Raw genomic sequence first — 144,179 nt, 5'->3', positions numbered from 1 at the left:
ACATCCTGCGTTGTCTCAACAGCGAAAGATGAAAGGATGCAGCATGGGAAGATAATCTTAAAAACTACAAAATGACAGTACTCTTTTGTGCATATGTATGTCTTGCCTACTTTGCTTAATGAGCCCGTTCCGTACATCTAACCACAGGTTCTGAATGTTGCCATCAATAGATCTACTCTTTGTCTGATGACATGCCCAACGATAATGCCGGACCAGAGTATAATTTGAAGCCTGTCAGTGTTCAGAGTGTATGAGTAGATCATTAATGTCATTAGCGCTAATTTCACACGTGATTCAGTGACCACTGCCCACTACGCCCATTGAAATGCTTGTTTCCCCCCCTCCATCCCCCTCCATCCCCCCCCCCCCACCCACACACCCACACACACACTCACGCACGTTTTGTTTTTCAGAAAAAGGCTGTTCCTACGCCTATCCAGTTGTAACGCTGTTCAACAGTATATTGCACTGCTATCGCATATTGAAACCAACGCCACGAATAGCAAGGCGGTTGTTATTGCGGCCTTAAACAAAAACTACAGTTAACCCTGCGTAACAGTTATGTTAATGTTTATAACATTCCACAAAATACAACTTAAAACATGTAGTAATTACTTGTTACGAGTTTGCACTGAATATTGTATACTTCTCACAAAGGAAAAATCCCAAGTCATATGCTAATGACGTATGTGGTGTTCCAGTTTAACTCAACATGATTTCCAGTATATACATAAAATCGTAACTTGTCGTTAATTCAAAGTGAAACAGTATAAGAATGTCACTGTGAGAGGATGACGCAAACTGTGTGTATATTTAGAACGATTAAAACGGAGTGCTTGATTTATGTGCGAGGAGACAGCTGTTGGTTCAGAAGTAATGTGCAATATAGGAATTAATGATAAATATATTTTCTGTTGCACATGTGTTTCATCAATCAATGTACAGTAAACATAAAATAAAGTCCTTTCGATGGTCATAAACCTAACAATTATTATTCCTTTGAATCATAACCACGTAAATAAATACATTACTTTCAAATGCTGATGATAATTGTTCGCCTAACCTATCCTAAAGTTATAACCCGCTACTAGCACATGGACAGGTCACATGCTCATCGGCAAAATTCGGGAATGCATAGTGGAAATCCAAATAGAGAATTCATGGTTTTCATCGGAAGTGAAACGAAACAGATGCGTCATCATCAACTACATAATTATACGGTGAGCGAGTGAGTGAGTGAGTGGCGGTTTTATGTTGTTTCTACTTCAGTTGTGGCGGAGAGGCCATACATTGGCATTGCATGCATGTTGGAATCGGCCTTCGGCGGCACGAGGAGACTATATGACTAACCAGACGGCAACCATACAGCCGCCATCAGATTCAAACACATCAGTTTTGTCATGTATTACATGACATCTAATCTCCTGACGATGAAGAAAAAACTGCATTATATCAGTCTCTCTCTCTCTCTCACTCTCTCTCTCTCACACACACACATGCACACATACTCTCTCTCCGTCACACACACGCTCACACACACGCTAACACTAACACACACACACACTCTCTCTATCTCTCTATCTCTCTCTCTCTCTCTCTCTCTCACTCTCTCTCTCTCTCACACACACACACACCGCCCGAAAAAAAGAATCCCTGGATCCGCCCATTCATGTTATGCACAAATCACAAACCAATGGCGGAAGGATATCTCCGTTTTAATTCAGTATCAATTCAGTTATGCCGCTGAACACTGGCTAGTGTGTAATGTAATCAAAACAACGATCTGGGGAGACTGATGCCGTATATCCTTTCCTGAACACATGCTGCAATGACCACAGCGGGTGATCTAATCTCTATCGGAATACCGCAGGACCTGAAGGCCTCGCTTTTGTTCGGCAGATATGTTTCGTCAAGGCCTGTAATCTTGTTGTCTCTTGCCTACTCCCGACTTCATTAATCACAACTCAGTGGTCTTGAATTCAAGTCACTCCTACAATGTAACATATGTCATATTTGGGATTTCACTTTCTTAGTAAAGTACAAATTCTAGTACTTTTTTTTCGGTTGAGTCCCATCCGGGATTCGAACCCGCACCCTCAGAGTCAGGCACCTAATCGCCAGCACACAAAGTCAGCCGCCTAGTCCGCTCAGCCACCGCGACTTCCACAAAAAATGAAAGTCGGACAACTGGTAGTCTAGACTGCGTACTTTGTGTACCCCTCTGATGAGTGTAAATTGGCACGGCTCCCACGGCCGAAAGCTATGATTACACGATGGGACTCAACCGAAAAAAAAGTACTAGAATTTGTACTTTCCTGATAAAGTGAAATCCCAAATATGACATATGTTACATTTGACCACTTTCTAAATGGCATCGTGTAATCGTAATCACACTCCTACAATGACTATTACGACCACCAGTTACTAAGCAGCTTTGCTGAGGATCAGGATTTTAAGACAGCAACTATCATTCAATAAGCAATGGCTGACGTATAAGTATTCCGTTACACACAGACTGGATAACTCCTACTGTGGCCGTAACTCCAAAATGAGAGTAACACCCGTATAACCATTCATATCTATATCACAATAATAATTATAGTATTCACGAGCTTCACGTGCAGTGCGTGAATCCGCCACCTTGAAAGCTGATATCAAGTTTCAGTAGAGTGTTGTTATAACTCGATAACTACTAGGAAAAATAATTGATTTCGATATAACCAAATACGAGGCACATTCGAGACAACTGCTCGTAGACTTATTGATGCACGGATGAACTCTACCTTGGTCGCCAAGATGTAATCCCACAGAAAGGTGTTTGGCACATTATGGGTCGCAGAATGCTGCAGTGACATTATCAGTACCAGGTAACTCTCGATATACTGGTATATTCCCACCATTAAGATGAAACGCAGTACTTTAACGTTAAAATTGCTAGAAAGGTTAGGGATTTCATTGCAGTTGGGTGAGGTTACACAAGATATTGGCCTTGTGCTATGTTATTGATATCTAGGTGATTTCTTGAAAATTGTTTGCCAAAATCTTTAAGATGACCACACTTGTAATTATCAGTACCACATGAACTTAAGTGTTTCGCCCTTTTAGCGTTTATAAGGGTCATTCGCTTATTCCTTTACGGCCAATTTATCCCCATTTATCAAACTGAGATTTGGATCAGTTCCTTTGCTATGATTATGGTCACAATGATACAATGAAAATTTCGGATGTTGTGATATATAATTAGTTTCCATGTGTATTCTTTCATAACCTTCACTCTACACGGGACTCGTCAAGACCCAGCTAGTAATTGTTCTTCAGCGTTCCTAATGCTGACAGTGTTGAAGCTTGTCTCGTATTCCATTGTCATGTCGGTGCCCATGTTCTCAATTAGGTGACCGTCTGCTCCAGACTCAACCACTTAGAGACCGCCTTCATACAACGAATCTGTCTATCTAGCTATCTGTATATCTGTCTATCTTTCTATGTATCTATCTATACATCTGTCCATCCATCCATCTACACATCCATCCATTAAATATCATTGTTACCATCGAAGGATAGACAGGCAGATAGATGATAAACACATACATACGTACGTACGTACGTACGTACGTACGTACATACATACATACATACATACATACATACATACATACATACATACATACATACATACATACATACATACATACATACATACATACATACATACATACATACATACATACATACATACATACATACATACATAGAAGAAACGTTGTTGTTTGTTTCATTGCTGAACGTAAATCACAAATCGTCTTTGTTGCTTGTATGGGCGTTTGAATAAGAACAATGATATCTTTTCTTAGTTACCCAATCCCTTTCGTCTCAATGTGAGGCCATTGCAGCATTGCACACATGTAGCAAATGTTATATCTAACGCATGCAGGTCCTTGGGGAAATCTAATCACAGTGCACTGAAGTCAAGCATAATATCACGAGTGAATTTTCAATCGTTTTGTAAAACCATTTGAGTCTTTATGTGATCACTCACACGTTAATATTTGATCAAATACAAACACATATCGACATTAAATGTACTTGATTATTTGACATTGCATCAGCGTTCTGTTCCATTATAAAAGTGTAATTCAAAGCAATTCCAGTTCTACACAAGTTTGAAATACAAACATGTTCAGGCATCTAAACGATTACTGGTTTTAGACAAAAATTGAAAACGTTTCAAAGCGTATTTATCTATCGCACGTCTACCCACACCCACAGATCCTGTACATAACATATTGTCGTATTACCTGATATACTAAGACGGCCCAAGTAATAACATAATTCGAACTCACAGCCTGGGTATTTAAACATATATTTTTGGATTACAAGTTCTTGAAATGCATGGTGTAGTGGATTCATTTCATTCAAGTGATCATCGTTATTGCAAAATTCAAAAAATGTCCCCACCATTCTTCTCTCCCAGTCTAAATTTAAACGCTAGAACACTACAGCCTTCTAGTGGACCTAAACAGAAACAATGGAATATGACTGCAACAGTGTTCTACAATTACTGGTTGAATGGTATGTTGTTATTCCAGTTATATTTGTTTGAAAAGTAACGAGCTTGGACGAGACAATTCGGTGATTAATACAATGAGCATCAATCCGATCCCGTTTATTGCCTCTTATGGCAAGCATGGGTCGCCACAGTTATTAACACTGATTAAGAAGAATAGCGTCCATATTCATCATGTTTCTCTGAATATCCCTTAACCTTTGGAAAAGTGTATTTTTTGTTGACGACGACCCGTTGCATTCCAGCAGATTATAAGTGACTATTAATTTCATATGCTAGTACTATTAAAGAACCTGGTTCTTCATCTCAAATTGAAAATCCCCAGTTCTACATTTACTTAAGAATTGGCTAGTTTTACCTCTAGGGGCTGGAGATATTTCAATATCTATGGTGACATACTAACACGAATGATTTAATTAAAACAAACATATTTGTTAATAAGTAAGGAAGACATTATAAGCTGTGTGACATATTTGTCTTACCGAACACCTCAATGTTAATTTTCAACTTTTTCAAGCACCGGTACAAAATTTGTGTAGCTATCGCTAGATTTTGGTGACAAGAAAACCAGATTTTGTGTTATCTCCCTTCATTAATTTGCATTCGCAAAACATAGGTCATTTCGGTCATCATCCGTAATTAAACGTTATTCGAGATAAAGAATTACTACGACGAAGTACCAAATGAGGTCGGCATTCCCAGCGGGGTACATAGAAGTTACTCGCTTATAAACTGAGTACATAGAAAATAATAGGCGAGCGCTCAGCCTATCAGAAAGCGACATTTATGTGTGAGGTAAGATACCAGATGATATACAACGGTTGAAACCATAGCCCTCATACCCACAAACGTGTGGATCTGAACCTCATGATTCCATTATACATTACCAGCCTACACATAACACCCACTATAGACAATTATTATTGTAAAGCCTGTCAGGAATGATTCAATGAAGTGATTTGATGAAGTCGTAACAAAAACCCACCCTTCACAGGAAATGTTTCAGTAAAGAGGATCGCCTCGCCATATTATTACTAATTACCTCATTACGCCTTTGACGTAACTCCACCGAGCCAATGTTGGCAATATATTGCTGCTACACTACCGCACCATTGAAAAATATGCGAATTTCTGCCGAAATGGTAATCGTTCATTTAACTTTAAATTTTGGCAGAACGAAGAAGAACGATGAAACGAAGGATAAATCCAAACTTTGCCATACGTGATCTTATGACTAGTGAAACCTCTCATCTAAGAACATTTCAGACAATAAGCTAAATATGGACTGGTATATTCCACACCCAAGAAAATGTATGACGACAACGATAATATTCCCATGCCTGTCTCACACTATCATCATAGTTACTTGAATCCTCCTTTGTGTCATCTGTGTAACAATTCCTTATTTGGGGTTCAAATGATACGTACATTTCAAGGGTTCCATCTTAGATTACACGTTTATCTCGTAGCGTACGTAGGCCGGCGAAATACTTTCCGTTTGTGTGGTGTTTGGTACATTTGTTGCTAAACGTGTAGACCGTAGTTATAATGACATCTTTATCATTAGACGTTCAGGAGAATGTATCTGAAATAAAAGCAGACGCCAACTGGTATTCGTATAGCGTAGATGAAATGCGAAATGTTGGACTTCCTAATTGTAAACATCAATGTAAAAATGGGGATAATATAGTTTGACAAGAAGTTGCCATCCTCACTCCCCAACTATTCTCCCTTTTTTCCGCGTCTGCCTCGTTGTTTGATTGGCATTTCAGAAGTTGATAATACAATATAGACCACACTTTGTGAATAGCAACTTTATTTCTTGAGTTTGACATTTCGACACAGATTGTTGTACCGTTGTCCATTCTTGCTTGACAACGGTACAAGTATCAGTGTCGAAACGTTGCACACACGAAATAAAACTTCCATAAAGTGTGTTCTATATTGTTTCGTTATACACATTAATCCGAATTTCTCCACGGATTGTCGAGATCATTGTGAAGCAATGTGAGCAAGACGTTTTACTTTGGTCCCAGGTGCCTGAAATCCATTATTGATTTGAACCAATTACCTTCGAAATTCACTGACTTGCCCACCTAAACTAGAAATAAAGTGAGACCAACTCATCTGTATTTATTTCACATGTTGATCTGTGGCTAAAGATTGAAACTGACAATAACAATAACACTGAAGTGCAAGCTTGCTGACGGCAACTCTTCAACGGTCTCTTTCCCCCTGCCTTTTAGTGGAAACCATTTCCTATGGTTTAAGGTCACAACTGAGCATCCTCTTTCTTCAAGATTTCAAGACCGTTATAAGAAAAACTGCTGAAAAGTTCATCGGGGTTATTCAGTTTGGTTTTGATTGTTGTAAAGGTTTTCAGGCAATGAGACTCATTTGCACCTCTTCCACCTCGTTTTTTTATTAAAATCATAGAATTGCTATACTTTAGAGAAGTCTCACACACGCTGATATGAGCAAGAATTACACTCTGAACTTGATAGTGAAATTCCTTTAACATTAAGGTCGGGATTGAGAGCTTTAGGAGACTACTCAATTATATAACGTTATGATTCTTAGTTTTGGTAATGCGATGAATAATGAAAACATTGTCAAGCAGATTCTAATATGTACAATTTCCTTAAATGCCCTTGAAATTTTCACATCTGCTCCAAATCTACAATACCTAATACAAAATTTTGCCGTGGACCTCTTCTCTCCGACTGTATATTGATACTCTTGTCTGTCCTGCAAAGAACTCGCCCTTAAAAGGATGGTGTCCCTTTGTGTTTGTTTTGTTATATACATATATGAATATACATTACTCATGGTGCCCAGTGCTGCAGGATACGAAGATAATGTTTCACCCTTTTCTGACTCGTCAGTGTCTGGTGAGGCTTTGGCTGATGTGTTGGCTTTCTCGTTTCCAAACGGTTTAACCTGAGCAGATACCTATGGAAATTCAACATTTAAGATATCTTCACTGAGTTCATTCAAAAGGACGTGTATGATCGTGATTAAATCCTGTCTCACAGTGGCTTAATTGATTGTAAAGCACTGACAAAGTCACAAACAATCCTTAAAGGCCCTAAAAATGAATCCATCACAATGCTTCAACGATTACTCGTAGTTCAGTAGAACATATTGACAGGTGATCATCTAAACGTAAAGAAATGTCACTTTTGTCATTAAGGGTGAAGACACCAGAACCAACGCGACCGGACACTGGACACTTAGATAGATCCATTTACTTATTCAGTGAAACCTACGTATATGTTCCGCGGCTCCAACACGGCGATGGACTTAGATTTATTGAAATACATCAAGACACACTGATGCAAGTCCAAGCAAGCGTGGTGATATGGGAAGAACAGTATTGTCACATATGGATCTTGAAAACACTCAACATAGTCGTATTATACGGTTGAAGAAGGGAGGGTGTTTTACACAAAACGACGTGAACTTTAGCTGTCATCTAACTTCGAACAGTCCATGTCTAAGATCAAAAAGTCATTTCGGTCGATGCAGTTTGTAAAGCCTAAGGTGGCTCTGGACGCTCAAAACGTAATATGGGGCGTTTGACTGGACACCTTTCAGTCGTCCTTTGACAATCAAAGTTCCAGCAAAGCTTTCAGAATGTTTTGTGACGGACACATAAAGGACGTGTTAAGTCCCTCAAGTACTGGACAAACCACTGGACAAACTTCTACACAAGATCCTACCGTTTAAGGTCGTTTTAAAGGTCATTTCATGACAGAAAATGTTGATTTAATATGTTGAATTCCATTTAAAGATGCACAAATTTCAGATAGCAAGAAGAAAGTATGCACATGTTTAAATGTTTTAATATGATCTTGGTGACCGACGTGAAAACTTTGTCATGAAGCGTGACAATAAACGTGTAACACAAAACGCATGTACAATGAATCACTGTTGGTCTTAGAGATCCCACGTACACTTATATGCGGACTTTGCTAACAAGGAAAAGTGTAGAACATTGCGTGTTTGATAATAAAGTTATTCCGTCGTTGGTGAGCTTATAGGTGGACAGTACGTTGTAAACGGTTGCAGGTTCACGGAGCTACATACACTGTACAGCGTGGAACAAACGAGCGGGTTATTAGCGAGGATCAGGAAGAACACCAATCATCGGGTTGTGTTGACCGATTTGACGATGGAAGCGGAATAATTAGAAGGATTATTTTGTGCCAACGGTCCATCTCAGCTGCTTGTCATACAGGGGAACGGTACTGCCATACAACATTGTGACCACGTTGTGACCCCTCTCTTTCAGCAGCTCCATGCTCCTGGACTGACGTTCCAACATGAGAACGCTACGTCCCATGCTGCAGTTCTGACGGTGTCGTCATGGTATTCCCGTTCTCTAACCCTGAACCTGATCGACAGTTAGAGTGAGCGGGGACGAATGCGACAGCAAATAAATCAACCCCAGACCTTGAAAGAACATATACAAACACTTAAGCAAGATCTTGACCAACTGCGACGACTTCCGGTTCTCTCGGGTTCTCATGTCCATGAGGTGACGCTGTGTTGCCGTAACATGCGTCATAGGGGAGGTGTTGGGGAGGGAGGTGGTCACACTCGTTGCTGACATCTGATTTATCAGAGCGCAGTTCTCGTTGGGGTAACGGAAATACATGCAAAGTACTGTTTGGCTTGTTACGCGAATGACAGTTGGATGATACATATTTGTGTTCATAAAAAATGACACATAGCTACCTGTGTGTGATTCAGTTCAACAAGTGTCAAGTTTGGTGGAGTATATAATAAATGCAGACAAAGGGGCATTGAGTTCCATTTTCTATGACAGGGTCTAGTAAATTGTAACTGGATAGTTTTGAGTGAACGGTATCAAAGAAGACTGAGATGCGAAGTGGATTTGGAGCCTCCTGATGCCTTCTATTCCCCATAACACACACACACACACACACACACACACACACACACACACACACTAAAGTTATTGCATTTCAACATAGAAGATCGCTAAGATACCGTCGTCAATTGCGTATTATTGGATTTGTGTTTAATAATTTAAATTAACTTGTATCAAGCGTTTAAATAAAAATATGTAAATAATATAAGTGCAACCATTTAGGAGTATTTTCTCAGCGAACGCCGCGCAAATCATTTTAGTATAATACCACAAGCTTATCCCAACCGAAAATATAGAATAATAAATCAACAGCTTTGGTGTTCGATTAATTTAAAAATTGCTTGTAACAGAAGAACATGTAATATTCATCCAACGTAATAATAGGATTGGTACAATCACACTTGCTCACAAGCCAAGCTGCAATAAACATCCCTAATTGCTAGGACTATATGTGACTATGAACGATTTCCAGATTCCTTAAGAGAGATAGATGATCATTTGTTTGACCAATACAGATCCTTGGCGCCTACCAAACGTTTAGTCAGATTTCTGACAGATATCTGAATCATATTCCTAGCAGATGGTAATTCATGCGGGATTGTTATGGGTAACCCATGTTTTTCCGTATTAGAATTGTCCGTATTAGAACGTTTGTGCCATTAGTACAGTGACTAATTCATGCACTCAAACGCAAATAAAATGCATTCCCATTATCCGGGATCTAATGTATTTACTATCAAAGGTAGCAATGTTATTAGATTTTGCAAAACATCCTTTCTGAATTGGTGTCTGGAAAACGAATAAAATACTGGTGATGGTTATAAATATATCGTGTCGTTGAGACACAAGATTTTGTGTACTGACGCTAAAACAGCTGAAAATATTTATTAAAACAGTCATTCTGTTGTCCATTCAAGCAACATAAGATATAATTTGAGGGAACTGTTCACTGGAATGTTTTGGTCTGCGTTTCTGCTCAAAACCAGATATTTAGAAATATTCGTTTGGAAGTAAAGATTAATAGCTGGGAATACTGAAGTTGGACTTTCAGTGAAAGGTTTGAATATTTTATTAATATGTCAAGGAAGTTTTTATTTTTCAAAAGACTTCAACAAGCGAGTGCTGCAGCAATGTTTATTACAGTTGCTCTAACACAGACATATATTCCTCATTGACAAAGAAGGCCAAAGTTTAGAGATAACCACTTTCTGCAATGGCGACAATTTGGTGTAAATAAGTCACACTGGAAATATTTCCGCAATTATAAGAAGAGAGCTTCAATATAAATATCAAATATAGTTGAAATGAAAGGAACGTATCATCGATTGGAGGATAGAGATACAAACTAGTTCATGACATTCAAAAGAATAAAAGATTAGGTCGCGTTAGTGATGTGGAAATCGGCAGTCGATCGCCTCACACTACTGGCTTTTGGTACCCGCATGGAGACTAACTGGATATCCACACCACCCCTACCCCTAAACACATGCACACGCACACACTAACTCACACGACCTCCTCCTCCTCCTCACCCACTTTCGATAACTGAAAGTATAGCCCAAAAGTAATGTTACCATACAACACTAGGCGCTAGGGCAACCTAGTGGTTAAAGCTTTCGCCCGTCACGCCGAAGCCCCAGGATCAATTCCCCTACCTAGGCACAATGTGTGAAGTCCATTTCTGGTGTCCCCGCCATCATATTGTTAGAATAGTGCTAGAAGAGGCGTAAAACCAAACTCACTCACTCAACATACTATAGTAAGTTAAGACGCCTGGCTTGCGTAAAAGTACTGTGGTGATATGGCACATACATACTCAGGAATGTACATAGTAAGGTGAACTAATACCAACAGACGGATACCAATGTCGGCTAAGGACTCAAGATGATGATGCCAATTAAAGTCTGGATTGAATCACTAAGTTGGGATGATTGAATTGCTTGATGAGTTCATAGAAGGCGGATCGGATGAACTAGCCGCAATCTCTGTTGACAGAAAGCTTGAGGCAGTTATTCTGGAATGCTTCTGTGAGTTTTATTTCATGATAAGAAGTTGCTGGGGTGGATCAGGACATTTTTCCAATTCAGGTTGTGATTGGGGCAGTTACTGATACAGTCCGAGATGGCTGATTTACTGTATGATTTCGAGGTTCAAGACTGCGCTCTTTGATTAAAGTTATGACGGAACGGGGTGTATCCAAAGTGTGCAAAGTCCCTAAAGTACGTGTCTGGCGTGTGTGCGTGTGCGTGTGCGCGTGCGTGTGCGTGTGTCCATATATGTACTGTATTCTGCATCCATATGTCATGGACAACTATTTCCGAGCATACATGTCAACGAGACATGATACAAGACTTGCTGGTCTCCTTCTGTTTCTCTCACAGCAAGGCACCTGTAATCCCATGAGTTCAGCCATCATTCAATACTTCTTCGTCTTGCAAAATACATTTTTTGCGTATTGCCGAGAGCTCTCGGTGTTTTTGTCTTACCCAGACACGAAACAGATTGCTGTAAATGGTCTATAATGGACATCGTGTTGTGTTTGCATGTTGGAATTACTCGGTATAATCACCCCATGTCTCCAAGAGGGAGGGACCGCTTATTTAGCTAATCTGTATACATGAACTCCTCTGGGCTTGATGGATGTATGCTGTACTTGTTTGGGAAGACCTCGTTTGTTTAAACGAGGAAGTCATAACATTAATGAACGAATACGTTTTCGGTATATCAAGGATAAAATGGCGCGTTGCTGTTGGACTTCCGTTGAGGTAAAACAGACGCGATGGCGGTGATTAGGCCAGACTGGCTTTCGTTGCTAAGAAGTTGAATTCAACCGCAATGGCTTTGATTAAAGGATGTAAAGCTCCGACAGTCTCACCAGGAAATTAGCGGATTAGCTGATAATATGTCTCTCATTTCTGATGACATGGGGTATGTAAGCCTGTGTAGAGCGGACATGGGACGTGACAATGTCCCACCTAGGATTCCATACATTGAAGAGGTGCGAGGTTCCCATTACATTGAAACTGTGTGGAGAAGGGCAGGAATGGACAGCGTAGAGAAAAAATAGGTACACGTTATTAATACACAGTGTCATTTAGAAAATGACCAAATGTAAATTGTCATATTTGGTGATAGGCGTCCTCACTAAAGTAAAGAGTTTTGTATGTTTGGGCTTGACTACCATCTTGGATTCGAATCCGAACTGTTCGATCGAGCTGCCTGATGTGTGCCTGTGTTTGTGATGGCTTGTATGTTGTCGTCATCTGTGTTACAGAGTTGTTTTGAGGTTCGTGGCTCTTCCAACGGTCAGGTGGCCCATTGAGACTTGTCGAGACGGTGAGATATAATAGCAGATCAATTCAGTCCTTGTCTTGCAATGTTGTGACAAGTAATATTATTGTGGAGCAGTAACTAGTATACATACCATTTGTTAGGATATGTATTGAATATAGCCTGCCAGCCTGGGTTCAAGACGCACCACTACGCGACATTATTAAGTGCGACATATGTCGTCTCTTGCAACAGTGTTGGCTTAACCCCTGGATGCCGAGTTTTTTTCAGGCGCACACGTTCCTAAGGTTTGAAATGTGAACGTTGTGCGAGAATTGAGCTCACGTGGTCCTGAATCTGCGAACGGCTATTAAATTACACAGAAATGTAGAATATTAAATATCCTATACGTTGGTGTAAATATTAATGGGACTACCTCAGCGGTTTGAGAAATAGACGCTGCTAAGTTTTGTCAAACATTTTGTTTTGCGTTAAAAAACAGACAATTTCTCCGCTTTTCATCGTGCGCCGATAAAAGTACTATGCAACGCTTTTAATAATTTGTTATCTTTAGGGAAAGTGTGAGCAAAGAAAAAAGAAAATACAGCCTGATGTCCAAACGACATAAGTGTATATGAAATGGATTTATGAGCTAATGCATAACGTTATACCCTCAACATTAACAATGACCCGCAATAAATGGCAAAAATTGATTTTATCCTATGACGTCACACGTCAACAGAGAGGTCATTCACGTATAGTGATAAGGGGGCATAACACCGCTATGCTTAATATGAGGTCAGTGTAACTCAGATCACATGAAGAGAATATTTGTTTCGGATACGGGCGCTATATTTTCGTTATATTTTGTTTACAGTGAACCAAACTATTCCAATACAAACTTCCCCAGTGTGAGCGGATACCTTTTGGTAGTTTCTCAATTTATAAGAAAAGATGCAATGTACTACATGAGAAAGCAGGCACTCGCGATTTGGATGGCCCTGTCCGATACATGTTAGCTCTTAAGTTCCCACATTCTTCTGTATGTGTAGATGTATTTTGACTAATTTTGCATCATTATTAACGGAGTAACAGTCACACCTTCATATGTAATGAAATGTCTGAAAGTGATACATTTTACTTGATGTCTTAGTGTGTTTTGTGCATTTTGTGACGTCGGATTTGGCGAGATTGGGTTGCTTATTAGAATATGTCTCAACTTATTTCCATTAATTGTATAAAATGTCACGGCTGCTATGTCCGAATTTAACACTCTTTAGACAAAACATAGAATGACTGATTTTACAATTTTTAATAGTGGCCGGAATATATCAACAATTAAACTATTTGGCTGCATATCTTATTGTGAGAAACACGTGCACCTGTTTGGCATCAATTTATCGTATGGAAGTGAAATATAATTGCACAACACCCGCATATAATTGTTTAGGAAAAGATGTTAGGACGGGAAATTTTGCCGCAGAATTCAAAACTGTGAATTATATTTTCGTGCGTGATATATTAGAACTTTATTCGACTTCAAAGTGAGGATTAAAGAGGAAGGACATGTATGTCCCGGTGTCACTCATGGAGGGGCTAAGGCGAGGAAAGGCAATTGAGGTGTCAGACCATAGGCGATAAAATGGACTTGGAGTAAGTAGCCGACATAAATACTGAAGCTATGTGTATGAGTCGGCTGCTGTCATATTTGAATTATCAAGCAGCTGGAAACCTTCAACAATTTATACCAGCAATATATCCAGTTCTTAAACGTTAAGAGTCGTGTGTCTGCTCAATGGGCCCAGGGGCTAATGCGTTAAATATTTCCCTGTCAGTGACCAGCGAACTATGAAACAAGTAGTATCAGCTCAAAAACGACGACTACTTTCAGGGCGTCCCAGATCATCATTAAGAGGAAACATACTGGGAAACATACATCTCTTGCAATTTTAGAAATGTTAAGCTATTTTAGAGTATAAATGTGGGTCCTGTCGTGTCTGGTTTCTTTCACAGCGGGAGTATAGTTGTGGGTCTTGTCGTGTCTGGTTTCTATCACAGCGGGAGTATAGTTGTGGGTCCTGTCGTGTCTGGTTTATATCAGAGCGGGAGTATAAATGTGGGTCTTGTCGTGTCTGGTTTCTTTCACAGCGATAGTATAATTGTGTGTCCTGTCGTGCCTGGTTTTTGTCATAGTTGGAGTATAGTTGTGGGTCCTGTCGTGTCTGGTTTATATCACAGCTGGAGTATAATTGTGTGTCGTGTCGTGTCTGGTTTCTATCACAGCTGGAGTATAGTTGTGGGTCTTGTCGTGTCTGGTTTATATCAGAGCGGGAGTATAAATGTGGGTCTTGTCGTGTCTGGTTTCTTTCACAGCGATAGTATAATTGTGTGTCCTGTCGTGCCTGGTTTTTGTCACAGTTGGAGTATAGTTGTGGGTCCTGTCGTGTCTGGTTTATATCACAGCTGGAGTATAATTGTGTGTCGTGTCGTGTCTGGTTTCTATCACAGCTGGAGTATAATTGTGTGTCGTGCCGTGCCTGGTTTTTGTCACAGTTGGAGTATGGTTGTGGGTCCTGTCGTGTCTGGTTTCTATCACAGCTGGAGTATAATTGCGTGTCGTGTCGTGTCTGGTTTCTATCACAGCTGGAGTATAATTGTGTGTCGTGTCGTGCCTGGTTTCTATCACAGCTGGAGTATAGTTGTGGGTCTTGTCGTGTCTGGTTTCTATCACAGCGATAGTATAATTGTGTGTCGTGTCGTGCCTGGTTTTTGTCACAGTTGGAGTATAACTGTGTGTCGTGTCGTGCCTTGTTTATATCACAGCTGGAGTATAACTGTGTGTCGTGTCGTGTCTGGTTTCTATCACAGCGATAGTATAATTGTGTGTCCTGTCGTGCCTGGTTTTTGTCACAGTTGGAGTATAGTTGTGGGTCTTGTCGTGTCTGGTTTCTATCAGAGCGGGAGTATAACTGTGGGTCTTGTCGTGCCTGGTTTCTATCACAGCGATAGTATAATTGTGTGTCGTGTCGTGCCTGGTTTTTGTCACAGTTGGAGTATGGTTGTGGGTCCTGTCATGCCTGGTTTCTATCACAGCTGGAGTATAATTGTGTGTCGTGTCGTGCCTGGTTTTTGTCACAGTTGGAGTATGGTTGTGGGTCCTGTCATGCCTGGTTTCTATCACAGCTGGAGTATAATTGTGTGTCGTGCCGTGCCTGGTTTTTGTCACAGTTGGAGTATGGTTGTGGGTCCCGTCATGCCTGGTTTCTATCACAGCTGGAGTATAATTGTGTGTCGTGTCGTGCCTGGTTTCTATCACAGCTGGAGTATAATTGTGTGTCGTGTCGTGCCTGGTTTCTATCACAGCTGGAGTATAATTGTGTGTCGTGTCGTGTCTAGTTTCTATCACAGCTGGAGTATAATTGTGTGTCGTGTCGTGCCTGGTTTCTATCACAGCTGGAGTATAATTGTGTGTCGTGTCGTGCCTGGTTTCTATCACAGCTGGAGTATAATTGTGTGTCGTGTCGTGCCTGGTTTCTATCACAGCTGGAGTATAATTGTGTGTCGTGCCGTGCCTGGTTTTTGTCACAGTTGGAGTATGGTTGTGGGTCCCGTCATGCCTGGTTTCTATCACAGCTGGAGTATAATTGTGTGTCGTGTCGTGCCTGGTTTCTATCACAGCTGGAGTATAATTGTGTGTCGTGTCGTGCCTGGTTTCTATCACAGCTGGAGTATAATTGTGTGTCGTGTCGTGCCTGGTTTCTATCACAGCTGGAGTATAATTGTGTGTCGTGTCGTGCCTGGTTTCTATCACAGCTGGAGTATAATTGTGTGTCGTGTCGTGCCTGGTTTTTGTCACAGTTGGAGTATGGTTGTGTGTCGTGTCGTGCCTGGTTTCTATCACAGCTGAAGTATAATTGCGTGTCGTGTCGTGCCTGGTTTCTATCACAGCTGGAGTATAATTGTGTGTCGTGTCGTGCCTGGTTTCTATCACAGCTGGAGTATAATTGTGTGTCGTGTCGTGCCTGGTTTCTATCACAGCTGGAGTATAATTGTGTGTCGTGTCGTGCCTGGTTTCTATCACAGCTGGAGTATAATTGTGTGTCGTGTCGTGCCTGGTTTCTATCACAGCTGGAGTATAATTGTGTGTCGTGTCGTGCCTGGTTTCTATCACAGCTGGAGTATAATTGTGTGTCGTGTCGTGCCTGGTTTCTATCACAGCTGGAGTATAATTGTGTGTCGTGTCGTGCCTGGTTTCTATCACAGCTGGAGTATAATTGTGTGTCGTGTCGTGCCTGGTTTCTATCACAGCTGGAGTATAATTGTGTGTCGTGTCGTGTCTGGTTTCTTTCACAGCTGGAGTATAATTGTGTGTCGTGTCGTGCCTGGTTTTTGTCACAGTTGGAGTATGGTTGTGGGTCGTGTCGTGCCTGGTTTCTATCACAGCTGAAGTATAATTGCGTGTCGTGTCGTGCCTGGTTTCTATCACAGCTGGAGCATAATTGTGTGTCGTGTCGTGCCTGGTTTCTATCACAGCTGGAGTATAATTGTGTGTCGTGTCGTGCCTGGTTTCTATCACAGCTGGAGCATAATTGTGTGTCGTGTCGTGCCTGGTTTCTATCACAGCTGGAGTATAATTGTGTGTCGTGTCGTGCCTGGTTTCTATCACAGCTGGAGTATAATTGTGTGTCGTGTCGTGCCTGGTTTCTATCACAGCGATAGTATAATTGTGTGTCGTGCCTGGTTTCTATCACAGCTGGAGTATAATTGTGTGTCGTGTCGTGCCTGGTTTCTATCACAGCTGGAGTATAATTGTGTGTCGTGTCGTGCCTGGTTTCTATCACAGCTGGAGTATGGTTGTGTGTCGTGTCGTGCCTGGTTTCTATCACAGCTGGAGTATAATTGTGTGTCGTGTCGTGCCTGGTTTCTATCACAGCTGGAGTATAATTGTGTGTCGTGTCGTGCCTTGTTTTTGTCACAGTTGGAGTATGGTTGTGGGTCGTGTCGTGCCTGGTTTCTATCACAGCTGAAGTATAGTTGCGTGTCGTGTCGTGCCTGGTTTCTATCACAGCTGGAGTATAATTGTGTGTCGTGTCGTGCCTGGTGTCTCGTGAAGCCTGGTAGTTGTGCTTCTGATGGCCCTGGTTTTGAATGATGGAGCCGCCGGTTTCAAGATTTGTCTTTTTTGCTTGTGGCGACATCTGAGGATAACTGGTTCTGTTTGGCTATTTGCATTATGCCCACTACCGAAAGAAATGTAGGAACGTAAGAGGCTTTGTTTGAGGACTACATTCAGAACACCTTTGCGTTGCATGTGACGGCAACAAAGAGGATTTGCTAAAAAATGTATTGTCACAGCGCATGTTGCACGTGCACACAGATGCCAACTTGTATGCGCCTGTTTGAGAACACACACATTTATTACTGCAATTTAGTCAAGTGCACTCAAGAAATACCCTGAGATGACTGACGAAATTTCGATAGAGGTCTCCAGACGAAAATATCCGAAACTGCTCGAATGTTTGGCTAATTAAAAAGAGTAAATTGAAAGTGTCAAAAAGATGGGGTTGCGTTGTGACCGAGCAGGTCTAAAAAGCGACAACCAGACAAGATCACCTCATTACATTAATTGCATTGCGCTACAGATTCGGATCTGCTCCTGCAATCAATAGAGATTCTCATGTAAAAACAGAGGGCGAATTCCAAACTTACCTTTAACGCTGGCTCTATGCCGTCTGCTTGGAAGTATGGCGTCTTGTGAGGGAGATGACCGTAACAACTTACTATAAACCCGTGAAGGACCGGGTTACAATCTTCAACAACCCATGCTTGTCCTAAGGGACCACTCATGGGACTGGATGGTCAAGTTCGCTGAATTGGTTGACCCATGTCATCGTTTCTCAAATTTGAGATCGATGCTCATACTGTTGATCACGGGATTGCCTGGTCCAGTGTCGATTATTTACAGACTGAAGCAAAGTTTGCGACGTTAAACAAGCAAACAAAAACAAGCTCAAAGCTTACTAGAGGTGTGGTTGGGCTTGGCAATGCCATGGAATCGATGTGCATAATGTGTTGAGGTAGCACACGTTAAAAATGAAATGAAAGATTAATTGACTGGCAATTAATGTTGACTAAAAGTTGACGTTTGCTAGATTTATTGATGCCATTGTGATCGGGTCTTATCATGAAGTTGGATATTGGACTGATCGCCAACTGGCACGATGCCATGTCCCCGTCTGTGGAGAAACTGTCAACCGCCAACGTGACCCAGCTTGGCAAGCTATTCAGATGAAATTGTGCAGTATCTTTATATGTCAGTTTTGTTGGTCAGTGATGTAATTGCATTACATTGTAATTGTGATATAGAGGACGGTGGATTGTGTTTAGATATGTTTCGAATAATGCAATCTTGGGCATTATAACGTGAGCGAGTTTTGTGTTCTAACGTGAGCGAGTTTTGTGTTAGCCAGCATTGTCACTGCACCCATATGGCGAATCGGACCTCGGTTTTCGCCGTACGAGCGAACGCTATGACAAGTAGGCTGCCCTTAAAACTTCTAGATCGGCATGGGTTTATCGAACATATACTGAACAGCAAATGAAATGCAAATCTGTTTTTTTAAATGTTTAGTAATACATAGAAGATAAAAACATGAATGCTTACTTTTATTAGATTTCATTTTTTTCGAAACTTTCTTTCTTTTGCTGTTCAGTGTGGTGTCTCACATCCTGGCAGCGTTCCAAGACTCATATTACAGGACCAGCAAGTATGGGAAGATCGCCGTTTCATCCTGGATATCCTTGACCTACTGTGGAAGCTGGAGCAGTTTTACTGCTTTAGGTTTATTTTTGACATTGTTTGAACTGGGTGAATATTATCATCACTCACGTCATTGCTATTGTCATTATTAGTATATTTCATACTGCCATACCGTCAAGTACTGCTACCCTAGTGCGTCCAGGCATTGTATTTACTTTGCATTAACTTGTATTAAGTCGTAAGTCAAATAAATGTTTAATACAACTGTTAGCTTATAACGTTTACTGTTGTTTTATTGTTTCCTATTAATTCCCTTAATGGGCGGATTTCTGCTTACATTATCGTTGCAACATGGAAATGGACAAGTAATGATACCAAGGGGAATGATCATACATGTAGGAAATATAGATGTATACACCCAAAATAAGTTTACAGATATGTATGTACTTCATTATCACTACATCAATTGAATTGTTGCTGCACGTATGTATAACTATTGTGGCATCTGCATGGTGTATATATAGAGAGCTGAAATCTAATAACTGTTGTTTGTACTTATGTGAATGGGTATCCAAAAAATATTAATAACTAACGCAGCGAAACAAATGATTGCCGATCCCAACCGTATGACAAATTACATATTTAACAGTATACGTGAACTTTATGTTATTGATGACATTTCAACAGTAGAAAGCAATCTACAACGTGATCTTATTTTCAATTGTAATCCTAGTCTTTCAAAGAGTTCTTATCTTGAAATTCCATAGTTGTATATCGTAAAACCAAAGACGAATGTATTATTAACAATGCGTTTGGGTAGTGTCTTATGTGTATAATATCATTTGTTCTATTTCTCATTTTTGTTCTTTAATTGCTCGCAAGTTGATGGGTTTATTCAACTTTTTTTCGAAAACTTCTTAAAGCATCAGTGTCTGATTGAAGTGATAACGTTGAGGAAAATGACTGACGGGAGCAACTAAGTATCTAATCAGAGAACATTCGGTGCAAGATTGTTACTAAAGGGAACTAAACTTTAATTATCATAGACTGGAGTAACTAACTATCCAGTCAGATAATATACGGTGTAACATTGTTCTGAAAAGGAAACTCTACTGTAACAAGTATAGACGGACACAATTAACTATCTGATCAGAGGATACTCTGTGCAATCTTGTTTCCTGAATCAAACTACAGTGTACAAATGATAGACTGGAACAACTAATTATCAAAGACTATTTTGTCAACCTTGTATCCTGATTCTTTGATCGGGTCTCTTGAACGTCATCAGATAACAAACAGTAACGCTGATGGTCACTTGAGCGGGTGACGTCACACGAAAGATACAGAGATCAGCATGAAACCCAAGCTGCGCGAATGACCAACGAAAGACCATTCAGCGATAAAGCAGTTCGACCTAGTCGACCTGCTGTAAATCTTTTACCATTTCAATTTCTCAAAGAAACACTTTTTTTCTTTGTGCGTCAAATGAATATATATATATATATATATATATATATAACACTATATAACTACACTGTACAAATGATAGACGAGGAATAATAGCCAATCACAGCATATAGCATACATAACATTAGTTTGGATTGTCAGTCAGACTGTGTAAAGCTCTTCGAAAGCTCCGGTCCCTCGCCCCCTCTACACGCAGCCCAGACAGCGAATGGGACTTCTCCCAGGAAACACTGCTTAGTCGAACCCACCAAGAACTTTCCGGAGAATATGGAGGCTCCCCAACACTGCAGCTTTCTGCATTACCCAGATTGTCAGAAGGGCTCACAGTGGAAAACATCGGGACTCTCCTGATCTGCGCCAAGAGATCAGGGGCTACCAAACGAAGGGCACCGAGAACAACGGGGAGCCTGTCGACTGTCTACTTGGGATGCAAGCGAGACATTTCAAAGGCGAGGTCCGCATATTTATCATGCTTTTCCTGAATCTTGCCAATCGCATTGCAAAAGGGACAGAAAATTCAATGATATAAATAATTTCACTGGCTTTATAAAAAATGACAAGATCAGGTTTGTTGGCTGAAATTCGTCTTAGGTTGTATATTGGCCTATTCCAGAGACGTTTGAAAGCATCATTTCCCAGGACGCCCTGGAGAGGGTCGTACCATGGATGGACCTCGAGGTCAAAGTCACAGGCATGGCAGAGACGATAGTAAAAGCAGCGAGCCATGCCATGATGTTTTTTAAGATATGCTGTTTGTGCTATGGAAGGGCATCCACTGACAAGGTGTTGGACAATCTCTGCAAATTCATTGCACAGTCGACATTTCATGTTCACATTTTGATTAAGAATCACATTTTGGCGATTGCGAGTGGGAAGTGACTGGTCCTGAACAGCAAAAAGGAAGCCCTCAGTTTCACATTTGAGGCCAGCCGACTTCATCCATGCGAAGGAGTCGGTTGGATTGCTGTTCTTTTGCATACACTGCATGTACACACGATGCATTGGCTTCTCAGACAGCTTCTCCACAAAGGACCGACTCTGAGCACACTTGGTAAAGGACTTCGGATGGTTTACTCCCATTTCTGTGCCGCTGAGCAGTACATCACCATCAACAAAATCAATTTCAGATTCCAAATTGTGTCCAACAACCTTGGCACGCTTAAAATAGCTGTGGAATTCCTAGCTTTCATCGTGAGTCCAGAGGATCATCCGATTTATAAATATGTGCAAAAGTACACAATAAAATTCTGTCATGAAGAGCCTCCATATTAATCAAACCCCGACCTCCAAAATTGATAGGCATATATAAACGATTAAGACAGGAACGAGGGTAGTGTGCTCTGTTATCAGACATGATCCTTCTGGTCAGGCGGTCAAGACTCTGGATGTCTTGTTTTGTCCAATCAACTTTCTCCAAAGGAATATGAGAGGACTGGCACTGCAAAAGTATTGTTGGCTTTGACCTTGCTTTGAGCATTTAGCTCTGAACTCCAGATTTTCTTTAAACGAGATTTATACTCGGCCCGAAGTTTATCTTGATTATGGGCATTCTCGAGTTTGTCTCGAACTTGCATTCCAAGATAGGTGTAGGCCTGATCTTCCACAAGATGCTCAATAACTCCCCCCCCCCCCCCCCCCCCCTTGTAGCCTGACCGATTTTCAAACCACGATTCAAATGAAGAGTATTACATTTGTCGAGTCCAAATGTCATGCCAATATCACTAGACAAGGACTCGACAAGCAGAACCTGTTCTTTCAAATTGGTCTCTTCTTTGGCAAGGAGCTCGATGTCATCCATGTAGAGGAGATGTGAAAGAGCTGTTGGGGATCTGTGCTGAGGAGGTCCGGCGTGGTAGCCCTCCTCCCTATTGAGCAGAAAACTCAAAGGATTTAGAGACAAACAAAAAAGCTAAGGACTAAAGGAACCACCCTAGAAAATTCCCCTTCTGATTGGAATAGATTCGGAAGTCTTCACCTGCCCTTGCAAGTACATCTCAAGTTGAGTCAACCAGCAACTCATTAAAAACTTGAGTAAATCAAGCAGTCACTCAGGGAGGTCAATACACTGAAGAGACGACAGAATCCATTCGTGAGGAGTCGTATGTATATTTGTAGTCAATCCAGCACATGGAGAGGTTGCGGTGATACATTTAACCTCCTCCAAAATCATTTTCTATACAAGAAGTTGAGATCCTTGTACATCCTTCTCTAGCAGCGCCTTTGAGCAGTTGTGCTCAGCTGGTAAAAGCTCTATATAAATCTATAGCTATTATGATCATTATGCACATAGGAACGTCTTACACTGCATAAATATTGCACAGTGAGTCTGTTCGTGTGGGCAAAGGACGAAACAGCAGGCAGCTGTGATTTTGCAGTAATGGTGACCACTTATTTGATGATAAAGCTGCCTACCTTGTGTCATCTGAAACAGTTTTTGATATGATTGGAGCCTTTTGCATGTCCAGATTGGTATTGCACGCCTTATACCCCTGATACGCTCACATATCCAAATACTGCAGAGGGTTGCACTCAGATCCAGAAGAAACGCGAAGGTGTTCGATGGGCGAAATAAAGAAACTGATTGGAAGATAATTAGAAATATGAAACAAATGAGACATGTTTCATAAGAACAATGTTCGGTTCCATTTAACCTAATAAAACTTCCAATAACTACACGAACATCCCTCAAGAATCCCGAAAATCAGGAAACAGTAACTACCCTGGTTTTTGAAAGATTCTGAATTGATCCATTAAACTTTTGAGACCTAGTGCCAAATAATGACCATTGGCGTTTTAGTTTGACTTCAATATTGACACAAGTGCACCGATCCGGATGAGAGAAATCGGTGTCATTAACTCTGAATGGAACATTCCACAAAGTTCTTGTCTTTCTGTCAGTCCCCCATTTATAAGAGTCTTGGGCCCCCATCCACAAAACGTTCATAATTTTACGAACTATCGTAACTGTGTAGTATGCAATTACGAATGGCGTATGGCTTACGAATGACGTAGATCTACGAACACTTCGTGGATCGGGTCTCTTGAACGTCATCAGATAGCAAACAGTAACGCTGATGGTCACTTAATGGTCACGTCACACGAAAGATACAGAGATCAACATGAAACCCAAACTGCTCTAATGACTCACAAAAGACCATTCAGCGATAAAGCAGCTCGACCTAGTCGACCTGCTGTAATTTTTTTTTTTACCATTTCAATTTCTCAAAGAAACACTTTTTTCTTTTGTACGTCAGATGAATGTATATATAGAACGCATTTCATCCTTATTGCGCAGACTGATTCTTGCGTGGGTTTCCCAGTCCGATAAACCGATATCGATATCTCCCTGGGGAGGTTCGATCACGGTTTTCCAGCATCATAGGGAGCTGTTGCTTGCCGCGCCAAGTAATTGACTCCAAAAACGGTTTCACTGTGATCGTGTATTTCTGTCGTGTTCCAGCGTCAACTGATTTCTTCTGAACACGCCGCACCAATACTTTAAACAAAGACTACCAAGCTTTTAATAACGTTTCATCCGTCCAATGGGGTCTTTATAACTGGAGCAGGAAGGTGAAATATTGTATCATTTCAGTGTACGCTCGTCAAGGACCGCACACAGTCATGTAACGTCGTAATTAGGCTGCGAGTAATTACATAAGATAAAATTATCGATCACAGCCATATTGAATGTTGGAGGCAGTACACCTTGAGAAGTACCAGTGTTCACAGAAAGAGGACCTTGACCCGGGAATGGGGATCTGGGCCGGTGAAGGAACGGCACATCCTGGGAGAGGAGCATCTGCCCTTGTGGGTCATTGTGCCGTGTTAACCTAACTCTGTCGACTAAATGGCCTGGGTAATGCTCGAGGATTATGAAGCGTGCATCATGTTTGCTAATACCATTATGAATATATATTTAACGCAGCTGCACAGTTACATCACAAAGTGTATTCGTTCTCCGCAATTACAACAATCAGGTTTGTTGGTTCAGTTACCACAAAGACTATGAATAAGGCGTACCACTACTCTGATTTGGATTTGGTTTATCTGTCCATGGCTCGTATTGCCATTCAGCAGTAGGCCGTATAACATTATGGCGTTCGGGAAGAATAACAAAAGTTTTAGGTCGAGACCCTTCTTCATATACACTGTTTAATTCTGAAAGAAGACAATGTCACAGGTTTCCCTACAACATGTCCATCATGTCAACTGAATAGTTTTTAAGATAAAGCCTGAAGGAATATTATTTTGTTCAAGTATCTTCGAAAAAAAACAGAAGGAAAAATCTTCCCTTTCATGTTTTAAACACGGCGCTGATGCTGCCGACTTAAGTTGGCAGTGTGAGGAGTTTAGGCAAGACTTAAACACACTAACATCTTTGGTCATGAGAATCTAATGTCATCACCATGCAGTTTACCGAAATAAAACTAAGATCGATTTCGCCCCGCTTTGATTGAAGGTAATGAGAATCGTTACAGTTTCTGCAGCATTAGAAGAGGGTTAGAGTATCCCAGGTTATTGAATCTTACCAATTACTGCTCAATACACTAAACAACATTTGCTTTGATTTGCCCACGCACAGTCATGACGTATCAATCATGTGTATCCTTCCCATCTGTAAAAGACGGCTAAATATCGGCAGCGTATGCAGAGGCCAGGTCCCAAGGCCGTTACTTTTGACCCACGTCACACTCGTTTCAGAAAAACATGGAAAAAGAACTTCATATTCATTGTCGTTTGGGCCATTCTGACAAGTTATTTATACCCATGGAGATTTGATTCGAGGTAGAGACAGACTGGCAGTGTTTGACCTCTGGGTTCCATTGATTTTCGATCTCTGATTGCAACATTGATGACGGGTTTCTCCGATGCTACTCTTTGAGTAGCGCAAAGCGAGTGCCAATTTATCCCTTCATCATTTAAATGGAATGAACATAATTGAGAGAGATGACAGTGTTAACAAAGGAGACTAAACAGTTCCACTCAGTACGTGGGTTGTTGCCGGCACTCTCATTCTCAAAGTACCACTTCAGTGTAGTGTGATGGACAGATGGTTGGAGGGCGACTCCTTCCAGAAGCCCATATGGGCGGTGGGTGGATAACTGCCGGGTCTCCTTACAATCTCAGGAGGGTAGGACAAGCAAATGGTTTAGGACGCCCCTATTTACAGTCCTTCTCAAGAGGGATGTTATCGGAAGGATGGTGGGTGGGATAACTGTTCGTTTCTCGGTCTGTTCATCTTCTCATTCTGGTATAGTGACAAGCATTGTTCGGCCACCCCGTTAACAAAGTCTCACCCTGTTGGTTGAGATAAACAGCATGAGGTGTGTTGAGTATTACTTGGCCCCATCGCCTCACCTGGTTACAGTCTGGTGACAGATAGTTGTACGAGGTTGTGATCACGTGATCATATGGTCTCACCAAGGCATAGCGCTGAACTGGTGAATGTTGTCGAGCCTCATCATGAGATGGTTTGAAGACTGAGTAGGGACACTTGAGAAACCATCTGTTATATCACTTGACATGATTTCAGGATCACTTTATTTTCAGTAGGTGGTGTTATCTGGGTACAGTTTTAGACCGAGAGGCGTGTACATTAACTACCGATGGTATGAGGGTACAGTGTGATGGGACAAGACGCCATTGTGATGGTTTGAGGTAGTGTAGTGTCACGAGTGATCGTTTGAGCTAATGTAATGTCACGACTGATGGTTTGAGGGAATGTAATGTCACGAGTGATGGTTTGAGGGAATGTAATGTCACGACTGATGGTGTGAGCTAATGTAATTTCACGACTGATGGTTTGAGGGAATGTAATGTCACGACTGATGGTTTGAGGGAATGTAATGTCACGACTGATGGTTTGAGGGAACGTAATGTCACGAGTGATGGTTTGAGGTAGTGTAATGTCACGAGTGATGGTTTGAGGGAATGTAATTTTCCGAGTTATGTTTTCAGCACATGTAGTGTCATAAGTGATGGTTTGAGGGCATGTAGTGTCATGAGTGATGATTTGAGGTAAAGTAATTTCACGAATGATGGTTTGAGGTAATGTAGTGTCATGAGTATTAGTTTGAAGAGAATGTAGTGTCGCAATGGATGGTTTGAGAGGATGTAATACCAGGAGTGATATTTTGAGAGAATGTAGTGTCATATTAAAGGTATAAGGGAATGCATTAACAATATATTTGCCTAGGGTACAGATATCGAGTTATTTCCTTGGACGAGGCTTCGATGGAACACTGTGATGAATGCAGTGCTTAAAGGCCGTAATAACAACCGTTCCTAAAACAACCCCGTTCTGATAATCGTTCTCCCCATTACAAGTCCCTGATCTGGGAATACCTACGTGTAGTGTGTCTCAGAGCAGAACCGTTGCGGTAAACACGCTGACGCATGCCTTCCAATGACAGTTATCATCGATATTCTGTCACCTCAGTGGGCAGTTGCCATTGACTTGGTTATAATTCACATATAACGTTTTCTGGCTGGCGTAGTTCCCAGGCTGCTTTCCCTGTCAATAGTTCTCTAGCGTTGTACCGGCAGCGCCGGTCTCGGGTGCGATGTTGATGTGATTCATGAGGTCATGCTTCTTGATATATGTGAAAATCATTTCATTTCGAAACATATTCCTTCACAAAACCAACCCTACTGAAACGTGATCGGTTTAGTTCCGCACTAAGCCTAACTCTGTTATGTTATGCTACCGATTCTGACGCATGTAAAACCATCAAATTCACCCCTTCATCATCACCGTTCACAATCCCTGACCCACCACCAACCCCAAGTTGTACCAGCAAACCCAACCTCTATATCATCACCGACCTCGGTACCACCACCAACTTGCATCACCATAAACCAACCTTGTACCACCACCAGTCTCAATCGCAAACCACCATAAACCCCATCCCTTGTACCAGCACTTCCCAAACCACTGTATCACCCCAACCCCAACGTGTATCACCATCAGCACAAACCACTGTACCACCACCAAACATATCCCCTGTAACACAAGCAGCCCAAACACCTACCCCAAACACCCTCGTGTATCACCACCAACTCCTACCCCGTTCTCTGTAACATTACCCGCTCCGTCACTGTAACATCACAACCCCAGTCCCTGCAACATCATCAACACCATCACGGTCCCAGTAACACCCTAACTCCGTATCCACTAACGTCCCAACCACTCCCATTGCAGCAACAGTTACACAAATACCGTTCCCCGTGTCACGATGAAAGCCTGCATCCCGCAACCCCAACATCATCTGTAACACCAGTACCCCACCCTGAAACACCACCATTCCATTCCACCACCCACCTAGATCCCTTCAACACCACCACATTCACGTTGTAGGGACGTACCTCCCGCAACTTCTCGACGCCTCTGCTATTTTACCTTGTTGCCATGCCAACTAATGCTACTCGCGCAAGGGGACACCTGAAAGTAATTGGAGCACATGGCCGGCAGTTTGAAATTGCGACCGTGTAGTTTGTTCCGACACTAATGACGGGATGAGTGATTTTTAAGGAACATTCAGTCTCGTTTCATTGTTATTTGTGTTGGTTCAGCTTACTCAGAGGAAAATGCTGGAATTAGAATTTACGAGCGTGCTATGGAAGTGATTTTTCATGGCGTTCGCTATGCCTCTATCAACGTACAAGGTTTGAAAACATCAGCATGTTTGAACTAGGTAATCTGCCGTATCACGTTTGTCATGTAACTAAGTCGTATCAGCAGAATACATTAGAAGAAGATATGTGGCACATAAGCGTATCAAATGCACTTTGTTTATGTTGGATTACGGTCAACTTGCAGTTGTGTAGATTGGTACCAGGTGCATCTACAGAAAATGTCTATATGGAACGTTTTACTCAACCTAGGTCTGAAGACTCGAACCCAGAACCCAACACCGTCTGCTACTAGACTTGATAAGGGAGTGAGTGGGTGAGTTGGAGAGTGAGTGATTGCGTGAGTGGTGAGTTATGGGTGTGTGAGTGAGTGACGGGAGTGTACGTGGGCAGGTGAGTCAGTGATGAGTCAAACAAGGGGTCATTGAGTCAGTATTAGCAGCGTGGGACACAGAAATGGACTTCATATACTGTACCCACATTGGGCCTCGAAACCATATTTACGGCGTAGCGAGAAAAGACATTAACCACTCGGCTACCCCATCGCCCTTAACTGATTTAGGACTGAAGCCCCAGTGATACCGTTCTCACCACTATGCTAAAACCCACGAGCCCGGATACGAAGCTGGCAAATCATGAAACGTAATCGGACCAACCGGATTCGAACTCACAATCATAAGATGTGCGGATCACCAAGGGACGTAATTTGCGGCACATTGCGGTGGAATGCGTGGTCCTAGTCGATTGAGTCATCTGTGCCCCACTTTTGCATAATCCCTCTATAGTCTCACCTTCCAATACAGAAGTCAGTAGGAAAGGTAAAAATTTGCTTTTTGTGGCAACCATTCCGAAATATTATAAAAGAAATCATTTAATGTCGGTAATTAATTTTGGGTGTTGTTCAGACGATTAACCTTCATCTTGTTGGACTGATGGCTGAGATGTAGAGATCTCTGAAGACACCCTATGGCTTATGACGCCTCTTCAGAATTACGACATTAAATGCAACGGTATTATTACTTCTAACTTAAACGGTAAAATAAGTGTGTTTTTCAGTTTCATGAACGTGTCTGATGACGTGAAGTGAGCAATGTTGTCGCTGTCGCTCGATGGCGCTATTACACACACCCGCTGCGCCTTTAATTAAGCAGAATTCCCTTTCATTGCACCCAATTAGATTAACTCTTTCACAAGTTGAAGTGGACATAACTGGTTGTTAGGGACATCATGTGCTGAAATTTCGCTACTCCTATCACGGTGTAGGCGGCTATCTACTTCAAGCGTTACAAAACATCATCACAGATGGGATCTCCTCGCCGGGCACTTGCATACAAGATCTAACCTTTGAGTATAATGTCTTCGAAACTAGGGCCCATAAACCGAGACCTTCTAAAAAGGGTGTAGCAGAGTATTTTCACATGAAAACGGCTTCAGTAACTATTGATTCGTTCGACATGGACAATGCTTGAATATCCCAATTCGTCAAACTGAGACAAAATGCATCGGTGTTATTTTGACAAAAGGTGACAACACTCGAACCTGACATTCTGTTACAACACGAGTTTGTTAATATTCTCCATGGAAACAACACGTTAATTTCTTCTTTGTTCGCGAGATGAATAAACAGATGCAGCACGTGAAGTTTTAATTGCTCATCAAATGACATACCCCGAGGTTCCTAATATTCGTAAAAGAGAAAAAAACAGGTTAATTAATTAAACATACATGCTACACGTGAACTCTGAATTTCCAACAAAATGTCAATAGAATAGCTGTATATATCCAACAGAGACAATATTTATACAATACAATATTTTGTTGAATTCCACACAGAGACAAATGAGAACGGATCATAGCTATAGCATCGTGTTTTATATGAAGAAAACACGTTGAGCATTTGTGATGTGAAGATAACACGTTAAAGGTTTGTGATATCAAAATAACACGTAGCTCGTTTTCACGTGAAGATAACGCATTATATGTTTGTGACATGAGGATAACATGTTACTTATCACCCACATGGCGATGTCTACAAGTACTCGATCAACCACAGGGCGATGTCTACAAGTCACCTATCACCCACATGGCGATGTCTACAAGACACCTATCACCCACAGGGCGATGTCTACAAGTCACCTATCACCCACAGGGCGATGTCTACAGGTCACCTATCACCCACAGGGCGATGTCTACAAGTCACCTATCACCCACAGGGCGATGTCTACAAGTCACCTATCACCCACAGGGCGATGTCTACAAGTCACCTATCACCCACAGGGCGATGTCTACAAGTCACTTATCACCAGCTGGATCATGTCCACAAATCATGCTGCCTCCCGACTTGTATACAGATAACACACAGGAATATGTTACAAGTTACAAGCATTGGACTTGACGCAGGTTTACAGCCCCGATAACCAATTTCACTCCGCACACAAAATCCCCCGATGAACGCTTTTACACCACCTACAAGCTTCCTTTATAAGAGAGCTGATATAACAGCAAGCTGACCTGCAGAACTGTTGTAATAACAGGCTGCACTACAGAACGGGTCTAACACCAGGTTGCACTACAGAGCGGGTCTAACACCAGGTTGCACTACACAACAGGTACGGCAACTTATGATGCCAATCAAAGTGACGTTGTACAAAACAACCTAAGTGCTACGATGGTGTAACTCTATGCTAAGCTATGGGATAACGACCACGTTATCCCTAATATCACTTTGTATAACTGCCATCCAGGGCGGCTTTAACAGCAGGGTGAACCACAGATCAGATGTAATAGCAGGTTGCCATTTAAAACGGCTACAGAAGGTCGTGACGCCGAAAACAACGTTTGTACTAGCTTGTGATGCCCAATAGAATGGCTACAGCACCGTGTGGCCCAACAGATCAGATATAATAGCAGGTTGCCATTTAAAACGGCTACATAAGTTCGTGATGTCGAAAACAACGTTTGTACTAGCTTGTGATGCCCAACAGAATGGTTGTAGCACCGTGCAGCCTAACAGATCAGATGTAATAGCAGGTTGCCATTTAAAACGGCTACAGAAGGTCGTGACGCCGAAAACAACGTTTGTACTAGCTTGTGATGCCCAACAGAATGGCTACAGCACCGTGTGGCCCTAACAGATCAGATGTAATAGCAGGTTGCCATTTAAAACGGCTACAGAAGTTCGTGATGTCGAAAACAACGTTTGTACTAGCTTGTGATGCCCAACAGAATGGTTGTAGCACCGTGTAGCCTAACAGATCAGATGTAATAGCAGGTTGCCATTTAAAACGGCTACATCAGTTCGAAAACAACGTTTGTACTAGCTTGTGATGCCCAACAGAATGGCTACAACACCGTGTGGCCTAACAGATCAGTTGTAATAGCAGGTTGGCCCTCACGACGGCTACAGAGGCTGATGATGCCAAACAGAACGGCCGTGCTGGGTTACGCTAAGACAACGTTGTAAAACCAGCTTGCGAGGCTGCACAAAACGTTCGCGCAAACTTGTGAGTGGCTCTAACAGTAGGTTGCCCTACAAAACGGTTGTAACAGCGAGTGTAGACATAGAACCGTTGTAACGCTCAGTGTTGTTCTCAAGACTGGTTGTAACCGGCTGATGTCGTTATACCGGCATATAATTTACTTGCTCTCTCCCATCCCGGAGGTGGCGTGGGAGTCTTCAGCAGTCCAGTCAGTCCAGTTAAAGAGCTCTTCCATATATCACCCGGAACACTTACCTCTTAAAGACGTGCAATTAGTAGGGTCCGGTATTCAGCTGTCAGTTTGGAGGGGCCGTGAATACTGACTGACTACCAGGGGCGGTCAACTGATGGTTGGGAAGTTATACACAAGCACTACAAGACACCACTATCTTATCATCATGGTCCTGAATGAAATTCTACATAGAAATATTTGCGTCTTGATTGTGTGTTATTTATGGGAATGCGATTTGTGTTTGCGTGTGGCCCTGTGAACAGAGCTCAGGTCACAGTTCAGTTGAAGTTCAGCAAGAGTAGGCGCGGAGAGTCATTGGATGGGTGAACGTGTTTGGCAGCTGAGACTCCTGAGAGTTTCTAGGACAGTAGTCCTGCCCCACAACAAAACACTTGTGATGCATGTGGTCTCACTTTAGGCAAGTGAGTTTGTTCAGAATTGCATCTTTTCATACAGGAAATGGGTACCCGGTGGACTAAGTTATGAGTATAACCTTCGAGCGCTTAATAGGCAGCTTGGGTTATCGGGGCTAATAATGTGTTGCATTATTGATTGTTAGAGATATGACCATACCTAGTGTGGATTGTATCGCTTCATCAATGGACACATTATTGAGTGGGTTAAGGGAAATACTGTAGCAACACTACATGCATCGACAGTTTTCCTTTTTCACCTGCTGGAAGAGTTGGAACTATACTTTGGCCAGTGGCGACTATTCATGCTCGTGTGTGTGGCTGCTTGTGCTAGTCCGGACTAATGTCGGGACTTCAGTCCTAGCTTAGACTTTAGTCCTAGCTTAGACCCTTAGACCCGCACCTTACATGGATCTGTCACTCAGACAATATATATATATATATTATGACCCTCAGTCGACCAGTCCAGAAAGCCGAAGGCACGATTTCTTTGTTTCTTTGTTGTTTAATGCTGCCCTCGGCAGATTTTAAGCTAAATGACAGCCGTCTGTAAATAATCGATTCTGTAACACACAACCCGATGATCAACAGCATGACCATCGATCAAAGCAAAAGGGATACGCATGTGTCAACCATTTCAGCGAATCTGGCCGCTAGATCCAGTCACTCCCCTCCCCTCCCTTGAAACAAGAAATACAGTGATTTGTTAACACCTTTCGTAATGACGTCATCAGGGATCTCTGAGAGATCTACAACTGAAATGTTTAACAGAACGTCAGAATTATAAACAACAATACATTTACGTCATGACTAATTGAGGAACAAAATATCACGCACGAAGAGATCCCTTGATAACTAATACCAGAACAAAGTCATCATACTAGAAAGGGGAATAAGCGTGATACTCAGCGTTAATCTTTACGTCAAAGAGCACGACTGTCATGGTAATACCACACTACAGCGCAGATCCTGCCTCGACAAAAGTATGTCTACACACGCACGCACGCACGCACACACACAAACACAAACACAAACAAACACACATAAACACACAAACGCACACACATATGTTCCTTTCCTCGATAATCAAAAGAATGTCCATTCAAACATACAGTATATATTTATGCACTATTATAGTTTTATCTATAATGTGTGATGTGCGAACGCAAGGGTGTGTGTGTACTTGGAATAGCGAAAAAATGAAAGGGATTCAATTATCTGAGTATAGTTGTCCTTGAGAGACGTGAACATGAGTCTGTAGTGATGCCCCGGTTGAAATTCGGCTATATTTAGCAATAAAATGCCTTCGAGAAAAGATATCGATGAAAGACTCGCAAATTGAAGGTACGGAATCACTATCCTAAGTTGCCCGAATGTTGGCGGATCATTGCTCGTAATTCCTTAAATGTGAGGCATGTGCCGTCAAACGGGCCGTGAGACCTGGGTGTGGGAGGCATGGAAAAAACGACACCTGGACAAGGTTGTGTCATTATATTACATTAGATCCTGCTTTCAAAAGACATATTCGTTCAATAACAGGAACTCCAAGTTCCACACAAACCATTTCTGTGTAGCCTGCCTGAGACAAGGCATCCAATGAAAGGGGATGACCCTTAAGGCGTTATCTAGATAGGTTTCGGATAGCATAACCAACAGCAAGAACGACCTCGTGCTATCCCATGATTGCACCTGCTTTGCCTCCTTTCACTGACGGCAGAAAACATTTTAGGCAATGTAGCTCATTGATGCATGTCCGGAGAAATTGTCTTGACCATAATCAGTATCGGGACGGTGTTGGCATTGTATGGTGGTATGCGAACTGATTTGGTTAGTGCAAACATACGTTTGACCAGACAACGATACGCTGTCAAGATCTTGAGTCCCGTCGTTGTTCCATTCACTGGGTGCATTCCTCACATTTTGAACTGATAAATGACAAACTATATGCCAAAAAGTCTCCTATGAAAAGACCTACGGCAAAGCTCCCCGGGGTGTATCTAACAGGGCATATGTGGAGTGTTTTGAAAGAGAGACTGTACACAAGAGGCCATGCACCACACAACGTGGCTCATCAGGTGAAATGGCGATACCAATGAGAAACATCTTCTAGTTAATTGACAGAATGTCACCAGGTGTCGTTCATGTATCACTCCATGGTGGACCAACCCTCCGGTGGTTCACCATCCCAGATATTAGTCTGTATCATGTCTTTGTTTCCCTCGTGTTTACAGTTCCCTTAACCTGTGAAGAATGTGTATAACTCGCCCACAGACGGGCCATGGCCATACGTCAGCCTCACCCACATCACTTTTATCCATTCACATTTCGGTCAACCATTTTCCCCACCTACCAACTACTCGGTTACTCGGTTTGCCAACACAACACCTTCATCTCCTTCGCTCATCAGTCCCATCCAAGATGTATGCCGCAAATCCCGTGGTCTCACCCCAAACCCACCACCAAAGCCACTCTCAACACAGACCACTGTATTCATCGAACATTCCAACTGACCTCGCCCCTTACCCCTTACCCATTGACAGACCAAACCTGAGCACTGACCATTGTATTCACAGAACATTCCAACTGACCTCGCCCCTAAGCCCTTACCCACTGACAAACCAAACCTGAACACTGACTATTGTATTCACAGAACATTCCAACTGACCTCGCCCTTAACCCATTGACAAACCAAAACTGAACACTGACCATTGTATTCACAGAACATTCCAACTGACCTCCCCCCTAACCCACTGACAAACCAAAACTGAACACTGACCATTGCATTCACAGAACATTCCAACTGACATCATCCTCAAAGCCTTGCCATCATCAAACCCACTCTCAACACAGAACATTATATTCATATAACATTTCCACTGGCCTCACCCCTAAATCTTACCATCACCAAAGTCTCTCTCAACACTGACCATTGTATTCACAGAACATTCCCAATGTCCTCAGCCTCAAACCCGCACCATTACCTAAGCCACTCTCAACACTGAAATACATGGACCCTTGTGTTAATGGGTGTTAAATGGAGGGATCTGTATAATCTGTTATACAAGATCATTCACATACCGCAACCGATGTGTGTTCTACAAAACGGTTTCTTGGACCTTTTCACACTCATTTCCCATTCTGAAAAACAGACCAATATTAACAGCTTAAACCAAATTAGCAAACCGATGATTTTATATAATTCAGGAATTTGTAAACACGTTTATCGAAGCTCTGTTTCAAGGAACTCGCCATACGCACCCCCGATCAATACTACCCGGCCCGTCAGACTCATAGTTTTAGGTAGTCATGGTGCTCCCACGAAGTGCCGTCTCGGATAAACATAAAACTTTATGGTATTGAATCATGCCATTTACCCTCCATACATTTCATGGAGCATACAACATCAAGCTGGTGAGAAGAGCTCAGATTAAGATAAGGCTCTCGGCCAGGTTGGGGCACTCGCCCACTCAAGGCTTCGTATAGAGCATTGCAACAATCGATGATTTAAAGTAGTGTGAGATCGGCGACAAGGCTTTCCAACATAGCACGGCATATTAATCCCCAGCAAGTTCAATATTTCGTTGTTTCTGAGTGTTCCCTCAAAGCCTTGCCACTGTAAATCACATCTCTTATATGCATTACCGCCACATTGCAGTCTTCTGCTGCTAATCATTTTCGAGTCCCAGCCAAGAAGCCTGTTGATTGGTCAGTTAACAAGTGGCCCGGATGCCGGTCTTACTTTGGCATTGGAGTTAGGCCGAGGTCAGGTGGTATCTGCTGTCACGTCCCGCCATCCCCCAAGTCTCACTCCTTCTCTGTGCGACCTCAACAGCTTCAACAGCGTCATCGTCGTCGTCCTCCACAGCCGTATCTCCCTCCCTGGATTAACCACCATCATCAACATCATCCACACCAACTGTAAGTACAACGTTTTTCTCATCATCTGTTGCACTGTCCATGTCATTAATCTTTCCCTCCCATCATTATTAGAAATACATCATCTGTACAAATAATGTGCGCATTGTGTTGCCTTGTAAGCTAGGGTCGCGTCACGAATACATTCACCAATAAACGAAACATCAACTTCTGTGACTCTACAACCGCACTTTCGCAAGGTGCATGAAACAAAACTCATTTCAGTTGCATGGGAGAAACCTGTCACTTGTTGTAAGGTGTAAGCTTGTAAAGTTCTTGAAAAACTGAAAAACGACGTCATTTATTGTGTCGATTTGTTGGGGTGTATGACGGACTTTGTGGTTGAGCTTGACAAGAGTTATGGGAGAGTCGAGCGTAAACCGATCCCGTTTTCTGGTACTATGCTTACAAAGACGCTCGGGGAGAAGGCTGCTGACGTTTATCTGCAATAGCGGGGCCAAACTAATAGCGGAATATCTACTGCATCAATACCGACAACAGTTTCATGTTTCCGAAGCCTTCTACAATATGCGGATTCTCTTGGGCACTGAATTTTGAAAGCAACACGATTCGTGCACATAGCGTGCAGCCACATTTGGATAGTGCTGTCGTTATTGACAACAATATCAACCGTTATCACAGCTTACAATATATCAACGATCATCTGTTTTTGGTGCTCCCGGGAAATTATGACAGGATTATAATAATAGTTAAATATTATTAAACGTTATAGGTGAACATTATAGATAAAATGATACCTAAAAATGTGTTGTTTCGAAGTAAACAGGCAAATGTTATCACAAAATACGATATATTAGTGTAATATATGGTATGTCTAGGATTACACGAAGATCTCAGTAATATACTTTTACTTCTTGTACTTTTGTTAGGTTATGTGTCAGGGCCAGGCAGGCAATCCCCATCATGCTGCGACACAGCCCTACAAAAGTTCAAGAATCCCAAATATAACATGTGTTACATTCATTTGGCCACTTTCTAAATGACACCATGTCTTCAATATATGAACGTTGATGATGTTTCACACATTCGAAGGGACTATGAGATTAGTTAAAATGTAATAATAGTCATAAACAGCATGAGATATGCGAACATTTGAAATCTTTCTCTTGCCCTTGGTTTGGTACCTTCTGATCTCTTGGCACAGATCAGGAGAGCTCCTGGGTACTTCCCCGGAGCACAGCCCTTCCGACACAGAAAGCAGTGCTGTTAAAGTGTCTCCATATTCTCCAGAAAGTTCGTTATGGGTTTTGACAAGGCAGAACTTCCATGAGAAGAGGTCCGATCAGCTGTCTGGGCTGAGAGTAGAGTGGGTACCCGAACTAATGATGAGCCTCACCAGCCTGACAGTGCCAGGATCACCTGACCTCTCTCTGATGCAGTTTATCTGTAAATTAATGGCACGTGTAAATTTATCCAATAGTCCTCAAGTTATTCCTGAAACACGCGCATATCGAGGCTGAAAATATGTTAATGATCGGAGAATATCTGCTCGAATAACAGATACTGTGTAGATTCCAAACAGTCCTAGTGTGCCTTAAGTATCAATATTTTTGTACATCATAGTTTCACGTTTCTCTAATTCGTCATCCTCACTCACTCACGCAGGTAAGCCTAAGGTACCGTTAAAGGTTAATTGTTTCCATAAATACTTAAGCATAGTGATATCTTAAATCAGTTCACGTGCTGTGTCATGTTCGTGACATTTAATAAACGGTTGCTGATTATCATCAGTGATGTGCGCCCATCTTGTTTGAGAATTGTACTTGGATTAGCCAAAATGAACACTGGAGCGTTTTCTGCATGGAGAATTGTACCTAAATGAGTGGTCCCAACGCTGGCACGTATTCTTTGATTTGGTGTATGCATGACATCTTTGATATCTTAAGCTGTTCACATGCAAATTAATATATAACAATAACCGCCACTGTACTGTTATCGCCTTGGAATGTCAGAGAACGGAGCGTTAACGTGCTCAGAAGGTTGGGACCTTTCAATAATTAATTCACAGTTCTTTCATCCTGATAAAATTGTTCAAGAGGAAAACGATACGGCTACACTGTTTCAGCATATGCTTTGAAATAATAATTGTGTGTCTGCATTATTAATTGATTGGGGTGTTACTAAGTGATGGTGCTTATGAAAACGTTCTGGGTTGTTAATTTTGGTTTGTGAAACTGCGTTCTGTACACACCAGACCGACGAAAAGACAATTCTTACTGGTGTGAAAATGACAAATTGCTGTATTTACCTTGCTGAAAGTAAAATGCTTACATGTGACGTCTTTGAAAGTTACACAACGATAGTTTTACGTTACTGAAGGTCAAATTAGTACCCGTCTGTGAGCGGGTGTCCTTACCTACCTTTGTTAGGTGAAGCCTTTACCGGTCTTTCCTGGCTGTAGGTGAAAACTTCACATGTCACACGTCTTTATCTGCCTACATGTGTCGTATGTACCTGTCTATGGATGTCGTCTTCTGACTCAAGTTACCGTTTTTACCTCTCTGAAGGTGTGATGTGTATCTCTCTGAAGATGTCGGATCTATCAGTCTGAAGCTACAGTCTTTATTTGTCTGAAGGTACTGTCTTTACATCTCTGAAAGTGTCGTATCTATCTGTCTCAAGCTGCCCCATTCACTTGTCTAAAGGTGCGTCTTCATCAGTCTGAAGGTGTCAAAAGTACCTGTCTGAGGAGGCTGTTTTCATCTCTTTGAAGTTGCCGTATTTACCAATCTGAAGGTGATGTTTGACCTGTCTGAATTTGTCGTATGAACCTGTCTGAAGGCGCCATCTCTACCTGTCTGAGAGTGCCATGTTTTCCTGTGTGAAGGTGACGATACCTCGATTGTAGATTGTAAATGTAGTTAGTTTTGTCACTGGTAGCATCAACAAATCCTGTAGAGGTCATATAGACATAATCGGCCCTGTAGGTCTGTTACTTGTGGATACTTGTGATACATAAGTCTAAACACGTCAAAGGTCCATGAGACGATAGACATTTATGTATTCACGGAATCATTTATTGGTTAACACATGCCCACAGTGCAAGTACCTCACAATATATTCCATGTCAGATATCCGCAACGTGACAGGCCGCCGCAACGTGATACTCACCGATCCACCTGTCTACTCACTCACTCACTCACTCACTCAATCACTCACTCACTCACTCATTCACCCACCCACCCACCCACTCACTCACCCACCCACCCTCCCAGTCACTCACTCACCCACCCACCCACTCACTCACTCACTCACTCACTCACTCACCCACCCACTCACTCACTCACTCACCCACCCGCCCAGTCACTCAATCACTCAAACACCCACCCACCCACCCACTCACTCACTCACTCACTCACCCACCCACCCACCCACCCACTCACTCACTCACCCACCCACCCACCCACTCACTCACTCACTCACTCACCCACCCACCCACCCACGTGCTCACGTAGTCACGCACTCATTCACTCGCTGGTGGTTGTGCTGCATCCAGTTATTCCCAAATATCTACCAGTGGAATATTGATTCAATGACTTCTTATCACTTCTGCTAATGTTATATACAGTCCCCTTACATGTGCAAGGTTATTACATGCAAGGTCATTCATAAATAAATTATAATTTATGCAAACGTTTTCAAGGGTCGGCTATTGGCAACACGGTGTCACTGGACCATCCCTGTTGGGATTCTGTTACCCCGCTACAAATGTTGCATTTCTGCAGGCATTCAATTCTGTAATGGTGAATACGTGTCTCAGATGATACATCGGCAGAGGACATGGCTACGGCTTATGTTGGATCTCTGGGGAGTTGGATGTGAATTGAAATCAGTTTGGACATGTTTCAGTTACAGGCCACACAGGTCGTGTACCAGTTTGGTGAAACCCAGAGGTATTGTCCTGATAAAACTAGGTGATGCTGATAAAACACCGCTATGGTACTGATAACGATACGACTGAAATGCTGACACGCCCAAGGGAGTGATTCTGATGCATGAGCTTGGGATTCAGATAAAAACGACAGTGATGATGATAAAACACGACCTTGTGGTGATGATAAAAACACTATTAACACGGTTTATAAAAACACGGTCGTTATGATGTTGACAATAACACTACCGTGATGATGATGATGATGATGATGATGATGATGATGATAAAACATGACAATGGACTGTTGATAAAAAACGGTCGTGAAGATGACAAGACACGATCGTGAAGATATTGATAAAAGACGGTCGTGAAGATGACAAAACACGATCGTGAAGAAATTGATAAAAGACGGTCGTGAAGATGACAAAACACGGTTGTGATCATGCCAATGAAACACGGTTGTGATTTTGATAAAAGACGTGAAGCAGAAAAATGAGAACTAAAATCATGAAGGCGGACGGGTACGACCATTTCCTTATGATTTCAGTTTCATGCTATCTTAAATCGAACTTCATGTTACAGGGCAAGCTCTCAAAAATCAACACACAGGGGAAAATAACTGTAGATAGAAGCGACAAACCATTTCCACATTCATGAGAAAGAATGCCAATAAGCAGAGTCGATAGCACAGCTGTGAATATATCATGAGCAGATGTTTGTTTCAGCGGTATTACAGCTGCGGGGTGTTGTTTGTAAGCAAATCGGCTCTGAACCATACAATCCCCTAACTGACAGCTGATCAACTAATTCATTGGGACAGTAACACACATTTGTTTACCTCGTGTCCATTCAGCTCTAGTTCTAGCACGTCATGTATTTTGCACATAGTGTTGAAAAAAAAACTAACAAAAAGGAAACCGCTCAAGGGACTTAGGGTAAGACGCCTACCTTCCTCACTTCCCTACAACCCTATAACCTCAAAACATTTCTACCTCACAACCCCAAGCCTCCCAGTCCCAAGAATCACGACTTGACAAAACTGGAACCCAAACACTACTACTTCACAACCCCTCTGATATCCCAGCCCCAAAGATCACTGCCTCACAAACCCCGGATATACCAACCCCCAAAACTAGGTACATCACAACTCCAAGCCTCACAACGTCAAGCATCACTATCTCCCAAAGCCTAAACCTCTGCCTCACAACCCCAGAACTTCCAGCCTCATACGTCACAACCTCACTACCTCGGGGACAGATACGACATCCACCTGTCGGTCTCTGACACATCAAGGAGAATCTACAAAGCCCACCTAGGTCTCCAGACTACAGTGATATTTAATAGAAAGGTGGCATGACGGCTGAACACACAATAATCCGATACAAATTGCTTCAATTGAATTATATTGACTCAATATTAGACTTGCGCGGCAGTTACGATACATTAATGTCCGTCTGCTTCCTCCAGCTAAATCTAGAACTATCATATCAAATGTAATTTCTCCAGCACTCCGCACTCTGACAGATTACTTGCAGCTTTCCTCGCCGGTTGTGTAATACCTGACTGCTCGAGTCACGTTCCTTCTGAAATGACACCCGTTGGTTCTTGTCTCTACTTTCGTCACTTTCATTGGTGGTCATATATACTCATCACAAAAAGAAAGTTCATATTGGTAAAATTCACTCCAAATCTGAAAGTACACTAATAAATTTGGATGGGTGGGTGGGGGTGTGATGTTCAAGCAATGTCACATGACGACGTACCATACTCACAGAGAATAGCTTTAGATGGACATTAAGGCTCAAGGGATGATTTACTTAGTTTATTTTTTGTAAAGCGAATGTAATCTGGTAGATTTGGGTGTAGATTTGTGTACCCGGCGTAGGTGTTATTCCACTTTATGCCCTACATGCAATATAGCGAAGAGTTCTGCTGATGCAGAAAGCTGAGCTTGTAATTGAACCTATGGTCATCTCAGACATCTCAGGACAGGCATTATTCTGCTTGAATGTCAATACGTCATGACGTTGAAGTGTCAATTCCACACCTGTAAAAATGCTAAGGGGTTCCATAACCCTTTTCCCCCACCCCCACAAAAATCCAATGATCGCAACATAACAGCCACATGACATCGACATACCATTTCTGTTGATTTTTCTCATAATTTTGGACACCAGAATAAAAAAGTTGTTCAACATATTATCATTATTTTGTTGGTACTCGGATTACGGGATGCTCTGTGTGTGTGTGTGTGTGTGCGTGCGTGCGTGCGTGTAGGTGTGTAGGTGTGTAGGTGTGTAGGTGTGTGTGTGTGTGTGCGTAGGTGTGTGTGTGGTGAGGGTGTCGAGGAGGGAGATGGGGGTGGTGGGAGGCGTAATTGCTATGAATATTTACGTGGACGTCTCATGAACACATTTGCTGTTAGAGTGAAATACAACGCAGGCTACACGCAAACCCGATACACACAACAGGCTACACACAGCAGGCTACACATAATTTCTCTACTCAAACCTGTGCATCGGACTATATGCGATTAGAGACGTGTAGACTGACAAACGACCGTATCTGTCGGTCTGTGGAAAATCCATTAAATGGTGATAGAACCCCAGATACACTGAACTCAATCAACAACATTATGTGTTTTCAACTAATGCCCCTGCTTAGCAAAGTTCAGTGATGTCAACGCGCAGTGCTACAATGGAACAGCGGAGATTCCATACACTCACTGAACACCAGACCATTTGCTGGATAATACAGATGATCCCTTTACAAATACATTCAGCCGTTATTCGTTACCTTCAGGCAAGAATAAAACAATGATCAGTTCAAGAGAGAGAAAGAATCATTAAAATCAAACTAGGAACTGTTTTGCCTATTACAAGGTCCCCTTTGTACTAACTGAATTTTGATACTGGTGTTAATGTTTGTTGCCTCGAGAGGAATGAGGACTAGTAGATAAGTTGTGGCAAGGAAGGTTGATGGCTGATTGGGCGTGATACTGGTGGCACATGGACGACTGGTCACGGCAGCTTGGTCGTGTACGTCATTACGGTCAGTTCTGATCATGGGTTTGGGGGATACCCGATACTCCTATCTGACATGGAACGCGTGCCTCGCGTGTTTGGATCCTATCGTTTCACGTGCTCACAAAATTGGTGCATGGAGTAAACAGATTGTTGTGTCAAGCGGCCGCTCATGATCGATGTTAATGAAAATTATTTTTTAGCTTGGCGCTTGGCATTGAGGTGTGTTGGGTTATAATTAGTCCTTTTATCTCTGAACCTCCTTATGTGTGTAATAGAAGCATGGTCTTGCTTGAAATATTGATGCTAAAAAGTAAAGGTAGTCCTTTCTTGTGTGTGTTTGTTTGTGTTTGTGTGTTTGTTTGTGTGTGTTTGTGTGTGTTTGTGTGTGTTTGTGTGTGTGTGTGTGTTTGTGTGTGTGTGTGTGTGTGTGTGTGTGTGTGTGTGTGTGTGTGTGTGTGTGTGTGTGTGTGTGTGTGTGTGTGTGTGTGTGTGTGTGTGTGTGTGTGTCCACGAGATGCATGTGAAGTGTATGAGAGGATCGAAACTTGCAGGTTATTGTTATCATCGGGAAATAAAGTTTTAGGTGGGAGATAGATTAGTTTTAGAGCAGTTTCAACGGAGAGATAGAACTATTTTAATGATGGCATCGGACGGTTTCAATGGAGGAGCAGAGGTGTCTTAATGACAAGATAGGACAGTTTCAACGGAAGGATAGACCTGTTTAACGACAGGACAGAGCTGTTTCAAAGGATAGATAGAAATGTTTTAATGTTGGGATGAAACATTATGGATGGAGAGTTTTAGTGGCAGAACAGAAGAGTGGCAACGGGGGATAGAACTGATTAATGACAGGTCAAACCAGTTTCAATGGAGAGATAGAGATGTTTTAACGGTGGGATGGAACGGTTCCAACGGAGGGCCAGAACTCTTTTAATGGCGAAATATACCAGTCTGACGCTTGTGATCAATGCGCTGAGACTACTGCCTCAGGTCTGTAGAAAAGCATCACATCTTTCATGACAATAAAATTATCCAAACAAGATTTCACACCATTTAAGAGACCTGATATCGCATGCAAAAACTAGGCTTGAGGAAGGAATATATGAGAAAACAACACGATATCACATGATCTCGGTACATCCAGGAGGGGGGGGGGGGGGGGGGGCACTCCGCTAGCAATGTTGCCGTTGCACGAGGACCTTGGTACGGCCCTGCGAAACCGATACTGCTTACCCTGAACCATAACTTAAAGATGCGATGGTCAAAATGCTTGGACCACATTCTTGAAAGGGTCACTACCGCTGCAGCTCCAGATTTAAAAATCATCTCAACGCTAAGAACGCTTTCTTGAACCAATCCCTTAAGATACGTCCAAAGCTGGAAGTGGAGTGTTCTAACATAAAATGGTTCTCGCCACCTGCGTGTTCTCGAGAACATGAACCGAGTCAGATTGTTTATAGCAGTCGGTTATTGCAATTCACTGGCTGTGAACAACACGTGCTGATACCACCTACTAATCCCTGAGCGTTGGTGTAGAGATCAGAGAGGAAGGGAAGCTGTATTGCATGCAGGAAACGTTGATGTAGCCACCGACAACAACAGTTAAACACCTCGCATCTAGGACTGAGTGGAGTGTTTCTAAAGCGCCTGACGCGCAACAGATTAAACAAGGCCGTGTCTCTGTGGACAGTATGATGGAGTACTGAGGAGACCTCAAACACAGTCGCCAGGTCCGGATATTGTGTGTGATTGGTGATAGTGACAGGGTAGGTTTCCTGTTTGTTGTAGCGAAGATCAAAGCGTTATGTGAGTGGGAAAGAGTGCGTGAGTGAATGGGTGAGTGGGTCTGTGGGTGGTTGGGCATGATCGAGTGAGTGAGTAAGCAGATCTGTGAATATGTGGGTTTGAGTCAGTGGGTGGATGACAGGGTGCTAGAAATTCGAACCCATATAACTGGACCCAGATATTCGAAGTTCTCTTAACGCTAACATAGTCGTATGTAAATGTTCATGTGTCTTACGACTAAGAGAGCTTCGGAAATTTAGGCCCAGGTCTCTAGGCCTGCGAGATGCAACTCTGCACAACGAACTGCTACGTCGTTTGACATGCTGGTGAAGGGGTGAAACGCAAGACGTAACGAACGACCTCGGTTCATGACCGTCCTTGGACCGTCCAACTCCCATAGTGATATTACATCGCCGAGTGTCAGGTCGTTTTGTCTCCGAGGACATATATAATGGCGTTAAGAACACAAGAAGCTGTTACGGGATGTGGGATCCATAGCAAGTAGGCAGCGAAATGTATGAGTTAGTTTTGATTCTTTAATGCTGGGATAAAGCAGACATGTAACACGTAAGACATATACAGGTGGAATCTGATTGGTCATGATGATGTCGTTTTAACGACTTAGCCATGCACTAATGGACGTCCATTGAGTAGTGTAAATCCCTTACATTTCTGTATTATATGTGCAAATTGACTAGCGGGGCCCTAACATCTCAACTGTCAGTAGACCAAACAACATAATAAATCCAATATTTTCATAATCAGCAGCATAAATTTGGTCCCCGGAGCAATGTGTCTGCCAACGTTGACTGTTCAGAAAACTAGAGCACAGACAATGCGAGCTGCACTGCAACGACCACAAGCTCGGATACAGAATCACAAATGCTTATATATAAATTCCTAATGATTTGTTTCCGCTGATAGCCTTATGTTACGGCACGACCATTTGCAGCTTTGTTGTGACCCAGAGGGTGGATTCAAGGTTAAAAACGCAGGTGCGTGCGTCTGTTCCGGGCACGGTTGTCTGAGATGGGTGGTGAACGCCGCTTTATGAAGTGAATACGTGGAATATCTGAAAGTCAAATTTCACCATTAACATGTCCGTAGCTCCCTCGTGGGTGCCGAAATTATTGCCATGGACGAGTCCGTGGGCCAGCGAAAGATCACTCGCTTGATTTAGTGTGATAAGTATCTGAACATCAGAACATGGGCTACGGAACCCGCTAGGGGCGGGGACAACGCTCCCTTGGAATGGGTTTCAACATTCTTATGAATACTTTTCCACAGGAATCATGCAAGCGAGAGACGTCCCTGTCGATTGTTCAAGTAATTCATGCCCAGAGTGGTCTAGAACAAATGGTATAAGTTATAAGTACTACAACTTTTCACGTTTTCATCCATTTGAGCTAGGATCTCATTACTTTTCGTAAACGTGAGATCGCCAGTTTGGCTGGGAAACCTCCCACACTCATGTATGTGGTCCATGTTGATATCCCAGCGTCTCGTACTTTAGACACATTGCCTCTCGTCAACAACTGAATGTATGCCCCACTGAAGTACAGTTGCGCTAGTTGAATTATATTCTCGCTTTGAATAAATTTGCCTTCCTTTATGTATACGTCCATTTCAACTACACGTATACATGGTTGCGAAAAGGAACACTGTGCTCCTCAATTTAATTTACTCTTACGACCAGCTGAACTGTTCGTACATGAAACAAAACTATACTACCTGTACCGCGTTCGCCATCACGTTGATCAACATGTTCTCCCGTTTTGTACTTCGAGTTGATCAACATGCCCCCCCAAACTAATCTTCGTGTGCCTTGAGGTGAACCTGATGTACGTCTAGTTAATCCTGATGTACGTCTAGTTAATCCTGATGTACCTCTAGTTAATCCAGATGTACGTCTAGTTAATCCTGATGTACGTCGAGAAGATCCACGTGTGCGTCGAGGTGATCAGAGCGTACGTCGCAGAAATCTTTGAGTACGTCGAGGTGATCCACGTGTGCGTCGAGGTGATCCGAGCGTACGTCGCAGAAATCTTTGAGTACGTCGAGGTGATCCACGTGTACGTCGAAGTGATCTTTGAGTATGCGGAGGTGATCCGCGTGTATGTCGAGGCGATCCACGTGTACGCCAAGCAATATGACCATGACACGTGGCAAGTATGGTCTCTTCCCGGCACTTAAAATGTTCTTCAAGACAAGCAGTTTTTCCTCTGCCTTCTTTGAAAGAAACAAACTGGTTAGAAGTTTTACAGTTAGCTTCATCTGTGTTAAATACCCACTTGGTCACTCTTGCTCAGCCAGTCTCACACCTAATCACATCTTCGTCATTCAGTTCAGGAGCACCACCATTCAAAGACTTCTGGCTGCAAAGTGGTTTGTCTGGCAGCGGACAAAGGACGGGAACCTCCTAAAGACGAGAGAGCGTGTGTGGTCCGAGTTAATTACCTCTGCTGAGGATGTAGGAAACTCCCGCCCCCATTAAAAGCTCGTCACATGCCACGGTGACACCTGAACTGAACATGTGAACACTGAGGTTTCGAGTGGTGATGGCATCATTGCATGTTGACGAAAGATCGCAATAACTGTAGTAGCGTTATCCACCTCAATGCCTCCACCGCGCCAATGTATCACTACAGCGTTATCTGCAAGCCTCACTCTCCCAAACCACCACCACCGCGGAGATGTATAGCTGTTTCAGATCATGGAAAGTGTATGCTGCAAGACAGGAACTCTACAGCTGAAGGAGAAAAACGCGTAGTGACAGATCTCCCTTATAACGGAGCTCAAGTGAAACTATAGAGTATGCGAGCTGAACAATGCTAAGAAAAATGGAGTCATTCAACGTTCATCATGATGTATGAGCTGTTACCATTGACGTTATTCGTACCTGCACTCTTGAGAGATAGCGTAAGCTATCAGTCAACACATGTTGATGGTGTATTGCTTACCGACACACTCGGCACTATTCCGCAATATGAAATTACCAGTAAATTAAGGAGTCTTACCAAACAAATCCATGATTGCTATGATTAATAAAATCACAACCCAACAGTACTAGACGATGTTTGGTCAATCAATACTCCAACTCTGACCATCCAATCCACAAAATTGTTTCTTCCGGGGCACCAAATCTTACACAAAAAGGAAATGAATTACTGAAGCTGGTGTGTCGTATCTACGACTTAGATGACACCAGAAAAAACACTATGTGAACCACTGACAGATAGTTTAGATCATAAGAACTATCATGTCGACACAGACTACCTCGGCCAAACAACATAAAATGCAAAGTCAGGTCTTATATATAAATAAGAATAGTCAGATTTCCAGTTTGAATATCTTATCAGGTAAATGAGAAGCGTTCTAAAGTTGAAACGGTTCTGATGGTGGCAGAGTGTTAAACGGGAGACACATGAAGACGTTTATAATCTGACGCCGTCTTATCGGCTGCCATGTAGAGAGTGGAGGCAGACAGGCCGTGATTGGCTGGGTGTCTCTAGGGTACGCGTTCATCAGCATCAGACAACGTCTACTGCTTGGCCTTGTTGTTTCTCATACCAGGTTGAGGTTTGCCCAAACAAAATTCTGACTAAAGAGACATGGCTCACAATTTAAAGGTCCCTTTCTGTTATTTGTAGAAGGGCGTCATCCATAGTAATAAGATACGCTTAAAAAAGATGTGTTGAATGTATGATCAAAATTCATTTAAAATATGTATAGCCCTGGTAGCGCATAAATAAACACATACGACAGCTGGGTGGCGGGGATTTGATGGTAGTGGAGTTTCTATTATTACTTTATCTGTAACAAAATAATAATAGTTTATAATTTACAGTCAACGTGCGTTGTACTGTTTCCCATCTGTTGGTATTTTACGAATGAGTTGGGCGCGTGTTGCAGCCGAACTGAAACGAAAACAGGTGGCTGTATGCCCTGTTAGACAAAGCGGGATTCTTTAATCCTCGCGGGACGGAGTGGTGGGGTTGGAAGCAAGGAGAGATACAGAGAGAGGAATTAAAAACCAAGGGAGACGGAAACAGATGTTTTAAACCAATTGTGTTAAGCCAAGGTGGATGTTATAGCATGCGGATAAACAGAGAGATGTTTATAGGATATGGACGAGGTTAGAAATAGCAGAAGAGAACGGAAGAAGTTTGTGGAGAAAACAGAGGGGGAGATTGGAGGTTTCAAAAGCTGAGGTTGTGGCAGAAAACATAAAGGAGAAATGTTGTGGCAGAAAAGAGAAAGGAGAGAGGAGGTGGCAGGGAACTTATACGAGAAAGGTTGTGGCAGAAAACTGAAAGGAAGACAGGTTGTGGCAGAAAACTGAAAAGCGACATGTTGTGGCAGAAAAATCGAAAGGGAGACAGGCTGTAACAGAAAACTGAAAAGAGAAATGTTGTGGCAGAAAACCGAAAGGAAGATTGGTTGTGGAAGAAAACTGATAGGACAATGGGTTGTGGCATAAAAGTGCCAGAGGTTGTGGCAGACGTCAGATAGGGACAGAGGTTTAAGAAGCTGAAAATTAGAAGCTGAAAAGAAAGAGAGGAAAGATGGAGGCAGAAAACAAAGATGAGGAGAACTGGTAGTTTGAAGAGAAAGCGAGGTTGGTGACACGAAAATATGGTTAGGCTCTCTGAGTGTATGAAAGACGTAAGCTATCTTTGAGCATGCGTAGGAAGCCTTCGGCTATAGACTGCGTTTGTATTAGGCTACGATTAATAGGAAGGATACTGAAATGCTAGGATAGTTGGTATTCCAGAGCTCCGATTATCTACCTGCACGCATAACTGCCATCAGAGATCCATGGGGATATATGCTACTGTGATTAGATGATATGGCGAATTAACAGTCGTGGCAATGGTGCATGAGTGGCGGAGATTGCTGGGCACATCAAATGGGCCCCTGTGGCATTGGATATTAATTGTATTTACATAGCATTGTGGCTTCTCAGATCCATCAAGCTGCCAGGTCAGGTCTCCACAATGGGACAAGATAAAGCCAACCATCCGTTTGTAATGATATAAGCGCAGTTTGATGCTCTTCGTACTAACATCAGTGGTATGAGATTAATCAATGCCTTGTAATGCATCCGATACTATAGTGACGATCAATGGCTTTGTGAAGAGCAGTGTACAAGGCCTAGCAAGGTCATCTGACACAGGAAAGTTTTATCCATGTTTGATCCCTTTAATGCTTTTGTGCTAACCTCCATCAGAGGCAACCAAGCTGATCAAGTTTGCAACCTTCAACCAATAAAAATGTGTTGTGGATGAAAGTTGGGGACATCTTCCGTGAAGCACAACAAAACAAATCACTCACGGAGTTAAACAGTTTCACTTATTTTCCCATCATACAAGTTGCCACATATTTACCAATGGTAAAGGTTTAGCCACGCTTGACATGAAGTATCGATTATCTACCTTTAACGCATGCTACTGATTATCAGGGAGACATGTGATCTTGCAGGAGTTAGTGTCAACGCATCAAGTGTCACTAGGCAGAGACATGCTCAAAGCAGAGATTGTTTCACTTCTTGACCCTATCTCACGTGTCTCTCTGTTTCCTACAACAAAGCCCCAAATCCCATTCAGCAGAAATCCATGTTTATTGTTGCCACAAATTGATACAGTCGCCCCCGAGGTGGCAGTCACGTGATGTTGACCAGTGTCCCTCGCATCAGCTGGGACAGAGGTGCAGGGTCATACCAGTCGACTGAAACGACAGAGTCCCTGAAGGATGTCCTTCTGTAGTTACTGTGAAACCAAACCAAATTATCCGACTGTCAAGCTTGAATGCCCTTGGTGGATACAGATACGAAAAATGATTAGGTCTTCTGCATTTGGCAGAAATCGGACATCTTCAACCATCTGCATGTTACACCGGAAGTGGTGGCCTGAGAAGCATGTAATAACGGGATTTGTTTCTTTTGACCTAAAACGGCCCCAAGGAACCTACCAAATAGATTTACAGTATTACAGACATATTTCCCGAAACTCCATCCGAATAGTGCAGTTGCACTGGGTCGCCTTGCGTACATACGGATCTCAGAGCACCAGCTGGTCTGGTCAAGAGAATAACAGCAAAGTACCCAGAAGGTCTTCAGCAGATATTCTGCCAGAGACAATGCAAATTGGACGTGTTTTCTGCTCTGTAGCTTCTCTTCAACGGCAATTGTATCTGCGAGTTACGTGTAGCTCAGTTTCAATACTACGTGCATCAATATTGGGCGCCAGACACTGTTATCAGTACAGCTCCTGGTAAATCACCCGTACACGTACTGAATGTAGGTCATCATGCTGAATCTATTGAAATTGTTGAAATCGATGAGTCGAGACCGAGGGATCAAACGTAAGATTACACTACACGTAGTCCGTTACACAGACCCTTGCAATACTCCCGTTTCTCAATGGTCCTGATGTAAAAATAAAAAAAGTGTTTTCTACCCCAGAACAAAAAAGAATAAAAAACAAAAAAGCCCATCTGTCTGAACTACATAAACTGGTGGTGTTTTAAGATGGCAAAAACAAGAAATGGCCATGTGATGGTGGTCATCAATGGTGTTTCGGGTGTGTTTTAAGCGACTGCTTTCAGCAGACCATGTGTCCAATGTAGAAAGAGTTGCAGTTTTCGCCATGTATATGTGCGTATGTTTCATCTCATGTATGTAATATAAAGAGTAACGAATCCACAAACAAGGAGGTGGGGTTACTTACAGGAAATCTGGCACCCAGGGGAGTCGACATCTATGTATTTGTCTACGCTTTATTTCATGCGTGTTTGTTTATGTTGATGGCATGAAGGGTAACGTTGTCAACAGGTAGGATTTGACTTCAGGTGACCTTTACTTACTGAGAAGCCAGGGTAATCCTCATTGAATTTGCCTTGACCACGACTGCCGATACTTGAGGCACTTGTGCTCCATTATAACCCTGCTTGTTGGGGCCCCGGCTTCGATAAGGGCATCACTTGTCCTGGTAATGGATCAGAAGCCAATGTAGCTGGCATCTCTCTTGGGAGGATCTCGAGCAGCGAGGTGATCTGACGCCATTGTGACACGACGCGTTTAATAAGACATCCAGAGCCCGTATTGTCTGACCATGGTGGGCGATCAGGCACAATCACCATCAATGTTAGGGACGCGGACAGTCTCTGGCTTCATTGCCAAACCCGTGCGTCATAATAGGAGGTTTCTGACAAACACATTAATATGATTACATTTGACACACGCCACTATTAAACTGTCACACAGGAGTGTGTGCCAGACAAGGCCCTAGTTTCCTCTTACATGTGACAGCCTTCAGAGCCTTCCTGTAGTAGTTTTGATATGTCCTGTCTATTATACTGAACAACAGCCAAAAACGGCGCCATTAGCAGTCGTTTACCGTTTCGGTGAATCACTAGCAATCGCCACCAACAGACCAACGAAAGAAATCGGATTGAATCAAACAGTCCACCCCGCGATCATATAATTCTGGTTCATTTTTGTAATGCGAATCGTGGTGACTAAGATCACTTGGCAGATTGTGTCTCCCCTACCACCTGCACAGCAAGCATCTACTTCCATATAATTCGGCAGCTTTAACTTCGAAAATCTTACACCTACGAATCATCCTATAGACAGGAGACTGGCAAGTACATCAGTGTTTAAAGACACCAGACCACTACTAAAGATTAGAGGAAGGGACGAAGAAGGAATTAGTGAACTAATACAAGTACATGGGACAAACCACGATGAACTGTTGCCAGCTAATTCTACGTATTACCACTATGTCCCTGGCGCTGGTCCGCCCCGGAGCCACAGTCTGTTTAACTATACGTAGGCATCTAAATGTAACTCAACTGGCAAATTGAATCAACCGGACCCAGAAGCCATGTGACACGAGCTGTCGAGCTTCTGATTCCAACAAACTAGGTTACCAAAGATCCTCGGAATACAGGGAAGTCATATAACAATCGCCACAAGGAAATTAATGGCAGTGAACGGTTAAATTTGACTTTATTACCCCTTCATTCCCCGGACTGTATGAATATGACAGTTGGGATCGACAGCAATACGGTGGCTGGTTCATATGGAGTGCAGCTCAGCTCGCCATAGTTAGTGACTGAGTGGCAGGTGCAATGCACGAAGGCTTTAATAGAAACCATGTGTTTGGTTGGAATATTCAAACTCGTACCATCATACTCTCTCATCACAGCATTCTACTATATCCACCGCCTCCACCCGTCTTCCACCCTTCTGATATAACACTGTACCCACTGACTCAACCCGCCTTTGCACTCCCTCATCTTTCCTACCTCTCTTTCCCTAACTCTCCTTTTCTTAAAAGTGTATGGCCTGTTTGTTTCCAAACAAATAACTGTACAACAATACCTTTGCTTCAATAATGATAATAATAAAACCCACTCTACCCGGCTTCCACCTATCTGATATAACACTGTACCCACGGCTTCCACCCAGCTGATATAACACTGTACCCACGGCGTCACCTGTCTCATTATAACACTGTACCCATGGCTTCCACCCATCTGATATAACACTGTACTCACAACCCCCATCCGTCTTCCACCCATCTCATATAACACTGTACCCACAACCCCCACCCTTCTTCCACCCACCTGATATATCATTGTACTCACGGTTTCTACTCATCTTATATATCACTGTACCCACAGCCTCCACCAGGCTTCCACTCATCTGATATATCACTGTACCCACGGCTTCCACCCGTCTGATATAACATTGTGCCCAAAGCTTCCACCCGGCTTCGACCCATCTGATATGAACCTTTTTTCGATTTTTCCTGTCGCCTCACGGCGTAGTGTCACACCATTCTTTACGCGTTATCACTGCATCCTCTCGACAGTTGCTGCCGTCAACCATTTGGTAAAGGTTTCATCCATATTTCATTGACAGTTGAGTTCGATTTTTGCGATCCGATGGCATTACCTATGAGTGAAAGCCATTCTTAACTCGCATATTCCGTCACGACAGATTTCATTGACGTTATCAACAGCTCATACCACGTGCTCTGGGCGACAAGACATTTGGAGGCAAATCTGTTAAATATTCATTTCCCTGCCATCACATTCCGTCCAACAAATAGAAATGTGACAATAAAAATTCGGGACAAATTATTTGTCTTGTATTGTTGTATTTAACTACTGTCATCTAGAAGGCAGAAATGCACACTTCTGCTAAAACTTCTCCGTGATGATATCAACGACGATTTCGAAGATAATACGTAAAATGGCATATGACACATACGATTATTTACTTCGTAACGAAACAATTTTATCCAAGCCTGATATATGTATATTTCAGACAAAATGAACTCCGTGCCGACCCTCAATAAAACACTTTGAAAACATACTTTTGAATTGTGTGGTTGACGTTTTAAGAGACAAGTAACAGTACTGTTATTAACGGCTTTGTTGTTTTCATTCAAAAGATTTTAATGTATGCATAAGATGTAATCTATTTTGACGATTAAACACACAATGACAACTAGCATTTCATTTATTAATTTCAGTCTACTAGTGTGTCTGAATATTTACAGAAAAAAGTGGCGCCATTACGTTTTATGTCTGTAATCAATGGTTATGGTCTCAGTTCGAGGGTATGATAGACACAGCTTAGAGTAAAAACTGTTGTTTTTTCCCGCGAAGGGCAACGGACAAATGATGGATGTGTCAATCAACCCTCTGTGTGATATATCAGACATGCTGTTGAAAAAAATGCAAAACCGTATTACATTTCAAAAGAGATTCAATACATTCGGTTGTGTCTAGCCTTGAATAACGCGAAGTATACAGTATAATAGCTGCAGGTTTCATGAATTAGAATTATTGAATACGTTATTAGCTCCATAATTATGGTGTCATGACAACCATACTGACATCTAGTCTGACAACTTCATCAAGTGTCAACATCTGCACACCTGCCAGTTTAATCATCACTGTCTTTTGCAAGAGGAAACAAATTTGTAAAGATGATAGATCTTTAAGTGTCTCTTGCTACATTGAAGTTCATCAAACCGCGATGATGACGTAACAAAAAGTCTGGTAAACCTGTACAATAATCTTCGATCATCAACGGTGATCTTCTGCGATCTTTAGTGATCCCGCTTCGCATAATAGCCCGTAGTCACGGTGAATATCACTGAATAATAAACTCCCGATCACCGGATCACTCCAGAAAGACTCTCCGATGCTGCTTCTCATACCCGCCTTGCCATTCCTCAGTGACATCTGTGAACCGTCAGTCGAGCTATCTGCAGAGCCTAGGACCCGCTGTCGACATTGTACATTCCTGCATGCTGGTCCCGTCTTATCGTGGATTTAGCAATGATTGTATATGCATGAGGCAGATAGCTCCAGTGCCACGGTTGTACACTGGTTGCGAGAAATATCCTCATTGTGAACATGATAATGCAGGCACTGTCATAACTGTCTCGAGAGACCGAAAAGTGCGAGAGATGTTTTAACATTGGGTTAGTTCATCGTGACGTTGCGCGTGAAGTCCCTTCCCTCTAGAGGGCTGCGGAAACTGTTGAACGTTTGGGTAAATTACATTTTGGTCTCGGAGTAAACTGCGTTTGCTGATGGCAACACGGCCAAGTATATACGTTTCTGTGTTGAATTAATTTCCATTTAAATATCCGTTGTTTCCATAAACAGTCGACAACTTCAGAGTAGCACATTACATTAGTATTTCTGCGGAATGAGATCAGTTCTACGAGGATGGCATCAACCAAAGGGCAGAGATGAAGCTCAATGAAGATACGACAAATTAAATCCTATATTCAGTATTCGTGTTTACAGAGCCAAGACCATATTACCTTTCTATTGGAAAACGGCATTCTGATAATGATATTGACGTATCCCTACCATTTTGGTAATTTCAGGAGAATTAGAATGTGTCATTACTGGGCAGTATAGCATGCCGGTGATACTGATGGAGTGTAATCAGATAGCCATGTGGTGGTGCCACATGTAACTAATGGACCAATCGTCTGCCAGATTTCTGGCACCAGAGGGCTAGCGCGTGCAAGCGTGCACCTTTCTCCTTCATCACGTTTGGTGAAAGTCATGTCGATGTCTTGTAGTCTGGGCGTCTTTAGCGGATGATGGCCCTACTTCGTGGTACTCTTAAGGGGGTTTACGGGCTATCTAAAAGTGTTATTAGCAGAGTTATGCGTCTGAGGCGTGCAAGGTAATTCTTTGTCGCGGTTCAGAATCCAAGAATCGCCCCTTTAATGATATTTGGTACGTTAGCAACATATGTCGTTTTACTGTCGTTCTGTATCGAATATTATCATTTCGAATAGTTAACACAGCAAGCAAATTATCTGGACTTAAAATGCAAGATATCGGCACTATTTACAAGCAGCAAATCTGAAAGAAAGCACGTAAAAGTATAAATGACAGCACTCATGTCCTATCTCCGGAATTTCAACTTCTTCCTTCTTGCCGTCGACAGCGTACGCCGATATTCAGAACAAACAGGGATCGAAATGGTTTCATCCCAGCAAGCATCAGTGTTTTAAATGAATTATTTTAATCTTTGTCAATCACTTTACAATATTTTATCACAAGTTTCAAACTGTTATATAAATACTTTTAGTGCTAATGCTCCTCAGCAAAACTTTCTTTTTCTTTTTAATGTCGCCTGTATATAGCTCTGATTCTTAAATTTGCTATTATACATTCCCATTTATCTTTACCTCATATACTGGCCCTTGTTACTAACTGTTTTAGTACTACTTGACATATGAATAGATGTTTTGTGTCATTATGTATGTGTATCTCTTGTATTGTATGTGTTTCTCTTGTACTGTATATGGTTCTCTTGTCTTGTATGTGTTTCCAATTTTAACCGTGCACAACAAATTTCCTTCGGGATAATAAAGCTTATCTTATCTTATCTTATCTTGTGGGTAATAAAAAATAAGAATGTCAAAGAGGGTGTAGACAACAAATAAAATGATAGGTGTATGTATTAACATTAAAAACTGGTCTGCTGAGAGTAATTAATCACTATTCTGACATTCTTTAAATGGATGTTGGTAATCATGAGTAGCATTAATGCAATGAGGGTAAGAAATCGGGCGTGTCATTGTTGAAAACGGATCACATAAATCACGTCTGTGACTGCTGAAAACGAGTCAGACAGTCTGTGGCTAGGGATTTACCAGTCTTTAAGTAATTTCAAGTGATTTTTACAGTCTAAATGCAGCACGAAGAGATTTACCGGTTTGCATGTAATACAAAAGAATTTACCGGTCTTCATGTAGTAGAGTAAAAGGATCCACAAGCCGTCATGTAGTACCAAGGGACTTACCAGTCTATATGTAGTAGAATGAAACGATTTACCAGAGTACATGTAGTACTGGGGGATTTACCAATCTGTATGTAGTACCCAGATATTTACCAGTCTTCTTCTTGTACCAAGGGATTAACCAGTCTTCAAACAGTACCGAGGGTTGATAGACCTACTGTGTTATTCAGGCCATTCGGTGAGGCCAATTAACCTATAAATAATTGATTGGGATTTAGCTTAAGGACAATTTCAGCACAAGTCATAGAACAAGTGTAAACTCACCGTGTTGTTTTATCGTGATATTGAATATTGCCTCCTCGTGTGTCCATTGATTTCCAGATTTAAGCCAAACAGCAGTATCAGTGTGACAGTGGCCGTTAATACATGCTCTGTACGTGACATATAACAATTGTGCATTTAGGTCGTATACTATTGAGGAAAGATGACTTATACTATGATGTGTTATATTAGTGACCAAAGATGACTTACATTTACATTAGTGAGTAAGTACTAGTGACGTAAGACTATCTTAAATTAGTGAAGTATTATGACTTTCAGTAAGATATGTTTATTTGTGACGTATTGTAACTTACACGAAGGTGTCTTATGTTATTGACATATGATGCCTTACATGACGATATCTTTATTAATGACGCATTATGGCCTATATGAAGATATGTTATATTAGTGAGTCAATACAAGTGACGTAAGAGTACCTTACATTGCCAATGTGTACGATTACATAGACAGCGTTACAAGTTATGTAATATTAGGAAAGCACTGAAGTGATGATGATGTTCGTTACGCCCACAATATGTAAGACTTACACAAACACATTTCCCAGGGGAACATGTTGTAAGCGTGCTCTCGAGTTGTTACTGTTGTGTCATTCTAAAACCTCAGTATGTAATGAATCTTCGATCTCAGGGCAAGGTTATTAAGCCGAATATAAGAGCAGCTGGTAATCTACTGGCGAAGGACGAACATCACTCTTTGAGGAGGCTTGAGGCTCGCCCTTCGTTATGAGTTGACTTTTTACGAAGCTTCGCTCCTTATTCCAATAAGAGAGTGTCTGTAATACTCGAATATACAAACAAAATATTTTTCGGAAGTCCGATTGGTCACACTATCTTGGAGGATTCCAGTGATTACTGGAAGTAGGAAGCTGCTCCACAGCTGGAAAGGAGTGTTGCACCTAATTAGACAATTTCTTTGGTAAGTCGTGCTCTTGTCTATCCTTCGCCTCATCGGATCAGAAGCTGCAGTCGCTGTGAATGTATGTCAGTCAGTCAGACAGTTAGTGTCGGCCTTTGAGTGAATGAGTTTGGTTTTACACCGCTTTCAGCAATATCCCGCCAATTTCAGGGACACCAGACATGGTATTAACACACTGTGCAAATGTGGGAAGTCGGACCCTGGTCCACTTCGTGACGAGCGACCCCGTATGGTGGAAATAACACCAATGTTCTTCGGCTCGAGTTTTTAACAATATGTCAGCAACCTCCCGTCTATGGACCCCAGAAATGAGGGGCGATGTGGTGGCCTAGTGGTTAAAGTGCTGGCTAGTCAGGCAGAACAGACTGATTCGATCCTCCCACGTGGTTACCATGTGTCAAGTAATAATAAAGAAATAGTGATTAAAAACGGCGTAAAACTAAACTCACTTTCAAATCCAAACCATGTACCCATGAGTGGGGCGAGTGTAAGCTTTGACCTCCGGACTAAATATCCGCCCTACCAGCTGTAATCCACTTCCACTAAAAGAAAGCAAAATGGTAACTTATCTGATGTACAGTAACATGATTTAAAATGGTATGTGTCCTCTGCAGCATGAATAGTCTGGTGTCTATCATCCTTTCCAGGATATCCCCCGGAATTTCTGCCATTTTAGAACTGAGTTGTTTCCTTGCTCGACATCGTGCGGATAACGTCTTTTAAAATATCAAACCTTTGGTGAAGCATCTTGGTCAGTGGCGTTTGAAATTTACATATCACAAAGGTTGCTACAAGGATCCAGAGATTGTCCGGGCAGTTTACGATAAAAGGAAACGTAGATTTACCGACTGGTGAGTTTCAAAAGCCCCTCAATAACGGTTTAACTGGAACATGCAGAGTTCCGATATAGTGCTGAGGTTCCGTTCCATAGGGCATTCTTTATCTCATCATTTTGTTATATTTTCACTGTATGTATGCAGAAACATGTGACTCAATTTACATCAAAGCAGAAAATATTTAGTGGCTAAGCATTAACAGAGCAACAGTCAAAGCATGCCATTGGAGTTCGTATGTATAATATTTTAGCAAATGGTAAAGGATTGCTAGCTATTCCCATTGGAATGTTCTGTATGCGGTCATAGTTCCCTTATCTCTTGCAACTGTTTCTACTTCCGGTATGTTCTGATACTCAATCTGATACTCTTCTCACTGCTGGTAAAACGGTTCCAATACATTGTATGCAGATAACACACGTGGACCTGGACGTTCTGATTGATGGGTTTATTTAAGCCACGCAATCTGAATTGATATCAGAGCAAGGTGTCGATCTCTCAGACCCGCTGGAATTGATTTCTTTTGATGAAAATCAAATTAAAGACAAAAAGGTGTAATTCTTGACCATGTAGGTCAGAGAGCGGTCACATTAATATGTCCGTTTATTAGGTTATCTGTATTTTGTTGCATAGGCTTTAAACATCGAAATAAGAAACTGTTTCCTTTAGCTCTTACTATTGATCCGATTGCGCAAGATTGGCATCGGAATCAAATTGAATCTTGTGAAACAGGAGCATGGTTATGTGTGAGGAGAGACGCCAGCAATGGTTTGTGTGTTCATGTGCGTGTGTGTGTCTGTGCCTGTGTGTCTGTGTTTATGTGTGTGTCTGTGTTTATATGTGCGCCTGTGTCTGTATGCGTGTGTCTTCGTGTGTGTCTCTGTGTGTTTGTGTCTCTGTGTGAGTGTGTCTGTGTCTGCCCCTGTGTGTGGGCGTGTGTTTGTGTGTGGGGTGGAGTGGGGCTGTCTGTGCCTGTGTGTCTGTGTTTGGAGGGGGTGGAATACTACAACGAGCAGTAGTTAGCTGTGGTGTGTGAGTAAAACATTGGGTAATATACATATGGGAGATAAAGGCATGGTCCCTGCAGGATCCCTGCAGCTTATACCAACAACATTACAGGTTGACTGCACACACTTTGGTACACTGATTACCTATGTCGCTAATGGTTAAGCTCATTAATCACTAATGAATGCAAACAATCCCTTAGTAATAGATTGTACATTTTGTTAATGTGTGGTTATTACACAAAAATACATTTTAAAATGTCTCTCTAGAACACTTCTTGTATGTCGCAGTCAGACCCAGCTGTTGTGTTTTCCTCCCCCCTTGAAGCTTGACTATATTGAAAACGTCCATTTCATCATCATACAACTCACTCCTCACTCATCACACAAAGTATATAACCGTGTAATCTCTTCTCGGGGCATCTTCCTTATGTTGCTTATGAATCTGACGTTGTTGGAATCTCCTTGAGGATGGGAATGTTCGGTAGAATTCCTCAAAAATCACTCACAGTGGTACACCTCCCTTACAATTTGTACTTGTACATTTCCAATGAATGCCCAGCAAGAGTCCACGTAGGTAGTAAAAGTGATGTTAGCCCCCTAGTATGGTGATCTACCTCAGGTGTTGGCGCTAAATAGCCCATTTTTACATTGTTTCTCCAAAAATAGTTTTCTACTTTTTAAGATGTTTGCTAGCTAGTTTTAAATCCTTTTGTTATAATCTCGTACTTTTAGTGTCCTTTGTTGACAAGATCTTAAGTATTGTATGCATTCATTATGCAGTTAGAACTAGTTTTAGTCACGATACGGCTGAAATATTGCCAAAGTGATCTTAACTCACTCACTCACTCACTCACTCACTCACTCACTCCAATGTGTACACGACTGTCTCATACAAATAGCCACTCACACAGATCTCTTGCTTTCAATTCTGACTCAATACGAACTCCACTTTCACTCCACCTACAATGGCGATAAAATGAAGCACTTTCAACATCGTACATATGTTTCAGGTTTATTATCTATTTGCCCTCTTCTCTATGAAATCTCTGCTAAGTCTTTACATCTCTTGTCTTCCTTGTTTAACTGTTAAGGGCATTAAAAGAAAGTGAGGTGGTGTGGGGTGGGGTATGTGGGTATCTGTGCCATGGTAAGTGGAGATAAAGAGATTTTGGTGGCTTATGAGTAACCACCAACATCAAAGTGAACACCAAAGATGTCTAACGAGATACATAAAGCCATACACGACAATAATCATGTACATTTCATTTGAAAGGGCGTTATTTATCCCCACCAATAAATGTAATCCGCTGCTGACCACAGTTATTGTCTGGGCTGTTAACATGTGCCATCTGGTATAACCTTTCATATCACGTGTAATGTAATTCAAAGTAGCTTCTTGTCAATGTATTCTAAGCCTATAATGAAACTGAGAGCCGCATAATGAATCTAGACAAGGAGTTTAGTTTCCCCGCAAAGGTAATATACGAATATAACCAATTTATCGTTCGTCTGTTTCTGAATTGATTCGCGTTCCGACATCAATCAACAATGACAGGCGACACGCAGCTCGGAATGCCAGCACGTGCACGAGCCTACAAATTAAACTGGTCTGTGAGAAATCACCATCTCAACCAGCGCCGTGATCTCCTCGGCAGCTTTATTATTCCACAGTGAGAATCTGGAGTCATCTACGATCGAATAGTTGCCCAAAATACTCTTCAATAATAGCGATTGTTTATTAACATACACGATTAGATTCTTAGACTTATTCATTTGGAGTGGAAGTAACGACAGTCCTCAACTCAGGTCATTCTGGAGATAGACGGCGGGGGAGAGGAGCGAGAGCTGGTATGAAGAGAAGCGAAGGAGAGGGAGAGAATAGGGAGAAGGGAAGGAAGTGGGAGGAGAGTGCTGGGGACTGGGGGTTATGATGAAGGTGGGCCTATTGACCTGTTTCCCCGAGAAATGTTTATATAAAGGTTCGTAATACTGTACTGACAATAGTACTTAACATTGTTTTGAATTTGTGTACATGAATATGTGAAAAGTGTTATTCTCCGTTATCTGTGATGACATGTGACAGGTTGTATACCCGTTATCCATGATGTGAATGATTGTATACCCCGTTATACGTAGACATGGCTTTTTGTATACCCTGTTATCTCCGATGCGAATGGTTGTATAACCCAGTATCCGTGTTAAAGCGTTCGCTCATCACGCCAGGGTTCGATTCCCCACATGGGGACAATGTGTGAAGTCCATCTTCTGGTGTCCCCCTCCGTGATATTGCATAAATATTCCTAAAAGCGGCGGCGTAAAATTAAAACTCACTCACTCACTGAGATAATGTGACGGTGTTTCACGCTGACGTCGGACCTGTGATCCAGCCTTTAAAGACAGCCCTGCACAGAGACCAATATGAACCCTTCAGTTGATTGAACTTTAGTCAGAAGTAGTTAGAATACCGATTCAGATATGCGTACGTTGCTGGTCTGTGCTTCAGATACTGAACTGTTATCTCCCATCTGGGTTATCGAGTTTATTGAAAATCGGAATACCGCCTGAATGAAGCTATTCTAGACACTTCAGAGACAGAACTATACAGGGTAACCCTAACATTACATCTCTTTGGATATAAAAGCTGTGGCCATTTCCGCATTCCCATGCGTCACTCCTCTGCTGACAATTGGCTGGCCGAAAACATCTTTGTGGCTCATTTTGGCTTTCTTCAGCTCATTGGTAATTCATTTTATTGCTTCCTTTTGGTTTAAAAAGATCTTTTTCAGTTATCTTCAAACCGACAGAACGCTCTGATCATCGCTTTACACTCTGGGCCTCAGGTTCTCTCGCGGTATGCTGGTGGTAAGATGATCAACTACTGAACGAGGCTGTCACATCTGTGAATAGGACCCTTCACGGAAACCACAACGCTCCAAGCATACATCAAGATAGTTTCATCTGCCACCTGGGAAGGCAGGTCGAGGTTGCATTGGGACGAAGACCGAGTCTCATTAGTTGTCTCATACAGTCCACTCGGAAATGTCATCAACTACAATCTGCTCTGTTTTATCAACATTTTCAAATTGCGGATGTTTCTCACTCAATCCTTTCAGTATTCTACCATCTTCATGGCAAGCTGGGTTTTCACCCAGTCTTATCTCCTTCACGTAATGGCATCTGTTACAGTCAGTCCTATCTATAATAAGAAGGGGTGTCCTTTACCGTCAGCGCTATCTGTAACAAGAAGTGACGTCTATTACAGTCAGTCCTATTTTTAACAAGAAGTCACGCCTGTTACACTCAGTGGCATCTGTAACAAGAAGGGGCGTCGGTTACAGTCACTGCTATCTGTAACAAGAAGTGACGTCTATTACGGTCAGTCCTATTTTTAACAAGAAGTCACGCCTGCTACACTCAGTCCTGTCTGTAACACGAAGGGACGTCTTTTACAGTCAGTGTTATCTGTAACAAGAAGTGATGCCTGTTACACTCAGTCCCATCTTTAACAAGAAGTGACGTCTATTACAGTCAGTCCTATCTATAGCAAGAAACTCACACCTGTTACACTCGGTCATATCTGCAACAAGACGCGTTGCTATCTGCTACATGCAATGTCGTCTGTTGCAGTCTCTCTCATATTCAACAGTCAATGTCGTCTGATTCATATGATCGTAAATGCCACAGAATAGTCTCATTAAAATCCATATTACCTGATACAGACAGTGTTGTAATCAGTCTCATCTGCAAAATATGATGTCGTCTGCTGCTTTCAGTTTGATCCACTACCCAGTACGACATTTATTATATGTGATGCATGTACTCTCTTATATTGTCAACCGACATTTTTGTCGAAAGAATAACAGACTCCCAGAATGGGGCAACATCAATCAACAACCAAACTCATGTCATCCTACTCCCGCTAACACTCTCCGTGGTTAACGTATCGTACATACCTTAAAACTGTCCAAATCAATGTTTACCAGCCGTGATACATTTGTCTTTGTCCTGGTATTGACTATGATTATGTTATCGCAGCGTCCGTGATGTCGACAGGTAGCAAGCCACAGCTAGCCGATTAATGACCTGTGTAATGGTTTTGTGTCACACGAGCCTGTCAATAGCCGCCCACAGATAATCAAGAACCAAATCAACCGTTATTGTTTATTCTTAATCATATCCATTTGAGGTATTGATTTTCTTTGTGCGATTGTTGATATGCGAAGTGATGATTAACCGATATTTGGTTCGGTTTATTGATGTACAAACGATGGCATTTCATAAATCTGCCATTGTCCGTGGACATAAGCTAACAGAAATGGATATGCCGGTCTAACACTAGGGAATTGGTTTCCTTGCAGTATAACGTGATATACGAGGTCGGGTATTTGCTACTCTGTAGGGAGACTGGACCTCTCGAGTTCAACAAAATTCTGATCCCGAAAATTCAGGAAAAACACATTTGTCTTTGGGCGGTAACCAAGATATTAACTGCTCGCTGGTCATGTTTGATTGCACCACAAAATAATCGTATTTTCCTATGTTTATGTATTCGTCCAGTTTTAGCTTTGTTTTTTTCGTTTTCTTTTCTTTTTGCTTTGTTCATGACTGACTGATTGGATAATGTGTCGCAGCGTTTTTCCAGCCATTTCACGGGGGCGCCGGCAGTGGGCTTCAAGCATATTATATTTGAGGGGAACACTGGTGAAATGCCGCTAAAGCGGCTTAAAGGCTTGCGGATGATTAACTGACTACATGTGTTCTGCGATAATCCCTGTAACAGTATTAATACCACTGTTGTAAAATGACAACTTGGCCTCTTGAAATATATATTTCCCAGAGTGAACTATCATCTCCAACAGTGCAATATATGGAAATCAAAGATGGTACGTATTTGAAAATTATGACTAGATGTGATTTAACTATTTTCCAGTGGTTCATATGAATCAAGTGTTAAACGAAAGGAAGGGATGCTGCTACAAAGAAAAATGTTTTAAAATGCGACTCTAAATCTGGATGCTATTTCATTTATGAAGGCATATTACACCAAATGAGAAAGACCTTATCTTAATACAAGTCTTTTAAAAGTTTAATTCAGCATGAAGATATCAAAGGCCGATATATTATACATCAAAGTGAGTAAGTCGATTCACTGGGTGCATAGATATATTATCGCAATGTTCCATATTAAAAATCTGTATTCCTACACTATATATCATATTATGTAAGCAAGACATTTTTTTCGAAACAGTAATTAGACAACTTTAACCACTGAACAACCCTACCACCACAAACAAGACGTGAAAATTGTATCAATCTAAACAATTTTCTTTATAATGGGTTCCCAATGACATTTCTGGTCAACAAAGCTCATAAATAAAATCTGAAATTACTAATTAATATTTTCTAAATGTAGTGCTAATTTCTTGGAAATCTATATTGTATGAACATGCAGTAACTGAAGCATTGCAAGCGGTACATTTCTTATCTCTGATGCCCTTCACGTTATGTTGAATTATTCATCGTACCTTTATCAGTGCCTAATGGCGGTCTCGATATCAGGTTTGAAAACTGTCTGTACTATCGACGGCTCAAACTTACATTTTACGATAAATTCCAACTGTAAGGCAACTACTTTCGCTCTCTTGAACTTTCACGTTTGTAAAGCCTTCATATTACATCCAAGATCTCTAATTTAAGCATGCTGAATATTTGACTGATCTTGACTGTACCTTTGAAGAGTAAGTTATGTTCAAGTGAGCCACAAAACACTTAGAAGCTGCCGTGTGTAATCGTGGGGCCACAGACATAGCAAAATGTTGCTGACACAGGAATTGATTGTTGTAGTAAACATTATCGATGTTGCAAAACTTAAGAAATGTTCCTGTCGGCGATTCCGTTGTGTAAATCGCTGGCACTGACTGTCGACATGTACTCAAATTGTCGTTGAGCAATTGTTTCGTGTCCAAAACAGCTCTCGGTAATCAATTTTCAATTTTTTCAGTTCATCACTATTCACATAAAATGCGGATGATATGTCGATGTGCTTAGATTGCGTAAGAGCGACCTTTAGATGGGTATGAAAATACACCGGTCGGTTTGGAGGGGCATGTCGTTTAGGTCGACTAGTTTTAGACAATGGACAGTCAAGGCTGTTTTGACAACGGCACGGTTAATGCTAAAATGCTAAAACTAACTGAACAACGATCACGCTGTAAAATGTCAATTTCATTTGTGCATCCAATGGGATGATAACTTATATTATCTACATGACAAATGCCTTTGAATGAAATAGCATATAATACATAACCAACATACATTTTACATACATACTTTACATACGTAATGTATAGCACTAAAGTGTAACAGAATCACGAGGTCAGCAACATCACAAAATAGGACGCACTGTCCAGCTACAGCATCAATGTCCTATCATTATTTGACTGTCTGAACTTAGGTATGTCTAATCGTCTCTCCGAATCGCTGTACTTCCTTTTGCCTCGTTTAGTCCTTCTTCTGCCAAGAACTTGGTCATCTCTAATAGGTTTGCATGCTCCCCGGGATCCATTCACGTGACCCATTTTCGTCTTTTGTTACAATTACCTTGCATTAGCTCATGGGTATCAACCATCACAAAAAGTAGGAAGATACTTAATGCCATGTTTGTAGGAGTCTGATTGTGGATTTACCATAACTGACGTCATGAGGTTTTTGCATCAAATTAAACTGTGAGATTCTGGTCCGGATACCATATTTCGTTTCCTGAGGACACCGGAAGGTACCGGGGTTGAATGGGCCTTCAGCAACCCATGCTTGCCATACAAAATCGACTATGCTTGTCGCAAGAGGCGACTAAAGGGATCGGGTGGTCAGGCTCGCTGACTTGGTTGACACATGTCATCGGTTCCCAACTGCGCAGATCGATGCTCATGTTGTTGATCACTGGATTGTCTGGTCCAGACTCGATTATTAACAGACCGCCGTATAGCTGGAATATTGCAGAGTGCGGCGTAAAACTACACTCACTCACTCACTCACTCACTCACTCACTCATTTCCTGAGTAAACATGTCATAACATCAGACAACAAAAGATGTTTACCTCGACTACCCCGTCGAGGTGTGACTGATAAGGTGTCATACCGTGTATTGATAATCAGAATAACAACCAGAGTAACGGTAACAAATTAATAACTCGCAACAGGACAGATGTAACAATCAGTACTGATCAATTTTTTATTACCCACCTGTAGCACAAAAACTAACATGCAATGGTAACAGATACTGCTGAAAGCAAATTTTTTTTTACAAGCAGCAATGCTTAAAGTAGTAAGAGATAATAACAACTGACAATATTTAAATCCTGTAGTAACACACATTAATTACACGCAAAGATGGGCAACAACGAGGAATATTACGTGTATCAGCAACACGCAATACCGGAATGAACACTTGCAAGCAACAGCAGTAATTAATAACAAGTAACAAGTAATATCACGGCGACCTCTTCATGCACCACAGAAGAAGCAGTTGACATGGCGCTTCCAGTCGTCAGGCATGTCATCGCTGTTCTAGCTTAGCCTGTGCAACAACGCCTGTGGACATCTACGAACACGGAAGAGGCACTCTAAAACAACATGTGGAATTGCCGTGATGGACACGTATACGGATGAGTAAGTGTTCCTACAAACATGGCATTAAGTAGAACGTACGATGGCTACGCAGCCTAACTAAGGAAGTCAGGTTGTTTCCGCAACATTAGAATCGCTTCTAGTGATTGCAGTGGCCATTATCTGATTACAAGTGCTGACTGAAGTGATTTGTCCAAACTGTACGGCTCCCCTGAGTCTCCGGAAATATACATGCACGTGATGCCCTGGCACCGGTCCAGCGTTGTAACCAGGAAACACCGCCATTATATTGCCAGACCTCGTGTCGTTCTCCAGGATACGGGAGAATGCGAGATTAACTGGCACCATCACGATATGAATACGTTGGTGACATTTTCAAATATCCATGTATTTTGTTCAGCGTCCTAGGAGCTGTTGCCAAAGGGACTAGTGTTTCAACCCCCACGTGTGATTAAATTGTAAAATAACAACCAAACCGTCAACTATTAATAACCAAGACCCACAATGGCCATTTTCCAGCTACTGCTGCTGCTGCTCCTCCTCCTCCTCCTACTCATACTACTACTACTACAACTACTACTGCTGCTGCTACTACTACTACTGCTGCTGCTGCTGCTACTACTATAGTTACTACTATTGCTACTAGTACTGATACTACTTTTACTACTACTACTGCTACTAGTGTTGATACTACTACTATTATTACTATCACTGCTGCTACTACTAGTATTGATACTATTACTGCTACTACTACTACTACTATAGCTGCTAGTATGGATACTACCTTTACTACTACTACTGTTACTAGTATTGATAGTACTATTAGTACAGCTACTAGTATTGATACTACTTTTACTACTTCTACTACTATTACTACTACTAACTACCGCTACTGACACTGATACTACTACCGAGTGTGAAGCCAATTTGCGATGTCCTGGGCCATGACATTTGGTGGAATCTTGCTAAAACTGGTCACTCAGTCTTGTCGGGTGCTGCTGCTGCTGCTGCAACCAAGACTACTACTGCCGGTGCATCTACTACGACTAACTAACACTGCTTCTGTTTCTGTGTTACTAATGTTTTCTGCTAGCGGTGGACAATACGTCTTCAGATATCATTATTGTTACATTTACATTCGTTTTCAGCAACCTAACCTGTCCAAAGATGCGACTCTTGGGATCGGGTGCTCAGGCTCGCATTCTTGGTTGATAGATGCCATCGTATCCCAATATCTCATACATAAACACCCATAACGCCAAACGCTCCTCCAGACTCGATTATGTGAAGATCGACGCCATGCAGATAGAATGTGGCAAAGTTGGGTGTTAAATAATAAACAAAATTCTCATTCAGCCCAATCTCTGCTTGTTTTGATAAACGGAAGATCTTGTGAGTATACTGCAGTTCGTGGCCATGCGAAACTAAGTTCTTCCACACAACTCCCAAGGGCCACAGCGGCTTCCTGTGAGTGAGCGATGTGGTACAGTGGTCTGCACTTAGACTACGATGCCTGTGGTTGCGGACCATCACAATCTAGTTTGAGTGCTCCGTATTTATTTCAGATTGATTGAAAATGAATTCAATTTGTCGGAGAAGAGGCTGTAGCATATTATTTCTGGCAACCATTACCAGGCGTTTGCTGCAAGGCTGTTAAAGGCAGTGGCGTTTTCCTACCTCACTTAATAAATTACACAATGCCATTGCGGGCATACTCTTGATAAGTAAGGGCTCAAGGATATTCCTTAATTTCACGAACACAGGCTCTGAGACACACTCACGTGTGAATATGTTTTTAGAAAAAACAGGTTACCATACCTTCTGACGAGCACATTACGTCGAAATATTACCCCAGTAATGCACGTGTGAATATATTCCCAACGGGTTGCCATACCTTCTGACAAACACGTTCAGCCGAAACATTACGCTGTTAATGCATTTTACAAATTATCTTTAAAAATCCGACGTTTGACCTGTAATATATTTGTGCACGTTTGTGTTTTCCTAATTGAGTGGTTAATCCACTTTGGCGACACAGTACCGTCTCTGGGCCTACTGAAAGGCTTTCCAGATATCGGTTACTCAATACAAGTACTTTGAAATAGCTCTGGTTGAAAGCTGCTAGCGAGCCCAGCTGGTCAATGTTTTAGTAAAGTCTCACATTAACTGAGATGCTCGATTAAGTTGAAGCCGTTCTCTCTGTTCGGTCGATCTTCACACACATCTCTGTCGCACAGAGGTTTCCGCAGTCAGAGCGGGACATAACCCAATCGCTTCTCAAACACCGACCCCACTAACATCGATAACCACCAGGACTGGCATGTAGGGCGAGTCTGGGCACTGTCGGGATGTTCGGCAGTGTTGGAATTTTACTGGCATTATTGGGAGGATTTTGTCAGGGGTGGGGGGGGTGATGGGGTGGGGGGTGGTGGGATAATAGAGTGCCGGAGATGGTATTACGTAAAGACGCAGTACCTGTAATGGCATTGTGTGAATGAATGACTGTGATGATATTGTGTTAAGAGGCAGTACCTGTGATGACACTGTGTGAAGGAATGGCTGTGATAATATTGTGTTAAGAGGCAGTACCTGTGATGACACTGTGTGAAGGAATGGCTGTGATAATATTGTGTTAAGAGGCCGCACCTGCGATAACATTGTGTTAAGTGTCAGACATGTTTTACGCAACTTTCAGCAATACTCCAACAAACGTATGGACAAGTACACCTGAAACCATACGGAGAATCGAACCGGGGCATATGTGGTGCCATTGTGCTTTGACAAATTATCCAAGATGACTGTGATCATTTCATGTAGAGTCGAGTTGACTGACGCTTCTGCGATGGGCGCCGACGTTTGTGACAGAACCCCTGGCGTTACTGTCACCGTCGACTCCTGTCAGTGTCTTCAACGTATAGATGACAGCTCCTTTTGCGAATCACTTGAATGTCGCAGATGCCCTCTTGAGCACAGTCTTTTACGTCGACAACCAGTTTGACATTCATTGGACGTTGGCAGTTTTTCCTGTCGAGACGGACATTTAGACCGGAATGCTGGTGAAATATACGGTACCAACATCTAACTGAAAGGATGCACAGAGCTGACAACAGTTTTGATATTCGAAATAGCGCCAAAAAGTTGATAAATCCAGAGGAATACTCAACTGATGGTCTGACACCTAAGTTCATCTAATATAATGTATTGTCATAAGCTGGAAAGGGCAGACACTTCTGGCCATCATAACCCCCGCAGAACTTCTGCAATGATCCTATCACTATAAGAGCATCATGCTTCAAATGCCAGTACATATGATCAGGTCGTCCAGTCTGAAGTGTTAAAACAAAGATCAATCCATATCTATTTTAGTTTCTGTGGCATTTCAACTGGTTTAATGACAGCGATGCGACATTTCAATCCCCTACCAAGTAGAGCCTGCATTTTCTTTTCCATCAAACGTTGCCATTACTTATTCTTGTAGTTAAAGTGACATCAGTGTGACTATTTGCATGACCTTCTTTCAGATCCGTGAAGATCTGGGTTAGAATTGATCTTCTGTAACCAATTCTTGTCGTAAGAGACGACTAACGAGATAGGATTGTTAGACTCGCTTGTATCCCTAGTGCGTAGATCGATGCTCATGTTACTGATCACTGGATAGTCTGGTCAGGACTCGATTATTAACAGACCGCCGCCATATAGCTGGAATATTGATGAGTGCGATATACACTCCCTCTCCCCTTTCATAAACATTATCGTCATATTTTGTTTTAATTTTTGCTTTTTTTGGACACTAATGGTGCAGTTTATTGCATGTGGAATAAATGATTTTCTAACCACGTTGACTAATTCAACTCAAGCGTTGGACGTACATGAACTTCACTTGTTAGTTCAGGCTTGAGTTTGGGATCGCCTGTTCCACTTGCACTTTTCATTTTTTTAATAGTCATTCTCGACTTGTCCAGTTTCACAATGAAACTTGTGTGGAAATTGCTGAAATAGCATGTTCTTCAACGTTTAGCATATAGCCAAAATTATCATTCCTTCTGTCGTTAATGATATACATTCATATCAGACAGTCTACATTTCAAGCTGACCTGTCAGTAATGAGGGTACTTCATAAGAAGACAATACTGTCCATAAGCGAAAACATACTGTCTGAAAATTCTATTACACACAATTACTTATATCAAATGGTCAAAGCATCTATTTTCTGAAACGAAGAGCTGGTAACAATTAGACGAGAAATCGTTCGGATCAGTAAGCCTATCGGCGCCTGTAGAATCCAGACATATTATAAAACTATCTTCCAATCTAGCACCATGGCAACAGGCAATATTGGTCAAAGCTTTACATCGGCTTCCATAAAGAAATTAGGATGCCTCTGATATGGACCTGAATGCATTTAAATGTCCTGCAATATATGTTAACTTTGTTTGGAGATGTGTGTGTAATGTAGTTCTCAATGGCACAGTTCTTGTATTCCCGTTATTATTAAGATCATGTATATAACACGCTGTTATATAACGCAAGGTTATTCATGATTAGTCTTTACAGGGAGTCTTTATGTAGTCCTCACAGCAAAAGTACACGGTATTAGTAGCTCAACCAATGACAGCGTCACACGTCACAACTCTGAGAGATACACCGAATTCAAAAGGCGGCTAAAACTGTTTGAAGTTTTGCCAAATTTTTGTACGGAAATTACCGAGGTACCAGCTTATTTCCTTCTATCTGCGAGTAAGACGAATGAGAGGAACCAATTTAATTTAAGGTCATTGTTTTGCTTAAAACATCTTGGCTATAGGCCATTTAATGAATTGTATTGCACAGAGATCCATCCTTCAGCTGAAGAAATGAACCTAATCACTCTTAAGCAACCGGCGCACGTCCATTGTGACCTTGACCCACATGCCTTCTGAATATGAGTCTGCTGTGCGCAGAGACAAGAACTTCAGTTGTCCGGTTGATGCCCTATACACATATATTGTTTGCATTTAGGATTGTGATGTGGACTGAACTGCTACAGTGAGTAAGTAGGCTTTTGCACCTCTTTCAGCAGTATTACAGCAAAATCACGACTGCGAACTCCAGAAATGGGCTTCACGCATTGTACCCATATGGAAAATCGCGACGAACGAACGCTTTAATCTCAAAGTTACCCCCATCGCCGTCCACAAAGTCAACAGAAAAATAGTTCCCTCAACAAGTGCAAGTGAGTTTATTTTTACACCGTTTTTAGAAATATTCCAGCAATATAACGACCTGGGAACACCAGAAAATTGGCTTCACATATTGTACCCATGTGAGGAATCGAACCCTGATCTTCGGCGTGACAAGCGAACGCTTTACCACCAGGTTATCCCACCACCTCCTTCAATGAGAACATGGGTTATCCTGGTGAAGGAGTCTTTAGGACCGAGTCGTTTTCGAGCTGGGTTATGTTTTACGGGAGTTATTACGTATCAAGTATTACTTTCGGTCTGTTGATTGGAAGTATGGAACCAGGTCCACATGTTCATCCCAAGTAGATGTTTTTGTCCGTACATATGGACTAGAAACAGTAAACAGTTTTAATAGTATGCTAATTCTCTTTGACTGTTTGTAAGCAACATGACACTGTGTGTTTCGTCTATTCTCCCCTTACCTCCCTTATACCCCCTCATATAAACCTCGCCTTCAGATTACCATTGGGTCATAAAAGCCCCACCTCCTAAAGACCGTTTTAGGCATAGGGGTGAAGCCATCGCACTGCTGAAAAATGTGAAAAACAAAGTCGCTACACAGAGGTATCATTTTGAAGGATATCAGTGGTCAGGTTGTAGTGTCATTTTGCAGCGATGTGTTCGTGCAGGAACACAGTTCAGAGAAAACATATTTCATAATGTATATCGGGGCATTCTGTGGAGCTGAGAGAACTTGACGCTACAGGGCAGTGATGAGGGAGATGTGTACTCCTGCGCACGCCATTTGCATGGTTCCTTGCCGCGCTACTTCTCGTGTGCGTAGGCGGTGGGAGTGTAGGAGGAGGCACACACAAGGCTAGAAAAGACGCAAGTCTTCTAGAGGCGGATCACACCTATATATCCATGAGCCAAACCACTAAAATAGATCGATGAATATGTCGTCGATCATAACGTGGGCGATACTGAAAGTTAAAATGACGTGAGTTACAATTTGAAATAAAAACATGTGAAAAACGGCTGGGCACTTGCAAAATATTCTGAAATTGATGTCTCGACTGTAATATATATGCCAATTTTGTACCTTTTTGCAATGAGTCTCAGCGTTAAAGTGTCGGATGATTAAGCGGGACATATCCTAAGGGTTTATGTTTTTCTCAGCTGAAATTTATCTCCCTGTTTGCCATTACGATACAACAGCATCCGACCACAAGCAGAATCATTCTATGTCTCAAACAAACCATTTTGACTAGATATTATTCTGCATACCTCCTTCAGTCGCTTTGACATATAGTTCTGCGAGGCTGAGGCTAATCACAGATTGTGAACTCAAATGACAGAAGCACACTGCAGTTGGTTACAGGACCTCACATGCCGTTGGAACTATAAGTAATAGACTAATGTCTGCGCTTAATTTGCAACCTTAACCTTCCGATTTAGAATAATATTCCCCTCGATATGAATTTTAATGTACCATTTGAGATCGAAACCTTAATAATTAATCAGTTTTCACAGCACACACGAATCATCAAGGACATGAATGTTAAATAATAATTTGGATTTATCTCAAGGTGTATATTATATAGTTTAATAGGCCATTACACAGGGTTGCATATTAATCATTTATAGAAAATATAGTCATTTACTGTTGCGTATAAGATTCTAATACTAATAAAATGGTTATGTAGCCAAAGACCCTTTGACTTTAGCTTAATTTGTTATGAAAGCAGACCACATTTGCCCCCAGGAGTATAAGATCTGCACTTCTAAAAATCTTATTTTGGTGTTCAGAGTAACAAACAGAGTGTTTGGTTTAGGTGGCTAAGATCGCCTACCGCGGCGGCAAGACGCCCGCTCTAGTGGCGACGAGACAGGGAGATGACGGTAAATTGGCCTCTGATTTGTGAAGAATACAAATCGATACGAGAACACTCTGTAACAGACAGGGAAACTTGATAATTGCATAGAAGCAGCGACCCCCGAAAGACCTAAACCGGTCTTCAAATACCTTGCGTTACCCGCTGAATGGGTCCTTTTCTTGGAATAACCTCACGTAATTCATCTGCTGTTTATGTCAAGTATAGGCGATCTAAATATATCAATGTAAAAACAACATTTGTCGTTTCCAATATTTGTTTGGCAGATCAGAAATAACGTCGCTTAAAACTGTTTAGTACTGGATTTTAAAAATACCCACTTTATCCAATATTCTCTTACGAACGATGAATATTAAGTTGAAAATGTGTGACGCGTGGTTGTCACGTGACTCTCTGTGACGTAGGGCCAGCAAACGCCTCTTGGTATTGACATATATAGAGAGTATTCGGCTTCCGGTTCACTTGCAGGAATCATAAATCGATGCGCGCGTGTACTCCGACAACTTGTATGGTAATCACGCCCCGACATTACTGTGAGCTAGAGGAGCGTGTGTATATATGAAGTGTCTCTGAGCGTACTGCAACTCTCATCCACTGTGGAATCAAACCAGCTGGCACTTCTCAGCCACATCGTTGTCATCTTGGTAAGAATTCTCAAATATGTCTTCTTTCATCTGAGGTATTCTCACAGACACAAGAAACGGTGCTTTTTTTCTTTCAGGAATTGATTTGTCAAGGTAAGACGGCTGACTTTTTTTAGCATTGTGTACATATTCTTTCAACGTTTCCGTCGTTGGGGCTGTCGTGAGAAGTGCTGGCTCAGTGACCGGCCCTGGCTTTCAATTGATGCACCTGTTGCTCCTATTCCAGACGGCGGTGGTAGCTGCCATCGGCGCTCTGAGCCTTGCTCATCCTCACTGTTGAGCGCGTTCATGGAATACCGTTTTGTGGAGATATTTAGCTACATGTATACCAAACTCTAGTTTGAGTAATTCTCTGACTAAAGGTTCAGTCACGAAACGTATGTAAATGAATGCACATTTGTTGATTCTGGAAACAGGGGTTATGACATTCGGAGATTAGCTGATCATAAGTTATTAGGATATAGCGTCTACTCTGGTGTGGGAATGGGTGCGACAGAGTTGATGAGGGTAAGTCTTAGGCGAGAGGATGAAACAGCCCGACCACAAAAAGGTTCTTGCGGGATTGTTACGTTTTAATATGACATTTCGATGAAGGATTGGAACTATGTAGAGTTTTGGAATCGGGTATCCGCGGTATGTCTGTAACCCTTCATCAATTATGTGTACTTTGACATACATCCTTATGTTCAAGCCAGTTCTAGGTCTCTGGTAGTATATGAGCTTGAAGACGAAATGCCGTTAGTAAAGCGGTGCTCAAAAAAGCACTCAGTGTATGTCAACGTATACTGTACTGGATGTCACGGGGACGCCTGAATGACCGTGGACGTCGCTGAGATGCATCTCCCTCATGTAAGGGTAGACAGGGGATGTATCTAATACGTACGGTCAGCTTGAGCAGCAGGTGATTCTGATAATGAAGCAAGCCTTCACGAAGAGGTCTGCTTCTTCTGGTGTTGAATTACCCCTAGGTTGATACATGATCTGTTCGTGGAAGTGATGGGTCTTCTAGTCTGTTTGTAAATGGATGGGGCACTGGCTGTCAAGAGGAACATACATTGTTTTTGAAGAGAGTTGGTCTGGTACATACTGGTTACATATAATCAGATAGTTAGTGTTTGGGACAGTGGTAAAGATGTATAAGCAAATGGTAAGCTGATAACAAGTGGGCGGGATTACAGGGATAAGACTGAAACTGCTTGTGACTACTATTCTTTGTAAGCAGATGGTTGAGTGGGCGGGATTACAGTTGTTTGTAAGCAAATTGGCGAGCAGACGTGATTACAGTGGTTTGAAGGTAAGCAGATGTTCGGGTGGGTGGGATTACAATGGTTTGTTTGTAAGCAGATGGTTAAGTGGGCGGGTTACACTTGTTTATAAGCAAATGGTCGAGTGGGCGGGGTTACACTTGTTTGTAAGCAAATGGTTAAGTGGGTGGGGTTACAGTGGTTTGCAGGTAAGCAGGTGGTTGAATGGGCGGGGTTACAGTGGTTTGCAGGTAAGTAGATGGTTGAGTGGGCGGGATTGCAGTGGATGTTACTATAGTAAGCAGATTGGTTAGCCCGAGGGATTACATTGGCTTGTAAACAGTTTTTGAGTAGGAGGGATTAGATGTCTTTGTTTAAAACAGTGAGTGTGACGAGAGGGGGATTACGGTAGATAATCTATAAGTAGATGGTCCACTCGTGCCAGCATAATAGTTATTATATGAGCAAATGAAATGTGAACAGGATGCAAGTGCTACATGAACGTGATATATGTTTTAGTTAGCATTAGAGCAAAATGCGCGACTAATATATATATGTATATGTATATGTATAATATTTGTGTATGTGATGTATTTACGTGTTTACGTGTTATAAATATTAGTTCATGAAGCGTGTTCTGTATTCGTATATGATGACGTTTCATTCGTGTAAACTCGCAATACTCCGTACAGGGTTCCAACAAATGGCTATATTTGTGTCAAAAAAGGTTTGCAGACAGTCAACCTGTGGCTATGTACTTTTGTAAGAAGACTTTAATAGAAACATTTTCTACGACAAAATGTATCCTATCCCTATCTGATCTTGCAACCTATTGTACTATAACATACAGTTTAAATAGTTTCAACCCGTGCTCTAGTGTTTGACCTTTTGTAATTGGTCACCATGATGCAATGTTCCGTTACAATGAGCCCTGCACATGCAAACATTCCTTGACAAATTTGGTTAGACGCAAACGCCGGCATTGTAGGCCAGTGCGAGAGAGCCCCCATCTCCCCAGACACATCCTGCCCGACGTGTGTCCGACATGAGTAATGAGGCCAGACTCTCTTAGCCACGATTGCCTTTACGTAACACGGCTTTACTCGCAAACCGCTTCATGGGGCAAATCTAATCATTGTATTTGTCCGTGTATAATAACATTTCTATCCAGAAATATGTCCTTATAAGACTTGAGTTTGCCGAGTAGTTACTGCTGGAATGACTTTATGACGTGTTGAGTTCTATACCGTCTTGTGCTGTTGTGCTTTACATTACCAGTCTTGTGGCTGACTTCGTGTTTAACTGCGATATTTGACTAAGCTACCACAGTCACAAAGATGTATTTGGTTATTTGGGTATGATATGTATTTTATATTCATATATTTGGTTATGCTACACATTTTACATTGAGATATTTAGATATTCTGTTATATGTTTTACACTTACATACTTGACAATGCTATGTATTTAACATTAATATATTTGCTATTTTGCAATGGTGAATATTTTGAATGCTGAATGAGGTATTTGGGTAAGCTATATAATCTACTCACAGATATTTCACACTTACATAATCTGGTTATTTAGACATGCTATATGTTTGATATTGATATATGTTTAGTTGCTCTATATTTTTACACGTTTGGGATCATCTTTTTTGACTTAAGTATCTGGCTAGGATATTTTGTCTGTGATTCCATTGAATCAACAAGTGATTAACAAGTGGTGCAGAAACGTGCAAGCCGTTCACGGGCTACTTGAAAGCTGGATATTTACAAAAGTTTGCAAGCAGTGGCCAGAACTTCCAATGATTTTCAGTCTGCGATCACCGGACTAGGGGAAAAGGGCCAACAACTCCACATTGTTGACGATCAAACCGTGCAAGACGTCCCAGGCTAACGATAAAAGGGTAGTATCGAAGGACCCGAAATCAGGCTCTAGGAATTCGAACTCAGAGTGAATGAATTGTTGCAATCGTTGTCAAACGTCAAACATTCTTCAGGGGTTTGGCGAAATCGTGGACATGCATCTTGTATCCATCGGCCAGGCGTTGTCCCGCCCGCGTCTTATGCTGCCAGCAGAGGCTAGTGGTCTACATAAAGTCAAGCTGGGTAATCGTTAGTCATCTATCAGTCAGGTGACGTCGAAATCAACGTCAAGTGAAAGTCAAACTCTTGACAGACCTGGTGTTTATCTGTGTTGGTGCTGGCTGGAATCACCATGACTCAGACACCAATCATATTGTACAATGGAAGGTTACTGGATGGTACTATCAGGACAACATGCTCACACCTTTAGCTGTAGCATTTGCAAGGCGAGTCGACACCCACCCTGGCCCCGTCATGAGCAAATCGTTCATCTCCTGAAGCACCAACACAATGGCCAGCAATGACACTATGGCCACTAAGACATTATAACTAAGATTTTTGGCTATGATGTATCTTTGACGCCATCATGTTGGGATATGAAAAAATTATATTGTGTTGCATGATACTACGTTTGTCATGTGATATTTTGCACGTCCATGTTAAACGAGACCGTTGGGCTATCGTAATGAACATTCTTTATTTGAACATTATGTCAGTGTCTGTTCACACATGTTCTTAACTCAGTTATAATATTGCTCTTTTGTATGTTGCAGGACACGCGACATGAAAGCTGCCACAGTCATCGTCCTGTTCACAATAGTGGGGGCTAGCATGGCGTACTTCATCGACGGTAAGTACCCTCACGCAAATACACACATACACACGCACGGCTTACACAGCTTGTTTACGTTACAGCTGAAATGCACAAATGGAATAAATCTTTCCTTTTCAGACAAAACGTTAATCTTAACGGTAGGTTTCTAAGTTCCCGTAGAGTGACACAAAATAATTTAGACAAAATTATGGAGGTCTGGCGATGTTTTAGCCATGGTCAGTATTTTACCCATTCACCGGGTGTGTGGAAGGCAATGGAACAATTTTTAAGGAACTAACCTCTCGAAAAAATCACCATCGGAGGATATATCTGTTTATTCAAACTCCCCAAAAACACATTTGTGAGATTTACACGTATGTAATCGAAAGACACGCATGTGCCCTTTAACGGGGAATTTATTGCGAGTGGATAGCGAGATATAGCCCTTTAACGGGGAATTTATTGCGAGTGGATAGCGAGATATTCTTAGCAACTACTTAAATGCAAATCAAAAGTAAAACAAGTATATCATACGATATAATCAACCTGGACACCAGCAAAGTGAGGACATGGTTCTATATTAGATAGCCGAATATTTAAAGCGTTCGCTCGTGAAGCGTATGGACCAGTAAAATGTGTAAAGTCCATTTCTGGAATATTGCTAAAAGCGGCATAAAACCATAGTCACTCACTGAAGACTCGTTAAACATACCACGTCGCTGGTAGGTCGCAATTATTACTAAACAACTCAAGCCTGTGCAACCATGCAAACGGTGTTGAGTAAATCATGAATCAAATCTACAATACTTACGCAGCCCATTGACCTTTGGCTTTGTTGTCAAAGGTATCATGGCATCTGAGTATTATAATAACAGGGGTTGTGTTTCGTAAACAATGTGCTGATTTGGCTTTAACAATTTGGGGTTAATATATTCCACAAGTACTCACCATGCCCTATATTCTGTCACCCTTGTCGGCCACGCTTGTGCCACGCTGCGTCCCTTTACTCTCTCCCAGAATCCAATAGAATATTCATTCATAATAATCCTTCAAGCTCCTGGGTATCTTATGGGTGTTTCTGCACCGACTACGTAAGTACGTTAAAGTCATGAATGTAAATCCACTGATGGCAGTAGGCTAAGTTGATAACCGTGTTAAGCTGCTTGATTGGACTGAAGATGTTGCAGACGAGATCAAAGTGTGGTCAGTCAAGTCGCCGCGGATGTGGGCGGGAGATTGGATTGACCGCCACTGAAGACGCAGCAGAGACTGACCCTAAAGAATGATGACCTCTTGGGACCAGATCTTGATCTTGGACGTCAATGTGATGGTTGAAACACGGAATACGTAGATTACTTTACTTAGGTTAAAGCGTAATCTGCCCAAACACACAGAACGTTAACATTCCGAAACGTTAACTTATTCTCCTATTTAATTGAAATCGTGACTCACAGATCTAAGCATCCAAGGATGTTCTTTCACTGTCTGAGAAATTCATTTTCTTCGGTTTTAAAATACATCTCAAACCCCGGCTTTGTGTCTCTGGACCTGCACTACGGCTACCTGGGACGTAACTACAACCACTCATCCACCACCCCCCATCCAATATCGACCATCTTCCAATATGATACGACCATCTTCCAATATGATACGACCATCCAGTGCAACCGCTTTATTTCTGATATTCATTCCACCATTTATCCACCAACTACCCACTTATCGCCAATCACATTCCTTTGCTTTAGGTCGCCCCTGTATGAACCACAGCATCCCATAGCCTGTACACAGTCATCTCCGTGTCACCCCTTATCTCACTATTTCAACTCTTATCTTCATCACCCTACTATCTCATCTAACCACTAAAACAAACAAATGCACGTATGCTCGCATCCCAGCAGATCATATTTCATATCGTCATGCCCAGGGGGAAAAGGGATCCATTCGTAGTAGAGAACGATGAGTCAGTGTACCCAGTTGCGTAGGTTCGGTGCGCAGCAAACGGATCCGTGGGTTCGAACCCTGTTCCGTCCTAATTATGCATGTATTCGTTGATTCCAACAACGTAACATGCATATGAACCCTTCAACAAACTAAGTCTCATAGTACATCGCTCTGACAAGCCATGATACAATTTATAAAGGCTTTAAAATGGAACGAAACCTCATACGTACACTCACACCCAAAACTCACCATTACCCACTCATTAGAACATGCCATCCACACCCCATCGCCATATTATAAGTTCCTTCATGTACTCCAGTGATCTCCCCCACGCTAATCAGCGCCGAAAAGACATCCGTGTGTGTGTGCAATCTGCAATGCTCCACCTTTTCCTGTACACGCCATGTTTAATGGACATGGACACTGAGAAGCCAGCATTCCGTGACAAGCCCTCCCCCGGGAACTCGACCAAGCAGGCTCCCTGAGTTTCTAGCACTTACACGAGTACAACATGATGGTCTGTTACTGAACATGCTCCAGTCATTTAATTACTGGAAGCGGTGGGTCATGCTAATTAAAACCGACTCCAATTAGACCATGTGCGTGTTTTTACCAGGATAAACAGAACCTTGCATTTCTGTCAAGAAAGTCGGACGTAAATCTATTCAGTTGATCTAATTTGTACAATTGAAATGATTAGACGTATTAAAATAATGAAATAGATTCATGCTTTTTAATTGAACGCTTTATGGTTTAGTTAAATAGTATTTTGTTCCTAAACTTCTAAATCCAGACGCATTTTAGAAATAATACAGTTGGTTTTGTTTCTGCACTGCTGCCAACACAAGTTCCGGTATCGCTGAGTAATACAGCTGCATCTCCATGCACAGTTACCAACCCTGTATTGTTGGGTCAAACAGTTGCATCTCCATGCACTGTTTCCAACTCTGTTCACGGTATATTATGGTTGTAAGTCCATCTTTGAGATATCGCTTAACTGTCGTGTCACACATTTGTTCTGTGTTTCACTGGCATTGACCTCAGAGAGAGTTCATTAATACAACATGAGCCCTTTCATACCTCGGTATAGGATGACACTGGTAAAGATCAAACAGCAGGTCAGATTTCGCTTCAGCTTGGTATGTCTGGTTTATGGTACCGGGTCATGCTCTGTTTTGCAAATAATGCAGTTTCGCCAGCTGAATTCAAGTTTCGTTTCAGAAACGGTTTTGTGTTTGCGGTAGCAGTTCTGTGTAGTTTGTATATACATGCCAGTTACCCATAAACAAGCGCGGTGAAGTTGAGATGGTGTCATGAATGAAATAATCTCTTCTATTTGGCGCACACCATATGCTGATCATTAATCCTACCATTACATACAACAAACAAGGAGGATGAACGCGGTGATGGGTCGTGTTGATCATCTTTGTAACAGTAGGGTACACATAGTTCCGTGGTTTAGCGTATCTTCGGGGAGAGCGGAAGGTAGCCGATTCGATTCCAGGTCGTAGGATAGCAAATTTCATGAAAAGACTTAATATGTTACCCTGCCTAGATCTCTACTAACTGGTAGGACAAAGGGAAAGGTCGTCTCGAAGTCGTATGCTATGTCTGACTGAGATATCCATGCCAACAACGGCATGGTATCAAACCGGTTTTAGTCCGAAATGGCATGGACTGGTATAAGCAGCCACCAGAAGCACAATCAAGCTCGTGGTTATGTGTGTGCAAGAATTGTGGATGTCGCTTTAACCCCGTTTCACCTCACGTCATGTACAATACTTCAAAAATGGCTGTTCCAATACAACCAGCATCTCCTTAGAAATTTGCCGAGAAGGACTGTGTCACACAATAACTGGAACATTTGCACAGCAGGTTGATGGGAGGCTCTTCGTCTGCCGGGTTGGAAAGGTATTTGGATTAGGTCTAGTCCAGGCCTACTCCTTATCAAGCCTCCCTGACTGTCACTTTCCGCGTCTACCTCTGTTTAACACTAAGTCTGTTTCCATTAAGTGAATTTTAATCCCCAAACAGCCGTAAAACCCCTAATCCTGCTTGCGTTGTCTTCAACTAGCAGTAATCTAACGCGTCCCTAATGCGCATCAATACAGACACAACAACGACCTTTAGTACAGCGCCCGCTCAGGTCCTAATGGTTCTGGGATTTGGTATCTACTCTTTGTTCTAGGTCACATTGGTATCGGCAACCTGTCTCCCCCACCCATAATCACTCAGATACCCCATGATCTGTTCTGAGCTCCACCTCTACGAATGTGTCATCTGCTGGTCCAAATGGAGGAAATGTTTGTCTTAATGGTACCGAAAACACAATACTATCATTGCTCTCTAGCATATCATTGAATCGGAAATGATATGACGATGGTGCCATCTGTACAGTGTCCGAAGATTGTAAGGTTATTATGTCAGCCAGTCGTTCTTCCCGCAGCTAGCTGCTATCCTATAGCTGATACACAGGTAACATGGTAACCAGAGTGACAATGACGCATTGTGAGTCCGATGTAAAGCCGGCATTTGTGTAAGTCTACCCGGTGGTGTCGGAGGTGGGTGATGGTAGTCTCGCAGCATCTGTGTTGAAGAGTTCGAGAAGTCCCCACGGCGTCCCCGAAGTACATTACTGCCACTAACAGCAAGACATCACAGCCCCACTTTACTTCATCTCATGACCTTTCGTAACGAAATTGACAGTGATCATCGCTTGTTGTTTATAACTTAATGAGAAATGTTTCTCTCCCCGCGTGATGACCAAAACCTCACACGTCTGGCTCTTGATCCTGTCCCTCATGAAGACTGCTGTTGGTATCTACAAGACTATGTGACCATGTGTGCACCACAGTGTCTACATACCGCGTTGGGCGTCGTGGTTCGTCTTCAAATAACCAATTTAACCTTTTTGTTGAAGCCAATTTAGTGTCAGAATACAGAATGGTGTGTTTGCTAATGTTCTGCCATCTCAGAGAGCACGTTCTTGTGGATTCTCTCAACTCTTTCCCCGACTTAATCTTCTACTGATTGAAGTTGTTCCAACGTTTGCATAACCGGTATGATAATTCCATCAATGTCAAGCAAAAAGATCATAAACAATTACAGCTGATTGTCCATGATATTGATTTACAGATTTTCTAAGTTTGTTGTAAAATTCATCCAAGATTCCTTCAAAACTCACAATCCCCTCATCTATGTCCTCTACAACCTCCGCCCATCCTCTATTCTCCCATTCTCTATACGTATTTTCCAACCTCTCTGTTCTTTAACCTGAAACTTCCTTTCTATCCTTTCTGTTCTTTAACCTTCACTCAGCCTCTCTGTCCTCTAAAACTCCTATTCCATCCTCTGTCCTCAAACCTTCACCCATCGTCTCTGTCCTCAAACTTTCACCCGTCCTCTCTATCCCTAAATGTCACCCATCCTAGGGTTCCTTAAACTTCCATTCCAGCTTATCTGTTCTTCAACCTTCATCCAGCCCCTCTGTCCTTCCTTTCCAGCTTCGACGTTCTTAAATTTTCACCCAGCCTCTCCCTTATCTAAAACCTCCTTCCCATCCTTCCTGTCAACTAAAACCTGTCAGCCTCCCTGTTCTAAAAGCCTTCACCCAATCCTCTCTGTTGTCTCTGCCTTTACAACTTTCCACCCTCTTCCACAATGAAGTATTTATAAGGTACAACAAACTCTTCCAATGTATATTCCCCCTGCTTCCAAGGGTACAGCTGTTGTTACCACATTCTTACAGAAACCATTTAAAGGGTTAAGGTTCCTAGTGTTTTCTAATTGTTACTGACAGATTAGACCTCGTACTGTTGACTTAAGCCCACGGGTGTCATTCCTATGAAAGCACAAACGCTATCAAAATTAATTCATCTGAACAGGATTCCGTTTGTCGCCTGAGGCTTTGTCTGCTCTGTGGCTAGTATTTCCAGATGATGTTGTTACAGACACAGGAGGGGGATGGTTGGGGGGAAAGGATTGGGGTCCTATCTCCATAAGCATCGATATATCCAGAGCATCATACTGAACTGATGATTGTCAGGTTTCCCTGATTCCCCGTAGTCGCAGGTCGTGGTGGTGTGTTAACCATCCCAAACCAAGCACAATCATAGAATCACCGCTTCTAGACACAATCGCTGTCAGACAGAACCTACCACAGACACTACAATCTAAACCACCACGCAGTCAGCTAATACCAGCATCAACGAAGCCTTCACCCCCATCACCACCAACACAAATACGGGAAAATATCGACCACACTAACACAAACACCACATTAACAGAGATCACAACCGAAATAACGTTAGCAAACACAACAACGTTAGCAAACATCACCATTAGCATCGAAATCATCATCACTACTAACATCACTATCGCCATCACATCACAATCATCACCACAACCACCACAACCACAACCACAACCACAACCACAACCTTCACCTACCATGCCATCGACATCCAAGCAACCAACACCACTTTAGCAACCAACACCACTTCAGCACCCTCATCATTTACACCACAACAACAGCCAATCCAACACACCAACGAACGCTTACACAACAAAACATCACAATCGCCGTCACTATCACCTCATCATCGTAATCATCAACGCCATCGTCACTACATCCACAACCAGAAACTCCATTCAGCACTCTAGCATATTCAAGCACCCAACACTACTTCAGCAACCAGCACTACTTCAGCAACCAGCACAAAATCACCAGTCAACACCACCACAGCCATGCATCACCCACGCACTGATCTCTGCAACGAGCACTTTCACAACATAACATCACTATCGCCATGTCTATCGCATCATCATCATTATCGTCAGAGCCATCGTCTCCACAACATCCACCCAACGCTCTATCAAGATCTAAGCAACTGACAGCGCACCATCAGTCATTATATCCACCACAAAAGCAAGAACTTCAACACCCACGCACTGATCTACACATCAACGAACGCTTACACAACAAAACTCTCCATCCACGGCCACTTACACCACACTGTGTTCTCCTAGTCAACACAGTTCCCCGGTAGATCCCCGTTGATGAAGTCAGAAGTTCTTCCATGGCGTGAGAAGTCCTGGATCAATGCTGCAGCGAGACACAAACGTGGGCGGACTGTTTCTAAATGATGTTTTTTTCGATATCTACACGTGCAATAACAGCTTTGTAACACGACGCAAGTAGTTGGTGAATAATCGTTATGTTGGTACATGTTCTCTGATCAGATTATATCAACAAGCGAGACATTCACTGTAGGGCTGGAAGCTTGTATAAGTACCATGTTACATGGAATGGAAATTCGATCAGTTTTAATGCTCATAAATTATTTTATTGAAGACCGCATGGCGGAAACATAACGTTGTTTAAGTGGAGTACTCAGAGCGTTTGCTTATCTCATTACGGTCTGCATTACCGTATTTGTGGGAAATAATGTCTTCTCTTCATAAAGCGAAATTCCCGATGGCAGCGGTCTAACACAACTTAAGCTGATGAAATACACACGGAAGCATCCGTAGGGTAGTATGACAGAACGAGTTTGTTTTAACACTCTCTGAACGCTACTTAGGTTTTTTTCAAAGCCTGTCAGTTTAATGGGGGAAGAAAACTGAACTTATGCAGGTCAACGATATGATGACATCGTCGCGTTCTGGTATGGAACAGACAAACCAATCAAGCTAAACGAGAAGTAGAATTCGAACTCATGATTAAAGGCTACAGTTACGTTCACGGGAAGCAATTCACCTCGTCAAATCGTGGCTTATTACAGCCATCTGCTCCACGATCTTTACAGAGAATGTGTTTGGTTGTAAACTTATTCGTAACTTGATTGTTCCATGTTGTTTCCAACATACAGTTCAGTTTGTCTTTTCGTGTGTACTCAGTGATGAACGCGTATAAAGGACGGCACATTAGAGACGCCGCAATCAGGTTTACGTAGTTACCTCCCTTGGACACACCACAACTTTGTTTTCCAACAGTGGCAACCCTCGTGGTCCTTCGTAGACAGGTTTAATCCCAAGTTGTACACAGGACACATTTGCACACGTAAATGTAACAGAAATTTATAAAATCCGCTAAGCATACATCAATGTGTGTAGCACATGAGTCTGTGATATATTCGAAAACGTAGATGAAAAATTGATGACATTTACGAAATTCCATGTATAAGCATCCGCAGCCTATCTGACGAGAAGCAAAGGGCATGCAACGGTAACCAATGCACATTTGTTACAGCGAGAAAATATCATCTTTAATGAACAAAACCAATTCAAATGGATGGGCCTAATTAAAAAACTGAAGAATTATAATCTCATTCCATTCAAACGTTGAAATCTGTCAACAACCCGCCACGTTATTTAGACTCACAGCCGAGGTATTCATTCACAATAAAGATTCTCTTTATCAAGATGCTTGTGATACTAACGTCGACCATCTGTTCCTTCTTACCAAACAAGCGTGGTTAGTGTTCATACTGTAACCCATCGGTACGGCCAAAGCAGTCTGACGAAACGTGTATGGGTACGACAGCAAATAAAACGGAATCTTTACCGTAGTACATGTTGTCGTTGATGTAAAATATGAATATGTCACAAAAAATCCTGTAACAAAGGACAGCTAGATTTACCGATAAGTTTGTCCCTTAATCATTCGGAGGAACTATCTTTCGTTCGTAGAGATGTTAGAGCAGGTAAGCGATGCGGCTATATGTTTACATTTTACGTACGTTGTATATATACGCACTTCGCTCTAATTCCATGTCAACATTCTTCCTCATAGAACATCATGTTGGTACATTGGTACAACTGTAGCTGAGAGGATGTTTTTCATTCTTTATTTTAAGTTCTTCAAAACATAGTAAATCCTTACACTAATACAATTCACTCCAAAGTCTGAAAGTGCAGGAGCAATTATAGAATATAAATGCAAGATGTTGACAAGAAGTATTTTGAAACATGCAATCAGTTGAAACTGAATGTAAGACAGTACTATAATGGACAACCTTACATGGTGGTTTGTCCTCAGGACAAAGATCCTGTTTCGTAGTTATCATTGGGTGTCTGGAACATCCAGCTACCTTTGATTTGTACTGTAATGTGCAAAACAAAACCTAACCAGAAATGTATTCAGATCAAATTAAAAATGTAGATTACGGAGCATAAACAACATAAAGATACCGTTATATCACACGAGTATTCGCTTCCTACTTATTTAATCGCTACCTATGCACTTGGAGGAAAACAACATACTGATAAATTTATTTGTTGCAATTTGATCATTAGAACAAGCGTTAAACAGCCTGGCGGGAATACAAGCCTTATTGAACGTTGAATTGTCAAACGTAACACGAACGTACAACGACAGCCATTACTAACTTGTTAGCTCTTTGTAGGAGAATTACACACCACAATGCCCTTTACTTTTTTATCAACCATCGATGCATCTCTATCACAGCCCCATGGCATGGCTGTTTGGTGGCACCAGGGTTTTGTTTGCAGGTGTAGTCGTGATCACGTTCCCATGTTGATTCGGTTAGATTACAGATTGACGGAACTGTTACAGACTGGTGTGGTGGCTTTTAAAGGACAGACAGGCTGGAGATACAGGTTCAGGGAACAAAGGACGGGATGAATGTTTCAGAGGACAGACGGGACGGATTTAACGAACCTGTTGAAGGGCATGGGGAAGGGATAGAGGGTTTTGAGAGGGGGCTGGAAACACGGCTTCTGAGGAAATAGAGGCTTGGATGAAGGTAGAGGACAAGGAAGCCGGGATGAAGTTGGAGATCAGAGAGGCTGGGATGAAGGTGGAGGACAGAGAGGTTGGGATGAAGGTTGGCAGTGACTGGGATGAAGGTGTAGATCAGGGAGGCTGGGATGAAAGATGGCGGAAAGATGCTGACATAAACGTGGAGGACAGAGAGGCTGGGATGAAGGTGGAGGACAGAGAGGCTGGGATGAAGGTGGGCAGTGGCTGGGATCAAGGTGTCAGATGACAGACAAAATAAAGGGAAAGTTTTGATGGTCAGAGAAGATGAAACTAAAGACAGAGTCATTGCTTAACTCTATAAATCATGGAGGTAGACACTTTCCCCTAAACAACAGCGGCACCAGCAGTTTCGAGAGGTCATGTGACATGCTACACTGGTTTATGGTCCTGAGAATCGTCGTAGAGTAGTCGCACAAAGACGGGTCTTATTCAAGGGTCAATTACTTCCAGCTAGTCGAGCTGAGGGTTGTTCATTACTATAGTAACCCCTGTTAGCGCGGCATGCCGGGAGATTCCAGGGGTAATTGAGTGTAATAACAGATTCTGGTGCCCTCTTCAGGAAATTGGGTATTGGATCTCAATAGCTCTTTTCTTAATACTCGTCAAAATAAGGAGTAATGTGAATCAGCGTAGTTTGGAGAGGTGTTTAAGATGGTGAAAAAAACGATTACAGTCTCATTGATACATATTCTCATAGTCCTAACGTTCTAGCGCGAACAAAGAACACGCCAAGAGCAACAGGGCGTAGGAGGTGGGTTGCCCAACACACAAACATATTGGTACCTCTGTTGATTCAGATGGAAGTCTGGTTAATAAACACGACGTGGCTGAGTCAATAACCAAGCGGAAAGGGGAGTGGGGGCATTGACCCATACACTCCCACGCTACTGTCCTTAAGATATGACATCACAAGGCATTTCTCATTAAGAACGTACTGTCATTAATTATGAAACGCATTCTGGACATGATTACAATGAAGTGCTGGAATGTTATTTGAACATCGATGTAAATCAAGTAACAAACGTGGCAAGGCACGATTCCTCACAACAGACGTATATTGATTATGTATAGATCATTTTTGCCTCCGGAACAACTATCCATCTCTCTTAATAAGATTGTTGTTTTCAAAGCAAAATCAGTGAAAAACACAAAATAGAGCATTTATATTTTTGTCAAATAATGTGTTTTCTTGTATGTATATTGCGCTGTATGTTGTTGCGTTGCGTTGTTAACATTTTTTGAGGCCCATCGTATCATAATGTATGGTTATTATGTAATAGACAGGGAATACACCATACACATGTACCTATGTGTTAAGATTAACACTGTGTCACCTCGCACATAAAAAAGACACTCCATCGAGCTCAGATGACACACGTTGTGTTTTGTCGGAACCTGACATAGACTGATCCCGGTAATGTATTTCTTTCTTAACTCAGTCTATTTCCATCAAGCATTTCCGACGTTCCTCAAAGCCTTATTTCTGTTTCACTGACCCAAGCATCGCGTTTTCAGCTTCCGCTCCACTCTTTGCAACAGCAAACTTCGGCCTATCATACTAGATATCAAAGAAATGGACGTATAGCATGCGGAGATATGGATGAATACTGGGCTTTTTGCGAATGAAAAGAAAGATTTCAAGCATTCTAACTGACAAGAACAGCCAGGTCGGTGTCTACTGTCAGGATAACTCAAGTCTTGTTTGAGTTGCCATGGAGACCCATTTCATATAACCTGAATCAGATAGTTTTGTTTCAAATTATAATCGATTTCAGGTGACATTGATTAAATAAACTGAAGCAGATTTTATGAAGCGACCGCCGATGAAACTCGCTCCCAACTGCTGTGAAGCGATTAAACCGACAAAAACGTTTTTGCGGGATCGTCACGGTTAAAATAAGGAAATCGCCATCTTCCCGAGGGGTTTTGATTATTGAAATCCAAGCTATTTGTCTGTTTATCTGCACACAGATAAGTACCACCCTCATTGAGCGCCATGTCCAATAAAACGATACGGCAGAACAAATGACTGTTGCACTGTAGACGTTTCTGCAAAGTAGATTGTATTTGCAGAATAGGTCATTGGGAAAACGTAGATCGTTGGTGTAGATCGTTGGTGTAGATCGTTGGTGTAGATCGTTGGTGTAGAGTTGTTCTTTGTTGCAGAGAAGATGGCTGATGCACAGCAGATTAACGTTGCAGTGTAGATTATTGGATTTGGATTGGATTGGTAAATTAACTGTTGGTTCTTTCAGTATTGATGTTTGTTCCGGAGTAGAAGGGTGTTGCATTGTAGATAGGTGTTGCAGAGCAGATGGTTGTTGCAGAGTGGAAGGGTGTTGCAGAGTAGAATGTGTTGCAGGGTACAAGGGTGTTGCAGAGTAGAAGGGTGTTGCAGGGTAGAGGGATGTTTCCGGATAGAGGGATGTTTCAGGGTAGCTGGGTATTGCAGAGTAGAAGGTGTTGCAGGGTACAAGGGTGTTGCGGGATAGAAAGGTTGTGCAGAGTAGAGGGATGTTGCAGGGTAGAAGGGTGTTACAGAGTAGAAGGGCGTTGCAGGTTAGAAGGGTGTTGCAGCCTAGGTGGTTGTTGCAGAGTAGAAGAGTGTTACAGAGTAGAAGAGTGTTGCAGAGTACAAGGGGTGTTGTACATGGGTGTTGTAGGGTAGACGGATGTTGCAGAGTAGAAGGCTGTTGCAGCGTAGATGGGTGTAGCAAAGTAAATTATTGCTGTGGAGGAGATGGATGTAGCAGTGTATATGATTGTTGTGGAGGAGATGGGTGTTGCAGAGTAGATGGGTGTAGCAAAGTAAATTATTGCAGTGGAGGAGATGGGTGTAGCAGTGTATATGATTGTTGTGGAGGAGACGGGTGTTGCAGAGTAGATGATTGCTGTGGAGGTGATGGGTGTAGCAAAGTAAGTTATTGCTGTGGAGGTGACGGATGTTGCAGAGTAGATTATTGTTGTGGAGGTGATGGGTGTTGCAGAGCAGATGGGTGTAGCAAAGTAAATTATTGCTGTGGAGGAGATGGGTGTAGCAGTGTATATGATTGTTGTGGAGGAGATGGGTGTTGCAGAGTAGATGATTGTTGTGGAGGTGATGGGTGTAGCAAAGTAAATGATTGCTGTGGAGGTGATGGGTGTTGCAGAGTAGATTATTGTTGTGGAGGAGATGGATGTTGCAGAGTAAATGATTGCTGTGGAGGTGATGGGTGTAGCAAAGTAAATTATTGCTGTGGAGGTGATGGGTGTTGCAGAGTAGATTATTGTTGTGGAGGTGATTGTTGTTGCAGAGTAGATTATTGCTGTGGAGGTGATGGGTGTTGCAGAGTAGAGTATTGCTGTGGAGGTGATGGGTGTTGCAGAGTAGATGATTGCTGTGGAGGTGACGGATGTTGCAGAGTAGATTCTTGCTGTGGAGGTGATGGGTGTTGCAGAGTAGATTATTGTTGTGGAGGAGATGGATGTTGCAGAGTTGATTATTGCTGTGGAGGTAATGGGTGTAGCAAAGTAAATTATTGCTGTGGAGGTGATGGGTGTTGCAGAGTAGATTATTGTTGTGGAGGTGATTGTTGTTGCAGAGTAGATTATTGCTGTGGAGGTGATGGGTGTTGCAGAGTAGAGTATTGCTGTGGAGGTGATGGGTGTTGCAGAGTAGATTATTGCTGTGGAGGTGATGGGTGTTGCAGAGTAGATTATTGTTGTGGAGGTGATTGTTGTTGCAGAGTAAATTATTGCTGTGGAGGTGATGGGTGTTGCAGAGTAGATGATTGCTGTAGAGGTGATGGGTGTTGCAGAGTAGATGATTGTTGTGGAGGAGATGGGTGTTGCAGAGTAGATGATTGCTGTGGAGGAGATGGGTGTTGCAGAGTAGATTATTGTTGTGGAGGTGATTGTTGTTGCAGTGTATATGATTGTTGTGGAGGAGATTGTTGTTGCAGAGTAGATGATTGCTGTAGAGGTGATGGGTGTTGCAGAGTAGATGATTGTTGTGGAGGAGATGGGTGTTGCAGAGTAGATGATTGCTGTGGAGGAGATGGGTGTTGCAGAGTAGATGATTGCTGTGGAGGTGATGGGTGTTGCAGAGTAAATGATTGCTGTGGAGGTGATGGGTGTAGCAAAGTAAATTATTGCTGTGGAGGTGATGGGTGTTGCAGAGTAGATTATTGTTGTGGAGGAGATGGGTGTTGCAGAGTAGATGATTGCTGTGGAGGTGATGGGTGTAGCAGAGTAGATGATTGCTGTGGAGGTGATGGGTGTTGCAGAGTAGATGATTGCTGTGGAGGAGATGGGTGTTGCAGAGTAGATGATTGCTGTGGAGGTGATGGGTGTTGCAGAGTAAATGATTGCTGTGGAGGTGATGGGTGTAGCAAAGTAAGTTATTGCTGTGGAGGTGATGGGTGTTGCAGAGTAGATTATTGTTATGGAGGAGATGGGTGTTGCAGAGTAGATGATTGCTGTGGAGGAGATGGGTGTTGCAGAGTAGATGATTGCTGTGGAGGTGATGGGTGTTGCAGAGTAGATTATTGCTGTGGAGGTGATGGGTGTAGCAAAGTAAATTATTGCTGTGGAGGTGATGGGTGTTGCAGAGTAGATTATTGTTGTGGAGGAGATGGGTGTTGCAGAGTAGATGATTGCTGTGGAGGTGATGGGTGTAGCAAAGTAAATTATTGCTGTGGAGGAGATGGGTGTTGCAGAGTAGATGATTGCTGTGGAGGTGATTATTGTTGCAGAGTAGATTATTGCTGTGGAGGTGATTGTTGTTGCAGAGTAGATTATTGCTGTGGAGGTGATGGGTGTAGCAGAGTAGATTATTGCTGTGGAGGTGATGGGTGTTGCAGAGTAGATTATTGCTGTGGAGGTGATGGGTGTTGCAGAGTAGATTATTGCTGTGGAGGTGATTGTTGTTGCAGAGTAGATTATTGCTGTGGAGGTGATGGGTGTAGCAAAGTAAATTATTGCTGTGGAGGTGACGGGTGTTGCAGAGTAGATTATTGTTGTGGAGGTGATGGGTGTTGCAGAGTAGATTATTGCTGTGGAGGTGATGGGTGTTGCAGAGTAGATGATTGCTGTGGAGGTGATGGGTGTTGCAGAGTAGATTATTGCTGTGGAGGTGATGGGTGTTGCAGAGTAGATTATTGCTGTGGAGGTGATGGGTGTTGCAGAGTAGATGATTGCTGTGGAGGTGATGGGTGTAGCAAAGTAAATTATTGCTGTGGAGGTGACGGGTGTTGCAGAGTAGATTATTGTTGTGGAGGTGATGGGTGTTGCAGAGTGGATTATTGTTGTGGAGGAGAGAGATGTTGCAGATCAGGTAACTGATGCTGACTGGGAGCCCTGGCCACACTAATGCGGGCTTGTTATGGTAATAAGCAGAATTTACACGGTTCCAATACTTAAGTCACATAAGAAGTACAGGGTATGGATAATTCTAATTAAGTTTGCCTTGACTTTGATGCAACACATGCCAGAAAAAAGCAGCAATTTGCAGTCTAAACTTTAGAAACTAAATTATACGGTTAGCTGCGAGTAAAGAGCATCTGAGATGCTGCTGTTGTGTAATTACATGTATACTAGAAAATGTTCGGGTTTCCCAGAAATCAACATACATATGTGTTTTGATGTAAATAGAATGATGCGAAACAATGATCACTAGTCGATATAATACCTCCGGTAATGGGTGAGTGTGTCTTGGTAATGGCAGATGCATACAACCACCTTGGTGCTGACGCGGGCTCGTAACGTGACAAGTACCCGACGTAGCAACTGAATTAGGGGGATATACATTGACGTATCGGTTTACCATTGACACTTGGACATTAAAACGTCACGACGGAAAGCGATATTGATTTTTCATTTTTACATTACATTTTCTACATACATACACTCACCTAGACAGATTCAGTATATAGAATCCAAAGACAATCACTGAATAATTTTGTGTTAAGGTTAACTGAATTAAGATCGACTCCAAATACGACACATTCGTGAACGTTTTGACTACATCTGTTATGTACGTAACGCTGTTAGCACGAGACCGGATGTGAGAATTGCTTTAGCGGTTTAATTCGGGGCGTGAGCATTGCTTACTGCAACAGATCCGCTGCTTTTTGAGCATTCGCTGATGATGCCTTTGTGAATACTATTCTTTCTAAATATGGACATATCATTGGGTTGTATATTTGTTTCAGACCAGTACGACGGGTGGTCAAATGGCGAAGAAGGAGCCAACACAATTGATGCTGTAAAGAGGTGAGTCATGCAAACTCACTCTCATACCCTACCATTTAACCAACCCTTGTACCTCACTCTCATATTTCACCCTTGTACCCAGACCCTTTCGCACCACCTAAACATCTGGTTCTGTGAAGGAGTTAACCAATCAAACGTATCCTTGCACCTGATCACGTGCCTCACCCTCGTACGTCACCCTCGTGTCCCACCCCGTTCTTCTCTCGTCCCCTGCAGAACTAACGCGAAGAGGTGAGTCACCCAACCTCACTACGCACCTCACCCTCCTACAACACCCTCACACCCAACCCAATTCTCTATTCGTATCCCGTCAATGACGCTGTGAAAATGTGTCACCTAACCTCAACCTCACCGCGCATCTCACCCTCCTACAACACCCTCACACCCAACCCAATTTTTTATTCGTATCCCGTCAATGACGCTGTGAAAATGTGTCACCTAACCTCAACCACACCACGCATCTCACCCTCTTACCCATCCCCGTTCTCTTATCGTACCTCGTAAATGACGCAGTGAAAAGGTCAGGGACTCAACCTCACTCTCGTCCCCAACCCCGTCGTACCCCTCCGCTGACACCGTCAAGAGGTAAATCACGCAATCTCACCCCTGTATTCAACCCCTCCCTGTCCAACATACAGTCATTGTTCCCAGCGCGTTCTGAACTCCGCGCACCAGACATATCTCCACATCGCCAGGTCATCAGGTCATGAATTGTCCAAGGCACATGACAGACATCATGGGTCCAATGTCCAAGTGTCCGTGCTGTTAACGGATAACAGGAACAGTGACTACTGAAGGCTTGTACTCCACTGTGGAGCACGCCACAGATCAAGAGGCCTTGTCAGATCTAATCCGTACTACGCTCTGTCTCAGATAGAACACACAAAAACTCCATTTGTGGCTGTTATCTTTCATAAAACCTCACTTCCTGTTCGGATCTGTGTTTCCACTTAAATGGCGTTAGGCAGGTTATTGAGATGACAGCGTTAACATCTCCGAACGTTAGCGGCTGTCACCGTCGTTGTGTTTTGTCACTTTAATGCTGATCTGCCGTCACTGACATCGCGCCGGTATCACCGTTGCATCAACGGTTTGCACACTGACGCTGCGCGGAGAAGAAGGCAGGAGATTTCATCACACAGGAAAACAGACATAATTACTGATGTTAGAAATTGGTTGGTCATGGACTGGTCTGTGAAGGTGGTCATGGAGTTGGGATAGTTGGGGGTTGGGGTTAATATGAGTGTGTGAAGGGTAACGATTTAACAGGGTAGAGTGAAGATTTAGCAAGATGGAGTTAGATGTAACGGTTTAGGAGGGCGAAGATGTGTAAGGGTTCAGCAAGATAGAGCGAAGTGTGAACATTTAGCAGGATAGGATGAACTGTAATGGTTTAGCAGTGTAAACTGAAGTGTATGAAGTGTAACGGTTTAGCAGGGCAAAGATTTGTGAGGGTTTAGCACGGTAGAATGAATTTTAACATTTTAGCGGGGTAAAAATATGTAAGGGTTTTAGCAGGGTAAAGAAGTGCAAGGGTTTAACAGGGTTGAGCAAGTGTAACGGTTAAGCAGAGGAAAGTAATGAGTAACGGTTTAGCGGGGTGGAGTGAAGTGTAACGGTTTAGGCGGAAGAGTGATACGTTTGGGGTTTAGCAGAGTAAACACTTTGAGGATTCAGAAACAGGACGGGAGCTGAAGTGAGATGATGAGGTTGTTCATGTGGAAGAGAATGAGGACCACACACCTTAGACACCAACTGTTGTCAAGAGGTCAATGGTGAATCAACAGAAACTAAGTGGAGAAGCCTGAGATGATGAACTGCGAGGGGAATCAAAGAGAAGACCGTTGTTACGTTTCGTCTAGTTTCTTGTATTATTGTCCTGGTACATGTGTTTGTAAGCGCAGCTTCCTGAGACTCATATGATTGTGACACGTGTATGTTTTCGTCGTTCTCTTCTTCATTTGGTGTTTTACTCTGACAAAATGCGGACTTATTTCCGCCGCCGTTGTGTCTGTTGTATTTGCATGGCAGACGAGGGTCTCCTCGACAACGACCAGCTCGGAGGCTGGGGGCGGTATGTCCTCCAAGGAGGTCTCGGGCAAGCGGTGATACTTTTGTCTCGCATTACAGAAGAACGTAGGGCAAAATTATCACCGATTACCTGTGATCACCCACACCAACTACTGGAAGCGCAGATAATAAGATGACAGACAATGAAACTGCAAACAACGAGATCACGGAATGTGAAACTGTAAGGCACGAAATTGCGGAATCGGAATGTGCAGACAAGATAGCTGGCTGTGAAACTGCTCACAAGATGGCTGGCCCTGAAACTCCAGATAAGATGGCGGGCTATTAAACTGCTGAAAAGATGACGGACAATAAAACTACATATGGCAAGATGGCGGCAATAAACCTGCATGTGACAAGATGGCGGGTTGCGAACCTGCTCACAAGATGGCAGGCTACTAAACACTTAACATGATGGTAAGCGGTGGAACATCTGAATATGCTGCGGGCAATCACCCGTTCAATCACCCGTGACAAGAACGTCAACTACGAACCTGCTTTCAAGATGTAACGAGTTATAAAACCAGGGACAGTGAAACAGCACATGACAAGACTGGAGTCACTACACACACAGAGAGACGAATGGCTGTGGAGATATGACTGGGTACAAGCCAGTGTCCAAGCTCCATCAACATCCCTACTGTTGTGGCTTTCCACTTATCATTGTTGTGGTGATGTTTACATTAGTCGTCTTTGTGGCATCAATGTCATGGTTTTGTTTCTCTATACAGTGTCACATACATAGCATGTTCATTTTTCTATACGGCTCAATGTGTTCTTCCTTAAGACACGCACACGCATGCGCAAACACATGCACATGCGCAACGCGTAAACACGTGAATTGCCAACCTTAGAATTGAAGATACAGCAACACTGTACAGGGATGCCAAAATGAATACATTCTCCTCGATAGCTCGGATACCTAATATATTCCCATTCCTCCATATAAATGAATCCTTAAGATACATTTTCAAAAAAAGAGAAATTTAATTCAAAGCCAATTATGGTTATCGAAATAGATATAAATACACATCTGTCCACATATCGCCGAGGTCGACTTACCCATCTATTTCTCGTGGGACTCTGCAAACGTTCTTCAAAATCGTTGATTTGACATATGATACTCTGCCTTTACGGCTATTCGGGTTTACAATGACTTTTATTTGTCATATCAGACTGCATGTCTACTTTTGACATTTGAAACATTTGAAACATAGTAGTTCTTCTAATTTGACAACAAAATCGATGCAGCGAGAAGAAAAATGGCTTGGGGAATTTGATTACTTCGTGATCCCGATCTCGCTATGTCGCTTGAAACACAGTCTGTCTTCTCATAGATAACATGGTCTGTGAGGGTATGGCGAACAGCATAGGCGGGTCCAGAAGGGGTGGAGGTGGGGGTAAGGGTGCACACCGTTTGTCCTGAAAGTTTACAAACTCATTATTGCAACTCCCGTGAAATTGAAGAGCGCACCACCCACCTACCTTTCTCAAAAAGCTGTATCCGCCCTTGAACGGGAAATTGCAAATTCAACTCATCCGATTTCGAACATTGCAAACATTGCAAACATTGCAATAGATGGTACGAACATTCGATTAACACGACGTATTTTTCGAAAGGTTCAAGCAGCACAAATGTTTTAGGGGACACATTGGACACAGAAAACATGTTGGCGAACGATTTGCAAACCGAACCTTTCTATATTATAGAAAAGGAAACTATAGAACTTTAAACTCTGGCGAACATTTTGCAAACAGAACACGCACTGAATAAAATCAACGAAAGAAAGTTGACACATCGCAGAAAAGAGTTAAGAGTTACTGTCAAACCTTTGCCTGTTGATAAATCAACTCAACCTCGAACGTTTTCCTGAACCAAACCATGGCTTATGGCTTTCTCTTCTTCCCTATTAATCTAACTGTGACATGGCACCTCGGCACTGTTGACGAATGTACTGTATGTAACATAACGGATTTGTCTGCCTTCGTCCCTGTGTTTTACTTGCTAGTAATGACACGTGTTTGCCTAAGTCCCTTCGACAATCAAATTACCCCCCTGTGACTTATACGATATTTCCGAGTAATTCAATTCCCCCAGTGACCGTTGCAAGGCTTACTGACTTACATTGCCAGAGGGAGATATGTTTTGGTCTTGGGAGAGGGATTGATACATGTTAGGCTAAAGGAGGGATTGACGGCGTAACATAGATGCGAGAGGGTAGGAAGGCTACACGGTGTAGCGTATATTCGAAGGCCAGAGAGGTCATGCAACGTAGTAATACATGCGCAAAAGGGGGCTTTGTAGTTCACGGCGTATATATATCAGAGGAAAAGGACGATAGCCTGCAATGTTTACCGCTTAATCACTTAATCAAGGCAAACCGTGATTCAGCCTAACGGAGGTATTTTGCTAGATCAAGGGACGCAACTCTCCGCAGTGAGTTGCCGCTCTAGATAGCACTGGGCCACACTCATAAAACAGACACAGGATTCTATAATTAAAAAAGGGAAAGCATTACGCGGATATATCACATGAGGCACTTTTTTCTGTAGTATTACTCAGAACCAACCGTGATTCACCATGTGCGTTTTTATTGTTGCAGGCGAGGTGGGCGCAACCTGTGTTTACCATGGAGGGCTCCCTGTCCAGCAGATAAAGCGTTTTTGCACAAGTACCCATTCTTGAGGTGTTGCGGAGGCATGTCATGTGTGTGCACTATCTGGGGCAACAACTGCAAGTGTGAAAACAAGCTCGGAAAATGAGTGCAGCGTCGTCTTGCGGCGTATGCTGGCTCCCAAGGGGAGCGAACTCTAACCACTGTTGTCAGAGCAGAGCGTGTCGGGACTTAGGCCTGTTGTGTTGACGTTGATAGAGGGACTTGGCAGAGCGGGGGTAGGTTCACTGCGGCTACTGTAGGGCTATTAAAAGTTTGTTCGTATTTTATGAGTTTGTTTCTCTATTACGTGATTTGTACACATTGGTGGTATGTTCGTAATACCCATTGCATCACTCATACACAGCCATATGCATATTGAGAACATAGAGGTTTAATTTTGTTGAAGATATCCAAAACATGCAAATTTGGTGAGTTAGACTGCATAGTATACTCTCCGGTGTGTGGAATGAGTACGAACACATTATAGTTCCGCAATATGAAGCAACATCAATATCTCAGCCCCGAATCAAACCGCGGCCTAGTGGTATTAGCGAAAGCTTGGTCCCAAAGTTCACATCTTACAAATGTACTCAGACAAAAAGAGCTAAATATACTCAGACAAATCGCACAAATGTCCTCAGACCAGGTAAGATCTGTTCTAGTTATACACATGTACTTAGACAAAAAAGAGCTAAATGTACTCAGACTAATCGCACAAATGTACTCAGATAAAAGAGCCAAATGCCACGGACTTAGAACAAAAGAGATCAACTCGTATCACTCAAATCTACTCAGACCAAATAAGAACTGACTTTACTTCCTACACGTCATGGTTGGCGAGTGACTGAAATTAAGAATAGTGACCCAGGGGGTACTTTGAATTGATGTTTTCAGTTAATTCTCCAACGCCACAAAAGGCTTAGTGCCTATTTCAAGCCGGACACATATGGACGTAAGCCTGTAATCAGGAACAGGTGTCACACCTAGTGTCATGGTTTCTTAACATGTGTTTCTTGTTTAGCTCTCCACTCAAAATAAACACAAACACAAATCAATTTATAATTAACGACGGTCTGTAAACAGTCTGAACAAGACAATCCAGTGTACGACGACATGTGTTGACGACGTGAGCGAGCCTGATCACGTGACTCAGTTCGTCCACACTTATTACCATCACGGAATACCAGTTCCACCCTGGATCCCCTAAGGGTATTCATATAACGTGGTATCAAATTACATGTTTGCAATTAGACGACAGCTCTTAGCATGATTGTAACTAGTGTTACCAACAGATTTCGTGCTCATTAACGCGCACATTCTGCTTGATAAACGACCTACAGACTATGACCTGATAACCTTTAGTACATAGGTAACTTATTAAACGGATCTGTTCTGAAGGTTTCCAAACGGCTACATCGCATTTGCTCTTGAGCTGCGATGATAGACGGGAAGCCAACAGCAAGTATGAAAGTCGTCAGATGTTACATTCGTTATATTTGCTATTACAATTTCATAGTAAAGTACATATTCTGGTACATTTTTTCTCTTGAGCCCTATAACATGTTGTATTTGACCGTTTCCTAAATGGCATTACGCATTCACAGCTTTCGGCCGTTGGAGCCGTGCCAATTCACACTTACTTGGGGGATAAGGCAATGCCCGCAGTCTAGACTGCCAGTTGTCCATCAGAAACCGCGGTGGTTGCCTGTAGGTAGGTGCCTGACTCTGAGGGCGTGGGTTCGAATGCCTGATGGAACTCGACCAAACAAAATTACTTAGCATATGTACTTCACTAAGAAATTGTAATCCCAAAATAAAGATATGTTAAACAACAAGAACATCCCCATGTAATACGCAGATGCTTGAAATTTGATTCCTCGTTGAGCTGTTTTGTGATCAAACATCTCAGAGATACTCTGAATAACAGATGAGGCAGTTTCAGGTGATGTGCAATGACAAAGTTGTGAGATTCGATTACCCATGATTGCACCAGCGAGTCCTACGCTCACCAGAGTTCATCAAAGTAGGAACTCCTAAAAAGTCACGATTCCTTCAAAGAAAGCCATCTCTTTTATCGTGCAGATTGACTTCCGGGAGGATTGTGAATACTTTAGAGTTAAACGAAGCTAACACAATTCAATCAGATGACAACACTAGATTTCTTCAGCCTGGACGACCAGGAGTTACTACAGTCTGAAATGAACACTGTCATCTTGAACAGTTTAAAGCATTCCTTATATACTCACACTCTAAAACCGACACATTGTCTGCAATACAATACTTTTATTGTCGATATCTTTGGTTGCCTTGACAACACAAGGCGTAAAATATTCACCGACGATATTATTCAAATAAAAGGTGGACTTTATCAAATCTGACAGATTGAGACACAAGCTAAGACGATGGTAATTATCTATTTTCTGATTTGTATTTGAGATATTTCCTTGGCTGTTATGCTTCAGAGGAATTTAAGTATCGGAATATTATTAAAACTTGAGCACGAAATACTTCCGTAAGACCACGCAGGCGACTGGGGACAACTGTGTAAAAGTTTAGTTTCACATCTGTGAGAACATCATTTTATTTCTATCACGGCGGCTACAGCTTCATGAGGTTTGTTGGGTTTAAAGAGTTTGGTGTGACGAGTTGGGTTTAACGAGTTTGGTGTTGTGAATTAGTTTTGCTTTACGCTGCTTTTAGCAATATTCCGGTGGTGGGGTGAGCAAAAACAAACACAGAGAGAACATCACCCTATGTCCCCTCCTCACCAGTGAACAACTTATATTGTACCCATGTGAGGAATCGAACCCTGATCTTCGACATGACGAGCGAACGCTTTAACCACTTGGCTCCCCACCGCCGCGAGTTTGGTGTAACGAGTCTGATGTAACGGAGTGTATAAGTTGTATCTCTGCATGTTAGCTTGTCAGAGAGATGGAGGAATTCGACCTTTAACACAGAAAAGTAAAACAAACAACCCCGGATTGCTGCAGGCAAACCTAGACTCATACTAAGGCTAGGAGATCTGAACACACCCTCCAGGGTTTTTGACGGTTCTCTGAAGGGTTACTGCAGTGTGGGTAAAACACACGTAAGTAACAAATTGATAGGTATATCACATCAACAATATATATGACGTACTTGCACTAAAGGAGCTTCGCGCCACGACTCTCGTAGTGAGTGGGTAAGTGAGTGAGTGGTTATATGCTATTTCAGTATTATTCTAGCACTATCATGAGGAATGGGTTTCACACATTGTACTCATGTTGGGAATCGAACCACGGTCTTCGACGTGACTAGCGGACGCTTTAACCACTCGGCTACCCATCGGCCCCCGGTCTCAGCCTACATGAAAGTCTGTCAGTCGTGGTCATCGCAGAGCTAAGGTCGCTTTGTGCCAGCCTGTCCAGTACAATAGATGCATTTTAACATAACAGTCTCTCCATATGGTTGACATCTCATGTTTCTTCTCAATGACTGGAGGTGATGTTTCGACTAATCTACTGAAGAACACCTGTTCTGTATAACTGAGAGCTGTCGTGCCTTTTACCCGACCTAAACATAACGAGGAAAGCCACATTTTCATACACAATTTGACATTTAAGTCCGAGAGATTTGCAAATAAAGAAACCACCATGTGACAATTTCTACAATAGTACAAGAAAAGGTTTTAAAATGAAATTTAAAGTTGAAATGAAACTTTATGAACATTAATGATACCGGGAATTCGCAAAAAGGTGAGTGTAAAACATGGAATCATCCAGGTAATAGGTACACGTACATACACCTGGCAGTAGCAACCACAGTGCGGTACTAAACGAAATACGTACTAAAATCTGAACTCTACTGAATCTAATCCCACAATGTACATTCATTCATATACAAGATCTTTCCAAAAAGAGATAAATAAATACACAAGGTATTCTGGTCTTGGACATGGGAGGTATACTATCAGTACTTACGTGTATTACGTTTCCAGCGGTGGGGTAGTCCAGCGGTTAAAGCGTTCGCTCGTCACGCCCAAGACTTGAGTTCGAGTCCTCACATTCATGTAATGCGTGAAACCCATTTCTGGTGTCTCCCGCCGTGATGTTGCTGGAACATTGTAATATCACTCACGTGGTCAGTCAATCCATCCATTCATTCATCCATCACTCATTCATTCCAATTTTTATGAGATATACATTATACATTGGACTGCTCAAAATATTTGTGCGCTGGGGCCTGTCACTCACAACTGTAGTCTACACGCCGTAGGTGACGATCACAGGTGTGACAATAGCTTTACTGTGAAAATCTGGGGGCGGATCGATGGATATTTGAAATGTTTAATTATACATGCCGATTCTCTCGATATGGGGTTACCACCTCCAGATGGCATTTTATAAATGTCAAACCGTATACCTGAAGATATACACGGTGTGGTTCAACTCATCACTGCATCGGATACTTATAACACCAAGCGTTGAAGATAAAGACAATCATATTCCAACGCGACACGTGGGCAGTGGGGTAGCCCAGTGGTTAAGCGTCCTCTCGACGCACTAAAAACCCGGGTTCTATTTTCCAGATAGGTGATGCCCGTTTCTGGTGTCCACTGCAGGGATAATGCTTGAATAATGCTTAAAGTTGCGTAAAACAATATTCAGTTCTCCCCCTCCAATTCTCGAACTCTGATAACCAGAATGCACTATGAACTTTTGGTACATGGGTGTTCACATAAAAATGGAGCTTCTGTTTTGATGTACTGTGTGTGTGTGCGTGCGCATGTGTGCATGCTGGTGCTAGTCAGGAGCAATGCTGATTATAGAGTATAGCTCGTGGCACCCTTTAACATTCTGAGACAAAGTATTATGAATCCGAGCCGATTGTTTCTTGTATATTGCCGGTATAGTTTAAAGTCATTAGCTATGACAAGTGAATCGAACCACCATCGTTCGCTCCTCCGGCAGACAGCCGCGGCTATCTAATTACTGTACAACTGGACTGGACGATACATAAGAGGCAACCGTCAGAACAAAGGGATTAGAAGTGTAGCAAACATTTCATTCAAACTGTTCACTGACAGTAAAGACGCAAACATGATTGAGTGAGTTCAGTTTTAGGCAGCATTCAACAATATCCTAGCTCTGTGGCGTCGGTCTGTAAATAATCGAGTCTTGAAGATACAGTCCCGTGATGAACAGCATGAACATCGATCTACGCACTTGAGATGCGGTGATATGTATCAATCAAGTCAGCAACGCTTAGTTTGCTTAATCTCTCTAAGATCAATATGGACCTTTAGGGGTAGATACCGGTACATACTATATACTAAAGTACGTAAAGAATAACACTGCACAATCCTAACACACTATTTATCCATTGACAGTGGGGTCACTTCGACAGTGTACTTACACCTGTGTTGCGCGCACAAGCTCAACTGTGCATTGAAACATTTGCACGTAATCTCCGCTTACGTGCCCTTGAAACCTTTATATAACCAGTTGTTCAGATATATGGACCATTACACAGCAGAGTTCATCTTCCCTCGTGGACAGCTGCTCGAAACATGAATAATAAGTGAGTTTTGCACGTCTTGAGCCAGTGTGCGTGGTCAAGGTCCATCAAAACAGGTGTTTTTTACCTTTCGTAGTTACATGTATTTACCCACTCATTCTTGCATGTGCTTCAGTCTGTCGTAAAAGCGGACTTGTAAGGGTCTTTGCGTATGGATCAAAACAAATTATGAAAGTCTAACGTAAGCCATAATATCTAATTTAGATTCGAAACAAAATGTTTATAAATGTCAACTCAGATGGGTTCCAGACAAATTCACACTTTCCTCGGCCGATATGCCTACAGTGGAGGCCTCCAACACGCCTCCTTAAGTGAGGATACATGATCGATCTACGCAGCTTGGATACGATGACATGTGTCAACCAAGTCAACGAGCCTGACCACCCTGATCCCGCTAGTCGCCTCTAACGACAAGCATGTCCTCTGGGGCAGTACCCGATCACCTTTGCCAAGCATCCGGTGTCATCACTGATCGATCTCAATTCACAACAACTGCTTATGACGTAGCCAGAATTTGACCACAGCCGATATTCATTTTCCTTTGTACTTCGATTCTAGGAATGTTTTCAGCCAGCGTGTATCTAATTCAGACAGCACTTACGGTTTAGTAACAGAATCAGTTAACATTTACAGGTATCATTGTCAATCAGGTTCCATCCACTGATTTAGTTCTGTAATGTATACCATTCGAGACAAAAGTGTTTATTTATCTTGTTAATAGCATTGTCACGACACTAACTTCATGTAGTCAAGTGATAATACGAAGTGAAAGGATGACTCCTTGCTGCTTCACATTCATCCACACAAAGACAATTTTAGAAGCTAAATTTAAATATTGTTAAGTGAAGTGTGAATTTAATTGTATTGAACTTTAAAATACCTAACTGACCTTCAGTAACACTCTTCTTAGACACTTTTCTTAGATGTACCTGATATAGCTGCTGCCTGACCTTCCTCTTGGATGGTGTATTTGTGTTGTTTAGTGGGTATTTATGTAACCTGTAGCTAGTAACCTTAATTTAGCTTTTGTTAAATCTGATATTAAGTGTGTACTTTCTTTGCCCAGCAAAGAATTTTCAATAGAAGCACATTCACAAAGAAACGATGAGGCAAAATCTCCTACATCAAATGTGTTTAATTATTCAATATTGGAGAAAAAATAATAATCCTATTATGAGCTAATTATACGAAATCGCAGATAGTAAAACGATTGGGAGAAAATAATAGCACGTTGTTATTAACATAAAAGCAAAAGATAATCATTATGCAATATGCGACAAAAACAAACCATAAGGATAAGGACTATCACTGCTCAATATTTTGAAAACTTTATAGACATGATGGAACTACCGCCAATGCCAAAATGTCAAGAATAGTTATGGTATCACAATACGAGTGAATCAAACGTGCAATAATTGTACATGAAAAAGAACTCAGGTAAATTGAACTTGCTTTCAAATGCAAAGGTCTAACAGTATTTATAAAAAGAATAGAAAAAGAGATGTCAGGCTGATATCATAAATAAAATTATTTAGTTCTCCAGCTGTAACTGAACAAGTGTCTAGATTCACAAACGACCGCCAATATCCTAAGTGCGGAAACTGGAAATCTACCTTTAAACTGCTGTTGTGGAAGAGGCTGTTAATATATGTAATAAACAGAGCTGAAGAAGAGAGATTAGGAGGTAATCCATGTAAAGGTCTTTGCTTAAGACTTATGAAGATCAACCAGAAGCCATATGTGTATAATCCTAGTATTTGTCCAACGAACGATTAATTGATTATAGGTATAAACAAGAGCTGATATTAATACGTGCATACTTTGTGATAACCCTTACAGGAAATATCGTTAAACACCATTTACTTGGCATTTACAGAAGGATGGGATTTACCTCACTGAATGTCAATACTATTGGTCGATAACAGTATTAATACTGATATTGATATGCCGCACTGAAATGATAAACAATACATATCTTTAATTATCTCAGACGTAAATGTACATCAAATACGCAAGAACGCAAGAATCAAATGCAAAGACGCCATAGAGACATAGAAATGAATATATAAATACATGCAAACCCGCACTTGTGTGTTTGCACGTTTGCATGTATGTTTGTATCTGTTTGTACGTTGGTGGTTGTTTGATTGGTTGAACGGCTTGTTGATGATGTTGTGTGATTGTTGGTATGGTTGGTTAGTATTGGTGTTTGGATTCGTTCGGTTTGTTTGGTTGTGTGGATGGTTGGTGATCCTTGGCTGTATGGTTGCATGCAATGGTTACATGGCTTGTTGCAGGTTTCATTGGTTGTTTGAATGGTTGCACGATTGGTTAGTTGGTGGGTTTGGTTTCGTTTGATTGGCTAGTTAGTTGGTTACCTGGTTGCCTAGCTGTTTTGTGGGTTGTTTGGTTGGTTGGTGGCTATGTTAGTAAGTTAACGCTGCACTCAGCTATATGCAAACTCACACACCCACACCCTTGTCCTCAAAGTGTATTAAATGACCATTGAAACTAGAGTGAAAAAGAAGTGTGCACCCCGTGTCTACTAAAAAGCGTACACCCGCGATCCCTACCCCTATCCCACCACGCCCTGCCCCACTTTCTCAAAACACTGTATCTACCGCTATTGGTATTTGACAGAAGTCTGAGTGCTTGACGTCAACTGCTGCCCTGATTGGATATCATGACATGCTCAAACCATGCCTAATCTCGTTAGTCGCAATCATAGGTTGATGTTTGCCAAGTCTTACCAGTATTTTCCTCGGCTATGGTAAAAGTATTTGGTGAGGCATGAATACCACATTAATGGTATGTGTTGCTTTAAGGGTATATGATATAAACATCTTGGTGTATCAAGAATAGGGTATATTATTTATCAACAAAAGAACGCATCAATATTTTATGTGGAGGAAAACAAATCCCCTATGGATTTATGGATTTGATTAAACTCATTATACACACATGAGCTGAAGAAAATCTTTAGTAGTGACGAGGACATGTGAATATATTGAAGACTTAAATTAATAGCATTTTAAAAAATATAATTAAACATGGACACTGTAAATATCTGTCTATCCGATCATATTTAATGAGGGGAAAAGATACATGTGTCGCTTCAATACAGTAAAGATAAGACAATTCTCCCTTCCAGAGGCAGTGTAAAGTGTCAGAGACATCATTTAAGTATATAAGACTCATAAAAATCATCTGATTATATTTGAAACACGACTCCCCAGAACAAGAACTAAATTTACAACAAAACTAAAATTGCGATTTGTCATAAACATTAAATTCAGTTCAGTTAAAAAAATATAACTTTCAAATCAAATCCCTGGTTTTCTTTCGAGAATTTCCAAACGGTTCATTTAATTATTATTATGAGCAAGATCACAGTGTGGACAGTGTTTCCCATTGATATGACACGTCAACCTATAGCGAGAGGCTACCAGTGAAGATTCGGCTTAGGTATGGCCTTCAGCAACCCATGGTTGTCGTAAATGGCGTCCAACAGGATCGAGGGAAATGATTGACATCCTATTCCAATTGCTCGATGCTCATGCTGTTGATCACTGTATCACAGACCGCAGCCATATTCCAGGGAAATTGCAAAGGGAGTTAAACTAAACTCAATCACTTACTACAGCGGAAGGAACACCCGAAATAGTACAGCTTGAAAGCACGAAAGCGTTCCTTAGCTGAGTTACGAACAGGTAGTGACAGCACATTTAGGATCAACACCATGAAGAGTTACAGATTTAATCTACAACTAGCAGATCCTGGTGGTGATACGGGAAACTACTCATAATTGATGAGTGCTGTGTTTTAGATCACTAATGCGGACCTGAATAAAAACAGGATGTACGTGCGGTATGAAAGTTGTGTTCTGGCCACTGGAAGCATCTTCTGTAGGGTAGATAAGAGCTAAGCGCAGTGTCTATCTGAAGCCAACGATCTGGTTCTCACATTGTAGCAATTCGTGAACCGGTATTCTGCATTTTTTGTCTAACAGACAAGACCAAGTCAGACCACCGCCAGAATTTCTTCTCGTCACACCTTCGATTGAGTTTGTACTGGGAAATGTCGAAATGACACTGACACCTGTCCTTTGTATGCAACAACTAACCTTATATTGTCAGATTGCTGCAGACGTTCAGCACGAAGAAAGTGCTCACAGATAAATGCAGATTTCTTCCCCAAGAGACAGCTGCAGCTTGACAGCTGAAGGGGGTATTTTTGTTCTGTATCACTTCTGGGGATCTCGAAATACAGCGAAAGAAGTCTGTTGATGTATTCATGAAGTTGTTTGTTATCCCTTGTTTATGGGGCGGTTCCCACTATCTGACAGCTGTATCGAATCTGTGATTATTAGCAGTAAGCCACATCATCAATAGAGAGAGAAAAAAAGAGAGGGGTGAGGGAGGGGAGAAGGAGAGAGAGAAGAAGTGAGAGGAAAGGTAGCGACATAAAATATGTCTGCAGGCAATGAGCAGAAATGTACTGCTGGTACACATAGAAACAAACTCGGTATTCGAGCAGACGACTATGTCAGCCGTGGGTCTGGTTTTGTTCAGCAGTATATGAAACAGCTGGGATGGGTTTGACAGGTATATGGTATATATCATGACTCAGTTCTAGACGGGTAAGTGATAGGGTCATGGTGACATATGCCTTCTGTAAAGTGTTATCAATGGATACAGTTTTGTCGATTACTGGATTCCCCCACGGTTTTGTGACAATATCAGGGTATATACCACAGCTTAAACGGACTAAAGACAAGGCACTCTACCTTAGCCATAACACTACCAATAGTCTAGACGGGATCAAAGGAAATACACATCAGACTACAAGAGTCAGGGAACCGACGGTCTCTGAAGGGCAGTGCAGTCTTGTGAGAGGACAGAGGCGGTTTTACCACTGGACACAGATTTGGCAGGAGGCTCTTTTGGAAAGTGTATGACATCGTCTAAAAGGTAATTGTAGCAACGCATATCAGGTAGTGTTGAAGTGTTTACACAGCAGTCTGAGGGTTAGGGGATAGGGCGTTATATGTTGGGTATATACCACTGGCTAGACACGTGATACTGAGGAGCGAATGCTGGAGTATAGACTGGTCACAGCATAGGCAACAGCTTCGCTGGTTAATTAAGGGAATGTCTGACGGGCATGTTGAAGAAAGTGAAAATCAGTCTTGCCAATATTACTGACCATATGCAACAGTCCAGACTGTTTCGCTGAGAACCGTTCTGTAGTCTGTACAGGTATTTGGGATGCTCTGTAAGTCACAGGCTTGACAGGGTACCCTGGGCATTGTATCCCGCAGGTTTGACGAAGCATACTGAGGACTGCATGCCACTTCCTGAACGGGGTACATTTAGGAGCGTAAGCCACAAGCTTGATATGGTACGACGAGGACTGTATGCCACTATCTTGATACACTGAAGATTGTATAGTACAGACTTGATATGGTACGTTGAGGAATTTATGTCACTATCTTAGTACATTGAGGATTGTAGAGACTTGATATGGTACGTTGAGGAATGTGTGTCACTATCTTAGTACATTGAGGATTGTAGAGACTTGATATGGTACGTTGAGGAATGTGTGTCACTATCTTAGTACATTGAGGATTGTACAGACTTGATATGGTACGTTGAGGAATGTGTGTCACTATCTTAGTACATTGAGGATTGTAGAGACTTGATATGGTACGTTGAGGACAGTATGCCACAAACTAAGGCGATACGTTGAGGACTATACGCCACGGGGTTGACAGGATATGTTAAGGTGTGTATGCCACAGACTAGAGGGATACATTGAATTCCGTATGCCAAAGACGTGATAGGGTACTTTGAGAACTGTATGCCACAGGATTGAGAGCGTACGTCGAGGACTGTACGCCACAGAGTTGGTTGGGTGTATGCCTGCCACAGGTTAGAGGGATACAATGACGAGTGTAGACCACAGGTTAGAGGGGTACGATGAGGAGAGTAGACCACAGGTTAGAGGGATACGATGAGGAGTGTAGGCCACAGGTTAGAGGGGTACGATGAGGAGTTTAGACCACAGGCTAGAGTTGTACGATGAGGAGTGTAGACCAGAGGCTAAAGGGGTACTTTGAGAACTGTATGCCACAGGCTAGAGGGGTACGATGAGGAGTGTAGACCACAGGTTAGAGCGGACACGATGAGGAGTGTAGGCCACAGGCTAGAGTTGTACGATGAGGAGTGTAGACCACAGGCTAGAGGGGTACGATGAGGAGTGTAGGCCACAGGTTAGAGGGATACGATAAGGAGTGTAGGCCACAGGCTAAAGGGGTACGATGAGGAGTGTAGACCACAGGTTAGAGGGATACGATGAGGAGTGTAAGCCACAGCTAGAGGGGTACGATGAGGAGTGTAGGCCACAGGTTAGAGGGGTACGATGATGAGTGTAGGCCACAGGCTAGAGGGGTACGATGAGGAGGTTAGACCACAGGTTAGAGGGGTACGATGAGGAGTTTAAACCACAGGCTAGAGTTGTACGATGAGGAGTGTAGACCAGAGGCTAAAGGGGTACTTTGAGAACTGTATGCCACAGGCTAGAGGGGTACGATGAGGAGTGTAGACCACAGGTTAGAGCGGATACGATGAGGAGTGTAGGCCACAGGCTAGAGTTGTACGATGAGGAGTGTAGACCACAGGCTAGAGGGGTACGATGAGGAGTGTAGGCCACAGGTTAGAGGGATACGATAAGGAGTGTAGGCCACAGGCTAAAGGGGTACGATGAGGAGTGTAGACCACAGGTTAGAGGGATACGATGAGGAGTGTAAGCCACAGGCTAGAGGGGTACGATGAGGAGTGTAGGCCACAGGTTAGAGGGGTACGATGATGAGTGTAGGCCACAGGCTAGAGGGGTACGATGAGGAGTTTAGACCACAGGTTAGAGGGATACGATGAGGAGTGTAGGCCACAGGCTAGAGGGGTACGATGAGGAGTTTAGACCACAGGCTAAAGGGGTACGATGAGGAGTGTAGGCCACAGGCTAGAGGGGTACGATGAGGAGTGTAGGCCACAGGCTAGAGGGGTACGATGAGGAGTGTAGGCCACAGGCTAGAGGGGTACGGTGAGGAGTGTAGGCCACAGGTTAGAGGGGTTATGGGCAAACACTGCGGTCTATATGGCACAGATTTGACGGGTATGTTGAGAACAGTATGCCACAGGCTAAGCGGTGTGTGTTAGAGAATGTATGGCGACTTTTTATATAGCTATTGCGATTTCTGCATTTTAAAAACACAAAACAAAACCCATATGTTTATTTAATTGACACATCTGAGGATATTCAATACAAAGGTACAGTTCTTGTTTGGTCCCAATACTATCAAAGATTTCATATGCGGTCCGGCTTATGGCAAGGTGCTAGGTTTGGGCTGATGGATCTGTTTTGTTCTCTTCACACACTATAGATCGGAGACACAGGCTCTTTGATCGCCAGAAACTCATACATCCCCACTGTTTTGCAGCGATGCTCTTATTAAACATGAAAGCAAAATATTATCGAAGACAGTAATTTTTTCATTATCACCAAAAGGACTTGGGAGATGAAAATAAACCAGTCATTTGGGTCAGAAAACGTTATTTCCTACTGTATCGGTGAGAGGTCCAGGGCCTCTACAAACACTAAGGTGATCGTGAGTCACTAGGGTAACCTTAGTGCAATGTTAAAAGAAGGGAGTTCAGGTTAACCTTAGTAAAGGCTGCTTCGTGAAAGAAGCACCTGAACTGTTATTGTTGCTTGAAATGTAGATTTACGGTTAGGTACTTGCTGTATGTTCACAAATCCACCCGGCTCGAAACATTACCAAACATACCCCATATAACATGTGCACGGATGTGTACTTTTGAGCGTGACCCTCAAAGTATGGGCCTTCTTTCGATCCTCAAAACCACCTGTCTGACAGAGACGTTTTAAGACAACCCGTTTTGAGGTGTTGTGTCTCTGGCACTCATGAAATCCAAGGATATCCCGCACTTCCTTCAGCGGTGATGAGACCAATATTATTCCTGAAATGAAATAATTGCGTCGATTTATTGAGGATAGGAACTATTCGTATGCTAGTGCAGTCAAGACACCAGTGTTTGCCACTGGATTTATCCTTACAACATACACTGGCCATCAAAAGTTTAGCTATATAAACGCACGAGTGTCAATGTAGCCACTTGCAAGTGTTTCAGTGAACTGTTATAAACTAGATTTTGCCAAATATTCCATACTATTTTAGGGCACTGTTTATACATGAACTTGTGTATTGTAAAACAAAATCGTAACGTTGAAAAGATTATTGTCATGCGTTCAATAAATGATAAAACTCGGTGAAAAATGTCGAATACTTATCAAATTTTTACACCATAACACACCTTCTCGCATGCACACTATTTTCGTATGCTTTTGGGCATTTTCACGCATAAACCTCGAGCAGTTGATCTTTATAAGGTTTGTAGTTCTTTCCCCGTGTTGGAGGAGAAATTCATCTTTGTAGGAACCATATATACATACATAACATACAGTATGTGTAAGTAACTCTGAACTTTTGATGGGTACAGTATCTTGTAGTATAACACTGAAGTTTCATAAACATTGCATGGGAACGATTGACACAAAACGTTAGTAGCCTGTGATATATACTAGTCGTAAAGGTACGTGGGTGGGGTCTCAAGCTAGCAAATCAGGGAGACTTACGTGTTTGCTTTATTCCCACTGTTTAAGTCACGTCTGGGATACTGCCCCAAAAGAGCTTTTTTAAGGTTCTACTAGATACAGATTCTTGTCTTATGTTAGGGAAGGTATGACGGTTGTGTTGGTGAAGGCGTATACCGGTGTGTAGTTATCGTTAAGGCTATGTCACAATCTAGACTGGTTATGTGGAGGAAATGTAGATCAGTGTAGATGGCCCAAGGTGAGTCAGGGTACAGACAGTCACACGAGTACAAGAGCAGCTATATCAATCACGGAAACCCATGGGCGGAGGGGCCTCGGGGTCGTTACGTCCTCAACAACAACACTCACTGCCTGGCATCACAAAGGAGATTCTCGTCGAAAACCTCTTTTTGAGATATGTCCAGATAACCCGCTTTTGATCACAGTCTAGGTGTCGATATTGTGCAGGGGTAAAAATGGAAGTGCCTGGAGGTCTGGACAGATTCGACAAGCATGAACAGCCTGAAATAGACGAGTTCGGTAAGTTTACACTGCCAACACTACAAGAACATTGCATCGATAAATAGACTTAGGTTCTGTCTTCAACTAGAAACTTCTTTCTACTGTTACCTCCTGGCACATGAACCTTTCTAGAGTTTGTTCCGAAACATGGCATGGCAGTCCAATTATAGCAGTTCTTTATTATCAATGCTGATTTGTGGAAACTCTTCAACCGCTATCATACGGCACAGTGGCGGAGCCAGTCCAGAGGGGGGCAGGCAACCCCCACAACCCCCCCCCCCCCTCCTTTTTCAAAATGCTGTATCCGCCCATCACACACAGACACAACACACACACACGCACGCACGCACACACACACACACACACACACACTGAAGATAAGAATGACAAAAGTCCAACCCCTCCTTTTCATAAGGCTGGATCCGCCCGTGCGGCATGCTCACAAACGGGTTACTGTCAAGCGAGTCATTGCACTAAAGCGTTGTTTTTCCACGTAAAACTTCCCACTGTTTACACTATTGCAGTGGTGACTTAATAGTGGTATTACAATGTTAATGACGTCATCATCCATTGTTGTACTCAATGGTTCAGGTACATGTAGACCGACACAGATTATAGTACGTAGAAAAGGTGATCGGCTTTTAGATAGTTAATATATTATTACTATTCGAAATCTTTTCGTGTCATTTATTATTATGTTCTTAGTCCGATTGAAATTGCTATCATATAGAACAAAACTCATGATTTAAAATTCGTTTAGAAATGAACATCGGACAAAAGTAATACAAAAGTCATTATACAAGGAGACTTTAAACCATGAATCTATATACAACTCCTTCACAGCAGTGTGACGGACGGCTTAACTCGAGGCATCTCGGAGATCTTTTTGATTTTTGATTTTTGCCTTATATATTGTTCAACTCTGATGACATTGCTGAAAATATTTCTGAATTCTTGTCTACTCACAATATCAACGACTGTGAATTTAGTAATAACATTGATACTGAGATCGCCAGCTGTATAAGTGACCAGGAAATTATCCATGCCATTGAAAGGTTAAAACGTGGTAAGGCGACGGGGGAGGGTGGTATACCAGCCGAATCTAGTAAGGAGGTCTCTAGACTCTTGTTGCCTTTGTTAAAACCATCATTTAACCATATCCTTGAGACGGGATGTTTTCCGTCTTCGTGGAACTTAGGATTAATAGTGCCTTTATTCAAGTCTGAAGTAAGGAATGATCCAGGGAATAACCGAGGAATTTCAATATTAGACACATGAAGTAAAGTTTTTCTTTCTATTATAAACGACCGTATACAATCGTGGGTGGAAACACAAGGTCTTATCTCTGAGTCTCAAGCCGGCTAGAGGGAGGGATACTCCACCAGTGACCACACGTACCACACAATCACTTATTCACAAATACATTAGAAAAAAGAGGGGTAAATTTTATTGTATATTTGTAGACTTCCAAAAAGCCCTTGATTCATCGAACAGGAGTAAACTGTTCTTTTAGCTGTTGCAAAGAGGTATACGTGGTAAGGTACATAATCTTTTAACAAATATTTACAAGAATGTTAAGGCTTCAGTTCGGTGCAGTAAAACAACCATGACTATTATGTTTAACACATCATGTGGAGTAAGACAAGGGTGTATATTGTCACCAGTATTATTTATAATGTATATTGATGAAATCTGATGACGTCGGCATATTCATTGATGAATCTCTAAAAGCATTGTCAATATTGCTCTTTGTTGATGATGTAGCCATATTTGCAGACTCTGTTATCAACCTCCAAAGGAAGATATTTTAGTAAGATATTGTGAGAAATGGGGATTAACCATAAATAAAAATAAAACCAAAGTTGTCGTTTTTTAAGAAGGGAGGCTTTTCATCGAAATATGAAAAATGGTTTATTAATGGACAACGCATTGAAACCACATCTTATTACAAGTATCTCGGTATTATATTCTCCTGTAGAAACATGTTTGCAAAAGCATGTGAGACACTTCCCAACAAGCAGAAAAGGCCCTTTACCCAATCAAACGCTTTATCAACACGAGGTCCTCTCCGAATCTTTAACATTCTATGCAAGAATAAAGACTGATTATTCTCTTGAAAATTATCTAAAAGCTATTGGCTCAAAAGATTTACTGAGATGTGTGACAAAAGATTCGTTGTAATGTAAATGATTTCAATGTTAATTCCTATAGACACTCTGAAACATATTAAACTGCATTTTGTACTTCTTGTGTGACTGAAGTAGAAGATGAATTCCTAATCACATTAGTGTGTCCTCTTTACAATGAATATCTTGCTAGATATTTACCTGAATGTTGTCGTACACAACCCCGATTCCAAATGTTCTTGAATTGATGAAAACAAGCGATAACAATAGACTTTTAAGACTATGTATCTTTTTTTAAAAAGTGCTTGTACTCCGATCGAAACAAAAAATAGGTGTGAATATATGATCATGTCAATTGTAATAAGATCCACGTTTATGGTGTGGCGCATATGTATGTTTTTACTTCACTGTTTATACATGTTGTACTGTTGTCCTCATGGCCATCTATACCTAACAAGAATCTGTACATCTCCGATGATCTATCCTTGTTGTCAGTTGGCAGCATTCTAACTTATATGGAACGTCAACGCATACAGAGTACCCTGTCTTGACTATCCTCAGAACCAAGTTCCGTATGGATTTAAATGGGAAATAGTTGAGAAACAAATATTGGCGATGACATCAGATGTTTGCGAAAAGGACAAGTATGTGACGTCCCACAATTTCAAAATTCAGCCAAAATTTTGCCAAAAATTAGAAATATGTTCCACTTGACGGCTGCCTGTAAAGTAAAGACTCGGATGTTTTTAAGTAAATAAAAAATCTGAAAAATAGGGTTTTCGAGCGACATTTAGAAGTGATACTCATAAGGGAAGAATTTATGGATTCTCAGTTTCTATACTTTGGTGGCCACGGTGCTAATGAGAGACTTGGAAAGAGACAGTTTTTAATGTACATATGAAACAACACCAGTGGTAAGATAACAGTTGAAGCCAGTAGTTAATTAGCACTATATTTGTATGTTGGATGGACAAGTGGAAGCCAGGGATTGTTACTCCAGGCATGACTGATGAGGTAACAATGGTGGCTTTAAAACAGGAAAAAGTAAATAAATGGACGCCAGAATTTAATTCAAGCCTAATTCGTGATAAGTACAAGGATAATGACGCCAGCAGTGATGATTAAAATAAATTAACAAACCTAAGGGCTAGGCAGATGTGTTCCCTGTTCAAAGCTGATTGCTAGCTGGCTTCTCCTGATGTCTATGGCCTCTTGTAGTTTCCTTTGGCGCCAGTTGGTGGAAGATGGGACTTTAGTGACTTCCCGCATGATAGCATGGTCGTGGTTCTTGCTCAGAAATAATGGATTTGTAGTCGGGTTTGTTGACGTACGTTTGGTGTTTGGTGGTCCTTGTCTTTTGAAAACAGATTGGTTTACAACTGTGAGTGGTCAGTTTTCATGTCTGGGACCAAACAATAGCTGCTGCGCTCTTTGTGTAGGACAACACGATGTTACAGACACAAACTACTCTAATCAACGGCAATCACTTTAGTCAACTAGAATGCGTGCCTGTCGTCAAATAACAAGTTATTAGTTTGAAGTTATTGTCATACGTCACAACTATGGAACTTGATATGAATATGTTCATTTGTAAGCTGATATGGCAGAGACTCCTGTTGCTGGGGTGTTATTGAGATTGACTGATGGGAAGAAATGAAGAGTGACAGAAGGATGAATATTAAAACTAAGAAGAATGGAATTAATCGAGGGAATACAAGAGTGAAATAACGTGCATGATGATTTCAAAAGACGTGAGAAAATTAGACGGAACGAAACATGAAATAAGAAAATGAGAAGAAAACAACAGACGATGGCGTAGAGTTGGTAGGAAAGAACAGTGAAAGAACATGGATGTGAAGTAGAAAAGATTGCAGTGAGTAAAGTAAGGAAGCGAGAAATGAAATCCATAAGTTGTGCACGAGGGGAGAAGAAAATAATTTGGTGAAGTGAAGAAGTAGAAAGGGCAACTTGAGATAAGAACTCGGGAAGAAAGACAAAATATGGGTGGAATTGTGTGGAAGGAAGAAGAGGAATTAGGAAGTGACAGAGAAAAAATAGCCAGTGGACTGGAAGATGGGGGAAATGAAATAATAGAAAGTGCAGATGAATGAAGGAAAGGAACAGACCTGTGCTCGAAGGAACAGTACAGGACAAACACAGAGTTTTATGAGGTACGGAAGCGAAAAGTAAGAAGTGAGAAACCAGACTGCCGATGGCAACAACGTGATGTCTCGATTAGGAGAAATGAGCTGCTTGGGAAAATATGCATTTTTGTCACACGATAAAAACTGCATTTCCACAGAAAATGAAATCAGTATCAATCAGATTTATGGGAAATATAATATTGCCAATTCATCGAAAAGAACATCTTTATCAACATTTTAATATGGACACTGCCTGGCGTCGTAGTTTAAAATTAATGACTTGTGCGAGATTGCACTATCTTCTAATTTGTTATTGATCATGACATGAGCTCGAAAGCTTAGACTTCAGACTCTCTATGACTGAATGATTTGTGACATTTGGAAGTTCACCTACTGCTATTGTTACCATATGTTGCATCCACAAAACAATTTTGTTACGAGAGAAAGTAATCGACATGTGTGATATGTGTGCAATAGAACTAATAATTTGTCCACATCTATACCACAGATCAAGTTTCACCGACATCATTTATACCATGTGCACCGCGAGTGCAACATATCTGCCCTCCCTGTCACCACCTGTTCTATTTGCCAAGTGTTGCAACCTGAGTGTTGCACATATCTGCATCTTGGTATTTGCCAGTGGTATAAAGTTCCTTGCTATGTTTACCAAGTAAGCGATAACATCATTTCTGTATATAGCATATCACTGGAATTGCTTTGTTCGGTTTTTATAATGGATTATAATGCCCCGATATTATGGATGCCTCACCCATGCGCCGATGTCTGGAATTCAATAGTGGTGAAACCGATGTCAGTCAACGTAGATATCAGTTTTCTATTTTCAGAACAATGAGAACGTGTATGAATAACTGCTTTTGTGACAACACCGGCACTTTGGGTTGGGTCCATGTAAGTTTATTCCACAGCCTTCTTTGGGAGCTGGATTTACACCGTCATGTTTATATCATTTCCAACATCATCACCCTGTCTCCTCGGGCAGTGCACTTAATACCCTTCCACGTGTGGATTCCAGAGTAAAGTAGACTTCAGAGAGAAGCAGAATGGATCCAGTGTTGAGTACAGTGATATCTCGATGCCTCCTTCCCCTGAGTACTTGCTGAAATACTTCTGCTTTTCCGGGACACCTACTATTATGGCAGCCTTGTTCGTGTTCTATTTCTCATCACATCTCATTTTACTTACTGCCGACACAACTGGTCACTACCTGAGTTCCCAACTGTTGACATAGTTGGTTAAGTTGTCATCACTTCCTATATCAACTGTTGTTGACACAGCTGGTCATTTGTCATCGATATTTCTGTCACATCCTGTTGATACAACGTTGTTGGCGCTTAGGTTGTCACCTTTCATGTCACCCACTACTGACAAAGCTGGTTAAGTTGTCAATCACTTTCTATGTCAACTACTACTGACACAGCTGGTTAAGTTGTCATCATTTCCTATGTCAACTACTGTCGATACAACTGGTCAAGTTGTCATCACTTCCTGAGTTACCAACTGTTGACATAGTTGGTTAAGTTGCCATCACTTCCTATATCAACTATTGTTGACACAACTGGTCATTTGTCATCGATATTTCTGTCACATCCTGTTGACACAACGTTGTTGGCGCTTAGGTTGTCACCTTTCAAGTCACCCACTACTGACACAGCTGGTAAAGTTCTCAGTATTTCCTATGTCAACTACTGTTGACACAGCTGGTTAAGCTGCCATCACCTCCTATTTTACCTACTATTGCCACAGCTGGTTAAGATTTCACTTTCGTATCACCTAAGGTCGAAGCAGCTGGTAAAGTTGTCAACACTTCCTGTTGTTGACAAAACTTGTAAGGTTGTTATCACTGTGTATATCACCAACTAATGACACAGCTGCTAAGGTTGCCATCACTTCCTAGTCACCTAGAGATGCCACGGTCCTATTGGTGCTGTCATCACTTCCCGTGTCAACTACTGCTGACAGTTGGTTAAGTTGTCATCACTTCCTATGTGTTGACACAGTTGGTTAAGATGGTGCCACTTCCATTGTCACCACCAACCGTTGGCACAGTGCCGTTAGATTAGCAACTATAGAAATATGAAAGAATCAAGTAGCCATTAACGACTTAAAGAATAGTATAACATTCCGTGCAAACGTATCATAGCATGTCCAAATTAATTGCTTCGTTTACGATAATCAATCAAAACGTGTTTTAGAATTGTTGCTATGCATGAGGTACTGACATATGTGCAGAAGGTATGTAGATGTTATGTCTAATACACCGCAAGCACTGATATCAGAGAGAGAGAGAGAGAATTGATATATTGTTAAAATAGCTTCAGCAAATGACAGTAATTTAAACAGATCACTTCTCACGTCCTAGGAAAGTGTCATTTTTGCCTCAGCAGTCTATTGAAAGAAACTATGTAGGTGTATAGTAATAGTAATAGTTTCTAAATAGTTTTACGTACAAATTCAATGCAGCAATACAGGGTTATCGCCACGGACAGACGAGGAGAAACGAGACTGGAGAAGACGAGGCCGACGTAAGACAAGGTTTACTAGACTAAGAGAAACGAGACTAGAGGAGATGAGCCCGGTATCAGACTGGGCTGACTAGACTAAGAGAAACGAGAACAGAGGAGATGAGCCGGTATCAGACTGGGCTGGCTAGACTAGGAGAAACGAGACTAGAGGAGATGAGCCCGGTATCAGACTGGGTTTACTAGACTAAGAGAAACGAGAATAGAGGAGATGAGCCCGGTATCAGACTGGGCTGACTAGAATAAGAGAAACAAGACTAGAGGAGATGAGCCCGGTATCAGACTGGGCTGACTAGACTAGGAGAAACGAGAACAGAGGAGAGATGAGGCCGGCGTCAAACTAGGCTGACTAAACTAGGAGAAACGAGAACAGAGGTTGGATGAGACCGGCGTCAGACTAGGATGACTAGACTAGGAGAAACGAGAACAGAGGAGAGATGAGGCCGGCGTCAGACTTGGATGACTAGACTAGGAGAAACGAGAACAGAGGCGAGATGAGGCCGGCGTCAAACTAGGCTGACTAAACTAGGAGAAACGAGAACAGAGGTTGGATGAGACCGGCGTCAGACTAGGATGACTAGACTAGGAGAAACGAGAACAGAGGAGAGATGAGACCGGCGTCAGACTAGGATGACTAGACCAGGAGAAACGAGACTAGAGGAGAGATGAGACCGGCGTCAGACTAGGATGACTAGACTAGGAGAAACGAGAACAGAGGAGAGATGAGACCGGCGTCAGGCTACGTAAACTGGACTGGAGAAGACGAGGCTAGAATTGTACCTAATCAGTTATGCAATTGAAGAGGTTTGCATTCTTTTTTATTTCTAGCGCCTATGACAATGTCAGTAAAAGTAAGATGTGGACTTGAGACAGCCTCGTTTACACTAACTGTATGGAGACCGATGGGCTTATCGCTGTCGCTTCCTGGTTGGCATAGAATCGGTCCGATTCACTCGTTCTTCGCCCTTTCTGCTCTCAACACCCAGGTAAATGCTAATGTTTTTGAACTATGAGAAGGCAAAAAAACCCGTGGTTTTACTGTCCTTAGATTTCAAGCTGCTAATCGGTACTTCCTTGTTGACTTCTATTGGCAGGTTCTTTAGGTGGTCAATAAGGAAGCGAGCAATCCGTTAAAGTGTTGAGTTCAAGTTACAATACCTGCAAGGACCTTTACACAGCATGGGTTGATCTATAGGATCTCAGTTTGACAAATCAGGTTTTACAAAAATGGTAAAAATTTAATGTTCGGAATGTACGTCTTGAACTATGACAGAGACGTCATCGCGATACTACACTCGTGCCCACGCAGGTAACCTTTCATACTCCCACTCTCACCTGCACCAAACACACTCAAGTGACAGACAAACAGACAGGGTTTTTTTTGTTGTCTCATTTCTTCGTACAACCAGTCGCTCAGTGATTTATATGAGACACTACAACAGTGTGAAAAAGCTAAAATGTATTTATCATCAAAAACTGTGTTCCATAGGATATATTGCTTGTGTGGGATCAAAGGATATCTCCTATGGGGATATCGTATTGGCAGTAGATTTTGTACAATGCCCTGACAAAGGTGGTGACACACACACACACACAATAAAGCAGGTTGACACACACACACACACACACACACACACACACACACACACACACACACACACACATATTAAAGGAGGCAAACCGACAGTGATAACCGACACACAATAAAACAGGATAACACACAGCGTGACAGTGACGCTAACACACTGTTTGGCGGGCGGTCACACACACACAGACACAGAATACTCTGACACAAAGCGTGACTGTGAGAAACACACACAGAATAAATCAGGCTAACACAGAGAGTGATGGTGACACACAGTGTGGCGAATGGTGACACTCAAACATACACATACACACACACACAGAATAAAGCAGCGTATCGGTGAGACACGCACAGAATAAAGCAGCGAGTCGGTAAGACACGCACAGAATAAAGTAGCGTGTCGGTGAGACACACACAGAATAGAGCAGCATGTCGGTGAGACACACGGAGAATAAAGCAGACTGATTTGACACTAACACACAATAAGACAGGTCAGCACAGCGTGGTGATGACACACACAAATACAATGTGAAACACACGCAGACAAGAACACACTACTGCCGACTATGCCATAAAGCCGGACTTTACCAACAAACGTCAAACAGCTCAGGTTGTCATCGGCTTAGTCCATGAGTATGCGTTGATGTGCATTTAAACCAGCACCTAAGCAAAGACTATGGAACTCAATGTTTCCTATCTGTCTCGCCAGATGAACCACCACGCTATCTCGCTCATAGATGACCAACTTTACAAACAAAGATGCAGCATATCCTCAAACAGACACAAACTAACAATAGGCAGTACGTTGTAGAACTATCTTAAATTGTCGTTGTTGGGTTTGGAGTATCCAGATGCGGTTTCTTGGTTATGGTGTACTAAGGTTATTGTGATATGGTAAGTAGGTGTGTACCGAGGGATTGTACCAGTGTGTGTGGTATGAGGGACATACCGACACATGTGTTCCTGAAGACCAAGTCATGTGGTTATTGGGATGGACTAGAGTGCAGTCTACCAAATGTGGTGACACTCTGTGTTTAGGTGATTGTTATGATGGACTAAAACAGTGTCTCTGTCGGGTGTGCAAAAGCAGTGTGTGTCAAGTGTTCAAAAGCAGTGTGTGTGTGTGTGTGTGTGTGTGTGCATGCATGCATGCATGCATGCATGAATGTTTGCGTGTGTGAGTGCGTGTGTGCGTGCGTGAGTGCGCGCGTGTGTGTGTATGTGTGCGTGTGTGTGTATGTGTGTGTGAGTATGTGTGTGTGTGAGTGTGAGTGTGTGTGTGTGTGTGTGTGTGTCTGTGTGTCTGTGTGTCTGTGTGTCTGTGTCTGTGGGGGATGGGATGGGAATGGTTTAAAAGCAAAGTGTCTGTCACGGGCACCACAGCAGTGTGGGTATTGGGATGTACTAGAGGGGTTCGGATGTACCGAACCAACATGAATCTTGGAATGTTCTACTTCAATAGCACTATTTTCATGCATCTGAATTTAGGTGCGGAAGCACTAAAACATGGGCGTTAGGGTGTGTTTTAACGGAGTTTGGATGTACTAACACAGCATGTACTGCATCAGAGAGCTATCTGAATGTACTCATGTTGAGTTTAGGTGCGGATTCTCTAAGCATCGCGGTAGTTGTGAAGGAGTAAAGCAGTGCAGTTGTTCCGATGTACAAAGGCAGGGCCGTTTAAGGTACTCCTTGGTTTGAACACGTAGGAAGTCCAAGAAAACGGTTTATCAAAGAGGTTGCCTTGAGGATAGTTTATCATGATCTTAAATTCGATCGACCACCCTTTTAAATGTTCAGTGATTTAATCCCAAGTAGATTATTCTATATTTCCCTAAGAAACATCAGCTTCTTAAGTATTAGTTTAACCGTTCCGGGTTCCACGCACTGAATTATTGACGTATGGGTAGCTTGTAATATCAGCAATTCTCTGTGGCGCTGTAGGCTTTCAAAGCGGGCAACCTGAATCGCCCACCGCACACAGTCAGATTAATACAACCTGATACTTGCCTCATTCAAAAGTAGGAATTCCAACACGCAGGTGAGCACCTGCCATTTCGTATGTCTCTTAAGATTCCTTTTAATTCTAATATCTCATTGAGGTTGATTAAAGATATTCCACAAATAATTCGAGTTCTATACATAAAAGCCCATGTCCTTTGGGCTGACGTTCAGCGGTGCAAAATACAGTCTGATAAATGCTTATGGACTGAGGCAAATATATAAATACATAACCATCGGATTCACACCACCGGGGTAATATTTATCACCAAAACCATATATCATATACAAACTGTTCTAACCCATAAAGCAAATAATTAGTGACGTAACATATAATGTAAAATGACGTTCAGATAGGCGCTAAGATGTACAAAATTCATTAAGTGTAGAACAAGTTGGTTCGATTTGAGAGAGTGAGTAAGTGAGTATGATTTTATGCCGCGTCTTTAAATATTGCAACAATATTAAACCCGGGAAACCTGGGCATGGACATGGCAATTTTTTTCATGTAAGGAATCAAAATGCACGGCGAGCACCTTAACTACAGGGCTAACCAACCGATGTGACCGGTCTGTGGAGTTAGACTGGCATGTTCACGTGCTGGTGACTGGACGAGATGGCATTCATTCGCAGATACGAATCACGTCTGTTGGTTGGTTTATTGTTTAACGCCATGCAGCTGTATGGAGGCGGTCTGTAAATAATCGAGTCTGTGTCAGTGATCCAGTGATCCAGTGATAAACAGCATTAGTGTAGATTTACGTAATATGATACGATGACATGGGTCAATTAAGTCAGCGAGTATGACCACCCGATACAGCTAGTCGCTTTTTGTGACAAGCATGGGTTGCTGAAGATTAGTGCTAACCTCATACATTAGCTACTTATGTATTTACATCATATCTAGCGAATTAAAAAGTGTTCCTACAGATAAGTACCTTGTGATCTTGATTCAAACGTAATGCATCAGCGCATGCATGTAACTGACGCAGAACGTACACCCCATGTGCATGGTATGACTGTGTTGTTTTAGCTATATTCGGTTTACAACACTCTTTGGAGGTCATGTGGAGCATGTCATCGGCTTCAGTAGAATCGGTGATAATTGTAACCGTAGTCAGTCATCACCATCTGTCGAGTCTGGCATCCTCAACAATATAGTCAGTCATCTATGCCAACACTGAGTCAGCACTAACTGGATCAGTCATCAACAATTGTTGGGTCCGTTGGAATCGTCATCAGTAAAAGCTGGATCAGTTACCAGCAATCGCTGGATCAGTCATCAATAATAGTATAGTTAGTAATATACACTGCATGCCAAAAGTATTAACCCTTTGCGCTAATTTAGTCAGTTATAAACAATAGCAGTGTCGAGTAATCACAATCATCAGGACCAGTGACCAGCAAGCACAGAGCCAGTTATATGTATCAACAGAGCCAGTAATATGTGTCATCAGATCGGAGCCAGTCATATGTATCCAGAGAGCCAGTCATGTGAATCCAGTTGTTTAGCAGCGGCAATAGTCACTCAGCGGCCACATATGTGTTATGCATTACAATCAAAAAAACATCAGATGTGCCATTCAACAACAGTAACGCCAGTAACTGCAGCAGCAGAGTGTGTAATCAGTATCACTGGTCAGCAAGCAGCATCAGTAACAACAGTTAGTCAGCATCAACGAGTCGTCCACGTCATCCAAGACGGCCATCTATAACAGTGACAGGAGACAGGACGTGGAGTCTGGATCGACTCCACCCCGACAAGCAACAATTCATATCAGGAATTACGGTGGACGTTTTGTCTCTGATGAAGAAGATCCCTTTGGATCGCGAATTGACATCTCTACGAGAGAAACTGCGAGTCTGTCAACAGACACACCGGAATATATCAGTCACTGACTCGGGAGGAAATGAGTTACCGGATTCCATTGCTTTGTCTTTGTTACCGGAAGTCGGACAGTTTCGGACTTCCGGCAACACAGACGGATCATTATTATGTTTCATGATTCGGAGATCTCCAAAACTAGTTTCACCTGAATATCTCTTTCTGTTCTCCTTTGATACGTTACAGTATAATAATTATCAAGTTCGTATGTGACGTCTGTTGTGTGTCAGGCGTTCAGACATATTTAACCAACGCTTTTGACCTTAAACTCGACATAGCCTGTGTTTCGGTAAATAGGATTAATATACTTGGTGCTGATATGATACTGCCTTGAAACAGGTGCGATGGACTTGAAACAAGGTTTGCTTTCTCTAAGGCATATGCCTCATACATAAATTCATTTTCCTGTGATATTATACAAAATGAGAGTGGAATTATTATTAGATAGGAAATGAACAGGGAATCTCAGACAGTGACTGTGGACTGACAGATAAAGTAATACTAGTTACACTATCACCCTGTACTCTTGTTTCAATGTTAAGGTTCCCGGGGTTATTTGTCTGGTACTTGCAAGTGTTAAATAGTAAACATCTCGAAAGTTCAGGCGAAATGAATTACTGGCAGACATGAAATTAAACCTAAGAGACAAATAGTTATATTTCAAGGATATTGAATATTGTAGCTGTTGCATCGGTGTGGCAAGTTAATGTTATCAGTGCGATATCCTGGAACATCTGCGAAAAGAATACACACGTCATTATCATTGTCCGGCAGTCTGCTTATAAGCTCGTCCATTAAACCTTTGTCTTCGTCAACATATTCACCTATGTCACTCTCTTATGTGCATATCCCTCTTTTGCATCTCCATCCCTCAACCACACCAGTATCCACCAGTATCCCTCTTCCCTCCTCTATGTCAGTGTCTTTCTCATGTGTCTGCTTCCCTTCTCCATATCAGTGTCCCTCTTGCGTGTCTCCTTCCCTCCTCTATGTCACTGTCCTTCTCGTGTGTCTCCTTCCCTCCTCTATGTCAGTGTCCTTCTCGTGTGTCTCCTTCCCTCCTCTATGTCAGTGTCGTTCTCGTTTGTCTCCTTCCCTCCTCTATGTCACTGGCCTTCTTGTTTGTCTCCTTCCCTCCTCTATGTCAGTGTCCTTCTCGTTTGTCTCCTTCCCTCCTCTATGTCAGTGTCCTTCTCGTGTGTCTCCTTCCCTTCTCCTTATCAGTGTCCCTCTCGTGTGTCTCCTTCATTCCCCTATGTCAGTGTCTCTCTCGTGTGTCTCTTTCCCTTCTCCACACCAAGGGGGCGATGGAGTAGACGCATGGTTAAAGCTTTCGCGCGCCACACAGAAGGTCCTGGTTCGATTCCCCACGTGGACACAATGTGTACAATCCACTACCGGTGTTCCCAACAATAATGTTGAATATTAATATTGCTAAAAGCGGCGTAAAGTCATATTCATTCCTCAACACCAGTGCTCTCTCGTGTGTCTACAATAGGTTCTCGTTCATGAAAGTATAAAACGTCTCATGGCCCTTTTCTTTTGTGAAGATAAAGACTAGTGTGTCTTCTAGGCAGGCATTCACTTCATTGGCAGGTTTATTAACATACATTTAGCAGAACAGCAAAGGATCTGTGAAGTGTAAACAGTGAACTTACCTGGGATTAAAATATCTATAATGGGTAAACTGACATGTATGAGACTCAGTCAAGGAAATGCGTGTTTATATCATGATATCACCAGATCAATTTTTCCTCATCTGCGGACGTTTCTTGGCGAGTTCAGACGTCTCCTTTGTCATGAACTCTTTTGAAGTACAGAGGAAGCTATTTATGAGATTCAAACACAAGAGTGTGTGATGTGAACACTTATTGATGAGAATGATGGGTTTAGTGTGACTGCCTATCTCAGCCTAAACGCTAATGTATTGACATGTCAAACTGAGTCAAACGCTGCTTAATGCGACGGGGATGCTGAAGTGAGGATCGTGAAGAAGGTGACATGACTACAGTTCTTCAAAGCAGTGAATCCATAGTCGTGAGTACTGTCTGGTCATTACTGATGCACTGTGGGAGGTAGTGTCGGGGAATGAGTGGTGCATTGTGGGAGGTATTTTCTGGGGGAGACTGAGGTATTGTGAGCGAAATCATTCGGCATAACTGGTGCATTGTGCGATACAATTATGTTCCATATATCGGAAATTACCGATGTTTTGCGAATGGAAATCGATGGAAGGGAGACAACTCTAAATCTGGTTTTCTTGTGTCTTCCGCAAAGTCTAGAGATGGCTATGAAAACATCTGATTCTGTACCAAATAATAAATTTCGACAGGGAATTACATCGCGTCGACTTCACTTAGACAGTACCTATGGGAAAAAACAGCAAGATGCAAGATTCGAATTCACGCACGTTAGCTGAAGTGTACGATCCGGTGATGAAGCAGTAAATTATAACTCCGAAACGTTGTGTTCTCAAAATAAAGAAGTTGATATCCATAAAATCTTCATTCTTAACAATGAGGCGTTAGGTAAGATGAACACGTGGTCCCTCGAGAGCCATGGGTTGAGGTACCCTGGATGTTTGTTTATGTTACATGAGCCCGAAGGGTAGAAGGCCGAGGGTATCATAAACAAACATTGAGGGTACCTCAACCCAGTGAACAACTTACAATGTACCCCTGGTGACCGCTGAACAGCTTGTGCTATCAGATTGTGGGAAATGAATACAATGCATTACGGGATGGGATCCGTGCTGCATTACAGGATGTAAATATGATGCATTGCGCATTGTAGGATGTGAATTGCAGCGCTATGTACATTTCGGGAAATAAGTGTCTTGCAGTTTCAGAATGGGAATGCTGCATTGTAACATACTGACCACTGCACTCAAATTCACTGACCATTGCACAGACATTTAATCAAATCATCCTGGAGGTCACTTTAGGACGCGTACTTTGACCGACCAAGGAAATGAATAATCGTCTGTTGAAGTCGGTGTTCACCTTTCCAATGTTGCGTTACGACAATATACATTCGGACCTTCACTTTCACGATTTCGTGAGAGACACTTAGTGGTTGGAAGAAATGTCGCTCTGGCGTGGACTTGACAGAATGTACCTCAGATCTTCATACAGCGGACGAGAGCATCTGCTTTTATTTTAGCACTGCACTCCAAGATGTAGTATCGTTTGAAGCAATGTATGCTCACATGACGGTAAGAATGTCGCGTTAGCTGTTTTATGTAAGTGAAACTAGCAGGATCTGTTTAATAATGTTATTAAACTAGAAAGTGGTGTGAATTTAAAACGAAATGGTATCCTTTGCACTAAAGCCAGAGAGAAGTGTACTTTTATGATTCCAGAGCACGAGTACTGTTCACATTCATGATAGCATAACCTGAGATATATTAATTAAAGAAACAAACGTGTAATGACACCATCTGGACGTATATCTTCCTATTTCGTATGGGTTCACACTGTATGGCTTGTGTGGGGTATGTAAACTTTTTTCAGAGGCCTGTACAATCGAGCTAGAAAAGACGCATGATGGCGTGTAAGTTGATATGATTCCTTGTGGTGCTATTTGAATCCGATGCAGAAACATTGTAGAAGCTGACGTTATCGACATTGTTTTCCTTTAATGATTCATGTATATGAGAACCAGATCACGTTGTGGAGTTTGATTTGTCTTTTGATTGAACACTCTGACAGAAATCGAATAGGCCTCACCAGTACTCTTTCTATAGGTATTTAATGTTGTTGTCAAATAACCTGATGTGAGGTACATTAACTTCAGACATTTGAAAAGTATTCTGTTTCTGATACTGTAACTATGGCAACAGTATTTGCATATCATCACCATATTTTGTTGACTGTCTTATCGCTGCAGATATTTTTTCATGGATTTTCTTCGACTTGTAATAAAAGTGTGTTTGTGTGATTTTGTTGTTGGGAGCGGCAACATACTTTAGGAGATTAATGTGCTGATGCCCCAATGTTATAATATTAGTCAGAAGGTGGTGTATCGGGTGTCAGAGAGGGATAGTACCTCGGTAGAAGGGCCTGTCATGGCCTTTTCAAGGCAGCTGGTCCTGCAGTTGACTCCCGATACCCGATACCCGATACCCGATACTCAGCTCTCACCTTTTTTCTCCCCTAAGGTGTAGCATGCGCAGCAGCCACACTCCTGGCAACGGCATTGTCAGGCCAGCTGAACCAGGTGAGGGTAGCCGGTCGGATCTCAGCCCTCCATTGAGCAACCGGGCATCTGTCTCCCAATCATGTGAAGACTGAAGAAGAAAATCTCGACTGGTTCAACGGGCACAGAAATACCACTGCATCCTGGCCCGCATTCGGTCGTCTCGACCTCGTCGTGCCACCGGACCCAGATTAGACAGAGGCGAGAAAGTGAGGCTGACAACCCTGCACATCTCTTCCTCACTTTCATCCGGTTCAAGCGCAAGTCATGACTTCGCACCAATCACTTCGCACCAAAAATCAAGGCTGAACAAAGGTGTCTTCCTGGGTACTGTACATTAAAGAGAATCACACACTCGTCACACTTAACGAAATACGGATTTTCGTCATAGTTATTGTATGTATTGAGACAAAAACATGGATTCTTACAGACAAAGTATTTACCTGCATAGTTAGAATTAGGAAAAGATCCAATTTATTTTTTTTTTTCAAAACATTTAATGTGGCACGACAAATTGAAAGGAATTAAACTTACAGCTTTGATGAATGGGTCATTTATCACTAAACGGGGTTACTATAGTTGATAGTTGCCAGGTATTTGCTTGACGGCAGGGCAAAAACTCACCAAGACAAAATCCCAATCGTACAAAATCCCAATAGTATGACATTATTTTGAATAGATTAGGACCGATTAGAGGCTTGGAACTGGAAATCCAAACTTCAGAAAGATTGTAGGTGTGCTGCTGATCGTTCAAGGTCACATCATGGACATTCCAGACACCAAACTTGAAGACTGGGTGTACACGTGGTACTCGGATGGAGTGTTGATACGTCACTTGATTCTTATGAGATGTTACAAGAACCAGATTCTCCATATTCTATGAGATTCTCCCTGAACTGAAAACAAACCCACCAGAGTCTATTTTAACCTCTCCTTTCCTTATTGCTCTCCGGTACTTCCATTTTTGAACACTGATAAAAACTGTCATCATCACAGACACATTCATACAATTTATCATTGCTACCACAGGCCTCTGTTACGAATAACAACAATACTAACAACATGTAAAAATGGTATTTTGACCTATGTTGGTCATTGTGGTGTGGGATTTCGGCCAAAGAAAGTTTGTCCTATGGGATTTTGTCTGTATTATAGGGGGATGTTAAATGCAAATGAATCATTGTAGTCATTGCGGCAACATGTAATATGTACACATGCACCTTGAACTAGCCTAATGGTGGCCATTTGTGGCCAAATGTTCAGACATTTCGCGAAGTAATCTAACAAAGGTTTTTTTTTCTGTGTAAACCCAAACCATCACTTTACCAGCTCAGAAAACACATGCAAGTTGAGGTATGGTGTTTCCATAGACGTGACTGATCGTGCCGAGCCGAACCTTCATCCATGGCTACATTCGCTTATTATATTCAGCTGTGTCTGATTCAAAACGTCGTTAATTTTTACCATGAACGATGAGGAATCGAGAGCCACGGAACCACGCGAGGAAACCTTGTCCTGCCTAGTTCACTCCTACGAATGTGACCTGAGATAAATCGGTCGTCCTTAATCATGTCATACAGTACGGTAAATAAACTGTGGCAGGTCTCGCTCTTTTTTGAATTTTGGAATATGCATGTGTCTCAGATCCGCCCCTTGAAGGTTGTCCTGATCATAATGATCTTGCCCTCTTCTGTCGCTGACCACACAGACCACATGTCTGAGTACCACCCCCTTACACTGAGACATTTAGACGTGCTGACCAGATAGACCACGTGTCCGGACGGAGCTCCACAGCCTTACAGTGACACATGTCCACGTGCTGACCAGACAGACCACGTGCCAGGATGGAGCACCACCCCCTTACAGTGGCACATGTCCTCGTGCTGACCAGACAACCACGTGTCAGGACGGAGCACCACCCCCTCACACTGACACATGTCCACGTGCTGACCAGATAGACCACGTGTCAGGACGAAGCACCACCCCTCACACTGACACATGTCCTCGTGCTGACCAGACAACCACGTGTCAGAACGAAGTACCACTCCCTTACACTGACGTGTCCACGTGCTGACCAGATAGACCACGTGTCAGGATGGAGCACCACCCCCTCACACTGACACATGTCCTCGTGCTGACCAGACAGACCACGTGTCAGGACGGAGCACCACCCCCTCACACTGACACATGTCCTCGTGCTGACCAGATAGACCATGTGTCAGGACGGAGCACCACCCCCTCACACTGACACATGTCCTCGTGCTGACCAGACAGACCACGTGCCAGGACGGAGCACCACCCCCTCACACTGACGTGTCCACGTGCTGACCAGACAGACCACGTGCCAGGACGGAGCACCATCCCCTCACACTGACACATGTCCTCGTGCTGACCAGACAGACCATGTGTCAGGACGGAGCACCACCGAAGCGAATGTTTTGCATGTGAATTGTTATGGGATTATTATAACCCTCCACAGGTTCAGATCTATTCCATCCTAGTGGTCAACGGTTCAGGAAGAGTTGTTAACTACGACAGAACGTTATCTGACGGTTACTGAGAATGTTCTTTGTGAAATGTAGTACTTCCTGGAACACCTGGGAACAATTGATGGTAGGACTTAAACATCTACATGGGAATCAAATTTCCGCTTCTCTTTATTGATCTGTTTTTAAATCAGGTAAATCCAATTTTCTGCTTGGACAAATCAAACCAACGTAATATGACCACGATGTATAAGTTTAGCTTTAGCGATAATCTGAGGTCGTTCAATAAGTGTCACAAAAAGCATCTTTCTCAAATTATCAAACAGAACTAGATACAACAGTGATGAATGGAACCGGATTTAATATAAACAATATTCCACCGAACTCTAATGATACAAAGAATACTTTTCATTATTGTCGAGCACAATGCTAGAGGCTTCAGCGTAGGCCGTTTGTCAGCAAACATACTATATGAGGTGCGTCAGGCGAACACACTATTTCTGAGGCGAGTTAGGCGAAGATACTCTTTCTGAGATGGGTCAAACGAGCATACCGCAGATTTTGACAAGTGAACTTTAACAACTGATAGAAACCTTGACTTATTTTCGGAAACATGGGCCTTTATCGGATTTTGATATTTAGTCAATTCACAAACATATGGAATAAGGAATCATATGGCAATAAGTGAAGAAATCTTTTAATATTACTTTCACGAATATTGCAGTGACCTTGCAGTGAAACGAAACGCAAACAAACTGTAACTCCTGTAAACTCCTGACAACTATGGGATTCACATGGGTCGGTCCATCGCACAAACGATCATCGCCGCCGACACCGCTTGTGCCATCATCTATGGCGTTTCAGACAAGTCAGTCAAACAGCTCAATTTTACCGAAAGAATCTTTGTCATCAACGTCCCCTGTGGCATCATGGTCTATATCCATGTCACCCCTCTCCACATCCACATTGTATCCGCAGCTCTCTCGTAGTCGACTGTTCAGATTCTTTCCTAAGTCTTGCCTTTGGAAAACCCTGGTACCCTTTCTGAGGCGTATCAAGCGAACATGTTTCGAGTCAGGCGAACACACTCTTTCAGAGAGGAGTTAGGCGAACAGCTTTAATTAGTTCATAAAAAAGCTATGCTCAATGCAGTACCCTATTTTGACATGTATCATAAATTCGCATGCTTATAGAGGTGTCGTACATTTCCATGTTTTATTACTCATGGTTTGGCATGCATTTGCATGTTTTGTGGAATGTATCACTCCCGGTGCAACATTTGCGAATGCCTTGCACTATCCCTGTTTGATCGTAATGATTACTTATGTACTTACTAACAGTCACGAAGATTTAGTGGACAAAAGTTTTAGCAGACATTTTGCATACAGCTTTGAATATGATGATAGATTCTTGTGATTAGAATTCGAGAGGGTTTGAATAGCATATCTGCACATGGCATTACATTTTTGCATCTTGTAAAGTTCATTACAACATTCCTGCCAAGGTACTCCACCGAGTTTTGAGAAAAGTACAAAACCTTGACACTAATATTGGGTTTCCAAGGTAACCAGGGTGCCAGTTCTAGGTACATGTAGGTGGATCTGAATAAACACAAATGAGAAAACCAAATGCTACAGTCAGTTGTTTAGAGTCTGCCTGTGAAACGTTTGATATGTTAGATCTAAAACAGTTTTGCAATATGCAGTTAAATCATATATGCTATCAAATATGTGCTATCAGGTGATGGGCTCGTTAGTTCTACTCTTGACCACTTCATTTCGTCATGTGGAAATGACATATAGTTTTCAAAATTATACAGCAAATTGTTACAAAACCTTGTGTACGGTACAGTATTCATTTATATTGCACACAGTATAATGGATTTATATCATATTGGAAGGGAAAACAGTCATGGAAAAAACATCATAAACTTAAAAAAGACAGCATCGATAGTGTATTTATTCAAGTCATAACAATATTATCATCAGTAGAACTACATACATTTTATTGAACCACATCTGAACCTAACTTATAAAACTGATGTATTTATTCAAGCATAATCCATGGCATCATTAAATCAACAGACTGCGACACAATTATCTGCAACTGCACCACATCAAAGCTCAAAGCATGTTACACAAACAATCATATGACTCGTGACTTTTTATCCCATAATCCTTTTAGAACTAATAATGTGTTCATTTCTCCTGTTTTGATAAGATTAAATTGCTTGCTGCATCACACTGAAAGGAATAATTAAGCTAAAATTGAATAATCTTTCTAAATAACTGGAGAACAGAACGTTTTTATAACGTTTTTATAACTACAGATGAAAGTGAGATCGTGTTCATAGAATACAGTATAAATACAGTAAATAATTGTAGAACAGGATGTTTTATGCTAGTTTTCCGATGACTCTTTGTCTTATGACGTTTTCCCCGTTCACGTAATATCATACGGGCATTATGTCACAGATATTTCAGATGAGCGTCTATTGTCAATTTTCATCGGCATGAGGAGCGAACACTTTAATCATGTTTTGACACCGCACCCGGGATTTTCAAAAATGTGAGACATACAAGAACGCTACAGTACTGATTGGGGAACATTTGTCAGCGTGTCTCCTTAGTAACATACATGAGTATCCTACACAAGGTACCAACAGTTACATCAAATAGAAAATAATGACGCTCATTTAGAAGAAGAAAGTGCAAGTGAAATGAGCAAGACCTGTGAGTGAGTCTGATGTCGTTGTTGCGTTTTCGTTTTGTTTTTTGTTTTTTTCTGCGTTCACACGGATCACTTCAATTAATTTCAATCATCCATTTTGCTTTATATGTTCTATGAAGTCAGCTTCAGTTTAGTTTCGAGATTGGCTTTGCTTTGACAATCCCATGAGTACTTTATAGTGAATAACGCATAATTGCACATCTTCGAAACTGCATTATTACAGATTTACATACGTTAGCATTATAAGTCAGGATGTTGGTATTGAAATCAGAGTGACTTCTGCATGCAATCCCATGACCGACCGATCTTGGTGCGACAAACTGCGAATTGTCACATGAATACGAATAACAAATGTGATATATTTTTTCAGCACAACAGAATCTACATGAATTGAATTCAGTGAGTTTTTGAGAATGCAGTTCAGTATTGTCATGTCGTGACAGCCTCATGTGGGAGAAAAGCGATGGAGCTCTGGTTAGACTCATGAACCCAACATGATAGGTTTCTAGGATGCCCAATAGTACAAAGGGAAAAAGCGACGTTAAATTGGACAAGAGGCAAGCTACTTCAGCCACCGAAAAGCAGAACAAATATGTCTCACCTATACATAGACCAATCCTCTTTCGTATTGTAACAGAGGCCTGAATTGCAATAACGTGAAGACCTGCAGAGTGAACACACAATGTATGTCCACTCAACATTTCTGCTCCAGACTGTTGCCCTGTCCTTCGCCCCTAGCAGCTGTAAGGCTGTGGGGAGCGACAGCCCTCTAGGGCAGGCAGACTAGTCTATCGTACGTTCTCTCTCAGGACATGCCCGCTCCATTATATGACATCTGATTCCCAACATCAGAATCCATGTATAAAGTTAATTATGACAATGGGATAAGGCGGCGACTCGAGGTTACCATACCGGTTTACACGGTTCCATAGGAAACACTCCCAGTGAGCGCACAGCTCTTTGCACTTAGTGAGATAGAAATGGAATGCACGTAAACTGTACCAACCCTGTGTTACATATGGGATAAGGACACTAGCGACTGTTTAACAGCCCTCCCACCTGGGCCCTAAAGAGAGAATACTTAAATCATGTCGTCAACACAACCCTTCACTGAAAGCGTATGAACCAGTGACAACACATTAGTAACGATCCATTTAACCTGATCATGTTCTGCAGGTTTCAACAACACTTCGTACAAACAGGAGCTACACTTCATGCCCATCTTAAGGATAATGGCGTCTTGCAGCTGAAACCACAAGACATAACATTTCAATCGATATACACCCTTTCCAATAACAATCGATTAGGAGATAATAAACTGTTGATTTTGTTCACTCACAAGATTTCCCCAACAAATGTAATATGTTTGACAAAAAGATGTCATATTTCAGGAAACTGCCATAGAGCAGCCGTTTTAATCTTTGGCAAAAGCGTGCACGGAAATTTCCTGGAAACCTCGTGGGAGTTGTGACAAGCATGTCCAGTGACAATGACTGTAAAGGGTCAAACATCTGTCCAAGTAGTCATACTATTTTGTCGACCTTTTTGAGGGGGAAAGTCGAGAAGAAATGCCGCCGAACGAAACATATCCATAGGGCGTATAGAATCTGAAAATCACAGACCAAGGTTCGACTCAGGTCAACCCAAGATTTCATCTACATCATCGGCAAGTTTCAGTCATCGAGACTGCTGGAGATGTGCCTGTTTTAAGGAAATCAGACAAAGCGTCAGATATTGTCTGCGGGAGGTGTTTTTCGTGCATGTATTGAACTGTACAGTGTATGCAGTAGAGCAACATCTTACAAGTAGGACGCTGAAAAACCAGTAGCATCTGGTTAGGTGATGAATCACGATTTCTTCTCGAACGCCGCGATGGAAGACCGCGTGTCTCCCGAAGTTCGGAGTGAACGATTTGCACCGATTTGCGTTCAAGATGTCGGCAGAATCGGAGGTGGAGGGATAGCATTGGGTGCCAACACTACAGAAGGAGATCTAACTTGATGATGAGGGCAGTCGGACAGCAAACGGGTAGAACGACAACATTCTCACCCTCTTCACATCGTCAACGCACATGTTAATCATTGGATTGTCTGGTTCAGATACGATTATGAATGATGTGTTAAACTACAAATCAACAAGTCAGATTATCAATCGACCTTTGGAGTTCTTGCAACATAGCAACGCCACTAATACTAGACATCGGTGTCACTGTTGGCACCCTTCATAATTCGGGGCGGTGCGGTTGAAGAGTGGTTAAACCGTTCGCTCGTTAGGCCGAAGATCCAGGTTCGATTCCCTACATAGGTACAATGTGTAAAGACCATTTCTGGTGTCCTCCGCCGTGATATTGCTTGAATATTGCTATACGTGGCGTATCAATAACCTCACGCACACACTCACTCATAATAATTCAAACGTCAACGTCTTGCCGCGATAGACGTCCACTCGATAGACCCGTACGTCACCGTCAAAATACGCCACAGGTACTAACACCACTGGATGATCGGTATTGTCATCATATCTGAATGATATGCATCATTCAAGATGTTATGTTTTAGTCATGTAGCAGTCAAACTGAAAGAAATGTTTCATTTAATTGAAACAAAGTAAAACCAATTAGAAGTTGGACTAGCAGCGCTTGTCCTTTTCTGACGAATGCATGGCCGCGACTTTGGGTTACTTCCACAAACTAACCCAGCTTATGCAAGGTTTGGTCGTTCTCAAGGGTACTCCTCCACACGTCTACGGCAACACAGCGTGGTTTTCGTATTTCAGAATCACAGAACCGGGTGCAGATTTGCATATCTAAATTAACAACACCATAATGATCGTTCAGAACATTTACCTTAAGCCCGATGGGGAAGTACATTGTTCATACCAGGACCTGACATGCACCTGTGAAAGTGTAATATGGAAACTGTAGACATCTGAGTACAACGTTTTTATTATGCAGAGCTGTTTGTGAAACGCGTTTCAGTGGCGGTGATCTTGTTAATGAAACACTTCGAATATAATATGGACTATCTTTAAAGCACAGTAGAATTCAGAATGAAAATTAGCCCCAAAGGTTTCAACACTCTATCACATTTACAATGAGCTTTCCATTTACCTGACAGACAGAAAGTATATGGTTTCACTGGTGGACACAGGTTTCGATTAATGGGCGTTTCATTTGAGTACGTACAATCACATGCTGAACTTATTTTGTGGCATTTTCTTGATGAGACTAATATTGCCGCCTTTACTTCCATAAACAAAACCAATCATGCTTCCGCTAATAAAGGTCAGTTCTCCAAAAGATGATAACCCTCTTAGAGGACATTTGGAACGTCTTTAGGTAATTAACCAGACATCTGACCAGAATCTGTTCAATAAAGAACACTGCGGGAGAATGTGATTTTATATCTTTCATTTTGATTAGATTGGAAATCATTATTAGAAACCTGGGTCAGTTTGATCTTGTGTATTAAATTTGCGTAAATCTTATGAGTAGAAATTTAAAACAAACAGTAGTTACATATCAAACCATCGAAATAGCGACGTCCAGATAACAAAATATTGAGTGATACTCTTTGTGTAAATCTATGCTCTGTCTTGTCCTTTAGAGGATAGCGCTTCAGGGTATTCTGATGCACTTTCAGTGTTCAAAGAAATGTGATTCTGTCAGTTCACCTGAATGAATTTCACGATCATACATCTGAAAGGCCAAAGATCAAACTAAACACCTTTGTATTCATTTTCTTCAGATGCCACACATAAACATTAGTAAAGTATTAAGTTAAATCATTGCCTACGTATTCGAACATACCGAAAGTATAAACCCATTTCTCAGCATTTGTGCAGTTCATTCTTTCTGTATCCTTTTTGACCATTCTCACATATGTCAGTTATTGTCATGGGCACAATAACATATGGAACCTTATGAACTCGTTTCACACGAGTACTGATTATTAACACATGTACAGATTTTTTACCAAAATGGGTATGTTTACCTGTTTGCAAAGGTGGCAATTAGACAATAATGAAAATGACTGGAATGTCTGGTCCATCACTTGATTGTCTGGTTTAAATACAGACAACCGTCACCTGGCAGGTCTGCTGTTGTCGGAGGTGGGGATGGGGTTTGGGTTTGGGGAGGAGGTCGATAAGTTCTTGAATGACGAGTTTTCACAACTCTTTTGCCCTCTACATAAAATGTCACAATGTCTTCCTTGATTAGTCAGAACTGCGTATTCTCTTGCACTAAAGTTGTTACCACGCCACGCCATTAAACTTCACTTCATGTATATACGGTCCACATGGCGACGTCAAGAATTTGAGGACTAAATGCATTAATAATAATCAAATAACGTATCATGTTAAAACATTATTTTCTTTGTTCATTACGAATGGCAGTATCAACAAGCTATGTCGTGAATGAACCTTGATCAATTGGCGAGGCGACCTGAAAGGTTTGAAACCGTATGGTTGTATCAGAGGTGAACTAGGGACCAGTTGTATTTAACAATCACTTGGAGCATCCTACCCACCACGTCTCATTACGGGGGAGACACGGGACAATGCGCAATGTGAGTCTATTTCCGAATGTCTCACGACCTGGGTTTCAGACCATTGTAAAGCTTTCGGACAACGGATCAGAAACGGCAATTGTGTTCACATATTTCAGATGTCCAGTGGATAGTTCAATCTTGTTTTTGATGTCCGGGGACCAAGGAACAAGGTTTAGTTTTGACATTTTTGATCTACCCACTGAGGACTACGGCCTGTACGTTTGTGATGTGAAAGACGTCTCTCCAGGCAGTCTACGAGGAGGCCACATCGAGATCCACGTCATCATCACACGCTGGACATGTCTAACCTGAAAGTGCATAGTCCGGAATGTTGAATGATCCTAGTGATATTATCATTATCCTTTGCTTAATATCTTGGAAATAGGCCAAGGTGAAAATCCAATGATTAGATATTGTTTTGTTGATTAGTTGATTGGTATCAATGGTATTAACAAGTGTGATGTGTTACGAGTGTGTATTTTCTGTATATTTTGTTATTAATTTAGTAATAATTCTTACTGGGTCACAACGTTTAGTGTTTTGAATAATAATTATGATGGGTCACATTTCGTATAATATGTGGTCAGCATTTTTAGGATTTTGGCAGCAGGCTTTCCGGACATTATCTGCTCTTGGTTTTCTATTTGCTGACTCCCGGGACTATTCGAGAGCTTTCCACGTCGGTGATGATGTTCGTGTGTGCTCGGACTTTCGGGAAATATCTACATATATAGACTAGTTTCCGCGTTGGTGATGATGTGTGCTCGGACTTTCGGGAAATATCTACATATATAGACTAGTTTCCGCGTCGGTGATGATGTGTGCTCGGACTTTCGGGAAATATCTACATATATAGACTAGTTTCCGCGTCGGTGATGATGTGTGCTCGGACTTTCGGGAAATATCTACATATATAGACTAGTTTCCACGTCGGTGATGATGTGTGCTCGGACTTTCGGGAAATATCTACATATATAGACTAGTTTCCACGTCGGTGATGATGTGTGCTCGGACTTTCGGGAAATATCTACATATATAGACTAGTTTCCGCGTTGGGGAGGGACACACATTCAATTCACTGGAGTATATACATCATCGCCCACAAATCCGTCAACGCCTGAATCTGCATTAGCGGCTGTCAGACCGCTCACTGTGTTACATTCTGCATGACTTTGGTGAGTTTGCTAAATATATTTTGTGACCCACTGCCTAGATTTTGTCTCACTTGCATTGTATTTCAAATCGGTATTGCGAAATATACTTTTGACCTTGTATAACTTGCTCTCTTGCTTAGATCTAATAATACAGTGTTTGAATGTTTCAGACTTGTCTTTGCTCTGTTCACAGGGGATTTCTTACTTTTGTCTCGGCAAATTCTTAAATGTTACAAATGAATAAGCAAATGTTGACTAAACATTGACCAGGTCCTCTTGAACATTTGGAGAGTTGTGTTGTTGCTCAATCTGGTGGGGACAAAAAAACATAAGCTCTTGAATATTATCATAGTTTGTTTAAGAATGGTTTGTTATCCAAAGCGACTGCAGAATCCATCAAAGATATTACCCCGCTGGCGTGTAACAATAGCGATTTCAATTTCATTTTCAATTTCATTTTGGAATATAAATGAACCCGTAGTTTTGCCTTCAAGTCATTTGGCAATGTATCCCCTTCTTTTTTTTACTTGGGGCAATGGGGTAGCCTAGTGGTTAAAGCGTTCACTCATCAGAGGGTTCGATTCTGCACATGGATACAATTCGTGGAACCCATTTCTGGTGTCCAAAAACGGCCTAAAACCATATTCACTCGCTCTTTTTTACTTCACTGCAAAGTATGTTTTTTGGATGGTGTATGGCATATTAGTTATTTTACGCTTTGAACTGAAATGTTATACTGATAGTATACTAGCATGCTGTAACCTTTAAAGGCGACTAATGGCCTGAAGGCTGATTTTAATCAGTTGACCAAGATGAATCTCTCTCTCTCTCTCTCTCTCTCTCTCACACACACACACACACACACACACACACACACACACACTACATACCGTCAAGGATAGTCGTTCCGCTGATATAGCTGTGTGCATGTGGGCCCTGGTATATTTACCAGTCCATCGGACTGGCTGAAATATAGGCAATCCGTCAAATATCTAGCCTGTCTTTGGCGATCGGATAAGCCGTATTTCATACAGTGATCCTTGTAGTCATTCTCTCCTGGAAACAGATATCACACCAAAACAGTAATGATATATTAAGTTAAATCATTACCAATATACCAAAAGTATACACCCGTTTCTAAGCATTTATAAAGTTGATTCTTCCTATATGATTGCTGACCATTCTTACATAATGCTATTTATGGTCATTTACTCAATAACAAAAGGAACCTCATGAAGTCTCATGGCTTCACACACGGTGGCATGTTGATAAAGGTGCGGCGATGATGAGATATTGTTTTGTTGATCAGTTGATTTGGTATTAACAATTGTGATAGACAAGCTA

At 42.1% G+C, this 144,179-nt stretch overlaps 1 protein-coding gene across 2 annotated transcripts; it reads left to right on the top strand.

The window, feature by feature from the left end:
- Positions 1 to 35,998: 35,998 nt before the first annotated feature.
- LOC137286418 (uncharacterized) lies at positions 35,999 to 100,962 on the top strand. 2 transcript variants are annotated; one of them, XM_067818272.1, is made up of 4 exons: positions 35,999 to 36,632; positions 79,937 to 80,013; positions 95,893 to 95,953; positions 100,627 to 100,962. In XM_067818272.1, the coding sequence occupies exons 2-4, from the start codon at positions 79,947 to 79,949 to the stop codon at positions 100,784 to 100,786; spliced, it is 288 nt and encodes a 95-aa protein (XP_067674373.1). In that variant the 5' UTR covers positions 35,999 to 36,632; positions 79,937 to 79,946; the 3' UTR covers positions 100,787 to 100,962. The 2 variants fall into 2 exon arrangements, with proteins under 2 accessions (XP_067674373.1, XP_067674374.1); XM_067818273.1 differs by lacking the exon at positions 35,999 to 36,632 and adding an exon at positions 75,825 to 76,051.
- Positions 100,963 to 144,179: the final 43,217 nt, after the last annotated feature.

Source organism: Haliotis asinina, chromosome 6, assembly GCF_037392515.1.
Source record: "Haliotis asinina isolate JCU_RB_2024 chromosome 6, JCU_Hal_asi_v2, whole genome shotgun sequence".
NCBI classification, from domain to species: domain Eukaryota; kingdom Metazoa; phylum Mollusca; class Gastropoda; order Lepetellida; family Haliotidae; genus Haliotis; species Haliotis asinina.
This window is presented reverse-complemented; position numbering and strand designations above follow the sequence as displayed.

Coding starts and splice junctions, on each gene's coding strand:
- LOC137286418 (XM_067818272.1), top strand. CDS start 79,947: ATGAAAGCTGCCACAGTCATCGTCCTGTTCACAATAGTGGGGGCTAGC. Junction 80,014..95,892: donor CATGGCGTACTTCATCGACG/GTAAGTACCCTC, acceptor TATTTGTTTCAG/ACCAGTACGACGGGTGGTCA. Junction 95,954..100,626: donor ACAATTGATGCTGTAAAGAG/GTGAGTCATGCA, acceptor TTATTGTTGCAG/GCGAGGTGGGCGCAACCTGT.